This window comes from Gallinula chloropus, assembly GCF_964237585.1.
Source record: "Gallinula chloropus genome assembly, chromosome: 3".
Lineage (NCBI taxonomy): Eukaryota > Metazoa > Chordata > Aves > Gruiformes > Rallidae > Gallinula > Gallinula chloropus.
In genome coordinates this window covers 1,441,448-1,585,626 of record NC_140087.1, presented here as the reverse complement: position 1 = coordinate 1,585,626, position 144,179 = coordinate 1,441,448, and the positions used below count along the sequence as shown (strand labels likewise).

At 43.9% G+C, this 144,179-nt stretch overlaps 2 protein-coding genes across 2 annotated transcripts; one reads left to right on the top strand and one right to left on the bottom strand.

Moving 5' to 3' along the window:
- Positions 1–22,946: 22,946 nt before the first annotated feature.
- Positions 22,947–90,843, top strand: L3MBTL3 (L3MBTL histone methyl-lysine binding protein 3; the record flags this gene model as incomplete). The annotated part of the gene is made up of 21 exons (XM_084262539.1): positions 22,947–23,058; positions 35,359–35,470; positions 37,693–37,852; positions 38,851–38,989; positions 40,231–40,315; positions 42,613–42,704; positions 46,338–46,442; positions 47,982–48,117; positions 51,006–51,097; positions 51,629–51,780; positions 59,590–59,666; positions 61,471–61,556; positions 64,363–64,473; positions 66,082–66,196; positions 69,350–69,452; positions 77,419–77,565; positions 79,361–79,525; positions 83,991–84,082; positions 87,988–88,151; positions 88,680–88,742; positions 90,700–90,843. The coding sequence occupies exons 1-21, from the start codon at positions 22,957–22,959 to the stop codon at positions 90,841–90,843; spliced, it is 2,442 nt and encodes an 813-aa protein (XP_084118665.1). The 5' UTR covers positions 22,947–22,956.
- A 1,462-nt stretch (positions 90,844–92,305) lies between these two features.
- On the bottom strand, positions 92,306–133,164 carry SAMD3 (sterile alpha motif domain containing 3; the record flags this gene model as incomplete). The annotated part of the gene is made up of 11 exons (XM_084262337.1): positions 92,306–92,407; positions 94,473–94,733; positions 94,988–95,070; positions 96,639–96,810; positions 97,152–97,355; positions 110,043–110,204; positions 117,366–117,450; positions 117,753–117,938; positions 129,140–129,247; positions 132,166–132,355; positions 133,086–133,164. 11 exons carry the CDS (start codon positions 133,162–133,164, stop codon positions 92,306–92,308), a joined length of 1,632 nt encoding a protein of 543 aa, XP_084118463.1.
- Positions 133,165–144,179: the final 11,015 nt, after the last annotated feature.

The following is a 144,179-nucleotide window of genomic DNA, read 5'->3' as shown; positions in this document are numbered from 1 at the left end:
TTAAAATTACTTGGTTAGTATTATATGAGAAATGTCACAGGGAAAGAAGGAACCTAATTGTCAGCATCTCCATGCAGGTGGCTTTCCTCCCGGCAATCCACTGCTTAATGCCTTTCACACCTTCCAACTGTCAAAGCCAATGAAGCAGGAGTTTTGTAATCTTCAATTTATAACCTTGTGGAAACCCAGAGGAGATTTCTTATAATGGGGTTCCCTGAGAAAGGCTGGGTTTCTGTAGAAGAAATAGTCTATCATCATGCCATAATAGTGTGTCATCATGGTTGTGCCCAAGGGTTCAAATTAAAGTTGCAAAAGCAGTATCAATGTTGGCGTTTCCAGTGCGTTAGAAACCTGCATTTAACCTCACATCCCACCTTTAAAACGTTGGTTTAAGGCTCTTTTTGACCCTTATTCACAATCTCTGTCTTCTTTCCTGCCCAATTCACCTTGAGCACCAACCAGCTCCCCAACTACCAGTTAGCCCCCTTGCACTATCTAAGCCCTGGTTTAGCTGGGGTTCATTTTCGACCCCTTTCCCTGAAACTGTCATCTAATTTTCTTCACATATTTGTCCTGGTCCCGTTGCTCAGCTAAACTCAATTCTCTTCCTTTCTTCCCCTTGGTTGGTTGTCATCTTCCACACGAGCTCCCAGTCCCCATCTCCTGCATGTACACACGGCAATTCACAGTCCCATCCCCTCATCATATCCCTTCCATTTCTTTCTCTGGATATATAATCAGCAACTCCTAAATTCCACTTTAGACTACGCTGCATTTAAATTAGTTTGTTTTCTCCTCTGCACCCTGTCAACAGAAAGTCCCTGAGAGGCACACATTTTGTGGTGCTTGGCTGTAATCACAGGAAGAATTACATCTCTGCAGCCCTGAGTAGGTCCTCAGCAGACGGACTCTTCAGAGCTTTCAGCTAAGTCTCTAGCAAGTCCTGTCTGAACACTTGCAAAATGGAATTTTTCAAATTTGGATTTTCAGCAGAAGAGCAGGAGTATTTCCTTAGCATAAAGCCTCTCCATTTCTGTATTTGGTATTTTTATTTCAACAGCTGGATGGAGTAAGACTTTTAAGGTAAAAACTGACATTTTCAACACAGGCAACGTAACATGCTCTGTGTCAAGCCCTGAGCTCACAAAGGTTTACATTATTTTATCTGTAAGGTGGGAAACAAGCAGGAAAATAATCAGGCTAAGGAAAAGCATCTGCTAATAAATTTTGCAGACCAAAACCCGTTTGGCAAAGTTACATGTAACTAAAAGAAGTACCTTGAAGTGACAAGTGCTGGGACGTCTTCACCACAGATTGTGCTATCGGGCCCAATCATAATATGTACAGTTACAAACACTGTGTGTTAATTGTCTCCAGTGGAACAACTTCCAGGGTGACAAATCTCAAAGCAGCTTCAAGCTTTGTGTTCATAAAGATGAAGAATATCCAAACAAAACATACAAAACCCATCTTCACACTGTTACTTAAGCCTGAGGCCCAATAGTCTGCAAAATTATGGTATATATGGCTTATAGAAAAGCTATGTTATATATTCTTATATACATTATACTTACATGCATAACAATTATAAGACTGTACTTTTATCTGGTTTAATTTAGGCAGCTCCTCACTCCCCTAGCTCCAGGTTCCTTATCAGTAACTCAATTGCAGACAGGACAAACTTGAGGGGTTTGGTTTTTTTTCAGTTCAGCTTCTATACATAGGAATGAAAAATTATATTAAAAATTTGAATTCTTTCTCACCTTGAAGATCAGAACTGACAATTTTTAAGCTACTTAGCAAGCCTGAGTATGACTTTTATTTTTTAACCCAAGATACCTGAACAATATAATCCAAATCTTCTAAGAAGCTGGTGACATCCAGTGGATGTAACTACACGGCTCCTTTGATGCCTTTTCTGATGGTAGCAGTGGAGAGCTGGCTGGAGGCTTACCAGGAAGAGCTCACTGCTCAGGCTCTGCTGGCTCCAAGAGCACCAAGACTTCCTGTACTGTGGATCTGTGGGCATTATGACTTTATTCTTTCTTCTTGCTGGTAAAAGACCAAGTGATTCATCGCCTCACAGTCAACTCAGCATGAGTTTGGATTGCCAGAGGGGCATGAGAGATGTTTGGTTTTGTCAGGAAGCAGTGATTCTTGTCAACGGGTTTATCAAAAGCTACTTTCTTCTTTGTGACTCTGCTTGCTAGGAACACTTACTTGGCAGATGAACTGCAGTCAAAATCTAGGTTCAGAAGTCAAAAAGGGAAATCTTTGAACAGCTTACATCTTTCCCCATGCTCAGTGAGCTACTCGTGGCCCACAGCAGCTTTTATACGTGGATGACAGAGATATCTTAAATTTGCCATCTATAGATTCTCGTCGGTGGGACTGGAGAGGCTGGGGCGGGTGAGCAGGGACGGGGCTGTTCCTGGAGCTGGGGAAATCCCCCAGCAGTGCATTCCAGAGTGGCTGAACCTCAGATGCTCTCACGTGCTGCACAGCTGTGCAAAGTCACCGCAAGCTCAGTTCCCCAGGCTGGTAGAGCACTGTATCACACCGGGTGTGCCTTTCGGGGTGACAAAGAAAGGGATGTTTGAGCTGACACGGAGCCCCTGGACATTTGGAAGCTGGCAAAAGATATGGTCAAGGAAATCAAATTTTTGTTATATGATCTGCAAGCCAATGCCCCTGCTGTTAAAGGGCAAAACAAAACCAAACCCAAAGCTCCAAACTTTGCAAACACCTACTTGAGGCGTTGATTAAGGTTTGAGCCACTGAATTCCTCTCTCCTGCAATTTGGAAACCATGCTTTAAAACAAAATGTCCTGTGTTTCCCAGCTGCCAGGTATGACATTAAGTGCAGGTAAACTTTGAATCAGCACAGTGAACGCCACAGCCTGGTAAGATGAATCTGCCAGTAGAATTTCTACTCTGCTTACAGGTCAGTCTTGGAAATGTTTCCTTTCAGCAAGATGTGAGTTCAGCAAGACTTGACAAAAACCACTGAGCCCAATAGGAAGGATGTCTATGGTATCAGATGAATCTGTGCTGTTCAGTGCAGTGTGTAGAGAGGGCTACGCTCAACAGCTTGATATAGTTATTACTGTCCCTTTGTGCAGGTGCTTTAATTTGCACAGCGTACTTTTGGCCATTTATATCAGTGTTTCCTGATGCCAAGCACATCTAAACCACAATGACTTCCTTTTCCTTAACGTTCATAATGTCAGAGGTATTTTCACACCCTCAAGCTCCAATGTATGAACACAAGATCCACTAACGTCCTGAGGTTTTGGCTCCAGAAACTTTAGACTGTTTTCATTTTCAAAATGGTCTGAAAGGCTTTTGAGCTCCCACTGGGAATTAATGTCCAGTCGAACTCTGGGGGCCTTTGACTGACCAGTCACCAAGCAGGTTTAGAAGTGTTTGATCTTCTAATTTTTTTGTTTTGCTTAACTTCAGAGCTGTGCAATGACCACACTGTTGCACTCTCACACAGATACACAGAGAATAAGGCAGTTTGAAGCCTCAGTGCCTTCTTGTCTCCAGCGTTGCACTTACTTCAGCATACAGTTTGTTATCTGACACACCAAGCAGCTGAAATACTGTCCTGATTTCCTGGGATACAGGGACTGTATGCTAGATGGAGAAATCATGAGCTATTATGAAGATCTGATCTATTGCATGCTCTGCTGATCTTCTTGATCTGCTGCAAACTTCTGCAGTAGATTTCTTTTTTAATTCAGTCCATGTTGGACTAGAAGCAAGAAAAAATTATTTTGATGGTTCTTCAATAACCAGTGCAAGATGACCTTGTAGTCCTGATTAGTTTCCAGAGAACCAGGCTCTGTATCAGAGAGAACGCTTAGTTTTTGCTCTTATTGACGGAGTCAGATGAGATATGTTTCAGTCAATGTGCACTGAAATAGAGCAATCTTTCAGCTAAGCTCCAGTGGCAACTGGAGCCTAAGTTTGCCTCAAGTACATCTACATCTACATCTGTGTTAAGGCAGAGTGACTGACCACTGTAAAGAGAAAAGCAACCAGGTTTTGCCATTTCTGTGGTGCACTTTGTATCTTACTGGTTAAGTAACCAGATCTGTGCTTCAGAAACATCACCCCACATATTAGAAACTCTACATTAGAGCTAGAAGGAAGCAAATGCAACAAAAATAGAAATGGGCTTCATTCTAATCCCCTGCTTTCAGTCTTTTTTGTTACTTCAGAAATATTTTAGGGCGGTATTTTCCATTCTTAGTTTCCACCAACATTTATTTAGAATACTACAGAGAAAGACAGTCTCTGTTAGGAAACAATTCTCACCACATTTAAAAAAAAGTATTAATAGGCAATAAATTCAAGAATTTAAGATAGAAATTGACATGGAAATACTCATTACTTTGGACTACATCATGCTGTTACGGTGAGGAAAATTAATACTGAGTTAACGAAGCTTTAAGGATTCAGAAGTTGGCTTTCTTTCTCTGAGCACCAGTAATGGTAGCTATAGTTAGAGGAAGGTGTTATTGCACATTCTGTGCTGCTTTAGGAACAGATATTGCTCAGTAAAACTAGTCTGTGTGAATTGTGAAGTATTAAATATTCACAATTACCATGTTACACTTCTGGCTTTTAGCTATGAAGAGAACAACAACTTAAATTATTTGGAATAAACCGTGGCAGCTTGTGAATTTGCAAGCTGTGCAAGAGAGGGGTGGCGACAGCAGTTGTAAATACACACGGGTTGGGATTCCAGCTGAGCACCTACCTTGTCTGCAATGCGCATATGCACGTGTCTGTTTCTATAAGCATGTCTTGACATATTAGCTATTACGGCAGGAGAAGCAGCATGTGCAATAAGTTTATATAATGTTTCCTATCTTATTCAAATCTGCAGCTGCAGATTCCCTGATGTGTGCAGAACCACGCTCACTGGAGCCCTATTCTGATCCGTCGTAGTAACGTGAATGAAACTGCACAGTACTGGGGTCTATTCTTGAAATAAATCAATCAACAAGCCCCTTAATTTGGCTTCATTATTTTTTTTTTTTTTTTGTATTCAGCTTCTTCTTCTCAGACCATGTCATTTTACATCTATCTTCTGATGCAAATGCAGACCATGGTACTCAGCACCAGCTAGCCACCTTCTCTGCTGAACGGCATTGCACCGGGAAGACAAACTGTTCATGCCTTGGCTCACATGCATGTCAACCATCATATTCCAAAACTCCACGGATGCCTAATACAGAGCAACTACACCATGGCCTTCTTTGTGTAAGTCCATTTATATAGGTGCTTTCTGCCTCCAGGAAACCACACAATAAATACCATTTTATTATAATATCATCCTGTTGTTATAGATGTGGGTCAGTCTATTTTTATGTGTGCTTATGTAACTCAATTATTTGTTCCCAGCTGAAACTTGGCTTGCATTCCACAGAGAAGAGCAACCCAGTTACTTGCAAAATGATTAAGTATTTTAATATAAATAAATCTATAAATATATTGTGCATATATAGTTATACTACAATAATTTTAGATTCTTCTTTCTCATTCAGATATATTTAGGTAATACCCCTTTTCCATTGGATGGATGCTCAGAGCTATCTCATCTGAGACAGATGAAGTCAGAAATACTATGAATGGAGAGAGACCAACCTCATTGTGTGGGAGTTGGCTTTTGCCAAAAGTTTCTGGACTTAGAATTGCAATTCAGATATTCACGTACTCTACAGTGTTAGGCATGTAGCTGAATACACTGTATAGTGAATTAAAACAATAAACTCTTAATGTATATATTTGAATCCTACTCTAAGTAACATTCTTCACTCCACTGACTTTATAGAAAGCCTTAGCTCCAAACTCTGCATGTAAAGGAGGTGCCAGACGTTAGCTGTTAAGAATAGCCCCAGGTGAAGTCTGTGCACTAACAGTACCCTTGCACACCATCACCACTGTGATTTCTTCTGTGAGTAAAGTGAAGAATACGTTTTGTGCTTCCCAGATGATCAAATATTTACAAAATTAATAGTTCCATCCATGCTTGCCCAGATGAGTGAGTGATGAGAGGCGTAGACATTATCTCTTTGAAGCCAGTAAAGTCCACTACATTTTTTTTAGCTAAAGATATCAAAGTTATTCTGCATTTTCTTGCATGCTTACAAATGTTAAACATTCCCTGGGAACTTGCCAACACCCTCAAATGCAGTATTTGAGCACTGCCAATCTAAAAGTCCTTCGGCTTTAACTTAAGTTTTCTAGTTTAAATATTTGGAGGTTAAGTGAAATAGGAGAGATATGCTTCCCAGTACAGTCCTATAATGATTATAATGACTATATAGTTCATATTCCCATGCTGCATCATCTTCTTCCTAAAATTGAAGCTACAGAGGATTTTTTGGTTTGTACAGAAGTCCCTGGGGGGGGGGGGGGGGGGGGAGTAGGAAGCTAGGAGGACTTGATGTAAAGTCTTGCATGGAGCTTGCCTTGGAACATGTGAAAATGAAGTAATTTCAGAAAAACTATCTTTTCTGAAGTTCAGTTCCTCTTGAATGCTTAAGAGCATGCCTCAGCTCTGTTATCACTGGATACTGAAATCAAATCATGTTGTAGGAAACTGTAAATGTAAACCAACATGAGCAGATTTTCCACGAACAGGAATCAGCCTGCACAGACTACTAACGTATACAGTGCTGTACTCAGAGCAAAAAGAATATCCTGCCTGCTTTGTTGTGGTAGCCAGGAGACCGAGTTCTCCATTAAAATGTGTTTGCCGAACCTTGAAATCCATAGCAAGCAGGTACTCCCACCTCTTACTACTGTGCATAATTACTGTTCTAAGAATACTAGTTCACACTCGTCTTTACTTCCTAGATAATAAATGGGAAGTTGGCAGGTTGATTTCCTAGCATGAGGGGTTAGCACACTGGGTAGAAGTCCAGAATGAAAACTCCTTTTTACTTACTGAAGCCAGTGTTTACATTCACATACACTGACCCACGGCAGCAGGTATAGAGCTCCAGTGGCTGCTACTCCAGTCCAGGAGCTGGAAGAGTTAACTCCACAAAGCGTGATGACTCAGGACTGGCAACAATGGGATATGAATTTCTCTGATTCTGAATAATCCACTCCTTGTCGGCCTCAGAAACAGGCCCCATTAATACTCTCCCTTGCTTGTCAAAGACAGGAATGCTATTGCTGTGTATCCATGAAACGTGATGTCACTGGAAAAAATGCTGTAAAGGATGCGCTTCTTGTTCTGCAGGGGATGCTGGGCCGAGGAGCTAACAGGAAATGCTTCCTCTGTTGCTTTGATTGCAGTCACACTTGGTGGGCCTGGTGGATACCTGTTCTGCTGCAACCCCAATTAGGAATTTGGAAAGCCAACCAGAGGCTGTGGCTGTCCCTTCCCTGTCCGTGTTCAAGGCCAGGATGGATGGAGCTTTGGGCAACGTGGTCTAGTGGAGGGTGTCCCTGCCCATGGCAAGAGGGTTGGAACTAGATGGCCCCTGAGGTCCCTTCCAAACCACCTATGATTCTATGATCAATACTTCTTTCTAAAACAAAATGTTGTGGCACGCTATTAGATAAAAAAGTACTGAAACTAAAGAAAGAAGAGTGCATTCATACTTTCGAATAATCAGATCTTATGTCTAGTAGAAGCAGTCTTTGGGACTTTTTCCTTTTCATCTATGCCTGGACCAACTTATATTTTACTAGGAATGTCCACATGTGGTTGTGAGTCACCAAATCTGACACATGTTGCTCTAAAAACTGTTGTCTTGCTCTCCAGGGAGAGCAAGTTAGAGCAAGTTCTCACCCTGCCATTGTGTCTTAAGGACTTTGGATGGGACTTCCCCATCTTTTCCCTGGCTGCCAGCCTTCTCTGCCCAATCAGACTCACAGGATGAGACATTTATTCACTTCCAGATATTTTTCAGTTATAGCTTTAGAAATTCTACCAGCAATTACTAAAATAACACCTTCATTCATTGTCTATTTCAACAGAATTGTTTTCCACATAAGGAGTGCAGGCTGCAACCCTTTCTCATTCAGCTTCTGTTCCCAAGAGTGATGTTTGTTCCTGTGCTGCCTCACCAGCTTGTCTTCTCAGGGCATATTTAAAAGCACAGCCTTAGCTCTCAGAGTGACTACTAGCTTTTGGATGACAGGTCTGGAGTATCCAGCTTGAACAGGCTTCCCAATCTAACACGCTGCTGCAAGGCTGTTGGATTACATGTGGTAAGACAAAGATTTTTGCTAAGAGAAGTGACAGTGGCCTCTACATACAGCATGTGCCCAAGCACCTTAGAAAAGAACATGTGGGAATAGAGCTCTATGCCACAAAGCACTGTGGCAATTGCCCTCTTTGCCACCTGTAAGCCAGACATTGCATGTTACTAACCCTTCAAACTTTGCCTAAAAATCCCATTTTTCAAGACCCAAACCTCCAGCTTTGCCTGGCACAGGTTCCCTCCTTTCTTCTCTCCTTATTTCCTTGAACATTCCCTCCTTCCACATGACTTCTCCTCCCTTATGGCAAGTCTCTCTTTTACTACTCCCCACCTATCCCCTTCCACTGGACCTTTATGCTCACCAATTTCCTTCGGCCCATCATCCATTCCAGATCACCCAGCTGGTTGAACTTTGCACCTCTCCTCCCTAACACCTGAGATGGTGCCCTCTCCTGCTTCCTTCTACTGATTCAAGATTTTGCCAGTGCTCCAAGCCCTTCTCTAATGCTCAACCCAAATGCCCAAGCTTCTATCTTCAGCCTTCCCCTGGCTCAATAGTCCTTATCAGTGTTCCCACTGGAGGTCCTAATTTTCACTGACCCACTCTTACAAATGACTTTTTCTGGTTTTATATCTCAATAATCTGGCCCGATGCTTCCCCTAGGTCATACTGCTCTGGATTCTCTTCTGCACTGATAATCCCATAACTTCCATCTCTCTCTCTGAACTTCTCCAGGATGAAAACTGCTTCTGGAAATCTTTGTGGTCTCTCAACTTTGAGGAAATCTTTGAGCCACTTCACAATGGCTCAAAACTCCTTGTCTCTCTAGAGACAAGTTCTCCATGGCTGCACCTAGAGTGTGTCCAGGAGCATCCTGGGCTGCAAAAGACTGCAGTTTGTTTCAAGTACTCATACTCCAGTTTTACTCACAGGAAAAAAAACTGTTGCATGCTTGAGTCCCATTCTGGTATGAGGCTGAGATGTAGCCAGGGCACACTAAGATTTGGAAGCTAGAAATCATTACAGGTTCTCAAGTTTGGTGTGACATCTTAATCAACTTCGATAATTATTCTGGGATTAGTGGCAAGAAAACGTTCAATTGCCCTTGTAACTTCCACAATGGGTCAGCTGTTATTTCTTCCCATCTGCAGAGACCTGGAGAGGGTGGCAGCATGCTTGAGAGGAACTGGAATCACCATGCAGTGCAATTTGCCTTTCCTGAGAGAGGGGCACAGGGACCATCTCCCCTCATCCCCACTTTTTCACAGCTTTTACACCTCTACTCTCCTGGCTGAGAGTTTTTACCTAGTGTCACATACCACTTCACATTTTTTTTGCCAGTGATTGCCCTCAAGCCCTCTTTCCTGTCCTCCTGGTTTGGCTTGGGGAAGAACCACACTGCAGACTGATGGCTATCACTGCTGAGAAAGGTCACACAGTGAGCTGGGCAGGTTGCTAGAAGGGTGATAAGTGTCACGTGCAGGCTATTTTTTGAGAAAGAAGTTCATCTTAAAGGCCTCTTGGTCCATACTCCCCAAATCAAGACCCTAGAAGTGCTGAATAGTTTGGTAAAATGTAAATACTGATTCTCTTTTTCTCAATTTATTTTTAGCTGTTTGCTGAGGAGCCATTAGATCCCACGATGGCACGAACCAAACACGCAAACTGAATCGACAGTGTACGTTTCTGTCCTCTCATCACCTTAAATGGTATTCGAGATTCGGGATTTGGAAGCCATGCATGTGGATGCTCATGCACATGCTCTTCGAAAAAACAATCAGTGTTTGGCTACAGCACAAGCACCTATTCAACGAGTTACAAGAATACTCACAGAACGACCAAATTTAGCTGCTCCAAAATCTGTCATTAAACATACTGCCAAAATCATATTAAATGCCATACTTACATATAGAAAACAAGCGTTCAAAACGCTTGGTCTTTGTACTACAGATGGAAGTCTAGCGTTAAATAAAATGGCAACAGAACTGATGTTTAAAGAGCATATTTGAATAACGTTTAATCTATTTTTACTCAATAAATTTGTATTGACAAAATAATGGGTTTATTATGCATCATGAGCTGCCACAATACAATTAGGGCAAGGATCGAAGAAGGAGAGACAGAGAACAGAAGGCACCTTTATTAATTTCTCGGGTCCTTTTTCTTTAATCAAAGAGCTATCCATTTGAAGCTACCGATCCAATACAGCAGCTACGCTCCGGTTCAAATACTTTGTTTCCATTCTGACTTCCAATATATATCCTTCAAGGAGTTTTTCCACCTGTGTCATCATTATCTGCAAGGGTCTGCACTCCTATGACTTCTGCAAGTAGGTTAGATGGATCGGAACATAACAGGGGCTTACAAGTTCTACGTTTCCCTTTAAGGTTTTCAAAAGGGAGGGGACAAAGTCTTTCAAGCACAAATGACATAACTGTAGGTAACTCACCGTTTGTATTCTTAGAAATACAAGGTATGGTACACCCTGCCCCAAAACCTCAATGTCACCAAGGAGGAATCATCAGTACAGGTCCTAAAGGGTCTTGAGTAGCACCAAACTGTATCACTCTTTTAAGTGTCTTCTGCAGAGCCCAGCTAATTTAATACTACAATAGAATAACCTAGTTATTTGGCAGCTATCTTCATTAAAACATTTCAATAACATCAGGAGATGATTTTCAGAAAAGAATGACTTCAGCTACGTTTTATCCTTTGTTTCCAAGCCATACATTTCCCCAGCTAAGAGTTCACTGGTGGAAGGCAGGGATTTTCTCATCCTCTGCGATTTTTCCTTTGCATCTGTGTTTTAGAAGAGTTTAAATGTATGTTATCACTAATTATTACAATTAGGTTAATACTGTTTTCTGTAATTAGTTTCTAATGATCATATGTTCATTGATGAAAACTGCAGCCTATATGCAATGCCATTTGAGCTGAAGGGGTGTGAGAAACGTTCATCACAAAATAACCACTATGTCTTGTGCTTTAGGCACCCAAGCACAAGCACTTAGGTGTGAGACCCACTTTCCTGCGGTGGGAAAAAATTAATTGAAATAACTAGAAACTCTCAGGCCAGTATGGGAAAATCTACGTGCAGTCACCTGGAAATGGTTCGAGCATGGACATAGTTCAAGGGAGGAGAGTTGTAGAAGTTTAATTCTTCAGTATTTTAGCACATATTCTTAAGTAAATACTGTAATGAACAGAAACTGAGACTGAGACATTCTCCTGGCAGAGGACCACCCCATGCTGCATCTAGTGCAATGTGGCCCCAGCCACAGGGACACTACTGCAACACAGTAGACACATCCCTAGTAGCAAAAAGATTGTATTTGGCCTCGAATAAACCCCCATATTAGTTATCCTCACTTTTCTGCATTTTTTTGCCATGTGTTTATTTTCTACTGATATTTAATGGTGACATTTATTCCTGGGTAACTACTGTTATTTATTAGTATTTCTGTTCTAGCAATTCGGGCCACAGTTGTCCCTGCAATTGTAGAAGGAAGGTCTATAGAATGAAGGGAAAGTTCGGATGTTGGTAATTACTGCGATTAACGAAAGATGCATCAACGTTTGAGGGCTGAGAGATGTGTAATAATGCGCCAGACTATTAAGAATTCAAAATACACTGTGCCAATTTTTGCCTTAAGGACAGAGTCATCTTCAGGAGATACTTTGTGGTCTGAAAAAAAAAGTATTCCTCATTAGTGTAATTACGTTCTGTGCTGTTCTACACTTTGCCAGCCACTGTCTGAAGCAGTGGATGTACGAACGACTGCGCTCGCCCACCCTCCCTCCTCCTCACGCAGGTAGGCCTCGCGTCGGCCTAGCGTCCTTCTGCCTAACAGACCTCCTGGCAGGTGAAGGAAGCCCACGCTGGCCAACGCCATGGACCACCACGGGCCTTCGGTTCGTACTGTTCCCTGAACAACGAGTGACAAAATAACTGCTGCAGAGGCCGCTGCTCTCTGCGGACACAGGGCAACGGGGGAGGCAGCTCAGGCAGGTGGCACGTGTGAAACTACTTTCAATCTGTAAAGCTGGATGGGTTTTCAACGAGACGAGGCCCATGGTGAGGACCGTTTCGGCGCCCAGAGGAGTCCTCGCTTCTGAGGCGCGGGAATCGCCTGGCTCGGCGCTGCCTGCCCGCCCCGGGCGAGCCCTCCCGGGCGGCCGCGGGGCTGCCCCGCTCCCGCCGCCCGCGGGACCAGCGGTTTCATTTCTGGTGCGCAAGTGTCCTGCCTCTGCCGCGGGGCGGGCGCAGTGCAGAGGAGGGGGGCCAGGACCCTCGGAGAGGCTCTGCCCGGCCTCCCCACGCCCGCCACCCGGCCTCACCAGCACCCGGCGGGGCCGGCGAGGGCTAGAGTCCCCTCGCCCCGCTCCCCGCCCCCGAAAAAGTGCACGGCATTATTTTTGAGAGCGCCCAAAATAGCGCGCGGCTGCTGCACAAGTCTCCTTATTATTCCTCCGGCGTCGGCAGTAAATCAGAGGAGATGATGCACCTCCGCCGGAGCCGTTGTTGGCGGCTGTATTTTTGGTAAGGGCGATGATTGCCGCCGGTTGCCGGCTGCCGGCGGCTGGGGCGCAGCGGCAGCGCAGGCGAGGGAGGAAGAGCAGCCGCGGCGGCGGCGGCGGCGGCAGTTTCCCCTTTCCCCAGCCCTGGCTCCGCGGGCGCATGCTCACTTGTGCCCGCAGCCCTGGACCATATTTGTCAGGACTACTCGAGAGACGGAGAAAGAGAGAGAATTTGGGGGGGTAAGGAGCGGCGGGTTCCGATCTAATCCGCAAGCCGTTTAGGGAGCCGCGATGGCAAAGGCTGGTGATGGGGTTTGGTTCTCCCCCTCGGTGAGGATGAAAGTTAGCGAGAGCGCGAGAGATAAAGGGAGAGACGCACCTCCTCTCCCTCCCTTACGAAACGTATCTGGGGAAGGGGAGGGGGGCTTCTCCCCCACCACCTCGAGCAGGAAGGATGGAAGTTAATGCCGGGGAAAGTGGGCAAGTGACTCGCAAGTGCTGGGGAGCGGCTGGGGCACCGGGGATCTCACTAAATCATAAGTGTACGAGTGTGAAAGAGGAACAAAAGAAAGAGAGAGGTGCCTGGTATTTCTTTTTCTCTTCCCAAACACATGAAGGGAGTACATGTATATCTATATGCGCTATATATTTATATACATACACAGGCACGCACGCACGTATGTGTATGTACATATATATATCTACGGGGGAGGGAGCTGTGGAGATGGGGGGGCCGCTTTTTTCTTGGGGGGGGGTGGGTTGGTGGGGGGGGGAGGTGGTTCCGAAGGGAGGGGGAAGGGAAGGGGAGAGACATTTTGCAGACTTGCCCCACCAATGAGCTTGTCAGTTGGCTCCATTTAATGACACTTACGGGGCACCGCCGCGCTGTTGGGAACAATGTGATGCGGGTGCAGCGGCCGGGCGGCGGGGTGGGGGTGAGGGGGGGGGGGTGCATGGGTGTGCGTGTGAGCGCCGGGCGGGGAGGGAGCGAAGCGGAGGGAGGGGGGCTCGCTGCCACCCCAGTTCTTTCCGCCCCCCCCCAGCCCCAGCCCCCAAGCCCGGCTCTTTGTTCACACAGGCTGAAGGACGGGGGAGAGAAGTGCGGGCTGCGAGGGGGGCAATGCGCAGCGGAGAGGGGTGTGAGAAAGCCCCGGGTTTTGTCGGTCGGGAGCGGCGAGCGGTGGCGGCTGCCGGGATGTACCGGTTGAATGCGCCGCGGGTGCCCGTGCGCCAAGGCCTCGCCGGCGCGCAGCGGAGTTTTGTGTTTTCCGCCGCTCCTGCACTTTGTGTGATTGTGTGCGAGAGAGATATTTAAAATATAATCATCCCCCAATTTCCGCCATTTTGGGGAAAGTTTGCACACACACACACGCGCGCACACACACAGACACACACAAAAAAAAGGGGGAAAAAAAAAAAAAAGGCTTCCAGCAAATTTTTTAATTTTTTTTTTTTTTAAAGAGGCGGAAAAAAAAAAAAAAGTCTTTTTCTCGAGTGCTCAGTTCCTGCCTCTGTGCGGTGCGTGCGCCGCGCTGCTGCGGCAGACATGTGAGGCGGCGGGGAACGGCCCCTGCCCGCTCCGGGCTGCGTGCGGCGGCGGCCGGCGCCTGTCAGCGCCGCCGGCTCCGCGGGTCGGCCTGGGGGTGCTCCCGGCGGCGGCCCCCCGAGTGCCGGCGGGTGTATGTGAGTGCGCATACACGTGAGTGCGTATTTTGGTGAGGAGGGAGGTGGGGGGGGGGAAGGAGGCGTTGGGGGGGGGGGGGGAGGTGGGGGGCAGGGAATAGGGACGCGGCGTTTCTGTTAAGTTGCGCGCTCTCGCCTGAAGTGCGGCCGGGGTGGGGGAGCGGCCCCCGCGCACACGCCCGTCTCTCCCTCCCCGTCTCCGCAGCCGGTGCATGTAACAACAGGATATAGGCACACTTGTTCTCGCTAACGTGTGCGAGGCGGTGTGTTTTTGTCGGCAGGGGGAGGGGGGAAAAGCGATTTTTTTGGGGGGGAAGGTGGAGGGGGGGTGGTGGTAGCGGCGGACGACGGGAAAGCGCTCCCTCGGAGCGGCCGTCCGCCCCCGGCCGGGGCTGGGGAGAGGCCGCCGGGGCGCCAGCGCCCGGGGCGGGGGGCGCCGCGTCGGGGCCGCAGCTGAGCCCGCTCCCCACCCCCATGGTTTTTTTTTCCCCCCCCTCCGTCGGAGCGGGCGCACACCAGAGCGTGAGAGAAAAAGTTGCAGCGCGGGGCCGGGCGCTGGAGGCTGCGGGGCCGGGCGGGGGCGAGCCCTCCGGGGAGGCGGCGTGTGCCGGCCCCTCCCGCGGGAAAGGGTGACTTCTCCGCCGAGGGATGCCCGGGGATCAGCTGCGAGCGGCCGGGGAGCGAACCCCCGCAAGTCCCCTAGAGAAAAAAAAAGAGATCGCCCCCCTCCTCCTCCTCCTCCTCCGCGCTGGGGGAGGGGAGAAGGGAGGAGAAGGTAACAGTTTTTTTTCAGTTGGGTTTTTTTTTCCATTCGGAGACAGCCTCCTTTTCCCGGATCCCGCGCTCGGGGGGTGGAAGGAGTGGGGGGGGGGGGGGAGAGGGAAGGGAGGGAAAAAAAAAGAAGGACCCGGTAAACAAGCAGAGTCCCTCTCTCGTTGTGCAACTTCCTCAGGAACACTTAACACCCAGTTCCTCTCCCACCCACCTACCCCCGCCCGCGGCGCGCTCGCCCCCGCCGCCGCCCCCACGGCGGGGTAAGGGGGGGGGGGGTCACTCTTCCCCCGCTCGATTTAATTGCCCGAGGCCGCGAAAAGGGGGGAAAAAAAAAAAAAGGGCAAATTCAGAAAAGAAGCGGAGCAACTTGAGAACCGCTTTCCCCGAGCGCTCCCTCCCCTCCGAGGAGCCGGGCGGGCGGGCGCTTTTGTCTCGGCGGTTCTGCCCGAGCCTGGGGAAGACGCGGACCTGAGCCCGGGTTTTCTCCAGAAAGTTTCAAGTGCAGCAAAAACACGCCGCAAAACTGGCCAAGGAGGGACCTCTGGTGGTAGGCCGCGGGCTGCCGGCGCCGGGGAGCGGCGGCCGCGCCCGCCGGGCCTCGCCGCCGCGTTCCGGCTGCCGCGCCGCTCCGCCGCGCCGTGCGGGCCGGGCCGGGGAAGGGGCGGGGGGGGAAGGGCCGGCTCCGGGGCGGACGCTGCCGAGACCCGCCGTCTCGGAGCCGGGCTGCCGCGGGTGGGCCCGGCCCACGGCCTGCGTGGGGAGCGGCCGCCGACGCGCCCCGTCGCCGTGTCACTTGCCCCGCTCGAGAGCGCGGTTTGAGCCCCAGTGAGTAACGCAGCGCTGGCTGGGCGGGAGGCCCGCGGAGATGCGGCAGCCTCCCCGGGGCGGGGGGGGGGGTCACAGCCGGCTGCGCTTCGCCTGATTACCTGTGCTCCGTGGCGCGGGGTGTGTCCGCGTTACGGCGGGGGGTAGCGGGGCTGTGTTTTCAGTTTTGCCCTGTCTTGGCTTTCTTTGCAGCTCGCCCCGGGCGGCTGGGCAGCGCCGGGTTGACCGTCTTTGCTCCTGCTCGTGAACGGGCGCTCCGCCGTGGGCGCTAAACATCAGGTGGGGTAAATAAAACCCGGGACAAAGAAACTTCGGGGTGTTTTTGGGAAGTACCTTTCGTTCAGGGTCGTGACTCGGTGTTCGTCATGCAAATGGAAGAGCTTTTTTAGGTAGAGCGGTGCCTTTTACCAGGGAAGTTCCCAGAAGTTTGCGTGATGAACATCTGCAGGAGAGGAGCTCCCTGAAACTAGCGGCTGAAGGCAGTAAAGCACTCTGCTCGGCTCCGGCTGGTGCCCGGCGCTCTCTCGCTCTTTCCTGGTGTGGCTCCGGCGGCGTTGCCTGCCGGCCGGTGGGTCCCCGGCGAACCCGTGCGCGGGTGAAGGTGGCTGGAGCAGCCGCCGCCTGCGATCTATTTTTGTTCTCAGTTGGGCAGTTGGGTTAACTCTGGTTCTGCTTGTTGATGGGGTGTGTGTGTGTGTGTTTCACCTTCAGTTTAATGAGGTTTGTTGTTTTTTTTTCTGGAGTGTTTAAAAATGGTGAAGTGTTGAGTAGTTTTCCTCCAAGTTGTTCGATTTTATTGGACATCACCTATTCTATGAAGAGAAACATTTGGGGGTTTGTGGGCTATTCCTTTTATTCTTTGGGATTTTTTTAATAGTGCTGGTGAGTAGGATGGTGGATTTTGAGTGCTGAACATGAGGAACCAGTGGTTACCTGGCGTAGGGCTTGATAAAGAAAATGACAGCGCGTGTGCATGTGGTCCTATCTTCTTAGTAGGACAGCTCATCACAATGAGCGATGCAAGCTCATCGTGAATTAAAGTCTGTAAACACAGTAACCTGTTGAGTGCATTCAGGAGCTGGAATAAGGTGAAATAATTGTTTAAGAATGGTAGAGCTTGTGGAAGCTGTAAAGAACCATCAGAAGAGGAAAAGGAGGGCATGAGTCAGACAACAGGAGTGTTTGGATATATATTGAATTAACTCAGGGAGAGAAATAAGAACTTGAAATAGGTGATATTCAGTGTAAAGATTTGGTGTGTCAAGGTTCTTCTCAAGGAAGTGTCTGCAGGGGAGGGAAGGTCTGCCTGGCTGATAAGAGGAGCAAAGGAGTCATGAAAGCATTGCAAGGGAGACAGTTTGTCAGCATGGGGTACAAGTAAACAAGATGAAAGTTGTCAGTGGTAAGTTTCATTAGATGATGGGATAGGTTTGGTATTGGGTAGCTATTGTTATTACAGTGCTATGTGGATATTTGAATATGAGGTAGTAGGTGAAGGCTGTGTGTAACCGTGTTACCCAGTGTCTAGCAATGGCATAGCAATCCCTGTGTTACCTCTCTGACACAGGCCGGGCTCAGGTGAGGACAGCACAGACCTCCTTTAGCACTGGGGCAGGCTCAGGCTTCACATCATTTCGTAATGCATCTGTGGCCAGCTGCTTTCTGTGAGGAGAACGGTTGTAAGCCTACGTACTGAGAAGGGGAGCAAGCAGACACAGTGTACCCCTGGAGAATTCAGCAGGCAGAGGAGTAGCAACAGTTAAAAGAAGATGCTGAGGGGGCACCAGTAGGAATTCAGGTTCATTTTCTGTTTACAAGTGTTAAGAATGGAAAAAAGATTTTAAGCCATCATCCCTTTGTGAATACATGTCTAAGCTATGTACCTCATCTCTGAAAAAACTTGCTTGCAATAAACTTCACAAGCAACAGATGAAGTAGTGAAAGCTCTTCAACACACAGAGTAGAATCACGGCAGAACTGGTAAAGTAGTTCCAAAGCAGCAAAAAGCAAAGTTTTGAAGGAAATGTGTAATGTGTGGATACTTCTTTTAATGAAACATAAAAATAACCGAATGGTTAAACAGGTAAAAAACAAAGCACATATTAAAATGTGGTGGATAGCCTGAAAGCATTTTACCATTTCCTGCACTGTTCCTGTTGTGGTTGTTTTTCTTTACGTGAAGAATCTGATGCGTAAAGATGAAGGGTGAGAAAGATACAAAGCTTGGGGTGCACCCAGCTCAAAGAGAGGATTGCAGGAAGAAAAGCAGGGCTCCCTCCAGTGGGTTTACAGCCTTTGCTTCTGCTGTCATTATGAAAATAGCTTGATTTGAGGTCTGTCTGAGATGGAGCTAACTTTGCAAGGGGTGATTCTGCTTCATGTGGCTTCAGCAGTGTAACGTCAGCCTTGGTGGCACTTGCGTTCTCTTACACGTTTCCTAAAGCTGCAGCTGAGTACCCACTTGTCCTCTGGGGTCTACAAGTCAGTGTCTTTGCAGCTCTGGTACACTAAGTTGTCCCCTTATGATCAACTTTGTTTTCCTGATTTATTGTTTAGTGTCCCTTTAGCCCTTGCATGCTACGCCGAGCAGCCTCCTCCTTGGAGATGCCCAAAATAACCATCTGTGACACTAGGATGAAAAGCTCACCTTGATGCCTTTGTTTGTGAACGTTTGTCAGCACTGGTGTCACCTCGCCCTGTGGGGAAAAGGGGCCACTGCTCAGCTCCATAAGGTGGTCGCCTCCCTTGGGACCTCTGTCCCTTGGACCTTGCCCTTGGTGCTGCTTGCCGAGACCAACTCCTGCGGCCTGCGGAGGGGCTCAGCTGAAGAGGACCAGCATGGGGCAAATCTGCTAGGCTGTCCTGTCGTGTTGCCTTCAGAAATACTCAGAAATACGCAGGGGTGCATAAAAAGTCAAGACACATTACCACAGACAGGTTATGCCGATGTGGCAGTGCTGGCTGGTGGCGTTACTGCTGAGCCCTCCTCTCTCCGCTGCCCGGTGTTGAGTCGGCCCCACTGGTGAGGGTTCATATGGACGTTTCACAGGCAGCATCTGCGATTTTCAAAATTTGAGTAGGTGTCAGGTAGATTTTTAAAGCACCGACTGAAAGAAAGAATCCTTCTATTATTACTTTCTGATGTGTACAGTACATAACCCTATAATTATTTAAAAAACTACTTGCAAGTTTAATTGGCGTATTCTCTCCTGTTTCTTTGCTTTACATCTTCAGAGGGTCTTGCACCAAATAAAACCATCTCATTTTTAGTGCTGTTATTCTCATTAAGTATCTCCTCTGTGAGGCAGTCATTTATTGTTGCATCAGGTGGTAAAAATGAAGGTTTTTCTAAAGGATGTGGCTGATCTTATATGCCTGCTTATTTTAATGAATTTATTACATATGTCTAGAGCAAATTTAATGCTGAAATATTAACATGCCACACACTCCTCTATGAATGTTACCACTGAAGCCTGTGAAGACCATGAGCTGTCATGGTTACAGGCCTAACAGTGGGTTTTGGAGGTGCTTTTGTAAGGTGACTGTTGCAAGTCCTTTCTGTTAGGCTCTTTCCTTCCCAGCAGGTGGCATTCAGTGACAGGCCTGGGGACAGTCTCCTTACTCACCTTACTCATTTTTACTACTTTTCAGGAAGCGTACGGACAGAAATGGTAGGAAGTGAAGTCACTGTGGAAGGAGTTGTGCTAGCTCAAGGAACTACATTAGAGCTTTAAAAACCAAAATGAAAATGAGTAGATAAGCCGTTCTGTAGTTTTCTTTGTTCTGTGGTTTAGATGTATGTATTGTGACGATGTCATCCTTTCTTAGTACCTCGCTGCTGTAACAATTTAATTGGTCCCTATCTCCCTCCTTATTATCATTAGCAGAGGGATATGACTCTGTCTTTCATCTGTTCAGACTCAGCAAAGCCGGAAACAGATATTTTGTTGCATATAATTCCTTTTGCTAAATTCTTTCTATCTGCATTGGCCTATGACCTTTTCATCCCCACCAAGAAAGATTCTGAAGGCTGCAGAACGTGGAAGTACAGGTTGTGCCTTTGATGCTAACTTTAAAAAGGAAAAAAAAATAGCTTATCAAACAATAAAATATATATTGTTGCAGATTGTTACCTGAGGAAATTTTGGTAGGTGTAATTAAAGTTTCTGTGTTTTCTTGAGAGAAATATACCTTGAGTGTTACCTGTTATCAATTTTTTTTTTTTACATCCTGCCTAAATAGGGTGGGCTCTGAGATACTTTTTTTCCCCTCTGTCATTTTTTTTCAAACTGGTTCTGTTTGAAAGTGTCTCTATAAGAAGAGTGGCACTATTGGGGATGATGGCATCGGATGCAGTAGCTGTCCACTGCTCCTTGCTCTGTGGGACAGCGGCCAGTGTGAGGAAGTGTTTCCTTACAACCTCCCAAGTACCTTTCCCATCTTCTGTCCTGACTTCTGCAGAAACCATGGGAACACATTTTCTGTAATAAACAAACCAGTGGAAGGTTGAGTGAAGTGTCCTCTAAACAGACTGGTAATGTAAGATGACGTAGAAACTTGGCGTTTGCTTTGCCGGGCTAAGTGCAGGCAGCTCATTACAGCAGTGTGCTCACACCAGCGTGTTTCAGTGTCCTGAAAATTTTACAGGTTTCTGGCTAGGTCAGGTTTTTCAGCTGCTCTGTAGCAGCTGGGGTCCTGTGTTGCTGAGAGAAGGCCCGCACCTCTGCCGCGGTGCTGCAGTTCCGCTGGGTGTCAGGCTGGTTGAGTGGGCCTGCTGGGCTGTGTCAGGCTGGTTGAGTAGGCCTGCTGGGCTGTGTCAGGCGGGGTGCCTGCTGGGCTGGGTTTTCCAAGTTGTGTGGAAGGAGCTGTCCTCAGGCAGGGAGGTGGATGTTGCCCGGGAGTGGTTTTAAAAGAGAAGGTCTCTGGCTTTTGGGGAATTTCTCAGTTTGCGCTGCATTTGTTTAGGTTTACTGGCGTGTTTTGAAATGAATTTGTGCCTTAATGGTGTGGTTTCCCAGTCTTTCACCTAGAAGATTAGCGAAGTTAGAGATGGAGGAGGTGTTGAATGTGTTCTTACTAAAGATGTACTGTGTACAACACATGAAGCTTTCTCAAAGAGCCTTCTGTGAACCCTACCTGTTGTGTGAAATGAAGGGGAGTCATAGAATGATTTGGGTTGGAAGGGACCTTAAAGATCATCTAAGTAGTGGTTAGTGACGAAGGTCCAGTTCCTGTCATCCTGTTGATACTGTGTAGTGGCTGTAGCGTAAGGAAAATAGGTGTGGAGTAAGGTGTCGCTAAGGGTTTTAAAGAATTCTGCTAGAAATTAGGAGGAAGCAGAGGAGAAATACAAGGGAGTCCGCATTGTAGACTGAAAACCAGAGTAGTATCCGTCTGTATTAGTGGTGTTAGAGATTGATAGAATTTTTCTGATGACGAAAATCTAAATTCAATTATTTTTCAGTCAGCTGAGTTTACTCAGGCATTTTTCTGCTCAGACTTTCAGTTAAAAAAAAAAACAACTTATAGAAGAACTTACATCTGTTTGGGTTTTTTAACGTTTGTTTTTTCGTTGGTTTGGTTTTGTTATCTGTGAGTGAACAAATACAGCTGAGTTGGTTTTTTTTGGGAGGGGAAATTCCAGATACCAGAGATTGTTAACAGAAACTTGCAGATTTTGGGAATGGGACTTGAGTTAGAAATAATATTTTAAAAAACAAGGTTAAGCACTGAGGAAACTCTCTACCTGTTTGAATTTCAAATGTTGATACTTGCAGCTAAAGTTTTCAGTGTGCTAATGCAGTTTGGGCTTAGAAGGTGTTTGTTAAAACATTCAGAGCATGTAATGTTGAAAAGGAACAAGCTTTTGCTAGTAGTCCACAATCTGAAGACAGAGAGAATCTTGCTGCAGATTGTTTCAGCTGCTCGGCGTAGAGCTGAAGTTCTTCAGAATGAGTCAGATTACACATTGAACAAATAAGACATTAGGTGCCAGGCCACAGATTTAAAGATTGCTGTGTTTGTCAGAAGTGGAAAGGAAGAAGCCGGTGGCAGTGACATCTGGCTGCTCAAAGCTTCTACAGCTCCGTGCAACTGATGCCTCCTTTGCGGCAGTGACAAGTGGTGGGCCGAAGCCAAGGGCCAGAGCCACGTGTTGCAGGCTTCTGGTGCGTGTGCCAGTTATTTGGGATAAACTCTTACCACAGAAGAGGATGTCCAAATCCACCATTTCTGAAAGGAACTATTTCCTCCTCTCCTTTCACTGTTCTGAAACAAAGGGGTCCCGTGAAATAGCCTTGAGAAGCTCTTGCAAAGCAGCATTCTTCTCTGGGGTCCGTGTTCTTCTCTACACCTAAACTGTACAAACGCAAATACAGATTGGGTGGAACTGCATGGAAACAGAAGGAATGTCTGGGTGTTCTCAGGCAGTGAAAATGAAAGACAGTTTCAAATTCATTTTCAAACTTGAACTTGGGTGAAGCATTCACATCGGCCTGTTACCCGCTATTAAGGATAAGCAGTTCTGTTAATCAGTGCTCAGTGGATTCATTATAGGTAGGCACTCGTGTCTTGCCTTCCCTAGAAGAAATGTTGTTCTTAGGTGTACTTAAAAGCATGGTTTCACAGTGTAAGTTTATTTGCAGTTTGAAATTCTTCATTTCTCTCCTAGTGTATAAAATAGGTACTATATTCTAAGGTTTTCAAAAGAGTTCTCCTTGGTTTTATTAGGTTAGTGTCTATTATCAGCATTGTCATCAGTTGTCCACGTTGCCACCGTGCTGAGGGAGGGGTTTGATACTAATCGGTGAAGTGCATTTGAAGAAAAGTCTGGTGATAACAAGTGTTAAACCACTTCTAGCATTTTCAGATAAAATCTTTTAATTGTTTGTTTTGGTTTTGTTCTTTTTTAGTGTATGCATCATGAATGAATCTGCCTCTAGTGGAAATGGTCAAGAGTTCGATGTGTTCAGTGCTATGGACTGGAAGGATGGCATAGGTACTTTGCCAGGAAGTGACCTAAAGGTAAGATATGTAGGGGGTTTTTTTAATAAGCAAAATAAAAATGTTAAATGCCAGAAGAATGCTTTTCACAAGCTGGTGTGTAGGTATCTGCTTTTATGAATAAAACATGAATCTGCAGCTCTGAGTTAAGAGACTGTAGCCTGTTAGCTTTTAGCTCTGGAGTTTCTTGATTCAGTTTCTGGTGCTGGCGCAGACAGCCGTCATCCCCGTAGGAAGGCATAAATTAGCACTGCCTCACTATACAGACAGAAGTAATCAAGTGCACAAAATTCAAAAGAAATCTCAAAACTTAAGTGTGAAGATTCAGTCCACTTAGAGTATCATATTATTGTCTCACTGAAAATCTTCGTGCATCAGTAATGACTAAGAATCACTGTCACTGAATCTCATGGTCTCATATTCTTAGTTCTTTTTGTTTCTAAAAATAGTTCTATTTTTGCTTTGCTTTTGTCATGTGAGCGCCTAGAAAAATGAATAAAGTGAGTGCTTCTGAGCTAGGTATAGTTGAGAAATTTGAATTATATTGGACTAGTTTTTTATGTACATTGTTCACACTGCTGGTGTTTACCGAAGTAAATTATAACAGTTTTAATTTGTTTTCAGAACATTCTATGTATTTTATTTAGTTGATACTTCTTACTGTATCCTCAGAAGGTGTCCTCTGCTGTGTTAGCTAAAAATACAGTTTCAATATTGGAGACTTTCTTGCACCTGTTTCCTTGTGATTATAGCCAGTATTTTCGTGTAATTCTGGTTAGATTAACATGATATTTTCTCACAGTTTATTTCTTATCTACTCATTTCGCTGGGTGTCTGCTGGACTTGGTCCTGCATGTCATTATCTTTCTTGTGAGGGACACAGTATGGTCTCATCAGAGTTGAATAGAAGGATGGTTGCCTCGGCCTACTGGCTAAAGCAGCCCTGGATGCTTATGGCCGCCTTTGCTGCCAGGGCACATTGCTGACTCCTGTTCAGCTTGTCCATCCTCTGTAAAGCTGTGTTCAGATAGTCAGCCCTCAGGCTGTCCTGGTACGTCCAGGTGTTCCATCCCAGGTGCAGGGCCTTGCATGTGCTTTTGTAGAGCTTCATGAGATCTTGTTAACCCATTTCTTCACCCTGTCAAGGTCTTCCTGACTAGCAAACCTGTCCTGCAGTTTATCAGCTGCTCCCTCCGATTTAGTGGTTTGCTTTTGCTGCCTGTACATGTATAGGAGCCTTTAGATTTGCCTTTGTTAGTTTCTTCTTCAGCTGAGCTTTGGGTTCCTAATTCCATCACTGTTAATCACGATATACCTTCTCTACATAATGTTTCAGCAGTTGCACCTTCTCTGTACTTCCTTTTCCATTTGAACTCTGTCAGGAGTCCCCAGTTCACTCACGTTGGCCTTCACCCATATTTGTTTAACTTCTTGCACACTGGGCTGCAACATTGTCCTGGTGTGAGGACCCCAGGGAGATACGCAGCTAAATCTTCTGGGCCCATTTACCCTGTAAAGCAGTGTCCTGTTTGATCCAGCCAAGCAGATCTCTGAACAAGCCAAAATCTGTCTCTCCTGAAGTCCAGTGCTGCTATTTCAGTATTTGTTTTGTTTACTTCTTTTAGGATTTCAGGCTTCACTCCCTCTCATGATAGCTCCTGCCAGGGCTATCATCAGCTGCCACAACCCTCACCAGTTCCCTATTTTTTTAAAAAATCCATGCTTTTAAAATTCCTTTCTATTTCAATAAACAGCATTGTGTGAAAGGCAAACACAATACTGAAATGGTTGAGGAGTACAACAGGGAACAACATCAGGAAAAAGAATAATCTCTTATAAATCACTGGTACGTGCTTTGTTCAGTTCTGGTTACTCTGTGTCAAGAGAAACAAAACCAAAGCAAAGGTGGGGTCTTCGGTAGAGGAGTGGGGAAACTTCCATGCAAAGTGAGAGGACTGAGAAGTGTAGCTGAGGATAACTTCAAGAAATCATGTAAAATGCTTATTTGCCCTGTTCAGGAAAGCATGAGCTTCGTTTTAAGGTTGTTGTTCTGTTTGGGGTTTTTTTTTTCGTTGTTTTATTTGGAAACAAATGGGCATTTAAATTTTGGACAGATTCTTTCTTTGGTCCAGGCATTAGGGAAGAGACGGTCAGAGGTGTGATGGTAGTCTACCCAGAATGATGGCAGATGCAGAGAATTGGCCAGGCAGTGCTCTTCTCTCTTTGGGGGTTGGGGTTTTTTTTTGTTTGTTTGTTTGTTTTTTTGTTTGTTTGTTTTTTAATACAAAAGCAAGAGCTTACTGGATGAGAGAGAAACCAAGCCATTCTAACACTGACTGAAGGAAGAATATTTTCTAACAGTGCAGAATTAGTGTGAGGAGCTCACTGGACCAGGAAGCATCAGGACTCAGGGAAGGACTAGACATTTACATAGCTATCAAAACAATTTGGGCTGTTAGAATAGTAAGGAATTTTAAGTTTTTGGGATAATTAACACTTGGTTTTTCAGGGCTTTTTCTAAATACTGATGGCTAAAAAACATGATTAATCCTTTGAAACTGTAAATGTGATCGTGGAAGATATGTTACACTCTTTGTGGAATTCGTAGAATAGGGTTAATGTGGATGGTTTACCTGAACTGTCCAGAGTATTTTAATACTGTGTCCCGAGCCTAAAGAAAATGGCCTTACATTGCAGTTACTTCTTGTAAGCTTCCATGTGTCTCTCAAAAATTATTACAGACTTGTTCCATTAAAGATACCAAACCATTTTCAAGTACTTAGGTTGAAATGCAGTTGGAAAATCTAGTGGAAACACTGTGGTAGCAAGGTGCACAAATGCAAAGTGTCTGTTTTTACAGCTCTTTAGTCGATTGGAGTGCCCGAGTTTGTTTGTAATGAATAGTAAATAGTACTGCTTAGGTTCTCACATCGAGTCTTGTCATAAAATGCTGGGGAATACCGTCTGTGAACACTCAGATTTGGTGGGCTGTATTGCATGAGAGTGTTTTAAGCTAAATGTGTCCCAAACTGTTGAAATGCTGCTTTTTAATGTAGATGTTTTGGGGAGTTACCTGCTTGAAGCCCTTATTACCAGTCGTGTAAGTCATACGGTCTTTGCTTGTCTTTACTGCTTGCATGATGGATTTTCATGCTTATTTTTACATACACACTTCTAAAGAAACCCCTCTGTTTGTGTGCTGTATTAACATTCAGCTTCCTCAGGTTATCAGGCAAGTGTGTCTGAGCAGCCACTCTTTTTGAAGCAGCACTTCATTGTTGTGAGCATAAGCTCTTCTCAGTAAAAGCTGGTGAAAACCAAATCTTACGAGTAGCGGAAGATGCTCACAACATTTACCAATAACTTTTCTCCGTATTCTGTTATCATTGCTCTAAAATCAGCTTTTCTTACGATGCAGAACAACAGCTAAATCAGAAATGGGGAAAAGCATTGTTTCTTTTTGATACTGAGTCGTAGGGACGGTTTCATGCCTACCAGGCCTCACCGAGCCAGGCTGCACCAGGGGGCACTCGCTTCCCAGCCTGGTCTGAGCAAGGGAGCAGAGTCAGATACCAATCCTCTCCTCAGCCCTGCCGTGGTCTCTTACATCTACCTCAGTTTTCACATCAGTAACATGCCCAAAATGTTCTTGCCCTGTGACTTTGTGTGGTGTCAGTTGTCGCCTGTCCTTGGAGAGTGCTGTGGAAATACACTCTCATATGGGTATTAAAATTCTTCAGCAAAAAACAGTCATAAAATAGTTAATACTTCTTAAAAATGGTTAATACTCCTTCAGCGCTGCCTTGAGCGTGCTGTGTGACAGAGAAACAGTGAGTGGTTGTGGAGAACGCCAGGATGCCAGATTGTACAGGGGATAGAATTAAAAGTTGTACAGTGTGATGCACTGAAGACTGAGGGGAAAAAATGAGCATTGTATACCAGTTCTTTCAAAATGTTTAAATAAAGCAGAAAACTTTTAATTCCAGTAGAGTTTAAAATAGTTTACAAATTACAGAATGCCTTCATGTGGCAGGCTAAGTAATGCATGCTCATCTGAAGAACATCAGTGCTTACCAGCTACTCTGCATGGTGTGAATGTAAATGTGAAATACTCTTTTTTTTCTTTTCTTTTTTTTCTTTTTTTTTTTTAAGTCTCTCTGCTGAGTGCAGGCAGTAACACCATCACTCCAAGATTTAAATGCACTCATTAAATTGGAAAAGCTGCAATAATTTACAGTCACTTCCTACTGCAGTGACAGAAGTTTATGAAGTACTTCGTAATGAGTTTTCTAGTGCTTGTGTTTGGAAAGTGAGCTGTTGTGTACTGCGTCGACAGGGCTTTGGTCATTATTTTCAGCCTGCAAATTGTACTTGAATGGGGGGAAAAAACCTATAAATAAATTTGGTGATGAGGGAATTAACCCGTAAATAACGTTGGGCAGCTAATACCATAGGAAACCAAATACAATAGTGGAACATGAATGGTGGCATAATGGTCAGTGGTGCTGAGTATTTCCAGCTGCACTGTGGAGAAGGTGATGGCGATCCAGAGTGCTGTGTTTCTTTATGCCTAGGTGCAACAGTTCAAGGCAGTCAAGTGCATCCTTTCTGAGATTGTGTTTGAGTTAACTAACATTTCTGAAAAGCATTTTTTTTTTCAGTTGATTAGTTGAGCATGGATTAGCATCCAGCCTCAGCAAGTACACTGATGATACAGAGCTGGGAGGAGTGGCTGACACGCAGGACACTGCGCTGCCATCCAGAGAGACCTGGACAGGCTGGAGAGCTGGGCAGGGAGAAACCAGATGAGATTCAACAAAAGCAAGTGGAGAGTCTGGCACCTGGGAAGGAATAACTGCTGGAATCAGGACAGGCTGGGGGTGACCTGCTGGAGAAGAGCTCAGTGGAGAAGGACCTGGGGGTCCTGGTGGGTGACAGGTTGGCCATGAGCCAGCAGTGTGCCCTGGGGCTGAGAGAGCCAATGGGATCCTGGGGGCATCAGGAGGAGTGTGGCCAGCAGGTCACAGGAGGGGATCCTCCCCCTCTGCTCTGTCCTGGTCAGGCCCCACCTGGAGTGTTGTGTCCAGTTCTGGGCTCCCTGGTTTAAAAAAGACAGGGATCTCCTGGAGAGAGTCCAGAAGAGGCTACAAAGATGATGAAGGGCCTGGAGCATCTCCCCTGTGAGGAAAGGCTGAGTGAGCTGGGGCTGTTCAGCCTGGAGAAAAGAAGACTAAGGGGGGACCTTGTTAATGTTTATAAATATCTTATGCAGGGGGAATGGGCAGCCCCTTCTCAGTGTCTGTGGGGACAGGACAAGGGGCAGTGGCTGCAAGTTGGAGCACAGGTTGTTCCACACCAACATGGGGAAGAACTTTTCCCCAGTGAGGATGAGGGAGCCCTGGGACAGGCTGCCCAGGGGGTGTGGAGTCTCTTTCTCTGGAGAGATTCCAGCTCCATCTGGACGCCGCCCTGTGCAATATGAGCTGGGGAGCTGCTCTGGCAGGGGGTTTGGACCCCATGAACTCTCGAGGTCCCTTCCAACCCCCATGATTCTATACATTATACACCAGAAATACTGGTGGTGTCTCAGGGAATAACTACCTGCAGTGGTTTCTTTAGTGCAAAGTTAGTTCTGCCTTCATGCAGTGTCATGTGTGGCAATGAATCAGGGGAGCCATTTCACTCTGCAGGGAGAGTCCCCAAGAGCATTTGCAGGAAGCATCATCCCTTGTTAAATCTCTGCCTTCACTGGGAAGCTGTTACTCTAGAAAGAAGATTAGTTCCCTTCATGGAAACTGGTAGAGGGTAATGCAGGGAGGAGGAGCAAAGGTAGAATAGACTTCCTCTGACCACCTGTGAGCCCCAGCAGATGTGCCTAGTGGCTTGGTCTTTTCCACATGGAGATAACTTTTTTCTGTTTCAGTCTAATGTAATTCATTAGCTCATGCTGTGCTTCATTGTGGTAGATTTCTGGTTAAAGCTTTTCATTGACAGAAAATAATTTTGCATTATTTAAAACAAACAAAGAAAAAGACCAGAAAGGAATTTTCACTCTTACAATTGTGAAACTCCGAAGCCAAGAAACGCTGGAATTAGGTTTGGCTTTGGGTCTTTCATCGGGCTTCCTCACATGCAGTCATGGTAGAGTCTTATTATGTAATCATACACTTTTTTACCACAAAATTTATCGTGTCATTCGCTGTGGATGCTGTTAGACTCATAAATAATTGAGCAGAGGATTTCAGGAAGGAAAAGGAATAGTGCTGTGATAAATGCAGGTCAGTCTCACACAGGGAAGTTCAGTGCTACACTTGCTTCTACCACAGCCTTCCTGTGCGGTGCTGAATGGCACACTGGAACCAGAACTTTGGCAGGTAGCCATTCATATTTTTAATTTGTCTCTGGCTTGGGTTCCTTGTGAGATAGTAGTGTGTGGTGTTCAGAAATACTCTGGACAAAGTAATTTGGAGCTAGGGTTGCTTTGTAGGTCAACTTCTGGATCAATAAGTGTCATCTTGGCAGGTCTTGACTTCTGGCTTTTTCACTGATTTATGTGTCACCTTAAGAAAGTCTGGATGGCTGCAATTTCCTACTCAAGTGGAGATAATAAGGCAGACGGAATGGAGGGGAATTGAGAAGCCCTCTGGTACTAAGATAATTCTTGAGCACCCGGGGCAGAGGGGCTGGAATTGGAACAGCCTGGGGAGTGTCTAAGAATAAAGTGGATGAACATCACTGCAGACGTGACTTGAGGTATTGGTGGTACCTAACCTTTCCCTTCAGAAGTGACAAAAGAATATTCCTATTGTGATGTTTTTTAAGGTTGTAATTTGATAGTAATCCTTTCCTGCTTGTGCCTTTCCTTTTGGATGCAAATTATCATCTCTTCTTTACTTCAGGATTAGTCTATTGTAATGATACCGAAGCATTTTAAAATCAATCGAAGGTTGCTTGAAGTGCTGACACTATCATTCCAGTGAGAGGGGGTCTGGCCCTGTGCCGTGGTTGCAGTGTGGAATTTAATCTCTGCTGGTGATGATTTAGGGAGCCCTAAATAGCCCAGGATCCTACCTGAGTTGTTTGTCTTTTGCTGTACGTGCCAGAGCAGCAGCATGTAGGCAGGATCCCTTCTCATCATTCAAGAAAGGGGATAGCCAAGTGCAGGGACATGTTCTCCTAGCCCTCTGCATCCCTGAAAGAGTCCAGCTTTTGTGACCAGCCAGGCATCAGGGCTCACGTCCTTACTGACTGCTTGGAGATAAGCTAGGAGTAGAGTACTGGAAGGATGAAGAGCTAGGAAGAGATATTGTTATTTTCTTTGGTAAGTGGCTGAGAACAGAGGTTTTGTTTCAGGAATTACTTTGCGCTGCGTTGTAACAGTAATTGCTGGAGTGCCTAAAGCTTTTTCAGATACCTGCTCTTTGTTATTTCAGTGGGGTTTTCTGGAAAGAAAATAAACAGTCATTCTGCTTTCAAACCTTGCAGAGTAAATAAGGCTGGCTTTGCTGCTTGAAGAAAGAGTACAAAAATACCCAGCAGCTGCCTCATTTTCTGCATGCTGTCCAGCCCCTGCCTGGGGCAGGGGTTCTGTGGAAAAAATAGTGTGTGATCTCGCATGCAAAGACTGTATCATACAGACAGAAGATGAGAATGGTTGAATGGACAAGTTCTGGCATTTACTACCTTTCTGAACTTAAATAATATGTAAAAAATAGTTTGGCATGTAGCAGTATGTGGTTGGACAACAGGACGTCTATAGGCAATTTCTTGGCTTCGGAGAGAGGAGGAGCTGTAAGATGCCAGAGAGGCTGTGATTTATATGCACAGTCCCACTGAAATAGTTGTAATTAAAATCAAGAGTGATGGTAACTGTTTGCTAACCAGACATCTGAGTGTAGTTAGTGCCTTGGCTTGTATCAGTGGAGTCACAGGTGTCAGTGCTTTTGACATACTGCTGTATTGCGCTGTACTTTAAATCTACTCACTTCACAGGCGTTAAAAACATTAACTCCAATTACTTTTGGTTTGGATAACAGACAGTTTTCAGGTCTCTTCTGCGCTAGCCCACAGTCCCACTGTTGTGGGCTCGAGATGAGTTACATTCCTGAAGTTACTGTTGGAATGCAGCAGCAACTGTCTTCATCGCACGAACGAACTCTTTGTCCTGCTCTTCCCCAGTAGATGGTGGTGTTGGCCGCTTTTTCTGGTTTATTTTAAAAGCCAGACTTAAGACGCATGGGGAGGGGTGTTTCTTCTTTTTTTGTCCTTTGCACTTCAATTACTCTTTCTCTGCCTCTTTATTTCTGTTCTCACGGATAATATTTTTACCTTTTAGGAAGCATTAGTAGCCCTTTCCTGAGTGGATCTCTGTGGGGACGGGTGAGGTCTTCCACACTCTCCAGAGGGCACAAGTGTCAGTACACAGAGGTAGTTTGATTTCTGTTCCGAATTAGACACGTGCAGCAGCGGGGACTCCATTTGAAACTAGATCATGTATGACCCTCCCCAGTAGGTTTGAGTTTCTGACTCATCTGCAGCACAGGAGACATGTCACACTGTTGGCGAGTGTATCCCACGTAGTGACAAATACGCGGAGTAACTTTATGGTACGTGGAGGGAGAGAACTGAAAGCCATTCCAAGGTAAGATCCACTGTATGTAAAACTACAGAGTGCTTCCAGCCTGCACGATGATAAGGCAAATAAATTGCCTCTGAAACTGAAAGATCCTAAAGCCACTGGTGGGGGGTAGGGCAGAAGTCTGCCTGTGGTGTTAGGGTTAGTGACCTTCACTGAGAAAGTCAGTTTCCATGCTTGAGCCCAGCACATGGTGGGCAAAGAATGATGGGCTGATGAAGAAGATAGAGCCCCATTTTCTCAAGAGGAAAAGGAGTTCGTGTTTAGCCTAACAAAATTAAGTCTGGGGGTACATCATTCCTTTGCTTCACATGTATACCCAGAGGGTAAGTGCTAGGGTACTACAGCTGTGTGTTACATTGGGTAGCGTGGGTATAAGCTGACAATGAATAGATGTAAATGGAAGGTTAGAAGAAGGTTTTTCAAGAAAGAAATTCAGGAATGGGCTTCCAGCAGAGGCACTGGTGACAGAAAATCTGCCCATGTCTCCACTGCAGCTGAAACGTGAAATACTTTGTGTGATACTATCACCTGCAGTAAACAAAGCCTTTGTCTCCCTGACTTATGGTACTTGTTCCAGTCCTGTGTAAATTTCAATGCAATTTTAATTTTGCTAAAAAGTGTATATTGGTAGTAATTTTGATCCCTGTAGAAGAACTTACTGTGTGGACTGATTTAAATGGGTCAGAAAGCACTTCAAATGTCTGATTATTACCTGTTTAAGCCTCGATTTCCATCAATGTGTTACTTATTTGGTGAATAAATATTAAGTGTTCCTGGGGTTTAAATTAACAGTCATGTGAGGTGAAATCCTTGTATATCAGCGCATTGTTTCCTGGGAATGTGGAAGTAAATCCCTAATGATGTTTCGATAGAAGCTGCTGTTTAATTACCTTTTGATCCTGTGGAAACTGCAAAACAAGGCAGCTATCCTGCCAACTCAGTTCATGATGTATTGAAAGAACAGGAGCAACTTGAAAGTGTGTATTTTTGCCCTTGTTGCTCACCTGTACATGAAACTTTGGAAAGTTAAATTTTCTGTTCAAGTATTACATTTGAGTCAGTTTATCTTGCTGTGGATTCACTCATGAAAGCCACTGAGGTTTCATTCTTTCCTTCTCCTTTGCCTTCTGGTACTTAAGACCGTTGGCTCTATTGAGTGGGATAGAGAATTACCTTCAGAGGTTACTAAGAATTTGCAAACTGGCTGTTGACAAAAGCCAAGTGGATTAAATTCATACCCAACATGCTTTCTAATTTATCATCTTTTAAACATTCAAGTGAGAAAAATGAGGCTTCTTTTTGAGATTATTTAAAAAGTACTTGATGATGGCCTGAGTTTCATTCCATCAATGGGAATGTTACTGTTTGCTTTAATGAAGACAGGTTTAAGGAAATCCCTTCCTCTAACGCAAGTTTCTGTATTTACTTAAGGGGTTTTGTGACTTGGGAATGACTTTTACTTCTCAGAATTCTATGGATCCATCCTCATAAGTTAGCTCCGTGGCACTGCTTCCTTCCTTCTGTATCACCAGCTGTAAACTTCCAGACTGTCAAGACACTTCAGGAAGTACATGTGAGGACTGCTCTTACTGTATTTCAGTAAGAGGGTTGTTACTGGTAACCACATCATGACAGGGCTTTTACGTTTAGGTATCTTGTTTCCTGCTTCCAAAGTAGAAGAGGCTTGTGAAAATGTTGAATTATTGCATCGACACACAAACCACCATTAATCTACATCTTTTTTGTCATGCTTCCAACAGTAGACACTAGTTGGCACGTTGCTCTGGCAGCTCTTACCCTGCAGTGGCAGAATGTGCTGCTCTATACATCTATTTATCCCATTTTTAAGCAATTAACCTCTGTCACAAGTTTTTCATTGCTTTTCCTTCCCAGCTGAAACCAGAATATGACTTCCCAGGTCTGAGGCATTTTTCCAGTCAGCTATGGTGAGCTCAGCGTGTTCAGAACTCCCTTTGGGGTATATTGTGTGTTCCAGCTGATGGCTGTGTGAAGGTGCAGGAGTATTTCCACACGTTGGTTAGTAACCCTCCTGTGACCTCATGATTGGTGGGCTGCAGCACCGTGTTTCAGTCTGCTTGGAGCGTGCTGGCTGAGCCAGCCATGGCAGAGTTACAACTCTTGGAAACAAGGAACGTTTTGCCCTCTGGCATCCACCCATTGCAGAGGCAGCAAAGCACCTATAGCAAAAATGAGCTTCACCAAAATACGAACCAGGCTGGGTGCATCCCTCGACCATAAGACACACGTATCCTCTTCTGAATTGTAACTCCACTGCTGTTCTTTGGGTGGAGGATCCTGAATGTCTGTCCACAAACTGGAGTATGAGCATGTGGTGTTACTGCATTTGGTTGCCTTTCAAAGATGAACTCCTGGTCTTTCAGTTCAGATGGGTTTAGTGACAGTTTGTCCACACTTGAGTATCTGTTGTGAGCGTAGCTGTTTGCAAGTCACAATCTTGGCTCCAGAAGTCTTGGCTCCATGCGTGCTGTGTGAGGTCTGTCTCTTCTTCCCCTCCCTCCCCTCCACTTACTATGTCTGAGGTGCTCACGTTCCTTAGGACCTGGTGGCTCTTTGCAAATGCTGAGGCTGGAAGGGCTGCATTAGTGAAAGCACCATGGAGTGCTCACCTTTGCTTTTGCTCTGAATGGCTTACTTGTGGTAGCATACAGCAGAGTCCATCCTGCAGCCTCTGGAGGTGGGGAGATCGGTGGAGTGCAAAGCCATTGTTCCCTTTCTCATTTCTGCAAGATAAAGTAACCTGACCAGAGAAACAGAAATAGGCTTCATGCTGCTGCTGTGAAGGAATGGTCTTGCAGGTGGGTGATGGGGAATTTCTCTTGTTGATCTCCATTGGTGAGAGCACCTCGGTGCTAGAACTGTGTCCTGTGTGGCAAAGCTCAGAGAGTTACACCCCTTTGCTGTCCAGAGCAGACTGTGTCACAGGCAAAGTGCTGCCTTCAGTTCAGCCCATGTAACCAGCTGGGTCTGCACACTGAGCGGTGACTGGGAACCCCAAGTTTATTTTCATCTGGTAGCGCTGGAGTCGTTACGGCATTTGGAAGATGTTTTTCTGCTGGCAGCGGGGTGGATATAACTCATGGTGCTCCTGTGTAAGCACAGCATGTGGGGTATTGTTGAGCCTTGCTTCTGGCTGACAGCAATATCATGTTCAGTGTGTAATTAAACAGCTCATAAACTGCATTGAGATGTTTATGTGCACTTTACAGCGGAGAAGTACTTGTGTTTTCAGAGGATGCTGAAATTTCTGTACTCTGTGAAGCTGAGTATTTGACATTTAGTTCCCTTTTTCTAGACAAAAGTGGTGACTGGAGTGCATTATTTTGCTGGCAATGGAAAGCATATGGTTAGATTTTCCTATGACATTTTGGTTTTCTGTGTAAGTTATATTGATCTGCATGTGGCAGCATCTATATCAACACCTATTGCAAATTAGCAATTTTAGATAACAAAATTGAGTTTGCATTTTGAGAGAAATGAGAAAAAAGACTTCTTTCCAGTTCCTTGGGGATGTGTAGAAACACAGAGAAATTAGATACTGTTGTGAGGACACTGTGTTAAAACGATGTTGCTGAATAGAAGATGCCATAAGAGAACATTAGTGCATTTTTACTGTGCTCTGTGCCATTTGTTCTGTCTTGCAGTTTAGAGTGAATGAATTTGGGGCCCTGGAAGTGATTACAGATGAAATTGAGATGGAAAGTGTTAAAAAGGCAACTGCTACCACAACCTGGATGGTTCCAACTGCTCAAGAAGGTCAGTTAAGAGCTGGTAGACGTTTTCTGTGATAGACTGTTTTGTTTATTTCACCATTTTTTTCTTAAAATAAAATTAAAAAATAAATAAATAAACCACAAAAGTAATTAAATAAACAATATAAATAAATAAACCACAACTTACTAGCTCTAGTGCTCAGGGTATCTCTGATGTTACCTGTACCTTGCAGAGTGATTAAGTATGAAAGGAAATGCAGAGGAACTAGTTGCACTGTTAAATACCTGTTACATCTACAGTTTTTTTCTAACAGTAATTTTTTCTGAGTTTAGAATCCATATTTTCTCTCTCTTAGGTTTGCAAAATAGTCAGTTTCTTACTCTCCAATTATTGAGAATTTCTTGGATGTTATTTCTGTTGAGCTGGTTCTCCAGACTGCCCACAGACTTCACTAACTACCTCAAGTCCATTTGTGACCCATGTACCCTGCACTGTAAACTGCCCTCACATGATACTGGCGGCTGCTCAGCTGCTGCCACTGATGTTGATGTATGTCTGCTCTGCTGCCTTGCTCCTGCTGACTGTGCTGTTCATACAGTGTTAAAATTAGTGTGCAGTAACCATTTATGTTTTTCTTGAATGGTAAAATTCTGATAGTTGTAGTAGCTGTCTGTCAGATAAGGTGTTCTCTTGATCTAAAATACTGATGCAAGGAAACAGCTATTTTTGTTCAAGGAAAGTTGGTTTACATGGTCATAAACCCTGAGCATTTTGCTACTCGCTCTCCAGCAGTGACAGTAGCATGAGAGAGAATATTACAGCTGGTTCTGCAATTACTTACAAGTACCTAGTGGTTTTTTCCACGCTGATATTTTATCAATTTTCTTTTAAAATGTGCATTCTGCAGGCCCTTTGAGAAGCAGACTTCAGAGTTTTGGTGCAGTAATGATCAGTATGAGCACGATAAGCAAAGTCGGTGAATGTTTCCCTTTGCTCCTCCCCTGCTACTCAGTTTTCATTGTCATGTCACAGAGTTTGTGGAATTTTTACAGCACTGGGAAAGTAGTTTGGATCTTGGCTGTGAGGCCTGAAGCTTCAGGCCACGGCTATTCTGTTTTGTGGGTCTGTCTCTAAGGCAGTGGTAGTTATTCAAGATTGAAATCTGTGATGAGAGTGGCAACTCTCATCCTTAGACTGAGAGATGAGCATTACCTACAGAAAAGCATACAGTTTCATTGCTCCCTAAGGTTGGGTCAACCTAAAAAAAACCCCAAACTGATGCTGCTGAATTAAAGTGTGAACACATAAACATACCTAGTAAGTGCCCTACTACTACTTTACACTTTCCTTGATTAATTTAGTGTTTCTCAAGGATAAAAATACTGCTAAAATTTTCCATTGTGGGAGGAAATAGTTGTTTTGAACCACTAATGATGCCAGAGGCTAAATAAAACACATAAATGATATATTATTCTAGTGGCAAGAGTCTGTACAGGAGTTCACTTGACTCCACTTTCAAAGACAGTGCAGTGCTCAAGCCAAAGAAAGTTTGTCCTGAGATTTGCCTTTTGGGGGTGTGTAGAATCAGCAGCTTGTTCTAGAAGCTGGAAAGCTTCACAGTGCTTCATATTTGCCAGTGAGTGAAAGATAACAGCATCCTTTCCTAAGCTACACACCTCCTGCAGGGAAATGATAGTTTAGGATGAGTAACTTGGTATTTGAAAATTTCTTTTACAAATTAGTCATTTTGTTACTTTTTAGTAGACCTCAGGCACCTCCAGCAATAGGTACTGCTGTGAGAGACTAGAATGTAGTCCGTGATTTACTTCCAGAAATAAGTTCACCTATTAGAAAGATAACTACCCCCAAACCTTTTCCCCAAATGACCTTATATATATATATGTCAGAAATGAGGCCTGTCTGCAGGAGGTGAAGTGATGGACTCTGTGCAGCGATGACTCTGTGGTCAGTCAGCATGGTGCCTGTCACAAAACCCACTCCTTTCACAAGCAGCCACATCAAGCAGCATCGATGCCCCACTGACAAAAGCACAAAATCAGGGGATTCCTCTCTCTAGTGTTGCAGTGTGAACACCCAGCTCACTTGTCAGGGGTACGGACCCCATACACGTGCTGACTTCCAGCTCTTCGTTCTAGCAAGGGTCGTGTGACTTGTGTTTCTCTGTTGGCTTGGCAAGGCCTGCTGAAGGTGGTTGGAAATGCATCACCTCTACCTAAGTGAAGTTGCTTTTTTCATTTGTGCAGCCTTTTCAGAAAAGACAGGGATCCCCACGAGGTTGAAGGAAACTGCAAAAATGGATGGACTTGTTTTCTGTGAAAACTGCTATCGCTATGGTGCCGTAGAAGAATTTGTTCCTGAAGGGAAATTCTGCAGCCAGAAATGTGCCCAGCAAGTAAAAAACAAGTAGGTGCTATTATGTATTGTGGAAACAAAGAACATAAATGCAACTTGAGGTAAAAGTGATGGGATAAAACATTGGTGGTGGGGCAGAGGGAGATATTTGGCAGCTGTGTTGGGTGAGTCTCCATCGGTATGTGATGCTCTTCCACTGTTTTTCATGTACATGCATTAACAGCGTTTAGTTTTGTCTAACACTGATGTTGAACACAGTCTTTTTTTGCTTAGACTGTGCTGTGTTCTGCTGTCAGATGCAAGCAGTAAAGCAGTCTATGAATCAGTGTCAGACTCCCACCCTGTTTCATAATCATTGGAATTAAGATAATCAGTAATGAGATGGTTGGTATGGTAAGTTAATTATAATTAAGTGCAAGAGCTGTATTATAGATGACAGTGAGTGAAAACATGAGCATACTGTAGTCTCCCAGTTTCTTTTCTTCCAGCTAGTGCAGTTCATCTCACAATAGAAGAAGGTTTGTGTTATCCATCCTGTGTTGCATGTTTTGCTGCATTATGGCAGTTTTTAACAGCTCTGATTCTGTGAATTTTCGTTCATTTTTAGCGCATTGCTTCAGAGTTTTCTGTTCTGATGGCTTGTTTAGCAGTTTGTACAGTCACACACCAGCCTTCTGCAGCTGGGCTTGTCAGTCTCAACAATTACCTTCGCTTTCCTTTCTGTAAACTGCCCTGCAGTCCTGAGCATTTCACAGGTTACTTCTCCCTGAGACTTCATGGTGTATGGGAAAAGACACGCTGTTCAAAACATGCAGAACTTGTTCAGGGTGAGATGACAGCTTTCCTTTTGCTGTTTGGTGTCTCAAAGATTAATTCTTTTGATGGATGTAATTCCCAGTAATGTTTCTGAGAATATATCTGGTGTAATACCCAGGGATCTACAAACACTTGACCTTCAGATTTACTCGCTCTCTTTTATTTGTTTTATGAATATGAGAAGTGGAATAATACTGGTGGTGTGTTACTTACTGTGTTACTCTCTGTAATAGAGAACCAAAGGAGGAAAAGCCCAGCGTGGAATGCAATGGGGAAGATGATTCCAAAGGCATTCGGAAAAGAAAAGCAAAATTACCTCTCAAAGAAGAGCCCAGGGATAATGGGGAGAAGAAGGAGAATTCCGATGAAACTGTTAGTATGCATCGTAACCCTATTCCTGGAAGTACCTGAGTGGGAATTCTGCCTTGTATTGTGGTGTTAGCAGCTTCACTGGTCTGCAGAGAGAAGGGACTGCATCCCTCTGCCAGAGCTGCAATAAGTACTTGGTTCAACTACCAGTTTAATTGTGCCTCATCACTAGATTTTAATTCTTGACAGTGAACTGATAAGGAATGGTTTTTATCTCTTTTCCCTCCGTTCCTAAGAGCAGAACAAAAAGGATTTAAAGGAAATACGAACCTAGACTTGCTGTGTCTTCACTATAGAAAAATAGTACATATTTTCCAACACCTGTTACTTTGTCACTCTGTACATTAACAAATTACTGCAGACCAGTAATTTATTTACAGAAAAAACTATGTTGCAGTTAAGAACAGAATACTTTTGATGTTCTGAGTGTAATTTGCCTTAGAAAATCATAGCTAAAGATTTGGGTTTGGTTTCTGTTGCAGTGTAATGTGCCTTGGATCACCTTTTGGTTTTTTTCCTTTTGGATTAGTCTTCATTTTAGAATAAATTTACCACAGCACTTTCCCTTAATTTTTGGTTTCCTATAATATTTGTTTTCTCCCCAATAGCTGTGACACTACTGAGAGGAGCACAGTTTGAGGGAGAAGGGGAGAGCTCTGCACCTGATGAATTCTCAGAAGGCTGCAGACACTAGTTGTTGGAGGGGAATCAGTAGCATTTTGTATAGCAGCATGTTCAGCAAAAGTCAGGGCACACCTTCTCCATGCATCTCTCTTCCAGAATGAGTATTTTTTCTGTTCCATCTATTCAAGTGCTAACAAAACTGTTAATACACAAATAAAAAGGATCAGTGCTATTTTTGTACTTAGTAAAGCAGTTGTACACTTGAAAAAAAAGAAGACTAAAGCTGTGAGAGGTTTTCTTTAAAATGAATTTGGATGCTTGACCATCTCAAAGGTGTTGCTATTTATCTCTGGCTCAGCCAGGTCTGCTGAAGGTTTCATGATCTGTCCCTGGCTTAGATAAGGCTGCTGCCTGAGTGCTGTGTGTCATTTTCACTGTGTTTGCTCTCATTTCTCACTGATGGCTTGCTTCAGTTTTGTTAAGACATCTGCAGGTTGGTTTGAGATAGTGGAGAGCTGTGTCAGTAGCCATATAAGTGAAGTCACAGTTAAACCTTATGTGTCTCCATTTTTACTGTTCCAGACTTCAGAACTGATAAGGTTTCTGTACTCTTTATTTAGGAGGACAAACCTGAAGGAAGGATCTTAAGAGTCTCACAAAGAGCCAGGAGGAAAAGGAAAGGGGAAATAACAGTTTTGAAACAAAGTAAGTTATATTATGAAACAAAACCCTATCAATTGTTTAGGTAATATCCATCTCTTACTGCAAATTGCCAGCATGGTTTCACTGAATTTGTATTCCCTGTTGGAATACGTTTTTGTCAGCTCTGTGAAAAGAGAGTGCTGGTGTTATATATAGCAATTGAGTTCTAAGGGTGGAAGAGCTGAGAGAGCCAAGTGAAAACTAGGAAGAAAACCCATCGCTTGAAGATTGATTACCTTTTACAAAGAGCTAGTTAAGACACCTCTGGCAGCGTGGAGGAGGATATAGTGAGTGTAAATGTAATTGGTGCACATTTTCCTTCCTCTCCCATCCCCCCATCCCCCTGACGAGTGCCGACAGTAAAGGGAATCAGCCCCATTGAGTTCCCAGATGTTGAAAGACATGTATTAAGCAGAAGTGAAAGTTTACTTTTGTTTCCTTGGGGATCAATTTTGTATCTACAGTATGTGCTGGTAATAGACACATTTATGGAACTCTTTAGGAATAATTGCTATAATCAGTCCAGAGGGACAAATGCTGCATCAAGCAGCATAATAAAACATATTTTAAAAGAATACTGTTTTTTCAAGCTATTTGTATTATACTTTAAGGAAGAATTGAAGAATCAGCAGCTATTATACCTCAGTGGTATGCCAAGCACAAACCTACATCTTGCCCTCCGAGGTGCTTTTCATGGTAGGCTGGGAGCCATTACCAGAAGTTGCTGGGCTGCTGAGCAGCACAGTCCTCCAAGTAGCTCTGCAACACACTAGGCAAATGAAATGCTAGTTGAAGATGCAACACACAAAAGGTGCTGAAGATCCCCTTCCTGAGATAGAGTTATTCCTGAAATATAGATATTATTTCTGCAGTTGTTTCCAAAACTGAGGTGATGAGAACCACGTGAGATACAAGCACAAAGCCGGTGCTTTATGGAAATCACTGCTGTCTTTGACAGAATTTATCTGTACAGATTTCTTCTTGTTTTTGTTGGGTTGGGGATTTTTTATTTAGGAAAATGTCAGTTCAGCACAAGAGATTTGGTATAAAAGACCAATTTATAGTCAGAACCGAGCGCATAACTGTGTATTAATGTGCTGAGCAACACGTTTCTTAAATGGAGTAGATAAAAACTGCAGAAATGGTGGGTAAAATGAATGCATTTTACTAGTGTGGAGCCATGGCTGTGATCCTGGAATTTGTTACCGTTTGGTTACATGATCAGCTTTTTTCAGGAGGGTTTGGCGTCCCAGTGCTTATGGTTCATGTTTTAATCATAAAAGCTGTTAGCCAACCTGTCACTTAAGGGGCTTATTTCTCTTGTGAATAGCCCACAGCCATGATCAGGCCAGAGTCATGCTGTGAGGAATCCTCCTGGCAGCATGAGCTGGGGGTCTGAGATGCAGGGCTGGGTGTGCAGAGGAGGCATTTTAGGTGAAGGTCAGTAGAGCGGAGAGGAGGTGCATGGCAGTAGGTATGTGCCTGGCCAGTCTCCCAAGCCCTCTGGTTTGGGAGCTCCTGGCTTTTGCTGGTGCAGTTACTGCTGTGTTTTCAAGGCCAAGAAACTGTTACTCACTGATGTGACTGTAACCAATACTCAGATGGGCTGCAGCCAGTACTGCCATGACTGTGCAAGGGTTTGGGAGTGTTAATTCTGCCTGAAGGAACTTAAAACTGGGAGTTTCTGTCATATGCTAATGCCCTGGTGGGGGAAAAGGCACTGGTGACAGTTGTGATAGCTTGGAGGAATTGCTGTTAAATCACTACCTCTCCACCCAAACCCCATCAAACTACAAAGCGATGGAGTAGGTTAGAAACATTCTGAATGCTGTCAGAGAATGAAGTGTTCCAAGTGTGATGAAGAAAGCATGTCACCAGTGCCATATCCAGGGAAAGAAATTTTTTTGGGGGAAAAAAATATTGAGCTACTCTGTGATTTGAACTGATCTTTTTATGCATCTGCAAATTGTGTATCTTAATGCTTCTTACAAGCAGCAGGCAAAAAGGATGGGGGAAAGACTTGGCAAGTTTTTTCCCCATTACCTGAAAGAGCTTTTTCTTGTTACTAATCAAGATTTGAACTGCTGGAAACTTTCTGTACAAACCAGGAACCTTCATGATCCTGGTGCCATTAAAGCTAAAGAGCTGCTACTTTTTTTCCAGAAATAACCTGAAAAACACCATGAATGCCTTTAATAAAATGTAGATGTGAGGGAGGTGTATTATAAATTTCAAAGTGTTTGGTTTTTAGAGAGTTTAACAGCTACAGAATTCTCTTGTGGTTGTGTGCTTCTTTACAGCTATACCATCTAAAGGAAGGCAGGCGTGGTGTTGGGCATCCTATCTGGAGGAAGAAAAGGCTGTTGCAGTACCTACTAAACTTTTTAAAGAGGTATGACCTGAAGTTGAAATCAGTCTACCATCTTAAGATCATGAAAATTCTAGGATATTAACTATAAAAAAAAACCCAAAACCCAAACAAACAAAAAAACCCTGAAGTTTTTATATTTCTCCAGGGAGGAAACTTACATGATTAAAATCATGCTATCCATCAGCAATCATCAAGACAGTCAGAACATGTGGAATTAGTTGACTCTCTCTGCTTTTTCAAAGAACTCTGTAGTTGTAAATTAATGCTGTCAACTCAGACTACAGAAAGCAGATGCTTTTCCAAAACCTGCAAGTTCAAGCCTTTCCTTCTGATCTAAAAATCTAATGCTTAGCCCCATTTTTTTGCTGTATCGTTCTCTTTAAATATGTTTCAAAGGGTGGTACAAAGGTCATTTTTTGGCTTGTTGCTTCCATTATATTACCTGTCTTTCTGCAGCTCCTGCTGATACTGTATTTTATTACTATACCAGAAATCAATTTGGCTTTTTCCCATTTTGCCTGCCATCTGATTGGATGCCACATTGTCATCTCTTGCTTGTCCTTTGCCTGCTGTGGTAGTCTGTGTCATTTCAGTCCTTTCTCTAGTGCTCTCTCTTGCATGGAAGAGAGCTCTGTATGCAAATCCAGCGCTCTTCCCTTCCCTTGCAGAGCCTGGCAAAACATGTCTCTGCTGCCCAACCTCTCATGTACCACCAGTATTATTTGTTGATAATTCTGTTCTTAATTGTAGTCTGTTCCTTGCATCCATTTCTTTCTGTGGGCATCACACTTCAGCTTTGGTGCTTTTCAGCTTACATGTGCATGTGATGCTGACCTTTAATTGGTGCTTTTAGTCATTATTGAGATACAAAGGTAGAGAATAGGATTGTGATGTACAGAACCCATAGATTTATAGGTGCAGGAGTTACCTGACCATCCTTAGGTATATCTCCCTGTGCTTTATAGTGGTTGAAAAATCAAGGAAAAAATCCGAACAGGTGGAGTCTGTGTCTGGAAGGTGGATTGAGAAAGGGGTGCTCTGCCTGCCTGAAGTTCCATGCAATGCTGATGGTGGTACATAAGCATATACCAGACTTTCTGGGCACTGCACGTGGTGTTAAAAGTCTGGAGTTACATGATGAGATACTGTTCCCTTTATTGTTCTCCATGATGTACCTTTCCCATTCAGTGCATCTATTTTAGTATTTTCTTTTGAAGTCTTTAGCCCCTGGCTAACTCCAGGGGTTTATTTAGCATGCAATATTTAAAGTCTGTGGTGGAGAGAGAGTTCTGAGTAGCACTTGGAAGTGGCCAGGTAGTATTTCTCCATTTTACACATAAGCAAGCTGCAGGAGCTGTAAGGATAAAACAACCCAAAACCAAACCAAACATCACAACCAGTTTTGAATTCTTGATTATTTTCTTTCTCTTACTTTTCCAGTTTGGAAGCAGTGCCTTTTCTGGTGGTTTTATGTAACCTCAGTTAGGAATGGTTAGGATAGTGGCGAGTTCTTGTCATGTCTTGGTACTTCAGTCATTCCCAGCCTGTGACTGACAAGCTGTTATTGGTCCAGTAAAACAAAATTACTGACCCTTGAATTTTGTTTTTCTCCAGCTTCCCTGATGTAATCTTCTGGGGTTTGTGTGTGTTCCTGCACCATGACGTCAACATTTCTAATCCTCAGTCTGCCATCTGCTCCTTTGCTGTACTCCCTTTACCTTTACTCTTACTTTGTTCTTGTGTATCTCCTTAACAAAGTGTCTTTGTGTAAAGATAATGTGTGATTGCTGAGTCTGTTAAAGCTTTACCAAGGGAGATGGATTGAGAATAACACACAAAATCAAATCTCTTTAATAGTACTAAGTTGTTAGTTTATGAAAATCTGCCTGTTACTTTGCTTTAATAGAAACCAAGCTAAAGATTATTTTGCCTTAGAAGTTCTAGATTTGACAGTGAAAAGATTAGTGAAAAATTTGCATCTTAAATTTCAGGAAATACCTGTGATAATTGCTTAATTTTTAGTGTACTTTTGGTTGAATTTTATTTTAATAAAAATATTGTGATATTCTAGTATATTATTATTTATTATAATATCACAAAATTACATTATCATGATGAAAGAATACACAGATCTGTGACTTTTTAGTTGTTTCCTTTATAATTTTATTTGTGCTTGCTTTTGCAAAATCTCAGTTACATTTTTGGCCACTGTTCCTCAGTGTGTCAGTATTCCTAGCATTTTAGTTTCCCACTCTGATTTTTCTATCTGTAAGCCATTTATGATCTAGCTGGCATTAACTGCAAGTCTGTGCACCAAGATGTACTTCAAAAATCTCAATTTATTGATTCCTAAAAAGGAAAAAATTTGGCTTTTATATTTCTCTCAAGGAAGTATCCAGAACCACGCATGGTGTGACTTCATTAAACTTTAATTGATCATAAAAACATTGAGTCTGGTGGTGTTAGGATGAAATAACCTTTCAAATGACTGTACTGCAGTCAGGTCTCTTAACTGAGGTGTACAGAATAATTTAACCTACTTGTAGAGAGGGACTTAGGGCTGTCATTAGACATCTGTTAGCTGGGCGCTTCAGCCTGATTTCGACTGGGCTGGCTCTCCACATCCCTTCCCCATGGCTGCATATTCCTGCTCCTGTGCCGTGCACTTCACTTCTGGGTTGGTTTATTTTCCCCTCCTGGGTTTATTATTCAGTTGTCACAGCGAGGATTGCCTTCCTTCCAAGTACATGAGACCTCTCTCAGTGCTTCCCTTGGTCCCCTTCTCTCTCCATCACCACGTGCAGTACCTCTGCCATGTGTAGCTTTTAGACAGGAGCAGAAAGAAGGGAGACTGTATGAGATGCTTCTGTGTTTTGTCTGTAACCATTTGGGACATAAAAATTGTCTGTCTGGGAATTTGGTAGCCTGTGGAAAACCCTCTTCAGGTTGGGTTGGGGTTTTTTTTTTTGGAAATCTGATTTTTTTTCTGATGTTCCCTCCAATTTAACCTTAATATCTGCTTGCTTCCTTTTTTTATTGGAAAGATGTTCTTCTAGGTTCATTGTAGTGTGATACAAGGGTACTCACGTTCCTGTGATGCAAAAACATTCCTGAAAAACAAGCTATTTGGGGCTCAACTTAGAAGGGGAAAACGTCTTGAAAGATGCCATCCCTACATTCAAGCAATGTTTTGTATTGCTACCTTGCAGTTCATCTGTGATGACCTGAGATGTGGAAATGAAAAATAAAGCGACATTGTTGTGACTGTTAGAGGGATGATGACCACCAAGTGTCACTGTGCAGGCTCAAAAATAAATTATTCAATTTTTTTTAATACTTCATTGACAATTAGTGAAAAAGGTTGAGGTTAAATCACTGTTTTCTTCGGCTTGGGTAAACTTTTTGCTGAATCTTTCTAATTCTTTTTGAGTAGTCTCAAGTTCTAAGTCATTGTGGCATCCACATGTTTCTCAAATGATCACCAATTTCTCTTTTCAGCAGTGGGCTTTTGAGAAATTGAAAGCTACTTTGAAGCACTTTCTTAGTTCATTCAGACTCGTGAATAACAAATAATCAGTGTTCTTTTCCATAGGAAGATGCTCTGTCTTTCTCTGGCATGGTTTCAGAAGTACTGAAGCTTCTTTTCCATTGCAGTATCAGTCTTTCCCATACAACAAAAACGGATTCAAGGTCGGGATGAAGCTGGAGGGCGTGGATCCTGAGCACCAGTCGATATACTGCGTCCTTACGGTGGCTGAGGTCAGTAGAGGCTGTGAGCAGCCATCCTGGGGCGTTTCAGGAGAGGCTGGACTGTGGCAGCTCCGAGTGCTTGTTCGTCCCTACCCTACCAGAGTGTTGGAAGATAACCGAGCTGACAAAGACGTGATGACTGTGTCATGTGCCATGCAGCAGAACATGTAGTATTTACACACATTCAACCTGTGCACCTGCAGAAAACCTGTCACGATAGTTGGATGATATGGTTTGTCTATAGTGCTGTGGTTTGTATTCTTGAGGAAAAAACCAAGCAGAAAAGGTGTAAGCACAATGACTGATTTACAGTGGGTTTATAGAGGTTTGATAGTGTTTACAGTTGCTCCATTCACTGGTTCAAATTCCTCCCACCTTTTTGTATTACAATTGTGCTACACGTTTTTCAGGCTGATGGCCTCAGGAATTGCCTGTATTGGCAACTTGTGCAAATTACGTATACTATTTAAACTCCATTTGTCTTTTCACTGCAGCTTATGAAGTACTTCTTTATTAATAGGTTCTTCTGTTTTAATAGTAGAAATGAGAATCTTGATTACATTTCCTTCTCTCAAACATACAAGGCGTTAGTTTTTACCAAGGATCCTTTTTTAGGGTTGTTTGGTGAATTAACATGAGGAAACAGCAGTAGGGGAGGAACTGTGCTCTGTGTCACTGTTACTCTGCAGCTTCAGTTTTCCCCTTTCCAGATCTCTTCAAGGCCCACAGTCACACGCCAGCTCTCTGGGTATCTCTCACATCTTCTTTCAGATGGAGGATTGAGTATTTCCCATGTATCTTGTGCTTGGCACTAAGTGATGGGTTCTGTTTTACTGCAGGATGACCTTAATTCCATGGAATTCTGAGATGGCAAACTGCGTGTCAGGGTATATATTAAACACAGAACAGGGTGACCTTGATGCCAAGGGATTTTTCACTGATGGCTGCAGGATAGTTTTGGTGTTTGGCACCTGGGGAGATGAGGAGAACTTTGGTAGAGAGAAAGGGGTTGTATGTCCTGTTTATCTCTTCCTCACAGTGGTTAACTTCATGGAGTAATGAAGTTCTGGGGGATACTTCCACTGACTTCTAATCTTTAATAACACTTCTCAGTGTCTCTCTGGAGAGCCTGTTGAACACAGTTATTGTTGGGTGCTCTCTTGCACATTGATTAATCGGGATAGCTTGGGAGCATTATTCTCTGTGCTTTCTCCATGATTGTATCAGGTGTATTCATGCTCTTACTGGAGGTTTTCTGTGTTATTCTGATGTTGAGTTGAACAGTTTTTAAGTTTTTGAATACTAATGGCAATACCCAGCTTTTAGTTAATTCTTTTCACCAGAAGAGGAGGCACTCAGACTGAGAATAGCTTTCCTTTTTTGTTCTTTCCTTTTTATCAAATGAATCTATTCATCCAGTGTTGGCTTGAGCAGAAGTAAAAGGCTGCCTGAAAGCACACTGTTGAATATACATAATAATGAACAGAAGCTGTTATGTGTAGGGCAGACATGTTCAAACATAATGGTGTGTGTTGTACATTCTTTCAGGTTTGTGGCTACAGAATACGACTCCATTTTGATGGATACCCAGATTGTTATGATTTCTGGGTGAACGCTGATTCTTCAGACATTCATCCTGTTGGATGGTGTGAAAAAACAGGTCACAAGCTTCATCCACCTAAAGGTATTGTTTAGTTTGAAATGTGTGTGTTTCCATAGCTCTGAGATAGAGATTAACTCTGTAATGCTGTAATTACTTTTTTTGGGGGGGGGGCAGAAACTTTTTGTTCATCTAGTTGGAGTATTTAAACATGGCAAGTTAAAGTCTATTTTAAGTCTTGCTAAAATCTTGAGATTGAAATTCTACCTTTTATTCAGTGGAAACTCAGAGAAAACATGAAAAAAAGAAGAATAACTTTGGGAGTTACACGGTGTTAGGAAAGTGTGAAATGTAGACCTCCAAACAAATGCTTACAGCAAGTACAATGGTAGTATACTGGTGACATGCGTGCTTAAACTGGGATCTCACAGGCAGCTGACAGTCCTGATGTGCTCTTGCCACAAAGAGCAGGTTTGAAATAGAGGCAAAAGAAAAATGAATAGATGATGAGGGAGAAAAAAGGGTAAGAGTACAAGTCTGAAAGCGTAGCTTGTATAAATGGTATGCAGGTGTTGAGAAACATGGCATTTGCTTGCATAGTTATTCTGTTTCAGATTATATAACTTCATGGAGGGCATCTGCACTGAACTGTACCGTGAAACAGGGATAAATGGGCTCCCTTTTGGGGTAGGAAGGGAGTTTGTGGGGATGAAGGGAACAAGTCCTGAAGACCAGAGAGTGAGAAAGACGTGAATGTGGTGTTTTGACATACACAGTGAGGGTAGGATAATGTGTTTTGAAACAAAAATGATGAGTGTACAGAGTCAAGAAGATGTATTGTGGAGAATTACAGAGCTGTGGATGTAGCTGCTGGGGTGTGGAAGATGAGAGTAAAGCCACTTGAAGTGTACAGGCAGAGGGCATACCAGTGGGGGAGATGATGGCGTTTTGGAGGAGTGTGAAGGAAGATGTGCTGCCCTTCTGAATGCTCTGCAAGCTCCACTCAAGCTACAGGCAGGAGTGCTCTGTGTTGCCACTCCAGTATGGGAGTTTTCATCAGGCATAGTTCTGCACAACTGGCTGTGCCAAAGAAGCAATTTCTTGAACATAAATCAGAGTTTCTCAGAAAATTGGCCTCCACTGAAGTAGTAAGTTATATGCAGCAAATGAGTAGTCCTCAGATATAAAACTATTGATGTTATAGCATACTTAGTAAGTTTTATATCTGTGATAAGATGAAAAAGATGGCAAATCTTAAATGCCTGGTTTAGAAAGCTTAAGCTTTTGTTAACAATGAAATATTACTGCTGGAGTAAAGTTACCATCAGTCTCTGAGCCACTTTTCGTGAAAGTTCCTTCAGTTTCTTTTCTAGTTTCAAGCTGCTGGGAAGATTGTTCTTCTACGTTTTGGTTTGGGGTTTTTTTGACATACTGGAGCACTGATAAGCCTTTTACTTACGAAAGTCATGGAGCCTCTCAGAGGTGTTGAGGGAGACAAGTTAGGAGGATACAGGACAGTAACTCTTGGGGTTCTGGTTGTCATCCTGCACAGCTGCATACTCCTGCCATCCCCAGGACATACTCCTGATTTGGAACAGCAAAGCTGTTCAGTATTTTCATCCAAAACCTTATCTGCCCTTTGCATGGCTTGGATTGTCCAGACAGGACAAGCCTTGTGGCAGGGTGTCTCCCATCCTCAGGGCAGCCCAGACAACAGGTTGAATATCCTCTAGAATTACAAAGGCAAATTTAAAAGTCTCAATACCACAGTCCTTTAAAAATGGTTGCAACTGGTCTACAGCCATAGTGCATCAAGAGGCAAGCAAAGCATTGTTGTTTGGGCTTGGAGGTTAATGTATGTTAGCTGGTAACTGAAAACTCAGAAAGGACGATGTGGAAGTGGTGAAGCTGAAGGGTACTTTACTTGTGGTTCTGTGGAAAATAGGAGGTTCTCAGAAGGTCAAACACAGCTTTTACCTGAGTAACAGCTAAAATAGTCAAGAGGTGATACATTTCAGCAGTTAAAGCAAACGCTGAATTTGGTGGTGTGTTTGGTCTCTCTTTCTGGATTGTAATGTATGAACTGAAATACCTATAACTGGTATTTAACAGGTGAATAAAGGGGGAAGACTGCTTATGACTCTGAGCATTGTTTTATAGATTAGAAGTACAGACAGCTTCTTGTGAATTATTTTATGCAGTTCAGGTCCCTTGGAAGTTGGAGATCAGGGTGGAGCAATGATGTTGTAAGAAATCCCTGCCACATGTCCTGGTTTGGGGCTGGGACAGAGTTCATTTTCACACGAAGCTGTGTGGTCATGGTGCTCAGCCACCAGCTGGAGTTAAACCACAACACCGGCTTGTTTTGAAGGTGAAATTGAAACCCAGCCAAAATCTCTTGAGCTCTTGCCCAGTGCTTTATTTATATAACTGTTCTTCCTCCCAGATGAAGATTAGGAACAGTTCAAATGTCAGTCCTAGCCAACTATAAGAAGCTAATAATGTGCAGCTCAAGAAAGCATGAATATTTTGCTTGGTTAGTGTAAAGAAAGCTTGACATTTTGGTAAGGAAGCTCAGCCAGCCCTAAATAAAGAACATGATTCCTCTTTGTAATACCAGATGCCCAAATAAAAATAGAAAAGCTTCAACTTTCTTTTGAACTCTGTAAGTTCCTTTAAAGTGTGTTCTGCTAAAATTTCTAATAATACAAACCAGTACTGCTTCAGAGACTCGTTTTGTTCATATTGGAATAGAATTAATAAGTAGTCTTAAAGTAAATTTTCCCAGTGTAGTTTTATATAAAGTTAGAATAAATAGTTAGTGCTGCATAATCTTTTTACTTCTGAAGCTATAAGAAACAGCTCAGAACTGGATGGAAAGAATAATGTCATCAGTTGTGATCAAATCACCTGCATGCACCTTTTGTCTTATGCCTATCCTTTCTTGCCCTTCTTTTATGACCCTCATTTAGGATATAAGGAAGAAGAATTCAGTTGGCCCTCATACCTAAAAGCATGCAAGGCACAAGCTGCTCCTAAATCACTGTTTGAAAACCAGAATGCAGTAAGTATTCAGTTGTTACTGATGGTGTGGGAAGTTGCTTATGTGTGTGGTAAAGACTCAGGGCACATTGCAGTGGTAGCAGACTTGAGACCTGGAATTTAGGGTAAAAATATTTACAACAAATTCAGTAACAGTCTCCAGTTCACCTCTGCAGTTCTGATCCATGAATTTTTTACTGATCTGTTTCAATACCTGATCTGGTACATTCAGAAATGGTATATTAAATTAAATTTAAAACCCGTTATTAGTACTGTGTCTTGCACCATAATGTTATGGACCTAGCACAATCTTTCAGGGTGAGTTAAAACCAACACATTTAATTTAGCAGTATATTTATAGTGTTTTTTTATTTCATAAACCACAAGTCTCTGTGTCTGAGCATCCTTCATGTCAACTAATTAGGCTGCTGCCACTCCATTGGGTCAGATAATTGGGAATCTTAGAAATGACATGAATATATTGATTGTGGACACTGGGGAGATTTCTGGATTCATAGTATTTCTCTTCAATTAAATGTCTTTCTCTATGTAGACAGTGATTCCATCGGGATTTCGAGTGGGGATGAAGCTGGAAGCTGTAGACAAGAAGAATCCGACTTTCATCTGTGTTGCTACGGTAACAGACATGGTGGACAATCGTTTTCTGGTTCACTTTGACAACTGGGATGAGAGTTACGACTACTGGTATGCTGTTTTTGTTTTGTATCCTAGTGAGAGGTACCAGACGTGTGTTAGCTTTAAGCAGGGTTTCCTGTGATGCTTTCCAGACTGTCGATACAGTTACCATACCAACTTCTGCTGCTTCTCAGTCATGGCCATCAAAGTGTGTCCCAGTGGCAGGCTGGAGGCATCAAAGTTTACATATCAGGTTAAACATCAAGAATCTCCAGAGGTTGTGCTAAATGTGTGTCCCCAGGTGCTGCTGCATCTGGAATTACAGATTAATTTCTCATTTCAATGACATCCCTACAGCTGAGGTTGGTATCTCTGGTGAAGAATACACACAATGATGCTGTGACTGTGATCTGTAAATCGAAACAAAGGCTGTGTTTGCTCGTAAGGTCCTTGGACTGCGACGTTGTTCAGACCAAACCTCAGCCATCATCTGTAAGACATGCCTGAGAGTGGCAACACCTGGTCTTAGTGTGTTGTGTTCCTCTGAAAGTCGAGGTCTTAATATCCTGTGCTAGAGATGACCCTTCTTGCACATTGTGTGGTGGTGGGTCTTTGTGTGTCTATATGAAGAGTCAGTGGGTGGAGCAGGACATGCTGCAGGCATAAAGATCCTGAAGGATGTTCAGGCTTTGGCTGTCACAGAGCATGTTCCTGTTCACACATGTGTCTTCCTCTGGCAGATCCTGTAGAGTGGACTTATATATTTTACATTCTTTGAAGAGTGAGTTCCTGCAGAGCAGGTAGAGCATTGTTAATCCAGCACCATGGGTTTGGCAGTGGCAACTTCACTGTACAGCTGAGCATGTAAAAACAAATGAAGAAGGTTTTCTTCATCTTTATTTGAGGACTGCCTAGGCACTGCATCAGTGAGGATGACATGAAACTATTGCATAACACAAAACTTTGTGAGGGAATCTCTTGAAGTAACACTTGTATGGGCTACAGGGCAGATAAGCTGTAGGAGAACCAAGTTATGAACTGATGAACAGGTATTTCGGTTCTGTCAGGAACTGAATATCAAGATAATAGGCCATATGAGTTAAAGACCAGGTGTCATGGGTTAGCCCTGGCTGGAGGCCAGATGCCCACCAAATTCAGTCTATCACTCCCCTTCTTAGTTGGACAGGGGAGAAATTATATATTAAGAGGCTCAGGAGTCAAAATAAGGACAGGGAGAGATCACTCTGTCAACAACGTGGGCAAAACAGACTCAACACAGAGTGAAGAGGAGAAAAACTACTCCACTTTATTACACTACACTACAAAGAACAGCAAAGAAACTGGAGTTGAGAGCACTACCAGATCTTAAAACACTTTCCCCCCACCATTCCCTTCTTAGCAGACTTTATTCACCAGAGTGGTGCCTCAGTTTCCCTGCACCTGCATTTAGGTTTCAATCTCATAATTATCATGAAGGGTAAATGATAGTATGTGGTGTATATAGCTGATTATTGTAAACAGGAATACGTTTCTGTGTACCTCTTGTGATTTGGTTAGTTTGGGTAGATTCCATCGAGTATGAAAAGTATTTCTGCTTCTTCTTGGATAACTAAAAGGCAGTTGATTGATTTTACTGGGCTTAGGCAAGAGAGGTATATTACCTTTGCCTAAGCTTTTTTAGGCTTCAGGCTTCCACCCTGAAGATACTCTTCCTGACTTTTTTCCTGAGCATTAGAAAATACGTTAATGGTTGAAAATAAGATCCCTGGCTGGAATCAGTCATTGCTACAGCTCTTTAATGCATGGTAGTGATACTTTCAGTGTATTATAAATCCCATTAGATTGTCCTTTGGTAGTGGCTTTCAGAGGGAAGGAAAGTGAAGAAAATAGAAAAATTGAAGTTGTTCCTTCAGGAAGAAGAATTTTGATGTATAATACTTTGGGAGCCAAGATACTCCCTCTGAGTGGAATTCCTGAGGGTTTTTATGGTTGCCTGAATCTGGAAATAAAGTTTGGGCATCTTTGGGCATGTTTGAACTGTCAATTAAATAGAGGGCCACACTGGCTTTCAGTTCTCTATTCTCTTTCATCTGTTCTGCTTACACACACGTTTTTGTCAGCTTGGAGTCCTGATGTTTTTGTGACCAAACCCAAGCACAGCCAGAGCTTGTGCAGGAGTTGAAGCTCTGCTGGCTGGTTGCTGCTTGTGATGTCTGTGCTGAACATGCTGCAGCCCCAACTTGCTGGGTTGGAGGGCTCTGTCTGCCCCTCTCCTTGCCTGGGTCTGAGCCTCCCTGCAGCAAAGGTGCTGCAGTCAGCTTTTTGGGATCAGCTTCACAGAGTGTGAGAAGATGCTATGTCCTGTGCTTTGCTCTCTGTTCTGCTCCTATCCATCTTGCATAGAAGAAATGTTTTCTGCAGTGCCTTGTGAAGACAAATCAGCTTTTCATTTTCTGAGCCTTTTTTTAATCTGTTTGAGTTTTGGAACAGACTGGATTTTGGTGGGAGACGAAGAGGCCAGTTCTGCTCTCCATGAGCAGCTGCTACTTTGCTAACAGCCAAATCCTTGAAAGTTGTGCTCAGCTTGTTTCGTTTCTGAGATAATTAACTTTGCTCCACTCTGTCTTTGAAAGGAACAGTCTTTTTGAAGGGATTATATTATGTCAGAAAGAAGATAAAACAATCTTCAAGAACCATAAGTCACAGTGCATGCTTTTAGCTATTGAAATGGGCAATGGACCATTATCTGACCCTAAAACTCTAAAATTTTGTGCAAATCACCATGCAGCAGCTGGTTTATCAGACTTTCAATAGAAAATACAGTAATGTGGCTTGCTGTACCACCTCTGGACACACACTGTAGCTTCATGTCCTGACCTGAAATAATACCAGCTTTACACTTGTAAATGATGAAATATTTTCACTTATGCACTAGATGGGGCTGCAGGATGGTTTCTGTGCTTTTCTTTCTTTTTGTTCTTGTTTTTTTAAAGCTTGGTTAGATGACTGACATCTTACAATCAAGAAGTTGTATAAGTAGCATATTCTTATTTGTGGGTATAATGCATGTGTGTGTGAGTGGTTTTTGATAAGTAACATTTTCATTGCAGACTGTGTCTACATTTAATAAAGCAAAAATCAAACTACCAAAAGGTTTCTTTTTCCCAAGAGGGAAAAGTAGAAATCATTTCAAAGCAGAAAATGAGTATTACCTGTGTGTCTTATTTTAAAGAAAACACTGATTACTAAATAAAAACTCAGTCCAGATCTTCAGGTGGAAACCCACTCGGGAAAATATTTCTCTAAAATAATTGAATATTCATTTCTTTAACACTGAGCTTTGTCATCCGTCTCTCATGATCTGAATTTGATGAGCTGTATATACAAAAGAGATTTTTGTGAAAAATGGGCAGCTGAAAGGGACCAAAAGGAAAACACTAAGTCTTCTTCCATGTGTGAGTCTCCCATGGGGCTGTGCCCTCCTGCTGTGAGTCAGGGCTTGCTGGGCTGCACACGTGTTCCCTTCACACAGAGTGGTGCTCGCTCCAGGGGCTTGTGCTGGCAGCTGCCCTTGGCTTCCCTTATTGCAGAACTTCTCCTGCCTTTTATACCGTGTAGCACATCCCTGCTCTGACACCCTTCCCAAGACGTGGTTAAGCTACCAGTAACTCTGCAGAGCTGCCACTTGCTCTGAGCCCTCTCTCTGCATGGCTGTCTTGGGGGTTCCTCTGGTGCACTCTGCTGCTTTTGTTTCTGCTTCATCTTCCTGGATTGCCTCAGTTTCCAGTAGGGAGAATAGATTTTTATTCTTTAATTACTTTTTTTTCCTCTCTGCATGTTCTAACACGACAGGAAGAATGGATCACAGGTAGACATCAACATCTTGCTTTATTAGTTGAGTACACGTGTGTCACCACTCCACTGCTTGGTGGAAGGTGGTGGTGCTCTGGTGAAGTCCAGGGGCAGGTACATCTGGAGGTGCAAAGTTCTTCAGCTCCAGCCAGTGGCAGTAACCTCTTTTGACCTAGCAAGCATCCTCACAGATCATAGAACCGTCGTGTTTTATGAAGTGCCTGAGCTGGGTGATTTATTATGGAACAAAAGAGATGATAAAAAGCTGTGGGACAAGGAAAATTGATTTGGAGAAGTCAGAGTAGCCTTTGGCATTCCAGTTGAGAAGTCTCAGACTTAGTCTGATAGACTATTGTTGTTTTTCCAAGCCAGATAATATGTCCATGAAATTACACACTAAACCATAGCAATTTCACTTAAAATTGTGTGTGACTTTTACTGATCTGTGTTTTTTATTGTTAAATGGACTGTTGGAAGCTAAAAGGCTGTTTGAAATCAGTAGGTAACAATGGATTGTATGACCTGGTTTTGCTAAAGCAGGGATATGCTTTATGCCTGCAAATCAAAATGTTGTGGATGTTTTGCAGTGCTGTTTTGCAGTGCTGTGGGGTGGAACAGTCACTGCTGCCTGTTCCATGTTCATTCTCACTGCTGTAATGTCGGAGTATCTTCCAGGAGTGCACCTCTCACTGCGACATACCTTGGGCACTTGCTGCTTCTTGAAGGCAAAAAATTGTGTGCAGTGGCATTTACTTTTCAGAATTTTATAAAAATGTTTGTTTAAACTCTGTGTGAAACAGCAAAACAGAACAAGTGCGTTTAGAAGGTTTGTCCTGGTAAGGGGTTTATATGTCTACCTCACTATTTGAAGTATAGTGCTGGTAATACCATAGAGGTTCATGAACGTGGGTCTTGTTCCCAAATTTAACTTGGGAGACTTTTAGCTTGGAGAAGAGGAGGCTGAGGGGAGACCTTATCCCCACCTACAACTACCTGAAGGGAGGTTGTAGAGAGGTGGGCGATGGTCTCTTCAGCCAGGGGACAGGAGATGGGACAAGGGGCAATGGCATGAAGCTGTGCCAGGGCAGGGACAGATTGGATATTAGAAAAAAATTGTTACTGAAAGAGTTGTCAGGGCTGGAACAGGCTGCCCAGGGAGGGGTTGAGTCACCTTCCCTGGGTGTGTTCAAAGAAAGGGTAGATGAGGTACTTAGGGATATGGTTTAGCTTAGGATGGGAATGGTTGGACTTGATGGTCTTCAGAGGTCTCTTCCAACCTTGTGATTCTGTGACTTTGGCAAATAATTTGTGGACTTCACTGCAAAACATGGCACTACAAAACAGTGAAGAAGGATGCTTCATCCATGTAAAATTCTTCCATGTAAAACTCCTCCTTGAGTAGGATAGAAGAGAGAAGTTCTGCCTCCTTGCTCATTAGCTTCTCTTCACAGTTACTGTATGGAGAAAGGAAGAGGAGAGGGGGAGCATGAAGCACTCACCTTTTTCTTAGTTGCTTGGGGCAAAGCATTTCTAGGAGTCAGATGCTGAGTTTTAGCAGAGCAAAGTTATCACAAAAGTCCTTTTACATTCCTTTTATTAATGACAACATCAGTGATTTAGAGAGTACCTGGTGTGAATCTATAAATACTGAATGCATACAGTATAGCCTCTGTATTGTAGTGGGACAAAGGGTTGGTATTCTTGAAGTGAGCTGAATCCTTGGCTATTGTCCGAGCCATTATGGAGCCTATCAAAGGTAGGTTGTACCTGCTAGAAATTGATCTGTTTGGTATCATAACAAAGAAACACTTCCAGAGCTGTTTCATACATAAAGCCATAAGATAATTGGAGTAGGTTGGACGATTCTTTTCATCATTAGTGCTGGACTCTGTTTAGGTAGAAGGCTGGAGGAATGCTTGTTAGGAGACAGTGCTTCTGAGACACCCAGCCTGCAGTTCTGTTGCTCAGTGTATCCATACTGAGTTTATTGACATAATGTGAAATTACTTTCCAGATTCAAAATGAAGTGTTAGTCTGTGTGTTCCAAACATGAGGTGATGTTTCATTTTTCTTTCATGCAACACAGGTTCAAAACTGCCATGTGGCAGTTGCCCAGGGTTCAGGTTTTGTGGCCTCTCTGTGCTGTGATACCATTTGCCATCTGTAAAAGACATGTTCGTACTCAAGATCAAGAAGTGTTTGGAACGCGGCATTCCTTCAGCAGGAGGGAGAGACGGTGTTTCTGTCTAGCCTGCAGCTTGGCTACTTAAGTTTGTTTTCTTGTTCCCTCCCTGGGGAGCAGGGAATGAAGGCCCTACCTACTTCAGCTGACTCAGGAGGCACTTTGGCCTCCACGGGTCCTTGGAGAGAGTGAGGCACAGGGCTCATCATCAGTGGAGAGATGGAAACACTGGTAGGGTTCTCCAGAAGGGAGAGGGTGCATAAATGGGACTATTTAATGTCAGCTACTGAAGTACCTTTAGGGTTAGGAAATAGAGAGAGTGTGAGTGCACTGCAATACTGAATTTATCTAACTCCAAAGCAACTAGGTGGGACAGGTTCTGAGAAGCAGCGAGATCCCTCAGGACAGATAGACATGGGAATTACACAGATATATGTGAGTTCCAGCTAAACAGAGCAGAGCTATGCTCGCATGGCACGGTACATGCCGTGCAGAGCAATGCTAGCTCTTTGTGTCAGCATGATGTTCCTTAGTCACTCTGACTACATAAGTGCTATCTACTTCTTTAAAAAGCACTGCTAATCGTTCAGCCAGCTCAAAAACGATCGTTCAGTATCGATGTCGGCACAGGGACGGGGCGTGTTTCACAGCACTCTGATGGCTTTTTACTCTTCTGTAGATCAGTCTGTCTCTGCCTTTCTTAATATTGAGTAATAATACTGTAATTACAGTACCTACATTATACACACTGTATGTTATATTGTAGATAATATGTTATGAAATAATCTAGCAATATGCAGTAAAGCAATGTAATGATGCATGTTTAAACAGTTTTCTCTCACCTTCTGATATATCAGTTATGTTTTTGCAGTGTGTGCCTCTTTTTTGGGGTTTCTTTGGTATTGCTAACAGAACCTGATGGCCAACACTCAGTGCTGCTTCCTTCTAAGCACAGTGTAACTGAGCCAGTGAGCACCAGTGAGAGCCACCTTCCCGTGCTGCAGGGCGATGCCAGCGAACACCAAGTGTAGCTCACCCTGGCCCCATCAGTCTTCTGTGGTTCTTGTGGCATGCCACAGGCAGCAGCACTAGTGCAGAATTTGATGCACATGAAAGAAAATATGGGAAGTTGTTAGTCACTTGAATAAGAGCAATTGATCAGCTTTTTTAGAGCAATTTGCAGTCTGGGGTCACTGGTTAGTTCTGGGTTCTTTCAGGCAGTTTGGGGCCTGAAATGCTATTTATTTTTTTTTCCTCTCTCTCCACTGACAGTTTTTCTCAGATGTATTTTGCTTACTTGCTGTTGGGTTATAATAACATGTTTATAGCTCCATTTAAACAGCTCAGAATCTGGTTTTGAGTTTTTTCTCATTATTGACAGTGCACTGCGGCTACGCTTGGTTTTCTGATCTGCCTCCAGGTGCAACTTGGATCACTGATCAGAGACTTCAAGCTTTTGGTTTAAAGTTTCGGCCTTGGCATTGCAAAACCCTGTCTCCCTTTGATGGGATTACTGTGTTCTTGTAACCAGCCAACATGTTTCTCCTAAGAGTCTCCACATGTGAGGTTTTTCGTGTCCGGCGTTATAGCTTCTCAGTGGAGATCTACCACTGACTTAAAGGACTTGATTTTTTGATCTTCCAGTGAAAGCCTTATGCTGCTGTAGGTTGTACTGAGTCTGTGGTAAATGTGTCCATATCTTCAGGTTAGGTTTGCAGTTTAAATGTAAGTTGAAGGTGTCATGGGTGATTTGGAATTTGTCTTCTTGTATGTCTTGTTTCTGAGCATTAAGAGAACGTCTGAAAAACTCTTATCAACAGTCTCGTTTTCTCTCCCTCCTCCAGGTGTGAGGCAGCTAGCCCACATATTCATCCTGTTGGGTGGTGTAAAGAACATAAAAGAACTCTCATCACCCCACCAGGTTTGTATCTTATTACACACCGGAAAGATTTATTGAGGTTATAGTCAGCTAGCTGCATTAACATTGTCCAGTAAGCTTATTGTTACCTCTCTGGAATTTTTCTTTCTGTAATTAAGAATCAGTATTTGGGGAGTTCTAATTTTTATTTTTTACAGGACATAATATATTGATGGAAGTACAGTAGACTATAGGTGTTAAATATGCACATGTATGGTGCTTTAGTAAAGAGACACCTGTCCATGAAAGATACTCCTTGGAATCTGAAAAAGTTTGGGTTTCTGACTGAATGTATTCATTCAAGAGACTCACATCATGGCAATGCTGATAAAATACATTTCTGGTCTGTGAGATTGTGTCAAAAGAAAAGCATCTTCACCTGAAAAAAATTTGCAGAAATTTTCAGGATACTGGGTTGATGAGCTTGCCTTATGTGATCAGGGAATCAAATTTGTAAGGGTTCTTTTGGAAGGGAGGAAAACACAATGAGAAACACTACAGAACTGTTCAAGCACAGACTGGTTTGGGTTCAGAAGGATCCAACCCCCTGCCACAGGCAGGGACACCCTCCACCAGACCAGGTTACCCAAAGCCCCATCCAGCCCGGCCTTGGACACTGCCAGGGAGGGGGCAGCCACAGCTGCTCTGGGCAGCCTGTGCCAGGGCCTCACCACCCTCACAGGGAAGGATTTCTTCCTAAAATCTAAATCTACCCCCCTTCATCTTAAAACCATTATCCCTTGCTCCATCACTCCATGCCCTTACAAACAGTCCCCACCTTTCTGTAGGCTCCTTTTAGGTACTGGAAGGCTGCTGTAAGGTCTCCCTGGAGCCTTGTAACAAGCCCAGCTCTCTGAGCCTGTCTTCATAGGAGAGCTGCACCAGCCCTCTGATCCTCTCTGTGTCAAAGTGTATTTATCATTAGTATAAAATATAAGACCACCATGTTTTTTCAGGACTCTTGGCTGTAGCTGGATGATCTAAATGCCCTGTTGCAGAAACTGCCATCTGTGGTCTGAGAGCATGGACATTCTTAACTGGTTTAAACCAACTTTGACAGAAGTTCTAACAGTCTTGAAAAGTTGTAAGCAATCTGTCTGTCAGGAGGTTAATTACAGCCTACTATTCAGTGAAACCCTTTAAAGCAAAACGGAATCAGTTTCATTCTGTTCTAGATTATGCATCATAATGTCTAAACTCCACATTAAACTTCTAGTACAGATGAAAGGCAAAGGACAGGCACTGCCTTCCCTTTAAGAACAGGGCTGTCTTTGTGTTTCTTACAGACACTTCATGCAAACCTGACACTTATGACAAAGGCAACATCATCTTTGATAACATCTGTAAATAATTCTGTTCAAGCTGTTTTTAAGAAAGGTAGTTAGGTTCAAATTTTCTAGAAGAGCAAGTAGTCAGGTGTGCTCTACTGTTGTACAAAGCTATTGATTACTAGATTGTGTTAGCTAGTAAATTGCTATTTACAAAATACAGGACTAAGCTTACAATACTTGAATTAATTCCTTGAAGTGGACAGATTTTTTTCCAGTCCACATTATTTGTATTCTCATACACAAAACTGTTGTGACTTTTTCCAATAGCTGCTTGATATTGTATGAGAGAAGATTGCTGTGGTTTTTAACCTACATGGTGAATGTGTCAGGCATGTTTTAAAATAGCCTTTCCTGTAATTATTTTATAAATGTGAAGCATAAATCAGAACAAAGCATTAGGCACTCTGTAAATAAAAAATTAATTTTATTTTTTGCACTGCAGTGTTTTAATTCTGCTCTTACTTCCTCTGTGCCAGATTATCCACATGCTAAGCATTTTTCTTGGGAGAAGTATTTGGAAGAAACCAGTTCATTACCTGCACCTGCAAGGGCTTTTAAAGTGGTGAGAAATGCTTATATTTTTTCATGCTTTTAAGTGCATAGAGAGTTAATCAGTTTAAGAAGAGAATACATTTATGGTGTTCTATGTTTCCAGATGTATCCAGTTAATTAGGTGCAAAATAGGTGGTTTATTTTTATGCAAACTTGCAGTTCACTGTTAGAAATCAAATAATTATTACTATAAATCACTATTACTTTCTTATTTTAATTGTTACAAATGCAATTAGAAGCCACCAAATACTACTAATTAATGTAATTTGCTATGGGAAATTACTGCCTAGTTATTAGAAGTAATGAGAGAGAAATACATATGTTCAAAATAAGTTATGATGGCTCGGTAGCGATCTGTGTATTTTAAGTGGTGCAATAAATGGGGTGAGAACATAAAACGGATTGTAGGAGGTCAGGTTGGTTGCCCATCTAGTCCATTGTGTCTGGCTGTAGCCAAGAGGGAGTTTGTGTTCAGTATCCTTTTTTCATCTGCAGACTTGTGAGTAGGGTGCATGGGCAGCACCCACAGGCAGACCCTGTCTTACCCATGGTGTGTGTGAGCAACACCCTTTTCATTAGCTTTGTACCTGCTGGTATCTTTCTTGAGCTCTCAGGATTCAGTGAGTGTCGTGGTTTCACCCCAGCTGAGAGCCGAGATCCACGCAGCTGCCTGCTCCTTAAAGGAAAAGAGCAGGGAAGGGGGGGGTGAGGCAAGGGAAGGGGAAAGGAAGGGGCAAATAACAACCCCAAACCCAAGAAACCCAAAGCCCGTGGGTTGGGATAAGGATAGTTTACTAGAATAGCAGAAAGATACAATATAACAATGCTGACAGGACTTTAGAGCAAAACATCTATGAAGCTGTTGATACCCAATGCAGTTTCTCACTGAACCCACAGCTCAGGCCGTGCCACCCAGAGCTGTCCCAGAACCTGACTGTCCCCCAAGAACCGCGCGTCCCAGAGCAGCCCCCTCCTCCCATCAGCCCCCCTGTTTGGGTCACCTGTCCTAGCTTTGCCCCTCCTTTCTCATTAATAGAGAAATATGAAGAACTGAGGAAGTCCTTGCCTGTCTGACAGCAACTAAAACCATCAGGGTGTTACCAGCACTGCTCCCATTTTAACACCCAAACACAGCATTCCATCCGCTGCCTCCAATGAAGTTAACTCCATCCTCACCAAAACCAGGACAGTGAGGAAAGGGGACTGGTCAGTAGTGCAGAAAGGGTTGGTGGTAGAAGCCAGCATCAGATGGCTGGTAGCTCCCAGCCCCTTGTCTCCCAGCACCCTGAAGCTGGTTTGCCTCAGCTTTTCACATGAGGGTTGCTAATTCTGAATTGCACTTTGCCAAGAGCTGGATTAACAGCAGCAGAAGTCCGGTGCTGATCACAGTTCCCAGGGGTCAGTAGATCATCGGCATTTATTACTGACCTGCAGTTTGTCACCCCAGAATGTGTCTGGCTCAATAGCATATCTCAATCTTACCTTCTCAGCAGAAATACTCGGGGCAGGGTATGTGGTTACACCTGAGAGGTGTAACCTTCCTTGGCGAAGCAGTGGCAGCCTGTGGCCTTGGCTACCTCAAGATAAAAGGCAAAGGCTTTCTTTTTTTCTCAGGGCATCCATATTCTAACCTCTCCCCCTGAGGTTCAAAGGACAGCCACCCCACCGGATTCAGCACTGGGAATGCCCCATCAGTGGTCTGCAGGGTCTGCCTGGCTGTGTCTGCACCCAGAATCTGGCTGGGACACACCACAGGCACGTGGGCATAGACAGCATTAAACTGGGAGAGCACTAGCTGGCATGGCTCAACACTGTTCCAGAAACCATACTAGCAGAGGGTGTCAGGGGATGGTGTAGGTCCCCAGAGGGAGTTTAGACAAGGTCATCTGGTTTTGAGGATGGAGAGGAAGGAGAGCTTGACTACACAGGAGGCAACTGTGCTTTGCATTTTGTTTTCTTTCACACAGGAAGAAAAATCCCCTCCCTGCTTTCTGTACTAATACACCAGTAACTATGTTGATGGTAGTTGGAATAGACAGTAAGAAAGCAGGTTTACTGGGAGTAAAATGCTGATTGTACTGAATTTGGGTGAAGGCTTCCTGAGACATTCACAGTATTTTATGTTGCATTTTGGGAGTTCTTAAGCTACAGCTGAGGAAAAAGCACTGATGTTCAGTGAAGTCTTAGAGGGACAGATGCACATGTTCCCTTTTAAATGGAAATAATTTTCACTTTAGTTTTTATAACTAGGTGACGAAGTTAAAATCTGATATTCCTAACAAAGACGCCCTTTTTTTCTGGGATAGTATTCCAAACAGGTATTTGATCCTGCTTTTTTCCAAGTGAGTATTTGCTGCTACACTGTGGATTAGTTATGTTTTCAGTAGGAAACTGATTTGAGTGTTTCATCCATGGAAGTGAAAACATACTAAAAACCCACAAACATCTTTCCCTTTAGACTATTTCATAGACATTTCAGTCTGCTGGTATGTAGAACTTCATGCAATGCTACATACTTAGTTCAAACTGATGACTAAAATCTCTGGGAAAACTTCCCTGGAGAATTTAGGAAAAAACCCAACTGATATGAAATAAAAATCCATACTGCTTTCTTGGAAGGCTTCAATGGAGAACCTGGAATCCCAAAGTAGTTACATTATTTCTCTAGTTTAATAACACTTGGATTTGTTGGAGAGTGTGTCAGGTATGAGCAGGTGAAGGCAGAAAGCTCTCTATGGATTTTTGTGTACTTTACAATTGTGTGAGATTTTTTGAGGTTTTCTTCTGCTTCACATAATATTGTTGCTCTTTTCTAGAAACCTTCTCACGGCTTTCAGAAAAACATGAAACTTGAAGTGGTTGACAAGAGAAATCCAGTATTTATCAGAGTAGCAACTATTGTAGATACCGATGACTATAGAATAAAAGTAAGTTTCTCTCTCTTAGTGTACTGTCCCGCTTGAGTGACTGGTGAGTACTTTGTAAAACCAAAATCCTGTACTTGTAAAACTAAGCACAGGAGGAAGTGAGTCACATTGTGTCCTGCTAAGCTTTTGCTTGTCATTTTCACTGATTAATATGCATGTAATTCCTTTGGAAGGGCTTGTTTTATTATCCTCTTAGTTACATTTGCTGACGTAGGTAATTAGAGAGCAGAGTTGAGTATGTTGGTAAATTGCTTTGGGACTAGTTGATAGAAGACAGTTGTCTATTCTATCAAGAAATGAAATTATTTAATATCAAGTGACAAAGGGCTGCTGTGATATTTGTACTAGGGCCCATAAAATATTTGGCCTGGGTTAATTGAATCTGTCTCTATAAACGTCCAGGGAGAGGAGAGAGATATAAATGAGATAAAAAAATAACCCTGGTCTCTTGTGCCTTGTCAGAGACTACTGCAATTCTTCAGTTAATATATTAATTATGGATTTCAGATTGGATTAATCTCAGATAATGTATTTTTAAGAAATTGCCTTTTTCCAGAGGTTGTATACTTTGAATTAATTTTTTTACTGTACCAAACCAGTTTACGCTCTGAAACCCTGAATTGTGAAAAGGACTTGCATGTTCCAGATATTTACTTAGATGGGTATGAAGAATATTTCTGATTGCATTTAGTAGAGATCTATTAGGCTTACCTGGAAATGCAGCTGACACTTAATTCAGAATCAAAATGAACTTATGCTAGGGAGTTATCAGAACTAATACCTCCACACCTACACATTTTCTATCTAAACTTGAAGTTTGTCATGCAAAAACCAAAACACAGAAAAAAAAAACCCTCTCCAGCCTAATTTATTAAAATGACAGGATTTATAGCTTCTGGGGTGGTAATTTGACTCTGCAGCACATGTTGAAAGAGCTCTGCTTGAATGCATCTGTGTGCACTTGCATCCACACATGCACATGACAGGTCTGAACTATTTACTGCTACAGAGGGCAAATAAAATGTGAAGATACTCAGCTTTTGCCTGAAGGAAAAAAAGCATGTATAGCCCATACTAGTGGTTTCCTGGGAAGTCACATTCTTAATTTTTCTGTCAGCTTCCACTCCTCCTCCTGTATAACCTGATTTTATTAAAACTGTTGCATGGGGTTGTTTGGGTTTTATGGATAAATGCTTTCTTTTTTTTTTTTTTTGTCTCTCTTTTGCTTGCTGCTCTGCTGTTCTTCTATCCTGTCCAAACCAGAGATATATAAAAATACTTGGATTTGGGGGGGGGATTGAGAGAGAAAAAAGGCAGAAATTGATGCTTAATTTAAATATTAATGTTGAGAACTAAACTTGTCCTGCTTTGTTCCTGGGATTTGAGCCTGATGATGGCAAGACATTGTCATTTGGTAAACCACCAAATGACATCTCTCTCTACTTCAGTGAGAGTATGTCTGGGTCCAGAATGTAATGTACATGTATTTTCTGTGTAATGTTGATAGTTCTTTTGAAATGGCTTCTCTAATGGATGTGCCATTGGGGAAAGTGATTTTAGAGAGAATATTTCTGATCTAAAATGTATTGTTCTCCTTTTTCATTTTAGGTCCATTTTGATGGCTGGGATAGTATTTATGATTATTGGACTGATGTAGATAGCCCTGACATCCATCCTGCAGGCTGGTGTACAAAAACTGGGCACCCTCTTCAGCCCCCACTTAGTAAGAGAAATCCCATTATACTCTAACGATGGTCAAAGGCACGTGTGTGCTGCAGTGGTTTTTCCTGCCTGTGGAAGAATGGCAGCTAGGATATGCAAAATAATGTAAATGTGACATTTAATGCAAAATCAGCAGTCAGTAATTAATCACTTCTTAGTGGGTAGCTTTACTGACCCTTACTGTGATGGAAATACAGTCTTTCTCCACCTGTAGAAGAACAGCAGCCCAAACCTGAAGTAATGACAAAGATGGTTGTGTGAAGTCCTGGCCCTTTGGAAGTCAGTGATGAAACTGCTGTGGCACTCTCATGGAGTGGGTATCAGAGAGGGTATCACACTTAACATCTGCTTGATGCATCCTCTTGAAGGTTAGCCTGCTTTTTAGCTCAGAGGAGTCCAGACTGCTCTGAGAAGGCACTCCTTTCAAATGCTGTGACAAATCCTCAAAACCCATTCACTTCCTTTTTCAGCTGAGCAGAGGGCTTAATGCTGCCCACATGGAAGGTAAATCTACAGTCATGGTACCAAAATAATGCTGGATTGGCTGGCTTGCCCGCTTTGGGGACTTTTGTTTTTTACTGAAGAAGTGGGAGAGCAGTCATAAATGAGACTGGAGGTTGTAGGGAGAAGAGACTGTCTCTCTGCCTGTGCCATCGTGTTTCTGGGTAATGGCAGTGAAACCGCTTTAGCCAAACTTTGAGTGACTGAGTTTTGAGTGCTCTTCTCTTGGGCTTGTTTTGTACTGTGACTCTGAGGTATGGTCTGCACAGGTGCTGAGTGTTCACAGCTGTGGCTGAAATCAGGAAGAGGAAAATAAGAAATGCTGAGCAATGCTAAGTGCTCTGAAAAAATGGAATGTAAAATAGCTGGGATAAGGCACACACAGAGCGTGTGAACGTGTTACCTGAAAATCTCTGTACCTCAATTCAGCCTCTCTAAAATGTCAGGAAGAAATGATTCCTGTCAAGAGCGTGATCAGAGTATATTCATTAGTTTTCTGAGCACTCCAGTGGTACTGCCTGTTAGGAAGTTAATCATTCTGCCTTCAAAGCAGAGTCTGAATAGCCTGCCTGCCGTAAGTGCCAAAGCACAAAGCGCATAATGAGGGTAAGATAGGATGCTGCACATACACTCCTGAACTGAGATGAGCATCCTGCCTACTGAATAAAGGAACAGGCCAGTGGGGAAAAGTAGCCCATATAAATAAATTTGTATCATATGGCAAAAGAGCCAAATAAGGTTGTGACATTTCTTCTACCTGAGCTAAAAGAACACAACTCTTAACCTAGGTGGGTGTATAAAATAGTTCAGTTTGTTTTGTTGGAGGAATTAAAATAAACAAAATACAGATGCCCATCACATACATAACGTTGTCTCCTCTAGGTGGTGGTGTAGGAGGTGCTGTCACTGACCGAATCAACCATGCTGTTGTTAAGCTACTAGTTAAGCTACTGATGCTACTAGTTAAGCTACAAAACCAGACAATGTGAATGTGACTGTTCGTTAAATAGAGAATAATTAACTGCACTAACACTACTAAAATTGGATGATGACTGAGTAATACATTCTTCCAACAATATGACTTTGTATTTTACTGTAGAAGATGATACAAAATATAGAATACTATAAAAATACTGTTTCCAAATTAGTTAAAGTGCATTTCAAGTTCAGAAGGAGGGAAGAAAATACTTTGCAAGACACAGTATTTTTTACTCAGTCAGTAAGACAGCCCCTTTAATGATGGGGCCTGGATCCCTGTCTTCTGGCACCAGAAGCTTCATGTGAACACTGCACAGTGTTAGCAATATTAGTCTGGATCAGTCATCATAATGGCCTTTTGCTTCCAGTATTTATGTATTCATAGTGTTTGCAGTTGTAGCGAAGTCGTCATGATTGATTATGACCTTTTTGATAGCAGTTTAGGAATTAAGAGCCATGTCTTGGTGTTGATTGTAATACCATTTCACAGTGGCACAGGCAGCAGCTTCTTGCATAAATACAGACAGCTAGCTGCAGCTCTTCTAAATGACATTTTTAGAGAGTTTGAATTTTTTATGTGAAGACAGAACATTTGTAAGGAGTTAGTTTTTGCAAAACCAGAGCATCAGTGAGGCAGGACTTCTCTTTGCAAAAGCGTCCCTGTTAACTCTTCCTCTGAGTCCACTGACTGGTTATGTTGTAGGGATCAATTTTGTATAAAGGTAGGAAAGGTGAAATTCTCTGTTCAGTCATCCATTGCAGCATTTTAAAGCCTATAGAAGCCTTTGGACTTCAGTGTAGTCAGAGTGAGGTAACATTAGCATAGGTAGAACATCTGTGAAAAGATGCTTTTGGACTGTCCTAATTATACCTAATAATTCTTTGTCTCATTATCCCTCTGTGAGCAAGGATCTATCATCTTGGAAATGTCTTTAAATAGACCTTTTTACATTGGTATTGTTATCTGTAGGGGGAGATACATGTTCATGTACTTCTCAAGCCAAACCAGTACCAGAGAAACAGCGCATGTTTGCGAGTGCACAGGAGATGTTCTCAGTCTCATACACTGGAGTAGGTCTGTCTCTCACCTGCCATGAAACCATGGTTTATATGCTATGTTTGCTTAAGTGTCAAAGCTGTAGTTTTGACAGCTACATGCTTTAATGTCTCTGCAGGCATCATTGCTACAGGTTGATGAAAATCAGACACACAAATTCAGATAAGTAAAAATGTCAAAAATCTCCTGGTGGCTTGTTCTTTTCAGTAGCGTTTTCAGCCTTTGTTTTCACACCTTGTTCAGTGGAAAGCTTGAGCTAAAATTGGAGAAGGTCAGTACCCATTATAAGTAGATCCCTGTCTTCAGGAACAGAAGGGTAGCGTACTTTGCTGTTGCAAAATGACCAGGTTCCAACTACAGGCAGTTAATAGGACAAAACAAAAAAAGTCAGATAGTTCCTTCAGGATTTGTGTTCTTCATGTAGTTGTAGCTCTTCTGCAGAGGTTTCTCACACATGCTTTTGCAGAATGCATTTTTAAAGTACGTTAAAATTAGATTTTGTTTACTTGCTACTTCCTCGTGTTTACTTTGGTACTCTGGAGTTCCAGCATATTTATCTAACTCCTAAAGGTTTGATACTCTTTTTTTTAATCTCATGTAATTTCCTCTGACATGCAGGTCCCTTGGAATTGGTGGAAGCTTTAGAGCATGGAGGGTGTCCCACAGCAGGATGTAAAGGAGTTGGACACATTAAAAGAGCAAGACATATTGGCCATCACAGGTAAGCACCATGTAGCTGTAACGTTGCTCTTTGGACTGAGCGATGTGTACACGTGGGCTTCTTGATTCTTCACAAGAAAACAGGTCCAAGCTGGGAAAAAAAGTGAAATCTCGTCAGCCTAAATATGCAGGGATTTCAGTTGCCATGGTGAACATGCTGAAATAAACATTAGCAATCTGTAACTTCACTTCACCAGGGTGTGCTGAGATAAGATTCCTTGAACATCACTTTTTTTGTTGCCACAACTGATGGGTTCAGCTGCTCTGTGCGTTGCTCCTGTGAGGATTCCTCAGCTTGCTGTGCAGGTTGCAAAGTGTTGCAGACAGATACGTGATAACCTCAGAACCTTTTGAAATGCGAGGTCACTACTTTTATGATGGTGTGGATGGTTTTGTTCTGCTTGGTTAGTAGGGGTGAGCATTTGCTTGCTGGCTTGGAGGAATGCTAAAAAGGAAATTCCAGTTCATGTGTTCCCAAACAACACCCTGAGCAACATGCTGTTTGTCCCTGGTGTTTCTAAAGATCCTTTTTTTGAATGCCTTCTGAAGTATATTGCAGAAAGGGGGACGTGCCCAGGTCTCCTGGAGGAGACTTGACATAGGGAGAGCAGTAGCATGGGAGAATGGAATGGGGGCAGACAGACAATGGCAGAATAAATGGGAAACATTTATTAAGCCAAAAAGGTATTTTTTTAAAAAAAATTATAAAATGACTATTTAAGTAAGGGATAGACAATGAATGTAACCTGTTGAGAATTAAACACCATAAATATCACCCTGTAACCTTTTTGCAAATTCTGGCCTCCAGAAGTTTTCTTGCAGTGTTTCCATTCCACAGTCATGGGATCCTTGAAGCACTTTGTGCTTTCTGCTCTCTTATGGCTAAGAGGATTCCTCTTCGGGAATTCAGTAATTTTTTTTAAGTATAGTATTGAACTACCATGATCCAAGAGTTAGTTCTGCAGTCTCTTTATATTTTTTGTGGCACAGTTATGTCCTTTTGGCCAGAATTATACTATAAGGTTTTAATGGCATAACAGTGCTGACTGAAGCCTTGACTCATCCCTAACAAAGATAACTGCCAGCAAAACTCACAGTGTTGTTACATGTTTAATGTGCAAAAGGCATCTTTCGCTGCAAGAATTGCTTTCCTGTCTAGTGCAGAGGCATTGTGGTTGTGTTGTTAGAGGGCAGAAGGGCACCCAATGGTAATACAAGCTTTATCTCCAAGGAGGGATGTGGATAGGATAGCCCCAGTGACCAAACCTGGTTTAGTATGAATTGTGGTAGTGTTCTAGCAATGACATGGCATGTTCTCTTGATGTCTTCCAGATTGCTCTCACCTTTTTTCCTTCTGCCTTTCTCTATCCATGTTCTTTTCCTTTGGTTTTTTGATGGGTTTTGGTAGGGTTTTTCCCCCAGTTTTTCCTTAAACAGTCAAGTTAGTATTTAAGAGGTTACCATCCTTCAGTTCAGTAGCCTACTGCATCCATGTTCTTAGTCCACCGCTGATAGGAGCAGACTTGCCTGAAAAGCTTCCTGGCTGCTTAGCACAAACCCATCGTATTTCATATTCTGGTAGACTGAGTCTTGTTAATGCCTCCGATTGTGTGGCAATGACTTCCCATTCAGAGGATCTCAGTTACATGGAACCAGGTGAGCGTTCCTGTTCTTAGCCTAAGGCTGGAGCTTAAAATAAAAAAACCACTGAAAGTGAGTATGTCAGAAAAGTTTGTAAGTTATGATCTTCTCTCTAAGTAAACTTCAGCACTAAAACTTGTAATGTTTCACAGGGAAGGGATGAGTAAGAGCCGTGTGTCTGGTTAGTTCACGTAGCCTTTGTTTTTGTAACTAGATTTTCCATGGTATTTAAAGTTGTTACGCTTACTCATCCTGAATATTAAGAAAAGAAATAAACTCATGGCAATCTATTGTGGTTTATTTTCACTGCAGTCTTTGCAATCCTATTATTTGCACATTAACTGATCGTTCTAGGGGATAAAAATGTAACGAAGAAGTTTTGTTGATCATAAGGCAGGTATTTGCTGTTTCATAGCAAATAAATTAACACTGCTAAGTATCTTATTCACTAACTATATTGGTTTGCCCTCTGTTCTGATAATTGGGGCGTTTTTTCTTGAGCATTTCTGAGGAAAATAATGAGACTTGTTATTTATCTGGAGTTTACTGGTTCAAGGGCCCAGGTCGCCCCAAAAATTCCAACGTTGTATCATCACTTTCCTACTGAATTAATGACATTTTGAAATTGATATAATTATCCATGTCAGGTAGCAGCCTCTTGGCTCTTTTATCTTGGCAACCTTGAAATGTATTTAACTATGCTTTTTTTTTTTCTTTCATGATGAGGCACAACATCTTTCTACAGCATAAATGCCTGTGTGCAGGAAAAATGAGAATTTAAAATGCTAAGTAGTTCTGAAATAATTTTGAGAGCTTGTTCCTTAGGAACCAGATGAAAGCCCTGGTGATTAATTATGCAGTGGGGTTAAAGCATTTACTTTTTGGAAAAGTTCATGTTAATAAGGACTTGGTATCTGTCACCAGCTGATCTGGGGCTTTGTGCTCTGCACTTGAAACAGGCTGCTGTGCAGGTCGGTAGCATTATGCCACTCCACCTGCATGATTATGAGTATGAATCGCATGCCCTCTGATCTTTAGTGCATGCAGTGATTTTCAGGTTCAGCCAGGAATGCAGAGTGGTCAGTTGTAGCAGGTCGTTCATGTTTTGGGTCAACTCACCGTGAATACAGGTTTTTACCAGAAACTTTACACCTGTTATGTGTCAGTGAACGTGCCGTGGTGGAGGCTGCGTTGAAACAGAACCACAGTGCAGACAAGTGGGAAACCTCAGCTCAGCAGGATGCTGCCTCTATTCTTTCAGTGTCTGCTGAAATAACTCTCATCTGATTTTGATGCCAGTCTCGAGTTTCATTTTCTCTTTCGTGTAAGGTCATTTGCCCCAGCCAAATCCACTATAAAGATACTCTTGGTTCAGGTTTAGATTGTTGACGCAACTTTCACCTAAAGAATTGCTTTGATGATAATTGTGCATTGTAAATTGTGAAAGAGAACATTGGTATCACTTGTTCCCAGATTAGTTAAAAAATGTTTTCATGAAGTCAACTGAAGTAAAGATATCACTCAACAAAAATCCAGCAGGAAAAACAATACATCCCCCAAATGTGGTCAGGACCTTGTTCTAATCACATATCACTACCAGCAGATGTGGTCATCTGGGCATAGGCCACTCCAGACAGAGTCTTAATCCATGAGTTACTCCAGTGTGTTTGTTTAACCCATCAAGGTAGATAGTTTGAGCAAATCTGGGTGAATCTTCGTGGAGCTACCATACCACCTCACTAACCTGCACCCGAAAGGCAGCGAGGGGCTGCGGTTGGTAACATGACCAGCCAGCACTACTAAACCAGGAGGCTTGTCTGTAGCTTCTCACAGGTTATCAAACAGACTACCACCTTACTCTGCAGGTTTAGAGAGAATCCTGGCTTACGTTCTGTTCTGATGCTGGGTGTAGCTGAGGCTGAGTAACCCAGTAGGACTCTGCGCTTCAGAAACTTTGCACATAGCTGGAAAATAGGAGCATCTCCAGATGTCTGGAGAAGAGTAATGTACGTGCCCACCCATCAGTACTACAGTTTTGAGCTTTAGAGAAAAAGGTGTCCATATTACCCTGTTAGAGATAGATCTTGAGAGTGGTGGAAGAGCACTCACAAAATAACCACGAATGGAACATGCTGTTTTGATACTTTTGTTCCCTTGGATAGTTCTGGAAAGGGACAATTATGTAGAAGCTCTGTTGACTTGAAAATGCCAGGCTTGTGGTCTTGGGAATTCTTCAGAATGGTATACAAGAAGCAAATGGTACATAGGGTTTTTCCTTTACTGATCTTTCCTGATTGAGTAAAAACAGAAGCTTAATGCTCAGTTGTTACTTTGCCAGTGTGGGACTCCAATGCCTGACCACTCTTTCTGAGAAGGAATTTCTCCTAATTTCTAACCTGAACCTCCCCTGGCACACCTTGCAGCCATTCCCTCTTGTCCTATCACTACTTATTTGCGAGAAGAGGCTGACCCCCAGCTCACCACAGCATCCTTTCAGGTAGTTGTAGAGAGCAATAAGGTTTCCCCTGAGCCTTCTCTTCCCCAGGCTAAACAGTCCCAGTTCTCTCAGCCATTCCTCATAAGACTTGTGCTCCAGACCCTTCCCAGCTTCGCTGCCCTTCTCTGGACACGCCCCAGGGCCTCGAGGTCTGTCGTGCAGTGAGGGGCCCAAACCTGAACACAGTGTTTGAGGTGTGGCCTCACCAGAGCTGAGTGCAGGGGGATGATCACCTCCCTGGTCCTGCAGACTACACTATTCCTGACACAAGCCAGGATGCCTTTGGCCTGCTTGGCCGCTCTGGGCACTCTGCTGGCTCATGTTCAGGGAGTGTCAACCAACACCCCCAGGGCCTTCTCCTCTGTACAGCTTTCCAGCCACCCTGCCCCAAGCCTGTGTGTTGCCTGGGGTTGTTAGGTGTATTACCAGCCACTCTGCTGCCATTTCAGTAGGATGCAAAGTGTACAGCAGGTAGCTAATCACTGTGCTGTGCTGCTCCTGCAGCACTCAGAGGTGGCTGATGGCTGTTGGGTCGGACGGGTGGTGTCCATGTGAGTATCTGTTTACTGAAGCAGGGGTTGAGCCTATTGAAGCAGCTCAGGTGATAATTGAGTATCTTTCTGTTGGACTGGTTTCAGAGCTGTGAAACCATGCTGAAGGGGTGTACAGCCCTGTCAGCTGTATAGTCAAGGTTCCAAATTGGGTAGCTGCTGCTGTTTCTTGCCGTGCACTCCATGCCTCTGGCAGACCTTGGTGTACCCCCAAGTCAAGGACATCTTGGCATTTTGGAAACTGGCTTCTGAACTTTTGCTGTTTCCAAAATAGTGTGCTAAGGCAAATTGCAAGCTGGAGCAGAAACCCATGTTTAAGTTGACAGGTGAGTAAAAAATCCTAATTTAATACTGAATAATCTAAACAACAAGACTTCTGAGCCCTTGAAAGGAGTTGTCTCTAACTTACAGTCCCATATAAATCAAATCCTTCCATGATGTGCAAATAACAAGATGATTTTTTTTTATTCTTTGTAGTAGACAATTTAAAATGAGCTGGAGGCATTGAGGTTCAGGAAGATTTACTGATTGATCCAAACCCATGTAACTCATACACAGATTCATTCATGCCGTGCTTTGTTGAAACAAAGCCAGTACTGGAAACCATGAGGGTTCTTTTTGTTGCCCCAAGTAATAGTAACATCAAAGGGATGTCAAGGAGTTTTTTTTAAAAGCTACAGCAACTTGAATGATTAATTGCAAAGAAAAACCCATCTGAATCTAGTGTCCTGAAGCATCGGTAATACTGCAGCTATTGCTGACTGACACTGTCATCCAAATTCTGTATTCCAGAAAATACTAAAGGAAAAGACAGTATATAAACAGGCACATTCTAAGGAACACAGCACATATTAATGGTGTTCATAAACAGAAGACTTGCTGTAGATGAAATTGTGTTGTCAGAATTCATTTAGGTGTAAGGTTTGTTTAGTAACACACAACTGAAGTTAAATACCACATTGGCAGTATTTTAGTGTTTCCTTGAGTCAGCCCTCTATCTGCTTAAAGACACTGAGCTTCAAAACACCTCTGTGAGCAGAGGAAGCCAAAAGAAGATTACATCCTTTGCCTTGTAGCAATGACAGAACTGAGATTAACCAACATATTCCTGAGTTTCTGATAACTGTATTTCATTGCAGTGGTATGATTTTGTCACAGCAAGAACTTAAATCCCACTAGCATTGGCTCCCTGAAACCTTTTTCTCTATAGAAGCCTGTATCTTTTATCTTGTACTTCATTTGAAAGGGGAAAAAAAGGCACCATTGTGATAGATGCAGCAGTATAAGAAACTGAGGATATAAAAATACTTCCCCATCCTTCCTAGTGTTCCTCTTTTCTTTCCTGTCTTTCAGTTTTTTGGTGTGGGTTTTTTTTTTTCCTTTTAAGCACTGGCAGAGGCTAGTCCTAACATAGAGAAAAATAGTATGTTGAAAAATAAATGTAAGTGGAGGTATATAAATGTAAAATAGAGTGCCAAAACTTGCTTCAGAGAAAGTAGAAATAAAAGTTAAACGCTCTTAAGCTCATTTTTAGTTTCTATATTCTGTTCCATGTCTTTAAGACATTTTCAATAGCAAAAAAAAAGTGCCTGCATCTCAGAAGAGGTGCTGGAACTACCTACCACCCAGTTCCTCAGAAGGCAGAGTAACTCTTGTGCACACCCTCTGGTGATGGATGGCTGTACGTCCCTTGCAAACAGGAACACCACCAGCTTGAGACGGCCTTAAACAGGGGTCTCATCTTGATTAGAAAAGCAGAAATCATATTTCACTGGCATGTTTTTCCTCTAATTCAGGTTCAGCTCAGCCACACAATGATTTAAAAACCAAAAACATTGATACTGTCTTGTTTTCAAATGAACTGACTGACAGAACCAGAACGTGCCAGTGGACTCCTGTGTGGATAACCCCAAGGACTGACCAACTCAGCCTGTGTGGCATTAAGGAATTTTCTCCTTTCATGCTGAGTGCAGAGGGAGAATGCAAATTTCCACCAACTTCTTGTTTATGTTGGCAAGACCAAAATCAGATTCCTAATGTTGTTAGTCCAGGAGACTGTTGTCCAGTCTGTTTGTAGCAGTTGATGCATACACACTGTGAATCCAGGGGTTTGTTGGTACAGGAAAAGGAGAATGTACAGCATGTTTGGAATATAAAGGCTCTTTTTTCCTCTGTGCTTTGTAATATGAACATCATAATAAAGTCTGTTGGTTTTCTGTTTAGTTTTTGTAATCTGGAGGTGGGGTGTATGGCTGGCAAGGTAGACTTGTTTATATTAGGCAGTTTTGTTTGGAAATCCTGCACATAACAATCAGTGAAACAGGTACAGTAGTTTGTGGACAAGCAGATAGTTGTGTTCTTGAAAACAAACAAGCTCCCAGGACATGAGGGTTTTTACACTTTACCATTGTAGAGATCCTTGTAATAATACAGGTAATTTTAGATTAGAGTTAGTGTCATGGCTCAGGAATTACTAGATCAGTGTGTTTAGTACAGACTCTCCTGTCTCTTAAACAGAGACTGGAAAACCGAGTAAGTTGTTAGGCGTTCTTGGTGGCAAACATACCTTTCAGGATTTGGGACATACCTTTGAAGTCTGGGTTTGTAGCCTGACTAATCAGCTGAACGTTGCATTGCATTCTTCCAAAGACAAAACTCTAGTTCAACACGGCACATCTTACATTGCTGTTCTTCCCTTTCATGCCTCTTGTAGCAGGTAAGACTTTCACATTTTGTTAGAGTAATATTTACAAGTCATTATCAAAGTACAGTGTCAAGTTCTCTCCTTCCTTAGTTGGAATGTAATGGAACAGGGAGCGTTGGCTGGTAGAAGAGACAGCAAAATGTCACAGTGTGTTAGTGGAACATCACAAAGTGGCATTTGCAAACATGAGGCATTTGCTGCAGTAAGAGGGGTGTGCACTGTTCTTCTTACTGTGCCCTTGCCATGCAGCATCTGTGCAGACATTATATAACACAAATACCACCCCTTGCTGGAAAATTAACTGTGTGAATATGATTTTGTTTGGAGAGGTGGGTATAGTCAAATGCACCCAGTGTATTACTTATAAAATACCAAGCAATTTGTGTTACATAAGTTGCTGTCAAAAGGAAATGCAAAACCGTTCGGGTTGAGGTTTTTAATTAGTGGTTTTATTAACATCTTGAAGTATGGCTACTTACTGCATTTTTTTCCTGGTCTCCGTTGACATTTCATTTGAACGAAGTCAGTGAAGTGCCTTGAGAATAAGGAGATGTTTCTCTTCTTCTACTTCTAGTGCAGTCAGCTGCCCCTATTCAGAGATGAACTTGAACAAAGAAAGCCTCTTACCTGACCGGTTGAGTGGGGAGATGCCAGCAGCCAGCCCTGTCCCCAGAAACAGAAAAGTGGAAGCAAGTGACAGATCCACGTCTCCTGTAATCAAGTAATTAACGATTGAAGTGATGTCTGTGACTAACAGCAGTACTTTGTTTCAGTGCTCTGCAACAGGATTTGTGGTTGTCTAATGGCTGAAAATTTCATAAAGGTTTCCCTGCTTATCTGCATTTTCATTTACAGGGAAGGAATGGCTTCATCAGTGCTTATCAAAAAGGTCCATGAGTGGCCAAAGACTGATGCTGATTTTGCTGTGTATGACTTAACAAGAGTTTGGTTTCATCATCACTGTAACTATCCAGACTACTAAGTGGTTAACTGGAATTTAAAATGGGTTGTTTGCCAGTTGGTTTCCCTGAAGAAAATGATTCATTTGTGTTTCTTTTGTTTGCTGAGGTGGCTTTATTGATGTGACTCTTAAATTAACATTGCTCTTTGAATATCCACTATGAATTCTGCTCTAATTGTGGGAGTGAGGAATCAGATTACTGGGTGTGAGTTTTGTAAGGATGCTAAAGTCTGTAGCTGAAAAATCTAGCAGGAGCACAGGGGAAGAGCAAAGGGATGTGATAGCAAGATGAGGATTTTCACATGATGATCAGAAATTATGGACACAGACCCCTGTGCTTTTTTTTTTTGGCTGTGGCAATACATAGAGAATTAAAGAAGGAAAGGAAGGGAATAGAGTGTTTCCATTCTTTTCAAGGGCTACATTAATGTAAATGTGAAAACGTGGATGTTTGGAGCAACAGTTTCCAGTTCCTGCTGTAATGTCCACATATGTTCAATAGATGGTATTCTAAATGATGTTGTTGGAGACAGTTTCAGCTTCATGCTTTATAAACAAAAATATTCAGCTGTCAAAGAGGGCTTCCTGGTTTGATCGTTCTTATAAGTATAGGGTTATAGAAATCTCAGATGCCCTAGGTTACCTCTGCCAGGTATCCTGGGTATGGTCCCAGCAAAGCCTGTATCAGTTCTCTGTGACAGGGACTGTGTCAAGTGCTACTTTTTTCATGGCCCTAATTGAGAGACTGCCTAACATTTTTAAAGGGTTCTCACTGCATAACAGTATATTGTGCAAGAGAGAGAAAGGATAGGAGGGAAAAGGTGCTTCAAAGTTCTCTTGTGTTACAGGTAGTTGAAGTGGATAGTTTATTATCAAGAATAAAACAGGGCAAATTCTGTTCCTATTGAATTGTCTAAAATTTTTACCTTTGATTTGATGGGAGAGTTCTGTATTATGATTTCTAAAAAACCCAGCTTTATGATTTTCAGAGAATGGGTTGGAAGGGACTTCACAGACCATCTAGCTCTAACCCCTTGCCATGGGCAGGGACACCCTCCACCAGACCAGAGTACCCAAAGCCCCATCCAGCCCGGCCTTGGACACTGCCAGGGAGGGGGCAGCCACAGCTGCTCTGGGCAGCCTGTGCCAGGGCCTCACCAGCCTGATTTCTTCCTAATATCTAACTTAAATCTACCCTCTTTTAGTTTAAGCCCATTACCCCTTGTCCTATCACTACACTCCCTGATAAAGAGTCCCTCTCCAGCTTTCCTATGGGCCTCTTGATGTACTAGAAGGCTGCAGTAAGGTCTCCCTGGAACCTTCTCTTCTCCAGGCTGGACAAGCCCAACTCTTCTGAGTGTCTTCATAGGAGAGGTGCTCCAGCCTTCTGATCATCTGTTGTTGGTGTCAAATAAAAAACTTCTATGTATTTCTTCAAGCAAACACTTTGTATTTTTCCAGTTACACTAATGACTCTTCACCTGTACAGAAGAGAAGTTGAACACCTCCTTTGCTGCTCTTGGTTGTAAACACTTTGTTAATTTGTGTTCAACAGTGACAGAAAATGTCCCAGCCCTGGTCACATAGGCGTGAAGTCTTCAGCTCACAGTAGATCATCTGGGAAAACTGTATCAGAAGCAACTAAGCAGGAAGATGCAGAAAGTAAATCTCCTTGCAAGAAACCCCTGTTGTGTGAAGTGAAGGAAAAGAAGACCCCTGGGTAACTATCGGTGCCTTTCACAGCGCGGGTGGCTTGGGCACGGTCAGTGCAAAATCCAGCTGACCAGGCAGTGTCATGCAGCAGTGGGGCAGGAGATGGAAGTTCTTCAGCAGTCTTCATATTAGAAATAGGGGAAAGAGGGCATGTCACAATTTATTTAAGAAACAGGAAATACATATCAGAGAGGAGAGGAAAGGCTCTACAAAACAGAGAAGTTACTAGAATTCGCGATCCTTCTTCCCTGCCTCTGTGTACAGATATGATGCTGTACGTTTGCAAATGTGTACATGCTTTGAAGAAGGAAAAGTAATTCCTTTGCCCTAAGGATTTGGAATTCCTTTTTGAACAAAATTATGTGAGAGCTTCCAAGCTTGTACTGAACAGTAATATTTATGGTATGAAAAGGCTGTATTCAGTGTTTTCATGGCCATATGTGAAGCAGCAGTGTTCCCTACATTTTTAATTCGTTATAGTATCAGTGCATTATTTTATTGACTATTTTCCTACAGAGATAGAAGAGGCCCTGGAACATGAAGTATCATTTGTTACATATTTGTCAGCTACATCATCATGTATTCATAATACATGAACTGGGAGTGTTAGTAATAACAGCGTCTTGAGAGATTTTGGAGAGTTACTATTATTATATGGTAAATACTTCACAGTAAACCTGATGGTTGAAATGTAACTCTTTTGTTGGGGTGCAATTAAATGCCTGAAACTTCTCTAGAGGATTTTTTACCACATCTTATATCAAAATTGGGTTAAGCACATCTGACAGTGTTGTCTGATTGCCCTTCCTTTCTCCAGTAGATCATGTTTTTCTTTCATGAACTAGTATTGTTTACTTCCTTTATTCCAAACACCTATAATAAATACAAATGATGGGGGGGTTATGTTTAGGTTTTTACACCTTTTAAAATTAGTCAGCTTTTCTTTAGAATATTCTTTCACATTATTTCAATTAGGTAATGTTATCAAAGTTCTTTTGAAAAAGATCTAGCAGGAGCATCAAGCACTGTTGATATAATTCCCATGTCACAAAAAAATAGCATTCCCTAGACATTCTTAAGTGAATTTAAACAGCAAAAAAAAAAGTTTCATGTGTAGTTCTGAAATAAGCTGTGTGAAACAAGTTATCATTTATAATTTTAACTATAATTGTAGTAAATTAATCCTTTATGGAAATAAAGCTTGACTTTGCAGACTATCTCAGATCAATTGAGGATGAGTTTAGTCTTTTTTTTTGTTTTTTAAGAGGGTGTTACCTTTATGGAGCCCCAGCATATGTGTGCTATCTGTTCACTCTGAGTCACTTTCATTCAGGGAATAACAGCCTCGTGCCAACTCTGAACTATGCAGAGGCTTTGCAGTGTGTGTTTGAACTGTATGAATACACTGACAGCTCTCTTTGTTTTATCAGCTAGCTTTCCACAGTTTTTGTGTATCCAGCATGGTCAGAGAGGACTCTTAGTTGAATAAACTTCCTTTTAAAAAGGCATGAAAAATGGTGCTTACAAGGTTGGGTATATATGAACTGCTAGGGTTATAAAATATTGAGTGTCTGGTTAGTGCAATACCCAATGGATCTTTTTGGATGTGTATTCAGAGTACACATGCATAATTGAAGACACAGATACGTGTATTTATGTGCTCTTTAGCTGCTGGGCTCGTTGTGTAGATTTTATTACATTTGACTTTAGTACAGTTGTGTATCCCTCCGTGTTCCATGTAATCTTTGGTTTCATAGAAGTTCTTGATTGAGGAACCAACCACAGAATGCAGCCAACCTTGAGGTGTATGTTGCTGTGTTAAATCTGAGTGGTGCTCAGATGGTTTCCAGTTCCACTTACACCTTTTTTTCTTTTTTTTTTGTTTTGGCTGCTGAGAGTTTTGGCTGCTGTGTTTTGAGGTTACCTGTGCATGCAAACAATGATACTAGAAAATCTTGGTTTGCAAAGCCATCTCTATGTACCCTACAGTCTGTCCCTCTGGAATATTCTTGAGATTAAAATTCAAGATGGAAATTACGTGCCTACAGCGCACTCAGTTTTCATTTGAACATATCTTTATAGCTTTATCCTGTCTGCAGCACAGCAAAAGACTTGCACTGTCATAGGAATTCCATTCTGGGAAAATTTACAATTAATGAGGGTGAATGCTCAGGCTTGGGAAACAAATGCACTGCCTTTGAAAAGAAAACTGAATTTATCTTCCAACCTCCTCCCCAAAACCTTCAATTAATGATACCGCCTTGTATTTCACTAGTGAGATGTATGTCACTATGCAAATTGGCCTTAAGAAAATTGGAAGATACATGTTTCCTCACAGGCTTTGATGGTGTCTCTTCCTTACACTGAATTATAGTAATCATACTATTCCACTTTGGAATGAATTGCAGTGCATAGTAGCATCCCACTTCAGGAGTTTTCTGTGTTTGTGGAGGATAGGAAAGGAATTTTTAAGTAAATCAGGGCAGGTGATGTCTCTGAGGAAGATCCTGTGGAGAAGTCCTTTGTGGCACAGGAACTGATGCCTGCTGCATGCATTCCACTGGCATGGCTTGTCGTACCCTTACTGTTTGTGTCCTGCCAGGCTGTGAAGGCTGGAGTTTCTGATTCGTTGTGTTCATTTTGCACCATCCATAGTCTGTTCAATGTATTTCTGTTGATGACAGTGATCTTGCAGCTGATTTATTTCCAAATGCTTAGTCATACTGAGTAGTATAAATAGAATTTAATATTTAAATTGTATTTAATAGTGTAAATGCAAACAATGGAAGTAAATGGGTCTGGCTCCTCTGTGGATTTGTGTTTTGAGGTTACCTAGTTTTAATGTCTAACAGGACCTTAGTTCTAATTTGGCTTTTTATCTGTGTTTGAGACTTTAAGGTGATTCTTCTCGACGACTTCTCTGGTAGATAGTAAAACATGAGTTCATGCAGTGGGCTTTCTTGTAGCCTTGGCTTCAACATCATCCTGTCTGGTGCCTAATTTTAGAAAATGTTCATTATGTGCTTAATGTCTCTGAGCTCTGCATCTGTGATGGTTTAGTAAAAATTGGCCAGTGTGTTCTCAAGTTCTTAAAAGCAGAAGGAAAGAATCACAGAATCACAAGGTTGGAAGAGACCTCTGAAGATCATCAAGTCCAACCATTCCCATCCTGTGCTAAACCATATCCCTGAGTACCTCATCTACCCTTTTTTTGAACACACCCAGGGAAGGTGACTCAACCCCCTCCCTGGGCAGCCTGTTCCAGCCCTGACAACTCTTTCAGTAACAATTTTTTTTCTAATCTCCAATCTGTCCCTGCCCTGGCACAGCTTCATGCCATTGCCCCTTGTCCCATCTCCTGTCCCCTGGCTGAAGAGACCATCGCCCACCTCTCTACAACCTCCCTTCGGGTAGTTGTAGGTGGTGATAAGGTCTCCCCTCAGCCTCCTCTTCTCCAGGCTGAACACCCCCAGCTCCCTCAGCTGCTCCTCATAGGATTTGCCCTCCAGCCCCTTCCCCAGCCTGGTTGCCCTTCTCTGCACTCGCTCCAGGGCCTCAATGTCCTTCTGATGGTGGGGAGCCCAGAACTGCACCCAGCACTCGAGGTGTGGCCTCACCAATGCCCAGTACAGGGTCACAATCACCTCCCCAGACCTACTGGCCACACTGGTTTTGATACAAATAATACACACAGAATGTCAGCAAGTTCAAAAATGCTTCAGTTTTGTAAGAAACAAGGCTGGAAATACCGTCTGAAAGGCAGATTTTGAAATGGAACTTCCCAGGGGCTGGCTTTAAGATTCAGATACATCCACCCCTTTAGAAAGTCTGTTATTCCCACCTCTCTTGTCCCATTTTTCTTGAGGCCAGGCCTTCCCTCTTTGCAAACATTTGGGCTGGCAAAGCTGAGGGAGCAGCCACAGGCAGTAGCCACAAAGCAGCTCTTTTAGCTGGGTAAGAAGTAACGAAAGCAGTAACAAAAGAGTACCCATGGTTTTCAGTGGGGTCATGAACAGCTGCACAGCAGTGTGTCAGTATAGTACAGGACTTGGAGACAAAGGCCAGATGGAGGGAAAGGAGTAAACGTGATGTCACTCAGCTTTGGAAGGAGGCCCGGGTAACCGTTTCAGCTTTGTAGGAAACGCAGCTATATATGTGTTCTGCACTTGGACTTGGCCTGGGCACGTCCACTGCCTTCATTTGTGTATTGTCTAGTTCCAGTTACAGAGTCAAGTGTGTTTCTGTGACTCTGCTTTACACTACTCCTGAGCCTTCATCGCAGAATTCGTGTCGATGGTTCCACCATCTGTGTAAGTCAGAAATTAGATCCGCTCTGCTTTTCACTTTATGAGGGGATGCCATCCTTTGTGAGGAAATCTTGGAGTGCTAATAGCATTGTTGGCAAGAGATGTCATCATGCTTAGTAGTTTTTATGATGTATTAATAAAAAATGAACATCTTGTTTTCCTCAGTGGAGTACTACAAGCAAAGGACTCCGTAAAGAGCAGAGAGTGTGAGGAAGAGGAGACAGAAAATAAGCTGCTCATTTCAAATGAAATTAAAGGTAAATTGGCAGTGCTTCATTTGTTTCATATTAAAACCTGCAGAACAAAGTAAGTGTGATATTCCTTGAAGTTCCTCATGAACGTGCATTGCAAGCTGTTCATTGTATTCACTGTTTGCATCCAAAAATGTCTGAACAGTAACCCTGTGTGTTTCTTTGTCTTGTAATCAACAAAGGCTTTGTCAAGAACTTTATTGCAGTTGTAACAGGGAGTGCAAAATGAATTCTGCCATTAAAAGTTCATTTCAATAATGTTTTCCCACTGACTTTCAAAAATAGGTGATTAAGCCAGGCTGAGTTGTGAAAGTATAACGTTCATTTCTTGCTTCAAAAGGGTATTGAAAGAAAGCAAAAGATGCAGACTGCAGCACTTGTGCATTACAGGCATAGTGCAGAGGTGTGGTGACTCAGCCCTGGCTTGCTCTGCTGTGCAGCCTGATGCTTTCCAGCAGCCCACATGCAGAACGTGCCCTTTCTTTTTCATGAGGGGTACAGAGGGATGGCTGAAATTTTTACTTCACTGAGAAACTGGAGACAAGCCAGCGGAGGGCAACCAAGATGATCAGGTGGTTGAAGGAGTTGACATATGAGGGAAGGTTGAAGGGATTTGGGAAGGGAAGGCTTGGAGGAATCTAGTCGCAGTCCTCTAATAACTAAAAGGTAGTTAGAGAGAAGATGGAGGTACCCTGTCCTCCAGGATGCACAGCAGTGGATAGAAAGGGAATGACTGCAAGTTGCCACGGAGTAAATTTGGTCTGAATACGAGGAAGAATTCCTCACCGTGAGAAAACTTGCAGTAGGCTGCCCAGGAAAGAGGCAGCATCTCTCTTGCTGAACATGCTTAAGACTTGGCTTGGCAGGGCCCTGGATAGCTTGGTCTAATTCCCTGCTCCTAACAGAAGGTTACCTCGTACAGTCTCCAGAGGTCCATTCCAATATGGAGAAGAACCACTTCTTTTTGGTTGAGTGATTCTGTGTGGTCACATGTACTGCTGTGTCAGAGCTCTGGGCTGTGCACTGGTCCAGTTTGACAGGTCCAGGTAGCTGTCTGTTAGTAATTTTTATCCTCACTGTTTACAAAGTATAAAGCACAAATGTACAGAGCAGACATTTGATAATTGTTTTCTGTGTGTCAAACTTGGTGTGTCAAGCTGAGAGTTACTGGACTGAGTCAGCACATTGTCTCAGTGTAGCTTTTGCTGCTGTAAGTTTAACTCCTGCAACTTCAGGGAGAGGCTAAATATCTTAAATTCATAATTTAATTAAATTTTTAGATATTTCTTTTTCTTCAGCCATTTGTTGTGCAACACAATTTGTAAGACTTTCGTCGTAAATCCTTGAGACTTGAGTAGCCATGGCTCTTCAAAGGCTGCTTTTCTTGCCTTTCAAGTGTAAAACCCTGGAAATTCTTCTAGAGTAGTACAGCACTGCATAAAGATAAAATTAAGGTGATTATTTATTTTTAATTATTAACCTCTGGTACATTTTTATCTTAAAACATGGTTTGTCTGCCAGCACTTTTCAGATAGATCTGAGGCACTCTGAAGAGCTTCTGAAGTATAAAAGAGTCCATCTATTACAAGAGAGATGGAAAAAAAATAAAAAAGAAAAGGAAAAGGCCTTTTCTGTGGTGTTTTGCAACACAATGTAGTTCAGACTTGTGGAGAAATTGCAGCATTAAATGAAGAACTAAAGCAGATGAAAGAATTTTCAGTCATTTGAAGTATTTTGTTTAGCAGAACAGAAAGATAGTTTTAATGTTGACTTTGCATTATCAGACACAGTACAACAAAATTAAAATCAAATCATTTGGAACATCCTTAATTGTCTACAGTTCTTTTATTCTAAGAAAACTAGCCTGATTTTTGTGAAGCTTTTTGAGTTTGGCAGATAAAGTTTCACCAACAAACTCTGCTTACTACTTAGGATGCATTTCTGTGTAGGGGCTTGGATAATTAGATTTATAAAACATTTTCTAGTTTAACAGAATTATCCTTTTTACCTCCGTTTTATACACATCATTTTGAGCCACTGTTTGTTTAAATGTGCCATATTACTTAATCTTCAGGATGGAAGTGAATCACTGAGTTCTTACTGTGGTAGTCCTGGAAAGCTCCAGCTGAAGTCGTGGCAGTTGAGCAGGGTTTTGTGGGCTGTGACTCCTGGTACCTGTGCTCATCGTCCTGGTTTTCCTGCATGTCACTAACGTTATTATTCTTCAACCTACCTTTGTTACACTCATCTGACCAGTTTTCTACTCATACTTCATAAAACACATGCTGCTGTATTTCTTTTTTTGGAGAGTGAGCTAGAGGACTGAAATCAGGACCCCTGCACGCCAGGTTTTTTTTACAGACACAAAGCCTGTGTTTAAAAACCTGATGCATGCAGGGGGGAATGAACAGTGCTAATGGTCTCTTGTTCATGCCAAAAAGCATTTGCCATTTAGCTTCTTTGAAACTTCAAGTTGTGTTCTGCTGGAAAGTAACTCACTATGGAACATTGGAAGAACCTCAGTGAAGTGTAGAGAGGTATGTAAGGAGCTCACTTCCAAGAGTAAGAGACAAAAGTTGAGGAGCCTGTTTAAAAATGTAATCAGTGGGCTGACAGTGCTGACTAAGTGGTGTAAGAGTCAACTTCTAAATAATGGACATTGATATAAAATGAAAATAAGTCTTGAAAGCAACAAAAATTTAAGGCAGAGGAGCAGAACAAGACAGGCAACTGTATTCACATCCTGTTGGCCACATTGTAAGTTCTAGACCAGTCCCATTGTGCTGGCAAAAATCTAAAATAGGAATTTTTGCCCTAGTTGTTGGGCACAAATGTGTGAAAACTAGAACAGTAATTGTAGGGAGAACTGTGAATAATAGCAGCCTCCCAAAAATGCAGGTAGAGTGTAGCTGTAATAGGCATGAGTGATCCAAACAAAAGCAGCACAGGATTTCTGTGAGGGATTGCATGAGGAATATTGAGCATAGATTCTTCGTTGGCTGCTTCGTTCAGAAGTGAATGCTACAGGTTTTCCACAATTTTACTCAGCAGTTGGGAAGCATCCAGGCCTGAGTTCATAGTATGCATGTTGCTTTTGCGTGTGCAGTGGCTCTAAATGAACGTAGATGTCCTACGAAGTTTGACATCATCCAAGGCTTGCCTCTTCACTCTTCCCACCTACACACATCTGCAGCTGCAGCTGCTCTGGCTGAAGCCACCCTCCCACCAGTACATTGCCTTTGAGGCCGGTGGGATGGGAGCTCATTCCTTCCATTATGGATAAGTAAGATAAAAAGGGAAACAATCTTGCAAAAAACCCCACAGCAGCACAGAGAAGTTAAATGTTATTTTCCAAATAAAACATTTGGTTAAAGTGGGAGCAGGGAATTTGCAGACATTGGTGTTTTTTCCTCAGAAGAACTGAAAAACATTTTGTTGTGGATGAGGCATAAATGTTGTGTGGGCTGGAACTGTACCACTGATTCACTTGGAATTTTGTAGCAGCACAGTGCTGCTTTTGCTGAAGTTATAATAGCTCAGCCCTGAAATTAAGTTAGCTTTTGTACTACTGTGCAGCTATTGATTGTGGGTGTGATTTATTATATCACAATATTGAACATTATTTGACCTATGGTATGGTATGCCAACACAACTGTTGGCATGGAATTGTGTTGTGTTGGAAGAGATTTCTTCCATGTGTGAGTAGTTAGATTTATATAGAGCAAATATAATCACAGTCATACCAGTGGAAGAACAGTCATGGTGCTCCTCCAAGTCTGGTGTAAGCAAAAGGGTACAGCTCATGTAGGGAGGCCCATAAACACCAATAGTAATGACCATGCTTTTGCTGTGACTGATCTCATGACTGACTGAGCGATTTAATACTTGTTTGTTGCTTCCTGTTGTTCAAGATGTTGAAGAACCCAACACGCAGAGGCTTCTTTCTCAGCCAATTATTGTGTCTTCCAAGTTGCAAATCCCTGGCCTGCCCTTGCGCTGGGAACAGCAGAGCAAGCTCCTTCCAAGTGTGGCTGGGATCCCAGCCAGCAAAGTTTCTAAGTGGAGTACAGATGAGGTAGGTTTCCCTTGTATCTTCTGTCTCACTGCTTGTCTCACCCTTGAAGTCCTGGTTGACTCAGAGCTTTAGATCAACCTCATGAATTAACACCAGTGTGTTAGTACTTGGAGGGTTAGTCAGCCAGACCTAATGTTACAGGTCCCCAAAATGCCCCTTCAGCTGCTGTCCAGCCCCAGAAGCAGTAAGTATTTCTTCATGTCTGTATAAATAGGCATAGATACAAATACCTGTGTGTGTGTTCACTGGGAATTGAAAAGGGAAAGGAGAGTGCTAAAGGTATGGCCCAGTAGATCAGGTGCTCAAGGTCCATGCTAATAACACAAACATTTTTGAGGAATGGGTTAGAGGTCAGCATGGTCCTAGATACTATTGCTGGTGCATAGTTGGTGCTTACAGAAGGTGAAACATTACACAAGGCTGTAAAAGCAGTAGCTAAAAATCTTGAACAATTGTCAACCTTTAAGACTCTTTTGGGAATCAAAACACTGGTCCTGCTAACTGTTTTGTTGTCTTCTTTGGGGGCAGGTCTCTGAGTTTATACGGAGTTTGCCAGGGTGTGAAGAACATGGCAAGGTGTTCAAAGACGAGGTGGGTGAATTCTATTTCAAAGGCACAGAGTACAAAGCTTGGTGGAAAGATTTTTATGTCATCATTAAAAATACATATAAAGTAGTAGGATGAAGTGTATGTTTAAAGTCAGACACAAATGTATGGAAGATTGGGTTGGTTTGCAGGTCACAGAGTGGAAAGAAAGTAAAGAAGGTAAAAATAGCTGGGGGTCCAACAGGTCTTGTGCTGCTGTGGCTTTGTTGCTGTAGCTGAGCTTACTTAGAATTAATGGTAGAAGGAGGAGCAACTTCTTGATTTTCTACTGTTCTCTTGCAAATATGTTATTTTAGTTCTGCAGGATAAGTAAAACAGAGCAGTGATTCAAGCTAACCACCTCTTAAAAGTCTTTGCCTCATCACACATAGCTCTTGATGCTCTTCCTCCTCATAATAGCCAGCTTATGAATGTGATTTGGGTGAGTGGGAAGAGAAACTGTGGTATGTAGACATTGAGAAAGCAGCTACTGAGGAAAATGAATACAGATGGTCCTGTTAGTCTCCAGCACCAACAGATTTCAGGCTGTGCTGTACATTGTAATGACAATTACAGTTGCATGTCAGAGGACCAACGGGCTGCACCTCTGGTCTTTGTCCTTGCTCAGATGTGAGCTGTTTTACACTGGCAGCAGGTATGCAGGCCTAGATCATCCCCTGTGTCACATAGGGTGTCTCACCAACTATTTTAAGATCAATAAAAACCAGCATATTGCTGAGCAAGTCAGCAGGTGGGAAATGCCACCATATATCCAGCCCTTCTTTAAGATCCAGCCTCTCATGCACTGTCTGCCAATAGTAAATTAAGCCTCTCCCAGTGAAGCCAACTGGCAAGGACTGGCTGGCATCAATAGGTCTTCCAGTAGGTGGAAGGTGCTGATTCAAACTTCTGCTGTGGAAATTAACCTTCATCCTGCAAAAAGCTGGACACCCCCACATTTGCACACTTCTACTTCTTGAGCACAATGAGTAGAAAGTAATTGTGGCAACTGTGTGATGCTGGTCTCACTGCAGGGTCCCTTGATGTACAGTGCTGGAGTGTACTTTTTGCAGCATGTCAGGTTCAGAACACTTGTGTTCTAGTTGTACAGAAGCTTAGTTACAAGCTAGTGTCTTCAGGGCTAAGCAGTGCTCCTGATGTAACCACTGTTAGCTTTCAGGCCTAGCTGTCCTGTTCAGGTTACACTGAAAACCTGCTGCCGATACCCAGGTTACCTGCAGCCTACACAGGAGGAGTTTGCCCCAGTGAGGTGCCTGTTAGTGAGGGCCTGGCCTTGCAGATCTTCATGTTGGGATTCAGCACTCCTGACAGAGTCGTTTGCTTAGCAGAGCATAGCCAGGCGCTATTAAAGCAGCGACACTGCAAGGCTGGCAGGAAGATCAGTGTGTTGAAAAGTTGTCCTTGTGTCAAAGAGGCAGTTCTAAAAGTAGCCCAACCACTGTTTACATCTGGGACCTAATTTGTTTAAATTTGCTGTTTAATGCACAGAAAGAGGTGGCCTGAAGGGGGGTCTGGTTCCTTAGTTGGAGGGAAACCCAGAGGCTTTCTTAGGGAGGTTTGCATAAAAGGGGTAGCTAAGTTGTTTAAAAGCATTGGGGTGCTGCAGTACTGTTGGATTCTGCTTCATTTACCCATTTTACTTTACTTTTCAATAGCTTTTGCTTTACACTGTCAGTATAAAAATAAGAACTGGTTAGCTAAAAATTAGCCAGACAGTTGTTTTCAAGCAGAAAGAAAATCATCATCCTGTTCTTTTGGACCAGCTGATCTGCCTAAAAGGTTGAAATCAAAGCTGTCCTGAAAGCATTTGAAAGTGTTTGTATTCAGCCATTCCTTTACACTGCCTGAAATTGCTGGGAATTTTCTTTTCATGTTTTCTGAAACATCTATACTGCTGCACTGTCAGACCTATTAATAGCTTTGTGTGTTTTTTCTTCTGAAGCAAATTGATGGAGAAGCATTTCTGCTAATGACCCAATCAGACATAGTCAAAATAATGAGCATTAAACTGGGACCAGCCCTAAAAATCTTTAATTCCATTCTGATGTTCAAAGCTGCAGAGAAAAACTCCCACAATGAACTCTGAAGATAATGGGAGCTGTGTAGAAGCCAGCTTTCCCTGCCGGGCTCATGTTTTATTCAAAGCACAAAGACTCGCTGGAACTGTTGAGTAAGGACTCTCAGCAAGGAAGAAACGTACCTTCAGCACTGGTGGACTATTTATATTCTCCTGGAGCCAGTACACATCTGAATCCTTCTGGGAAGTGTTCAAGCTTTTGAGAATGTACTGTGTAACAACCAAGTCAGCTGAGTCTTATTTACCAAACTAATGGCGCTAATTTTCCACGGATGGTTAGGATCCCTAACTTTCTCTGGACATCAAGAAAAAACCCTATTTATGCTGTATTATATAAGGGAACATTAATATTTTCTAAGAATTCTTGAATTCTACTTCATGTATCCATTTTACTTTTTCAGAAGCTTTTACTTCATACTATCGAAATAAAAACTGATTAGCCAAAAATTAGGCTACAGGTAGCCAGATGAGACTGTTACGGCTAAAATACGCATTTGTGCCATTGTCCAAGACTGAAACACTCAATGTTACATACACGACACTTTATGCTACAGCATCTACTTTACAGGTTATAAACTGTCTGCTCGCTTGTAACGAAACGAACCTTGTTGGGTTGAAATGATAATGCTCTTTTGATAACTGAATGTTTTTACTTTTGCACGAATACAGAAATGTTATGTGAGGTTTTTTTCCCACCAGCATCTTTTAATGTATCTTACCAAAAGGTCGGTATAGAGAAGGCTGCAACTGAAAAATAAAAGTTTGACTTCATAGAAGACTTTTTGTTCATGCTGCACAGTAGAGTCCCAGCCTTTTCCATGGGAGCCTGCTACAGCCCTTCAGCACATGAAGGAAAATGCCTGTCTTCTGAGGTAAGGAGATGAGCAAAAAAGAGAATTATTCATTCATGTCTGCACGTGCCAGTCTCCAGTGTAGGTGCCACAATGGTGGAGAAAAACAGCCTACTAAAGGTAGGAGCACTGCTCTGGTGTTATATTCAACGTTAAGTCTGTTTGCCTGGTGGTGGGAGAACTATTTCACCCGTGGTGTCCGAGTTGGGACAGTCTGATGTGTAAATGAATAAGGCACAGGGGGAAAGTGGAAGTGTGGAGGAAGAGGATGCTGAAATGCACACGCTGCACCGGCACGTGCGTTTCGCTGGGGATGCTGATGCCACCAGCTGGTACTTGAGTGAGGCAACCTTCTTTCTTGGAGGATTATTACAGTGGTTTGTCAGGGAAAGACGTTGCACTTGGTATCTATGTGTAAGATGTAAACCAGATGCACTTTAAACAGGAGAAAGCCTAGCTACCTGTATGCTGAGGGCTGTTCCAGAACCTTAACTTCGCAGGAGGAGAGGGAGCTGGATGAGAACTTTTGGCAGTCCTCTTCTCAGTGCTGTGGTGGGCAGCTGCTCAGTCTTTAGAGCTGAGAACAAACAGCATTTCCATTGCACGGAGCTGGGAAAGTGTCAGATCTTCCCGCAGATGTTGCTAGGCTGTTCTTTGGCTGGAGTTCCTTCAGACTTCAAGAACTCTCTGTGCCCCTTCCAGAAGATGTAGGTGACTGGTGCCTGCCATAATATAAGGTGAAACAGGGTCAGTATGAAGTAAGTTGCGTTGCTCTGTTAAGTTCCTTCCATAGCATTGCATAAATAATATTTTTACATTCTGTTCACTCTTTGTACGTTGGAATTGCACTCTTATTGTACCACAAAACAATAAAACCTGAACTGGAGCCGTCTGTTACCTTCCTGTGCGCCCAGGAGTCTCAGATCAACCCGTCCCTTCCCCAGGGTGGAGTGGAGTCACTCCTAACCACAGCTCAGGCTGGCTGTGAATCTCAAAGAGCAACTTTGCTGCTGCTGCCTGCCCTCTCCCAAAACCCTTATGCCCAGTGCTCACAGTCGGGATCTCATTGATGGACCTGGATTTCATCACTGGCAGTGGCTGAAGGTGCCTGTGCAGGTCAGTAAAATGCCCCATTCTTTTGCTTTTCTTTCCTTCCATCCTTCCAGGTAGTTTATTTCCCCTCACCCTCTGTGTATGTCTTGCATGCCAGCTCTGTAGTCTGCAGTGAGAACCAATGAAGAGATTTGCTGCTTGACAAGGGATAACTTGGGGCTGTTAACAGCTCCCTAAATTTTATATACCTACTTACAGCCTACTGTGGTTTAAGAAATGGGTTGGAATTAATCCTGTTTAGAGGATGTAGAATAAGTGTTACAGACCTAAGTCTTTATTGAAAGAGCTATCACTCTCAGCAGTGAGGATGCACATAATCATACTTACTTTTATACCCCAGGTGATGAGACAGTGGACTGTAGCCACTTTAGATACAAAAACTACACCAAACAAATTTGCTCAAATACATGGGAGGCCTCCTAAATCTTAAACCAGCAGTTGGTACTGGTTTGTGTGTGGTGTTGGAGGTTGCTCAGCTGTCACATAGGTAAAGGCTGTCCCCAGATTTTCATGGGAATCACATGAAAAATCCCAAAACTACCTTGCTGAAGTCTGGCTGTTAAATGCAGTGATCTCCCCTCAGAGCTCAGGGTCTCCCTCTGTAACCTCTGCAGCAGAGTCACCTGCACAGCCAGCCAGGCTCTGAGAAAACTCTGGTCTTGGGAGGGGTTAAGGAGTCGTGGTGACCACAAATGCTGCTTTGCCTCTGTGGGCATTCCTACAACTGGTGGGAGATCTCTTTAGTAGAGTGCAGCATTTTAATGAAAAGCCATTTTAATTTCTAATTAATGTAATGAGTCATGTTAGCTGGCAGCTGCTACTGTCCATTACTAAATGCTTGTCCAAAGTCAAGCATTGTCAAACAGTAGTCCCTGGTATTTCCAGACACACAGGAGTTAGGAGGAGGCTGTGGAAGGAGAGAGGAAAGGGCCTCTGCTTGGTGGGGGTAGATAAGAGTCTCACCAAGTGAAGGAGGCCAATTTGTTCTGGGGAACAAACTCAAAAATGAGTCCTTTCCCTGGTGCCAGAGCTGTGGTTACAAATGCACATGGCAGCATCCCAGATAAGTCATCCGTGCTACTTTGAGAGCTCATCTCAGAATCCCTACTTGGCAAATTCAAGATTAATGTTTTTAAAAAAAAGAAATAAAAAGTGTTTCCTGCATAGAGAAAATAGTGAAAACTCATCATCCTGCAAAGCACAAATTGGGTCCACCATTTTAAGACACACAAATCATTACAGCTGGCTTTCATTAATCATAGAGACAAGTAAATCTTCAATTTGTGCATGGAATGTGTTAGCACCTGAAGCAGTGAGGTGCTCACATTAAGTGTGCTGGTCAAATTCTGACAGTCAGAAGACTATCCAAATCTTTTACATCTCCCTATGGAAAAATAATACAACATGTGCAGTAGTCTAGAAAAAAATGATTACCTGTAGTGCCTCTAAACAGCTCTGGAATTTCCATTTACAATAACAAGAATACTTGTGGTTTAAATCATTTACAAAGTAGCCAGAACCTTTAAACAGGGGGCTATAAATACACATGCACTCTGGGCAGAACCAGTGGCACTGGTTTCTCCTCACAGCAGAGGGGTGTGTGTTGACAAAGTGTCAGATACCCCAAGAGGAGTGCTGTGAACACCCTCCCAGGCTGGGGTGATGCACGGGTACCTCCAGCCCTCCCTTCGCCTGGGGGGGCAGGGAAGCCGGGCCCCTCACCTCAAAGACCAGGGACTCCAGGAAGTTGAGTGTCCTGTGGATTCTGGCTGGGTAGGGGATGTCGAACACGTGGAAGGCAGCCACCAGCGCGGCCAGGGCCATGGTGCAGCTACTGAGCTGGGCCAGCTCCTCTCCTGCCACGTACAGCGCAAACCCGCTCGCATCCAGGCTGAAGGGATGTTTAACTTCCAACACCGGGGTCACCACCTTCACCTGAGTGGAAAAGAGGGTATTGTTCCACGTGGTGCCACAGCTTCACTTTGCTGAGCAGCTCAAAGGATGAAGGAAGTAAGCCTGATAATGCTGCTTTTAGCTTAGAATTTCTCTGAGTATCTGCCTCTCCCCAAAAGGCAGGCTGGTGTCATCCTTCCCCAGGAGCTAAGCTGAGCCACCAAAAAGCCAGGTGATGTGCCTTGGCAGCTCACAGAAGGAAGAGATACCAAGACTGCTGGTGCTCTGTCTCCTACCTCCTTGTTCACTGCAGCAAACAGGCTGGAATCCTCTCCAAAGACATCTGGCAGGAGTAAACACGCAGCTGTCACTTTCATATCTGTCAAGGCAAGGCACTCCACTAAATTCCAGAGGAAAACGTTCTGGCTGGGCACAATCAGCCTGGAAAAGCAGCTTGTGGGGTATGAAACAGTTGACAGCTCGGTGCTGGGACTGTTCTGTCCATTTCAAAGGGTACTTTGTACCACAGTGAGGTTTAGGTGCCTCAGCTGGCACTGGGCAGTGCTATGCAAATCATTCATCATACCTAGTATTACTATTCACTTCCTTGCAATAAGTGAGCCCCCACCACCTGTCCCCAAAGCCCCTCCCTCCCCAGTAAATCCTGAGGTCTCTGGGGCCCTGTTGCAGGAGGACTCCACTTTAAATGCTGTGATACAGGCTGGTGGTGCAGGACCTCAGGGGAATGGTACCTGTTACCCCTCTGGTTGCTGACTGTGGCATCTTTTTTGCAGGCCAGGCTTCTGGCAACACACGTTGCACTAAACCTGTCGTGTCAGGCATTTATTATCCAGGTGCCAGGGCAGCTGGTTTGTGAGAGAAAAATGAGAATAAAGGACTTGGGTATGAGTCAAAATACATGTGGACATATTGTATAAGAAAATGGGAAATTACTTACAACATCCATAGCTTTCTGTGGCCAAAGGTATGAGTAGAAACTATTATATAAAGACTTTCTGGATTAAGCTGTTCTTTGACTTTTTAATCTCTCAGGAGTTAATTGTGTGCTTGTGTTTATAAGAACAACTACTCCCAGTGTTTCCACCTAGGTTGCTTCTTTAAGAAGTGGCCTGGTAATAAAAGGAGTGAAACTGCTGTAGGAAACCCGCCTGTTCACCCTGTGTCACCTGTGAGGTGACATCCTGGCATAACACCTGCCTGATGGAAAGTGCCAGTCGGAGGAGCACGTCCCACAGCACCGAGCTCCAGCACCGACAGCTGCAGCTTGGGAAGAGGAGGAACGACTCTGAGGAACAGCCCCAAAGGGTTTCTCCCTGCAGAACCATCCCCAGGCTTCCCAGATGGGAAGAAGTTGAGCCGGCAGCGAGGTCTCAGCCCCTGGCAGCCAGCGAGCCAGAGACGCTGCGGGACACGACCTCTGGGTCTGACTGTGGTACCCGCTCCCCAGAGCCGCCACTCTGGGTGCTGATGTGGAGCAGGGTGGGTGGTAACTGCTCCCCTTACTCTACTGGGCTGAAGGCTTCCACCACAGCAACAGTACCTTTCTAAAGGAAATCGTCCCTTTTATGTGGGGCTATTTCTTTCTAAACCAGAAAATCAGTTTTTAGAAAATAACAAGCACTCCTCTTGTGTATCTAGAAATACATAATTCTGTTCATAGCACAATCCTTATTTTCAGGCAGTTTCCACCCTTATCAAACCTGCACTCTTTTCATTCACTAGGAAAAAGAAACAGTTTTAATACCTGACATAATTTTCCTAGTAATTGAGAAGCTTTTATTCTTGAGGCTTCCCTATCACTATATATTTTTCAAGCAACTATGACATTTTAAAAATGTTTTTGCTGTAAATTTGAGCTAGTTCAGTCACATAAGAATTATCTACAACAGAAATCTGATACTCAGAGCATAGAAGATTTGTACTGACATTTCAGAGTATCTTCTTCTGTGTGCCGCTCCAAATTTTCTTGCAGCATCATGTTAATTGGATTATCCTTCACTGCACACAGAGATAGTATCTGCTCTGAATACATCTCCAGAATCTCAGCTGTTCTCTTGTAAATGTCCGTGTGGGTGAGAAGCTGGAACTCCCTAAAAAGCTGAGAGAAAGAACTTGGTATTACTGCAATCCTCAAATCCGAAGTGGAAAACAACACAAGGTGCAACGCTTGGAAGACAGGCTAAGACGAGTTTAGTAAAATCAGATCCTAAACTAGAGGGGGTGGCTGGGTTTCCTGGCGAAGCAGGAAGGGAATAGATCAGTTAACACCAGAACGCCTCAGAAAACCCACTGGTGGTGGGGGGGGCATGTTTCACACAGGGCTGGTGAGTCTTTCAAAGTGGGGTCAGCAACAGAAATAAAGAGATTCAAGTGAACAGTGTTGATGGGTCACATCTATAATGTAGAATTTGATGATATTACAAAAAATAGCTCTGTTACCTGGTAAGGGCACCTTAAGAAAGGAAATAGTTTCAGGATGTCTTTTAAAGGTGCCCTGTCGCTGATCATCTTCCTCCGTATTTCTATTGTCACGTTCATTCTGGCATCCACTTCGTTCCAGTTCCTCTGAGTCTTCATGTATTCCTGCTTAAGCCACTCAATGTGGATGCCCATTGCGCTGCCTTCAAGATGAATGGGTTCTTCCTATGAAGTACAGAGTGGGACCAAATCAGCTCTCCTCTTTAGCTGCTGCAGTTTGACTCTTTTGAGCATAGTCAAAGTGTAGCCAAGCTCAGTGGAAAGCACCTGAAGCATGGTTTTGGTACCAGCTCTGTGGACTCACCCTCACGTTCTAGTAGTTAGATTCAGCTCTGTTTTCATCTAACACTACAGCTATCAGATCAAATTAATATTTGAGGATATACACGAACTTCCTACATCTCTGGTTTGCCTAATGCAGCTTCACTGGAAACTAGCAGGCAGTTCCAGTGATGACTCAGGGATTAGCAATATTAGTTCTGTATTACCAGGAGAAATAGTACTTTCCTTCTTACTCAGGTAGTAAAAGCAGGACAGCTAACTTTCACATTTATGCAACTGCAGTACTGACCCTCAAGCACAGCAGCTGAGCTCAGGAGCCTCTGAAGGGCAGGCAGTATCTTTGAGCAGTTTTACTATGTTTTGAAAAAGTTGGTTTGTATTTGGAGATAATTAACAGTCTTCCTCAAAATTACTATTGTAATTCCAAACCCAGCAATTCCTAAGAGGAGGAGTGGCTGCCCTAAGCAGCCTGGGGCTGTTTAGTTTCTATCAGAGGACAGGGTGAATTTGCCCATTGAGACAAGCCAAGAGGACAGACAGATGCACCATTAGTGCATTGCCCAGCTCAGGCTGCCTTTACACTGGGGCTTTTCCCCTACGTACCGTCACTGATGCAGCTGCTGTCTGTGTCAGTGGTGGCCTGTGAGTCGATGCCAGAGTGCACTGAGACACCTGAGCCTGGTCCCCAGTCACTGCAGCCCGTGGCTGCAAGACACGCAGCATCCCAAACTGCTGCACAGTGCTCTGGATGTGCAGTTAAAGTCTCCAGTTTAATTAGCATCCTTTTCTAAACTGTGTTTAAGACTGTGTTCCAAGACTGGGTGCACAAGGTACACCATTAAAAACCCATCTCCCTCCTGGCATCTGTCCATGGATTTCAGTAGCCATCAGGATACAGAGGAAAACCGGCCCTGCCTGCGGGACAGACACCCACCCTGAGCCCTGCAGGTACACCCCTGGCCCATGCTAGGGTGCTGTGGTAACACTGTTACACCCTTACTAATAGAGGCTTTTGCTCTTGGTTGTATCACAGCAGTAATGCTGTTTGTGACCCCCTTGAGTGGGGATTCCTGTACTCAGTGGGCAGGAGCAGAGGTGCTGGGTCAGCCAATACTATACCTGTAGTCCCGTACTACAGGTACAAAGTCAGGTTGCACTGAACTGGTGTTCGTGGACTCCCAGGGATTGTGTCTTTACATTCAGTGGCCTTCAGTAGATATTTTCCTTCCATTACTTCCCCAGTCACTTTTCAGCCCTCATAAACTCGTACCTTCTGCAGCATCCTGTGTGAAGTTCAGCAGTTCAGCTGGGCGCTGTCAGAAGAAACACTGCCTCTTGTTTGACTTCCCTGGCTGCTTCTGCCCTCTAACTAACATACTGGATTCAAAGCCTACTCACCATCTCCTTGCCAGTACAGTTAGATGTGTCACATTCTGTCTCCAGCCAAGACTGTCCTAAGCTATTTTAACTGTTCCACATGTAAAGCAGGTTCACACTTCCAGTCACCCTTGTTGCTGTCTCTGCATCTTCTCTAATTTCACTACAGCCTTTATGAAGGGGGCAGAGTAAAACTTCAACTCCTAGGTGAGATGCTGGGACACCACAGGTACATGGAGTGGAATACTGTGCTGCCTTTTGTTTGTTAAAGAAGTCAGAGCAGTCAGTGTACTTGGGGGTGGGGGGGGGGGGGGGGGGGGGGCTGCTGCTTAATCTTTGTGCCAAATTTTCTTTGTCATAATATAGAAATATAATTTGTGAGTGGCAATAATAAGCTCAGAGGCCAGCACTGTAAGTGCTGTTAGGACTGGGTTTTCTCCTTGCCCTGTGTTACATCCCTCACTGTTGAATTTTATCAGCTGTTTTCTTGCCTGGTCACTCAGTACATTGGGTCCTTCTGCAATTCCTCAGGTTTTGTCTTTAGCACCCTTAGCAGCATCACCAAATACAGTCAGCCAGCTGTTCTCCCTTTTCCACATCATTTAGAAATACATTGAACTGCATGAGCTAAGCATTAATAATCTTTTCCATTGTAAAAAAATCAGCTCTCTCTGCCCAGCCTGCCTTGTGGCTGTTTATCCATGCAGGACCTCCCTGCTTATCCCCTCAGACTGTATCCTCTGAAAGGCATGTGGAGAAATCTCTTCTGAAGTTAAACTCTATCAGCTGGATTTCCTGTGTCCTCGGGGTTGTTGAATACTTCAAAGAGCTAATGAATTTATGGAGAATTACTTCTGTTGACAGGAACTTTGTTGATTCCTTCCCAATCCATTTCTCTCCTCAGTCTGCATTTCAGTTCTTGCCAGTTGGCTGGTAAGGACAGCAGGGTTCTTGGTCAGTATGTTCCCTGGCTCTTCCCTGAAGTTCTGGAAACTGGCATCAAATTTGCTACCTCCAATTTTCTAGTCTCATATTTCATGAGAGAAATTGCACATGGCAATTAGAAAGTTACCTGTTTTACCCTTGGATGCATCTGATAATTTTGTACAGGCATCATCTGATCTTGGAATTTGTTACAGCTCATTCTAGTGCATCATGCTGTAACCTGGCTGACTGGAGATGGCTGCTCTGGCATTGTCTACTGAAGGGTAGTCCTGGTAACATGATTGCCCAGTCTCCTCATCTGAGGAGACCTGCAAAGCCTGTCTGGTTTTTCTCACACAGCTTCACATCCTGCACCTGGAGTGAGCCCCTGAGCTCCAGCAGTGGATCCCTCACAGTCACCAGAGCCCTGTTTTGCTACTGGCCTATGTCCCCTCTCCAAGCTCCCTGTAGCAGCATGAGGTATTTTCTGGTGTCTAATTTGTACTGGTTACTGACTGTGAATACCATTCTAGTACCCACACATCCCCAAACCTCCTGTCCCCTACCCTGTGAACTTGCACTGAGTTGGCCAGACTGTCTCTTGCTTCAGCACAACCACTGCACAAAGCCAGGCACAGGCAGTCCCAAGATGCTGATGCTTTCTCACACACACACATCAAATCTTTAACTGCTGTTGTGCTGGTTTTAATTACAATTAAGTTTTAAGGGCCACCACCTTCAGCTTCCTACTTGCAGAGGAAGGAAAGCAAAACAAACTCAACCCAGAGCACTGTTACCATGGGACAAACTGGCTGGGTTGCTTAGAAACAAACACCAAGGAGAACAAGTTATGACCTTTACTCCAGCTTATCTCCATCCCCCTCGTCAAGGCAAACACTGATCAAGTTGATGGGCTTTCCACCTAGTCAGCTCTGTCCTTGAGAGCTAGTTGAGCTAATGACATTATTAATTATCTAAATGAGGCTATTTGACATTTTTGTAAGTCTCAGGAACAAGCTGCCAGCAGAAGCGTGGTGGTGATACAAGGAGGAATTGCTGCTGTACTTATCTACTCAGAAAAACAATTACACAGCAAAGTTTGGCCTCCATAAGTCATCCATTACATCCGAGTAAGAGAAGCAGAAGTCAGGGTTAGAACTGGTTTCCTCTCCGTGTTCAGCCTGCTCAGAGCAGCTGCCACCTGTGGGCGTTTCACCCACGGAAGCTGCACGTCCAGGCTGAAGAGAGGTGGCAGTAGTTCTGAACTTGAAACCCTTTACCATAGCTTGTTTAAACTACTTGTGTGCATAATGCATATACATACACAGACACAAAACACATCTTAAGCCTTCAGCCAAACAGCAGAGCTCCAGAAACGTGCCAGGTCTGTGGGGGCACCATTCAGACACCACTTAGGGACAGCTGGCTGCTGGCCTTGGCATCCAGTGCTTGCACTTCTCATTCCTTAAGGTGCAGTGGGCACATGACAAAGAGCATTCAGGTACCCTGAGGGAGGGCAGTGTAAGCATGATGTAAAATGATTTGGGATGTCTTAACGTGCCTTGCAGCAAAGGGGCAAGCAAATACCACACTCCAGAGTAGGTATTAGCAGCCAAAGCTGCCACAATTTGGGTGGCTCCTCCTTGCACAGCGACAGGTCTGTGCCTTTTGTATCTACTCCTGTCTCTGGCTGGTTTCATTCCTACTGGGAGATGCACACAGTACATTCTAGGATATGAGGCTATGTAAACACAGATCAGCTGGTAATTGGAGGTTATATTTGCTGCATCGTTGCATGTTCCTCTATTCCAACTGATCCAAGGCAAGCAGTGCACACTTACTGGTCAAGAGCAGAGCAGAGCAATGGGACCTCACTGGTACATGAAGCTTAATGGCAGCAACCATCTTCAGCAGAACCAGTGGAGAATTAGAGAACAGTGAACTCAGATGTTTCTGGATGACCAGTTGTTTCCACAGACAACTGAGCTCAAAGTCAAAGGGGCAAAACCATTCTGATTGATGGTGTTCGTTATTTCTCAGCATAGTTTCATTCAAATAAGAACTGAAGAGTTTTGATAGAGCAGGACAGTTTGACATCACTTGATTTTCTTTTCACAAATAATTTCTGACCCCAGGTTTCATTAGATTTTAACATCAAAAGAAGTATTTGCTTTTATTAAAAAATTACAGAGTGCCAGGCTCGTGGCAGAACCTGTTCTGTGTGCAACTTGCCCTGTAGCTCAATCTGCATTATCTTACTTTGCAAAATTGCCTTTTTCTAGTAAAGTACAATGAATGAACGAATATTAACTCTGTCACACCTCAATATAAGATTCAGGTTTCTGGGTTTGTTTTTTTTTTCCTTTTTAGTTTGCAAACAAGGTGATTTTTAGGGTGAGGAGAAAGGTAACTGAGAGGTGGCTTCAAGACATTATCTCAGCAGGACACTGTTTTGCAGTGGGTTTTAAATTCTATTGCAGATTCAAGTGTGATTTACAATATTTTACAGCTGACTTTAACATTGCTGGGGTAACAGGAACAAGCTGCTTTGAAAGCTGGTTCCTGTACCCTGTGCTACTTTAGGAAGGACTCCAGATCCCCTCCACTTTAAACATCAAAGCAAGAAAGCCAGTGACAGCCCAGCAATATTCCAGTTCAATGTGGACAATAAGGTTAAAGTTACTTCAGTTCTGTCTACACTGAAACTGATGTGTCTGTGTCAATGGTCTGATGAAATGAAGCCAAAGCTACCAGGTCCTGTGTTAAGATGCTCACACTAAAGCACAGAAACACACATACATCACACAACTGGACTACCCGTCCCTCACACCTCCCATCACCCAGAGCAAGAGGACAGTTTGTCATTTGGTCAGAGGCAGGTTTTTAAATAAAGGTCCAAATCCTTAATGTCCTTTTGATGTGTTTTGATTTTCCCCAAGATGCTGCTAGAGGCAATATTACTCTGCAACTGTAAGAAGCCCCAGCTATCAGGGCACTTCCAGGAGTCAGTGCCACAGCCAAGGAAAGGAAGTTGCTCCCTTCCCACAGAGAGATGAAACACTTACACATCACGCATATGATCTCCAAGGTCTAAGCTTGCAGTTACTGTAGAAAGCCAGAATGAATCCTGAAAGCCATACCAAAGTAACATGACTGCCTAATCAGAGTGATGAAAACTCCTCTGGTGAGGCCAGCAGGTACCTCTGGCTCTTCACAAGGGTTTGCCCCAGTTCCTGAATGGTAAACACAGCCCAGCTGTCCCTGGCAGTGAAGATGGAAATCTCCTTTTCAAGAATGCCAACAGGACCCACTGAGCTCCCAGTTTGAGAGAAGGAATTCAGTCAGGATCAGCAGAGTTCAAGGGATGTGTGTCAGGACACAGAGAAACCACAGGTTCAGGTCTCTCACCTGGGATGCTTTGGGGATATTTCTGAGGGAATTCCTTGGGATAGAGACTTGGTCTGTTTGATGGAAAGAGTAGAAACCATGTGATGGCAGTGAGAACTAATGAGAACTATCCCTTGAAAGAGCAGTGCCACAGAGACAGGTTCAGTGGTGCCTGCACTGAACGGGAGCTCCTTTCACACCATCCCTGGGTCCAGGCACTGGGCTGCTGCTGAGCAGCGTGTCGGGGCAGCTGTTGCATTCATCACCTTTCATTACTGCTGCTCTAGTCAGCTCCCAGCAGCAGCTAACAACATTCCCTTGGAAAAAAACATTTCAAATTTGCCTTGCTAGATGCCCATGCACACCCCAAGTCATCATGTTGCCTAGAGCACTGATGCTGCCAACACTTCTTTGTCACTGAGCAGACCTGCATCAGGTGGCATCAATGCTCGAGGTACTTAGGCAAAAAAGGTTGACAGCAGCAGTTGGTCTTCTCTGTACTTAAACAAAGAATATGATGCCAACATAGTCACACTGGGAATATGGTGGGACCCTTGTTTGGGATAAACTTTTCCATTAACTGGGTTTTGTAACCCCTTCAGGATGAGAAGCAGCTTCTACAAGTAGCTCAGTGAGCATAATCTCAGTGTTGTGCCTTGATCTTTGAAAAGTGGGTCTGCCTATTTTGTCTGGAATGCAGACACAAAACATCACAAAAACACAGTGTACAGAACAGGTTCTAATACCACTTTTGTAAGGGACAGCCCTTTTGCTATCATGGCTCTCAGGTTCATCACGATGACACTTAGTGTGCTCAACACCGGAGCGCTCGGTGTGGGAAGGAACGCCCCAAGCAGACAGTAATCAGGAGAAGGTGAAGATATTCTCAAAACAACAAAAAAAAGCCCAAACACCGAAGACTGACCTGGAACAGGTCTGAATCTGGAAGGCAGGCAGGAAGCTGGACACTGCTCAGGTCTCACCTTCTCACCCCAGAGGGTGGGAGAGAACTGAGATGGCTCCGCAGTTGTGCCACATCCCACGTCTGAACACTAGACACACAGACAACTGCTTCATGCACAAGGAACATGCAGCCTGCTGCAGGATCCACACTGAGCAGAACTCAAATGAGATGTTTAATTAAAGAAGGCACTGCTTTAATTAAACCTAATTACCCTTTGGAGCCAGGCAGACGCTTTCAGAGCTAGACTGACAGAGCCAGCCTGACATGCTAACTGCAAACGTCCAAAGCCACCTAAGGCCAGTTTATCCCTGGCCACAGGGGCTTTCTCATTTCCAAGCTGCCAAACACACACAACAAGCAAACCAGGCAACTCTGTTTTCCTCTACCAAGTGACAACCTGTATTTCATACGTCAGGTTAACACACAGAACAATGCAGATACTGAATGACATAAATGAAGCGTAAGACATACACCAGAATGTGCATTTGAAGCCTCTGCTGTGACTCTGAAAGCATTTGTGGTGGTTCAGCCCCAAGCAGTGGGCTGCTCACTCCCAACCCCCAGGGGTTGGAATAAGGACAGTTTACTGACAAAAATCACCACGAACAGAGAAGAGTAACAGTCCATAGCACATTTCACTTACATCCAGTGATAGCAGAGTGCTGCATGATGACAGGACAGATCCAACACCCTGGCCCCATTCAGATTGCCCTGGAGGCACAGGGAATGCCCCTCCCCAACCAGCCCCTTTTATGGGGGAGTGATGTCAGGTGGTGGAAACAGCCCGGGCTGACTCAGCTCACCTGGGCAGACTCAGCTCACCTGGGCTGGCTGGCTTGGCCAGAGCCAGGACATTATCCACCCCTTTCTCCCCACCATCTCCATCATGCCCAGATCTTTTCAGAGTATTTGGGAGGTTCATAACATCAGTAATCTATTATTTAGGCCACCTGCACTGGACTGATTTTGCTACACACCAACAATTTAGCGGCTGTTCTCAACTACAGTTAAACCCCCTTGGGTTACACACTGCACTTCCCCATCCTTTGGCATCACCACCCCAGCTTCTACATGGATGCCTGTTAGAACACAGGTCTTTGATTTTCATCTGCTCCTCTTGGCAGAGGATTTATCTTCCCTGTACAGGGATAGTATCAGATGTCCAACTTCATGAGTTTCTGCAGAATCCTTCCTCTCCTCTCAGTCTAAGCACTCACCAAATCATTTGTTTCCTGTATCCCAAAGACATGGAAAGAAGATGGCCTGCTGGTGTCTCCTTTATAAACTGTTTTCCTTATGTTTTTTCCCAGCTCTGCTGGGTTTAGCAAACATGCCCAGTTATCTGCAAACATCTACTGTCCTAACTGACATCTTGTCAGGCCTATTTCTCCTTTTAACACCTAATTCCAAATTTACTTGTATGACAGCTTTAAAGCAGCCCTGATAACCTCACAAACAAGCTGTCATAGGGTGTAAGAGGTTGGAGGCATTAGTAGAGGGACTGTACTCTCTCTCCTTCTGTTTAAGATCATGAACTATTAACAGTCTTCTAGCTTGCTATATACCCTTAAAATTCAGGTAACTTAAGATAGCCATAGGATAACCTGTCAGCAAGGGACTTTCTTACACAACAGCTGGAATGGATTGAATGAGCTGGATTCAGTTGCATATATACAGCTATTCAGGGGCATTTGAGATGTAACAGGGGTACCCCACAAAACTGTGGAAGTCGACAAATGTGACTCAAGCCCTGTGAGAGATCCAAGCCCTTCTGGACTGGCAGGTGAAGCCAAGCAAGACATCTGTGGGCATTTTTACACCTTGCCTTCAGCTAGCTGGATTGCTGGTGAAGTCATGCTTTCCCCAGGCAGCGCTGCTCAGGGCTGGCAAGGTTTCAGAGCTTGAAGGGGACCGATTATTCTTTGGTCACCACCGCAGTGTGTTTGAACCACATGCTTTCATCAGCTGGAAGTCAATCACCAGCTCTAACCACACTTCCCTCTTCATCATCTTTTGCTTTTCAGGGATCCTCTGGCCCAAGATACACACCAAGAGTGTCCCACCTTCCTATTCCTTCTGGGGCCCCAAGTCTGGGGCTCCTCCTGTTACAAATGGAGGAGGTGGTTTCTCTCATGGCCTGAAGGACCATAAGCCAAACAGTTCTTTACAATAGGAGGAGTGGTTTATTGAGCCATTTGGATGCTGGGGGAAAAAAGGTCGTTCAGAACAAGCCACTGAATGGCTGCTCTAGCAGCAGCCCCACCCTGACTGCAGAAGGGAGACTGGCTTGCCTCAATACCCCTCTCATGGAAAGTACCTTCTATTTGCAGCAGATGAAGGTTATTATCATTACAAAGAACTCTCCCTGGATTATCCTGCAGCTCCAGGATATTTGATTGTGGAAAAGGGCTGAGGAGGACTCTCACTCCCTGTCCTGTTAATTAAGGAAGCTTTCCTGGTCAAGTTCTGAATATCCCTCAGACATGGAGGCTTATATTAGTGTCTGTGTCAGGCACAGTCCAAGCTTCCTGCTGATGGTAGCTCAAACAGATGAACTTTTGTAGGGTGCATCACCCTTCAGTGACAGACCCCTCCAGCACAGGGTTACATGCTGCTTGCCATCATTGCACAGCCCTAGGCTCTGTGCTTGCTCAAGACCTTTCCTGTGACGCTAACCACTCTAAAAAGAGTGCACTCTTCCACATTACTGGAATATAAATGCCCTGTGGTGAGCAACACATGAGCAGATGTTTTAAAGAAACTGCAAGAGAAAGGCAGATGCTGCATCTGGCAGCAAAGCCCTGCATGGGAGGCCAAGTCAGACTTGGGCTGTGTGTGAAGGAGGAATGCCTGCTGGCAGGCAGTGGGGTTTGCCCAGACCAAAGGGCAGGTATCATCTGTGCCTCTGAGCACATCCCAAAACATCACAGGAAGCTCGTCCTGGCAAGCAACTGGTTTTTCACAGGATGAAATAGAAAGAGTGGTCAAGAATTTTATCAGCATTAGTAACCTCTGTTACTCTTTTTATATAAAAGTTGCCAGGTATAGCAACCAGCAAGGGGTCTCCTATAGAAATCTTTATCCATTTCATACCATCAACAGTCCAAGATCACAGAATTATTAAGGTTGGAAAAGACCTCCAAGATCATCCAGTACAACCATCCCCCTATGACCTATATTACTAATTAAACCATGTCCCTAAGTGCCTCATCCAACCTTTCCTTGAACACCCTGAGGGGTGGTGACTCCACCACCTTCCTGGGCCAGCTGTTCCAATGCCTGACCACTCTGGTATAATAAATAGTATCAGAAAAGATGATTATTATTGTTAATGTTGCTATTATTAGTATTATTATTATCATCATCATCATTATTATTGTTGTTATCATAATAATAGTTATATTAATTATATGATGATGGTATAGTAACAGACTGTACTGACACAAAGCACATTTGACAGAGTTACAGCTTATAACTCTTCAGAAACTAAAGCCAAATATAGAAGTCAGCTGTGTGGCTGGTAAGTAGGTCATCTGTTGGGAACAGATGTGCTCTTTCATCTGCACTGCTTGCCAGTTGGCTTTGACCTGTAATACCCTAAATGTCCTACTCTGCCTGTCCAAGGGAGAGAGAGACAAAGGGGCTAGGAATCCTTGAGTGATTGCTCTCCAAAGGTCTCCTTAACCTGGAAGACATTTCCCACACCTTAATCCTGATGTATTAGCTTCTATAGTTCACACAAGGCTTATCTGTTTTTTCTGAACTCAGGGAAGGGATGAAGGTAAGGGGATCTGGCTACTGATAATTGGAATATCATTTGGGTTTGCCTGTGGTTTTGGCTTCTAGACCAAATCTGTATTTTTGAGGCTGAGACTCTTTGTTTAGCACTTTAAATTTATCACCTTGGCAGAAAGGTACCTCTATGTGTGTTCCTAAATACACAGAATGAAAAAAACCCATGCTGCATTTGTTGAAAAGAGTATTTAAAAACAACTTGCTCAGCTGTGCACATTTGTAGCGACAGAATACAGAATCTCAGAGCCAGGCACACCTGCTGCCAATGGAGAAGCACAATTAAAACTGAGGACGTTAACTGCCTCCGTTCTGTGGGACTCACTCGAGCCTCAATGGGCTCCATGTGTGGTGATTCCTGCAGTTATATTTATATATTTGTTCAGCATGCAGGAAAAATGAGAGAAGAATAAACAAGTTGCTCAGAGACACTCAGCATCTTCTCACCTCCTTCCAGTTTAACACTTACTCACCTACATCTTTAGGACTCGCAGAAACTGCCGAGGACTTTAGGAGAGATGGAGCCTACTGCGTCTCCTCTACTGCAGGCCAGAGTGCTTATTGCTGTGCACCCAAATACATAGAATCACAGAATCACAGGGGTTGGAAGGGACCCCCAGAGCTCATGGGGTCCAACCCCCTGCCAAACCAGCTCCCCAGCTCATATTGCACAGGGCGGCGTCCAGACGGGGCTGGAATCTCTCCAGAGATGGAGACTCCACACCCCCTGGGCAGCCTGTCCCAGGGCTCCCTCACCCTCACTGGGGAAAAGTTCTTCCCCATGTTGGTGTGGAACTCCCTGTGCTCCAACTTGCAGCCATTGCCCCTTGTCCTGTCCCCACAGACACTGAAAAGGGGCTGCCCATTCCCCCTGCATCCCCTGCTTCAGATAATTATAAACATTAATTAGGTCCCCCCTTAGTCTTCTTTTCTCCAGGCTGAACAGTCCCAGGTCACTCAGCCTTTCCTCACAGGGGAGATGCTCCAGGCCCTTCATCATCTTTGTAGCCTCCTCTGGACTCTCTCCAGGAGATCCCTGTCCTTTTTATCCCAGGGAGCCCAGAACTGGACACAACACTCCAGGTGGGGCCTGAGCAGGGCAGAGCAGAGGGGCAAACTGTTCAACCAAAGTGGGCAAAAAGGAGGGAGTGCTTGTTCCTGCACATATTTATCAAAAGGGGATAAGCAGAACCTGCTGAAGCTCCTAAAAAACAAACCCAAAAACATATATCTGCTTTTTGGGTAGAGAACTACAGCTGCTGTCAGACACAAGGGCAACACATGCAGCAACGCATCCAGTAGACCCCTCTTGCTCCCCACAGGACACGCGTCTGGTAAACGGCAGAAGGGACACAGGGACACTGAAGTCAGATATCTGCTTTATATCAACTTTATCTCATCCTTACAATTCTTTACATTCTACCACACTTCAGTTGCAGCACTGAAGTGTGAGGAGCATCGGCAAAACACAACTGGAACCTTCTTGGTTCTATGAAAGCGTATGAATTAGGATGCTTCAACACTTTCTGAGCAGCAAGGGCGCTCTGAATTCTCTAACTTAAGGGAAACACAGCAACTGCACACATGCATTCATGAGCAGCCCAAAGTATATCCCACATCACCACACACAGCTTCTACACGACAAAGGGAAACGTGCTGGTAGGATATGGCCGCTTGCTACCACGTCAAATATACTTCACATCTGTATTTGTACAGAGGCTTCAGCTCCCAGACACAGCCTCCCTTGTGCATCACGAAATCACAGACCAGCAGGGACTGGAAGGGCCCTCTGGAGATCAGCTAGTCCAACCACCCACCCCTGCCAAAGAGGATCACCTAGAGCAGGGTGTGTGGACAGTGTCCAGGCTGTCTCCAGAGAAGGAGACTCCACAGCCTCTCTGGGCAGCCTGTCCCAGTGCTCTGACACCCTCACAGGGAAGAGGGTTTTTTTCTTGTATTGAGGTGGAGCTTCCCATGTTCCAGTTTGTGCCCATTGCCCTTTGTCCTGTCACTGGACACCACTGAGAAGAGTCTGGCCCCATCCTCTTGACATCCACATTTAGACCCTCTTAGCAGAGAGGCCAAAAGCACAGAACTTGGTGAAGTACCAAAAATCTTCACTCTACCTGCACTGGGAACTCATCAGGCTTGTTTCCAGCACACAAGGATTTCCTGGTCTGTCCCCTCCTGTGGCCAAACTTGCATTTGTTCCTCAGCACTTGCTCATCATCTTCAATGGGTCTTCGCACGTATTTGAAGCGATCCCTAAGGGCCCTTTTCCATAGCAGCTGCATGGGGAAAAAACCATATGTCATTACCCCTGGCTTTCAAGAATTTCCCTCATTCCTAAAGCAGGGCACTGTTTTATCCAACTGTTCTATAAAAATGTGTTTGCCACTAAGCAGAGAGAGACTCAGGGTGGCCTCAGGACTGAAGGGAACACAAGCACCTGTGGTATCTGACTCTGGCAACTAAACAGCAGGGCTACTGGCACCAGCCTGGTTCATTAAGGATGATGGTAATTGAACCTAAGGGTTAGATTTATCCAATATAACCAGGTCTGTCAGTGAAACTGCACTTTGCTTCCCTTTTCTCAGCTCTTACCTTGGCACACACCATTCATGGCATCAGGTCAGGAAACTACAGAGAATCACAGGATGCTAGGGGTTGGAAGGGACCTCGAAAGATCACCCCCTCACCACCCCCTCCTCCCCCCCCTGCCTCCCATCAGAGCTGGATTACCTAGATTAGGTCACACAAGAACAGGTCCAGGCACGTTCACAGCCTCTCTGGGCAGTCTGTTCCAGTGGTTTGTCACCTTCACTGTGAACAGTTTTTCCATGTGTTCCCATGGAACCTCCTGTGCTCCGTCTTGCACCCATCAGACCAGCATACTGATGCTGTGGAAAAGTAACTCGGGTTTTGGGTTTTTGAGTGGATTATTTTCCCCCTGCCTCTGGCAGCATCTGACTGGTTGTGCAGTTGTACCATTATTATATCTAACACAAAGGAGGAGGAAAAACACACAAGGGATGCTCCTTGGGTGTTTTTCAGTTACATTAAATCAAGTGTATTATCAAACGGAACTCAAAGGTCCTGAATTAAGAGGATCATTCAAGTAGGTCTTTTGTGAGACCTCTCAAGGCACGTAAATTGCAACTCAAAGGCAGTTCTGCAGGGCAAGTGGACACAGTCCCTGTTTAGTGGAGCCACTGATCACTCCTTGGCAGTTGAGCTTTCTCATGCATCCTTGTGGACAGATGGCTGGTCACCTGCAGACCCTGTTTGGGCATCCTGTGGTGGGACCCAGCTGTGCTAACTACTGGCAAGCAGGGAAGCAATTACTAAGCCAAGGCTGCTAAACACATGTGCTGGCAGAACCTGAAGCTGTGAATATAGAAAAAGTTTTGTCAGATGCTCAGAAGCAACTGCTTATTTCAGTTATTGAGGGGCTTCCAACAGCCAGAGAGAACAAAAAAATAGCCACAAAGTGATGGTAGATGACAGAATGTGGCAAGAGAGTCAAATAGCTGTTACTTATTTTCTGAAATTGTCTCCAATACTGTACACACTTAATACTATACTCAGACCTGCACTCACTGACATGCTAGACCACAAAGTAAACAGAAGAATGATTACCCTGTATTTTGCCCCCAAATTATGTCCATTATTAGTCAAGGTCATATGACTTCAAGGGTTACATTTGGAGTAAACCCAAATTCTGTAAAAGTGGCTTACTTAGCACAGCATCTTTGTTTGCAGCCAGTCTGACACTGACATGCCTGCCTCCCTCACCCGCAGGGGATACGGGTGGGAGGGTCTCTTAAAAGATGGGGATGAAGGCAGCATGTCCTTGCTTTTCTCCTCCTGAAATTAGTCCTCCCAACTCCCTGCTGACTTACAGGTTCTCAGTGCTAAAAGCAAGGCCTCCTCCAGTAACAGTGAGAAGTGAGAGCAGAGTAGCTGTGAGAAAGCAATCCCTGTGACCTCTGCCTCAGCTCTTCCTGGTCAGACCTGGGCTGGCCAGAGCAGGCTGTGCCCTTCCTGGGGTGACACGTCCTGCCACTGCCTGTGGGTGCTTACAGACGTATCTTCTCCCTGCCAGTCACATGCAAACATCTGAGGACTGTAAAGAAGGCAAACCCATCTGTATTTCTGGTACACAAACTTCAGCACAGGGCTTAGAAAGAGCACAACTGCCCACCCAGGCTACTCACAAAGCACATTTATAGCCTCAATTTGGATGTTACATTCCAGCACGGTTTTCAAAGGCAGTAAGGTGACTATATGCCTTGAAAATCTCATTAAGGATCTTAAATACATTTACAATTCTGCCCCTGATGCAAATACCCCAATATTATATGCTTAGCAAAATTGATTTGGAATATTGTTATTTTAAGGCTGCTAGGAAAGAAGCAAACAAAAAACCCCCTTAGTTTACCACTTCTCTGAAGTGTTCAACAGATGTTAAAGTATTTTAAAACATGATCATCCCAGAATACATTACCAGCTGACAATTTAAATATCCCCTTAGCTGAGTTTTGTGCAGTTTCTTTCTTTTGAAAACCTTTGTTTGGCTGGGAGACATTTCCACCTAGTCTTGTACAAGAAAGAATATGCTGACACCTGTACAGAGCTTTAAATATCCCCTCAAAGTTCAAAACATTCAGCTGGTTCACCCTCCCCTCCTCAGATAAATTAAGAGTTTTAACTAAATCTGTTTCTGCAGTATGACTCTCATAAGCTTCTCCATGCTGCTTCACACATACTTGTTTCATGGATGAGACTGTGAGCACGTACATTTACATGGGTAGCACATCTTTTAATAAGAATGCTTTCATTGCCATTTTTGAGCTCATAACTTTATTTTCTATTAATCCACACCCCCACCCTCCCCCAGCAAAAAGGCCCAAAGCACTGCAGGAAGGCTTACAGTGCTTGTCAGGGAGCAGGATTAGGCTGCGTCTCTCTGACATAGGAGGGGAGGATTACACGCAGATAAAAAGCAGTGATTTACTAGTGAGTAATCAGGTTGTGTGCAGCAGTTACATAAACCAGGCATGTCAGTCCTGGGATGCCGGGTTTCGCCCGCATCACAGCGCCGCGCGGCAGCCCCGCGCCCGGGCGAGCGCTGCGGATGCCAGAGCCCCATCCTTTCTTCCTCCCCTACGGCCGCCTTGACATCACCATTTTCAAGTGGTGGCTGAGATGCAAGGAAATTAAGGGCAGAGACTCTTTCCCAATGGTTGGTCACAGCCCTTGTGAAAGGAGTAAATACAAACAGGGTGGTACCGTGAGAGCGGTGGAGAAACGAGTGTCCTGCCGGTTTTCCTTTGGCTGCTGCAGCTGTCAGCTTGGCTTTTTCTATATAACTTATTTCTCTCTAACTACTGCAAATATTGCACTGGTTACACTGGAGAACAGAAACCTGATAATCTATTTCATGATTAAATGGAGATTAATTATTTTCAAATGTCGTATCTGTTACTTTAGGGTAACATTGTCCAAGTAAAAGAAAACCTCATGGGGAAGTTCCTTAGGTAAACACCTGAAAGCACTGCTTTCCTAAAGCTAAGCTGGGAACAGGGTGGGAAAATGAATTTCATTACAAGTGCTCCACAGACCTCTTAAATCAGTTTTGCTTTTAGTGCAAAAGGATTTATTTTTTTAAATTATTATATAGTATTTCAGATAATTCTTTCTTAATTCCTGATTCAACAATGAACTAGGAAATAACCATTTTAAATTCACAGTATATAAGTATCTTCTTCAAAACCTTATTTTTAAACTTATCCATTTAGGATCATGATCATCATTCAGACCATATTCCACTGGATATCCTCTTCAAGGGTCAATGGCACAGAAGCATATTTTTCTCTACTGCAAAATTAAGTAGGAAACCTTTTAACCAAGCAAATAGAATTAGAGATAATCTACTAATAAATCTTGAAACACTAAACCTTTAATTACCTTCTATTGCAACAGCATGAGATTGAAATTATTAGACTCCATTTCTACATAATACACATACTGTTTAAATTACTAGTTTAAAATAGTTTGAAGTTTAAAAAAAAGTGTCCAGTTCTGGGGGGATGGGTGAGCAGGAAGGACTATTCAAAGTTTTGTAAGTAGTTTTTTTCCTGTCATGAAAATTCTAGTGGGAATTTAGGTGCTCCTAGGTTTGGAGCTTTTTGTTTTTCCTCTATATTTTCCAGCAGATCTTTCCCCTTTCCAAACCATTTAATTCCCATGTGAACGTTGCAACCAAAGTGTTGACATTTCCAATTCAGTTTCTCCAAGGTTTTCATCACATCAAGTACTTTATGTCCTGATCTTCTGTTCTTGATCAGAAGGAAAAGCTAATTCTGGAATGTCAAGATCTCTCATGGGCTGAGCTTTCCTCCTCTCAGCCAGAACACCCCATGGGCTGCCCTTGCCCACCCACAGGCATGGATACTGGCTGGGGAAGAACCCACAGCAGTTTCCACAGCATCCATCCAGCAGCCAAGACACATCCCTTTCTGGAGAAGGGCTCCAAACCATAAGGCTCGTGAGTTAAAAATGAAATCACACCACTGACAGACCTTCTCAGGCCATGGCATTTAGAACTACCACTTGCTGACCCCAGGAGATGCCGTGACTGCTCCTTCACCCCAAAGGGGAAGCAACTGCTTTCCTTTTAAAAGCATGGATTTAGTGTTTAACTGAATATAGGAACTGAGACATCGCTCAGTGCTAAGTAAAGAGGAATGAATTCATGTCCTTAACAACACAGTAGGATGGAGCATTTTGCGTGGCAGCAAGGCAAACAGCCAATGGCAGGAGTGAGGCCCAGCACACCAGAGGCGACGCACGACATCAGCCTCCAAACTGCATCATTCCTCTTGGTTTTTTACAACTGCCTGTTTCTCCTGTAACTTTGACAAGACATTAAAAGTCTGAGAACTTGAAAAAGTACTTGTTGCTATTCTAAATAAACTCAAATAGCTTTATTAATCTACCCACCCTGAATACCCATTATTCCCTGAGGCCTGCCGGGCTGAATTCCCGTGTTCAGTGTTTTCCTTCCTCCAGCCTTACAAGGCAGCAAAAGGAGGAGGTCCCCTATCAGGCACAGTCATCTGTGAACAGCTGGCCACCCAAGGCTCCCTTTGGAGCCCACAGAAAGAGACAAGAACTTCCATGGTGCTATTCTGCTCTTCCTAACAGAGCCACCAAAAACACCTTATAGCAGCTGCATCTCCAGAATTTGTATATATTACCTTCTGAGAGGTTTTTAATACCTCATGTGTTTATCTGTAATCATTAGACAGTTTCTATTGTGTCTTTAAAAGTACATATATCTATGTGCTTTATTTTTTATATATGTTCTCTATATATGTCTTTAAAAGTATATGTTATTTCATAACTAACATGACTAGCACGTTTAAAACACTACTCACACTTAACAGTTTTCCTTCTCTACATTTAGCTGTCGGTCCACAAATGAGGAGGTTTCTGCTTTACCTCTGAATTATTTTCTTGATGAGTTTTCTCAAATTTTCAGTGTACTTCTAAAGACACAATAGAAACTGTCTAATGATTACAGATAAACAAGTGTGAGGTATTAAAAACCTCTCAGTAAGTAATATTTCAGAACTGAAAAGACCTGCTAGTCAATACTGTTGTCAGAAACAAGCTGCTATTCTTATAGTCCCATGTTAGCCTGAATCAATTTTAAAAGAAAAGCCTATAAAAACTTCATTTTCTGAACTGCTGAAGACACTTTTTCTGAGACAAGATGAAAGAATAGTAGTTAGCCCATTTTTTGTTGTTGTTCAGTTGTTTCTTAAAGGTATATGACTTCAGATTCACTGCAAGCCTGGTGCTAAGTAGCTGTGCATATGTTGTAGAGTTTCTTTTAAGCTGTTGCAACATAGAACAACCTCAGATCAAGAACAAAGAAGCATTGATAGGCTTTATGATAGTGAAGGAAGGACAGAAAGTCTAGCAGTAAAGCAAATAAAACCAATTCATCCTCACCCTCTCCTCCAAACCTACACCTTGAGTGCCTCTGTCCCAGCAGTGGAGAGGGGCTGGCTCAGAAGCATTAGAGCAGCAGCGTTGCAAACTGCCTGTTCCAGCTTCCTCTCTTGCTACGGGGGTTTCTTCCAGATATTCCAATAAGCATGAAAGAAATCTAAGAAGAAGGACTCTCAGGTCTCTGCCTCATCACACAACAGCCCACATAGTCTTTTCCAGCACCAATCTGGAGGGTGATGGGCCATTTCCCAAAGAAGGGCACTGTAAGGAGTTCCACTCCTCCTACAGTTATGCTGCAGTGAAAGCCCTGGGAAAACCTAGGTTAAGAACCTCTGTTTTCAGAAAGTTTTTTAAAAGTTCAAGGCTGTAAAAAGGTCTTTGAAGACATCCTGACTGTCACTCCAGCTCCCCTTCACAAAGGGAGCCAGATGAAGCCATAGCATTACCCAGGACCCTGGCTGGGACCCCTGCTGGGGTGTTGGAGAGAGGAATCCTGGTTGAAAACACAGTGGACTGACACACTCTGATCCCTCTGCTCCCTTTTCTCCTTTCTGAGATGTGTTTGTTGTCTTTAGTCCCTTTCCTCCTACAATGCCTGGGCTCAGGGCAGAACTAGAATCACCACCCCTTAAGCCTCACTTTCTTTTTATTCTTAAAATTACTCTGCTTTCTGCAGTGACTGTACATGTGATAGATATTTCTGTATGTTTAAAGCTAATAACCCCCACTGAGTCTCACAAGCTTTTACAAGATGCTATAAAAGTATCACACAGCAAAGCAATGATGTGAAGTCAAAAGGTGAACACTGTCCTCTGAGACCACAGATATGTATTTTGGGTCACGAGAGTGAAGAAAAATGTAGTTCAAGTTTAAGCCATCTCTTTCCACTGCTTTCTGTTTATATTCCTACTGAGACCCCAAACAATTAGGCCTAGATTCCCAACATACCTACACCAGTAGTATTACTACATGCTGGAGCCAGATACCTAACACACAAGCAATCTTAAAGCATTGCAAAAGCATCAGTCACATGCTCATTCTCAGACAGACAATTGTCTAAAAGCTTGGCTCCTTTGTTTTTAAAAACAAAAGTCAGTCACATTTACTTAAATTTATCCTTTGGGGAAAATCAATCCAGAAAGAAATTGGACATAACAAGTAACCAGGGACCTCATGTGCAGGTCTGCATGATCTCACAGAGGCTTTGAGGGATGGATGTAACAGGATTAATCTTTAATTAATACAATGAAATAAGAATGTGATTTGCCAAAGGTGTCAAAGTGAAACTTACAGCTCGGAACAGAGCCAGTACATAAGAAATTGATGTTGATTTCCTCTGAAGTAAGTTATTTTCTTGTGATTGATTATGTGACAGGGAAGGAAAGAAAAGGGAAAAAAAAAGAATTATTACATTTGACTGTACTCACAAAGCCATTTCCATCGTCATCAAGGAATGGGTATGCCTGCAGCAGAGCACTGACCACAACGTTGTACTGCTGGCTGTTGGGATACCTGCACAGACAAGGGGGAGATGTAAAACAGCAGTTTGCATTCCAGACAGTACCAGACACTGTCTAGAGTCTATACTGATGTACATTAAGCTGCTTATTTGTAAGGCTATAGATTCCCCTCCAAACAGCAAATGAAGCAGCTCTGAGGCTTGCACAAAACCTTCCTGTTTGAGTTCAAGAGGCTCCACGCCCTTCACCTCCCCTAATCAAGTACATTAACCAGAACAGCTTTATGCTCATTGAAAGCTTTACTTCTGCAGCCAACAGGTGATGCCCTCAAGTAATCTAGCAATGCTTACTCACAGGGATCCTTTAAGGTATTTTGTCATGTCTGCTTGCAAATATTCAATGATCCTTATTCTCATACTGTGGTCAGGGCATTTTTTCTCTGCTAGAATGCTCTTGACATCATAAGGGAAGTCTGGCAAAGCGTAAGGACTCGTCCACTGCAACGTCTTGTGTCTTGCAAAAAGGGATTTTAGGTTTTTTCTGCAAAAGAAAAGATCATGTTGTCATGACCACATCCTTCTTCTGTAGGAATGCAGGTGAGAAAGAAAGAAAAATACAAGCAAAACTCAACACAAACGGAAGTTATTGCTGTGGAGATTCAAGGCTTCTCTCTTGGTTTCTGCATAAATACTCACAAAAGCTGCAATGGGGTTAAAACCAGATGTCAAATGTGAAATGCTTTAATTAGCAGAATCCACTAGAAGGTGGACACTAGCTGAAAGCAGGAGGCAGAGCATAGGAAGTCACTGGGGACTTGCAAAATAACTTTCTCTGTCATCATTTATGATGTGTTTCCTACCAGTTCTGGTAGGAAGGGTTACTCGTGAGAGAAACAAACAACTTAATTGAATAGAATACTGTAGACAACATTGGCTGAGACTGTCCTCCCAAAGTGGAAAGCAGTGGAGGGATGAAGGCAGTTGTCATCACAATAGCTGATGATAAGGCAGACACAGCCCATAAGTACCCACACCATGTACAAATGGCACACCCCAGCTTGAGATAGGAGGTCAACCATCTGCTTCCCATCTCCAGAGAGCCTGTCAAACTGAAGGAATATAGGGAAAAGTAGACAGAAATTGAGCTGGAAGTCAGTCAAGAGCCACCTAAAAGATGGAGTGGTTCTGCCAGCCCTAGACAGCTTCTCAGTCGGGGTAGTCCAGACCAAATAAAGACAGTTCAAATGAGAGGTTCCCAAGATAACTGGAGAGTCCTGTATGCATGTGGTATCACTGCCATTTATCACAGAATCATGGAATGGTCTGGGTTGGAAGGGGCCCCATGGATCAGAGAGTTCCAACTTCCCCTGTGACCAGCAGAGACACCAACCTCCAGCCTGGAGCTACACAAGGCTGCCCAGGGCCCCATCCAACCTGGCCTTGAACACCCCCAGGGATGGGGCATCTGCCACCTCTCTGGGCAGCCTGTTCCAGCACCTCACCACTCTCTCTGTAAAGAACTTCCCCCTAATACCAAATCTAAACCTTCCCCTCCTTTATTTAGCTTTAGTCCATCCCCCTTGTCCTGCCATTATGTACCCTCTTGAAAAGCTGATTCCCCTCCTGTTTGTATGTTCCCTTCAGGTACTGGAAGGCTTCAATGAGGTTCCCCCTCAGCCTTCTCTTCTCCAGGCTGAACCAGCCCAGCTCCCTCAGCCTCTCTTTGTAGGGGAGCTGCTCCAGCCCAATTTATATTTAATTTAATTTGCAGAAGAAATTTGGAAACAACTAGCAGACTTTTTAAAGGAATTTTAAAAATACAATGCTGCCATTTACATTGTACAAATATACAGATATCTGTATCTGAATTAATCATCTGCATTCCCTTTATATTCACCAAGGAGAAATACAGCTGATGGATGACAGAGCAACAAGAAAACATCTAAATCAGACCAGATGTTCTCTCTCTCTACTTCTGTCCACTAATTGTGAAGGAGATTAAAGCAGTTACCACAGTTGTTGAGATCCACACTGTTGAAATCTATTTCATGTCAGGAATGTTTTCACTTGTAAGGTGAAAACTCCTGGAGTTTCCAAGCTGCTGAAGATTTTGAGTCTATGAAAGTTATGGAGCAAAATACTGCTAGATTCAGTCAACACAAACATGATGTCTCTATGGCAGCCTACAAACAAGAGCCAGGTATATAAACCAGAGCTGGGAAGAGTCTTAGCAAGATCTTTGTTGGGAGGCTTTTCTGTCCATCCTCTTTCAGATAAGGATTAAAAAAAAACCAACAACCACCTCCTCCCCCATCAAAAAAACCCCCAACCCACCCATGGCAGCCAATACCTCTAGGGTGGCCAAATCAACTGCAAATCCAGTGGAGAAGCATTTGCAATAGTTCAGCTTATAGCCCTTGGAAAGATTGCTACCTGTCTGGGGGGCAGGTTGGTTTGGGCCCCTGTAGCCATAGTTATACCCTCAATACCTGTAATTCTCACAACCTCCTTGGCCTGGTTATGCTGCCACACCCCCTCGGTATCTTTTCAAACAGGTTGGTAGGTTTCAGGCTGGCAAAACTCCACAGCCATGACACAACTTCACCAGTCCCAGCACTACTGCAAACTGTGTCCTGTCATCCGAGCCTCTTGTAGTTATACTAACAGTAGTAGCAGTACTCACAGCACTACCATTTTCCCATGAAAAACAGGTACAAACTGGCCAGGGCTTCTGCCTCTCCAAACTCACCAGACTTTAGGAGACAGAGGGGGTTAATAACAGAGGCAAAGTGCAGTGAACTTCTCTTAGTACTCTGCAGTCTCAAAAAAAAAAAAGGGAAAATCTGCACAAGTTACAAACACTCCACACAGACACATTCATGTCCTTTTTTGGTGACAAATTAGTACACAAATGGAAAAATAAACCCCAACCCAGACTCTGCCATCCTTTGGAAATGCCTCCAATGTAAATAAAGTGCAGATGTTCAATGTAGCATCAGTGAGGAGCTCTGCAGCCTATAAGTTTGAATCCTGCACTTTCAGCAGCTGTACTGATGGAAGTGGCATCAGACAGGCTGCAAGTTAGTATATTCTGTTTTCAACATTTAAACTAGCTCAGAAATGTACAGCAATTGCTGGCTGAGCAGCAGTTGATACTCTTGTTGTTGCTAAACCCAATGAAGTTGAATTGCCATTTCAAAAAGTGGAAAGGTTTAGCAGGCTCAGTTCAGGCAAACTGGACTCATTTCATTGAAGAAAACCAAATTTTCTTGTCTCTGGGATGGGTAAGAGCCAGGGAGGCATGGGTAACACTGCCCTGCACCAGGCCCTTCATGTCTGCCAGTACAACAGAAATACTACAGATTCCATTTCTCTCCAGCTTTCCATAACACACAAAACACTTCCTTGCTGCCCAAACAAGACCCAAAAACTCCTCTAGTCTCCACAGTGCAGAGATGAAGTGTTTTACTGGCCTTTGCTGAAGCCCTGGCTGTTGGGCAGTCAGGCTGACTGTGCACAGTTACACATCAGAGTGAAATACAAGGTTGTTTGAAAAGAGATGCAACTCCACACTACAATTTATCTCCAGAAACACTCACAGGCAAACTTGCTTAAATAAAAGAACAGTTCAGTTAAACTATCTGTGCACTGTGATTTATGCAGGTGGCCAAGAACTTCCTCGGCTGTGGAGAGCAGTATCACGGCTGGAGGTTTAGGTACAAACACAGCCTGTTCCAACCATCCCTCTCTGGTCTTCTAGCTGACCTGAGACAGAGATCAGATCAAGATCCCAAAACACAAATCACTACATCTTCTCTCTCAGTACTCAAGACATTTGATGCTGCAGCTAAACCCGTCTGATGGCCAGCTGCTGCCAGATGTCAGTGTCTCTCTCCCTACTGTCATGTGTCTCTATCCCTTTCTTACTGGTACTGGGATGTTTCTAACCCTGCAGCGAGTTACTTCAAGGAGCTTGGTGTATTTTTCTCCCAGTTCAGATCCCCAAAGTAATTGCCCATGAGGTAAAACAAACACCAGCCCAGATGAAGCAAACTGGTCTCTACTTTTAGCTGCCACACAGCACTGCATCCTAAGAAGCATCTCCTCAGCAAGGACACAACTCCTCATGGAGCCTTTGGCCACTCAGCTTTCACCCATGGCCACTTTTCTTACTGTACTAAGTCACAGCACTACTTCACACAGCTATTTCCTTCTTGGCTCAATGACAGCCCTAGGCTGCTCACACACAGCAAGTTTACTGAGACATGAAACTATAAAGTAACATTTTCAGAGGAGCTGTTTGTCTCCTTCAGCCAGCAAAAAATACCCTTAAAAAACCCTGGAATGAAACAAACATAAAAAAACCAACAAAAAATACACCCAAACCACCTGTTTGACTTCCAACCTCTAAGGTCATTAGTCCCAAGTAATATCTTCCTTCTCTGACAGAAAGGTAAAGACTTTACTCGATTGCAGCATCACACAGATCATTCTATAAAGGCTTTAGGCAGCACAGGAGTGAAGAGCAGTGAGTGAATGCAGCACCATGACCTCCAAGCTCAGTGTTCTGTGCAACCTCATGTGACGAGACAGAGCTGATTGACTTGGCTTGTAACAAATCAGTATAAATTATCTAGTCAACAATATAGAGAGTATGATCAAGATAGCTGTGCAAAATGCAGGGGGTACCCAGAAACAGATCCAAATATTAAACTGATGTTGTCATTTTAAGCTTCTGAGCATACTGGTAGTAAGGACTGGTTTCCTGCATCTGTTTGAGTTCATTTTGGGGGGGGGGAAAGTTACTTAAAGGCCAACTCAGCACATGCATGAACAGGCTGTGTGCCACGTGCTTTTCTTATTGTCTACTTTACTGAAGTCCCTGAGGCTACAGTACCCATTGCTACATCTTCTATCAGCTCAAGTGCCAGTAACTCAGAGGAAGTCTGAGCAGAACCCATCAATGGGTTTCCATGTTCATCACATCCAGGTAGAACTTGGCACATGGGTGGAGCCTCAAGAGATTCCCATTTTTCACAGGTGAAGGTCTAGCCTTTCCCATTTCTACACCAAACACCAGCGAGAGACTCCAGTCTGAAGATCTGTAGGCTTGGAGAGTCCACATCTGCAAAGACAAGGAAGCACCAGAAGGGAGGAAAAAATGGAATTGCAGATGTGAAGGAAGGAAGGAAAAGTCTGCAGCTGTAGAAAATGCTCCTTTTCCCTAAGACACATATAATATGTTTTCAACTGTATGACAATATGTAAGACTGTAAAGATTGTTTCCATCAAAAGGGAAGAAAATATGACAGATCATTAAATATCAAAAGAAACTATTTTTTCCCCTCAGTAGTAGGATAAAACAGGGCACTCTCTTCTATTCACAGCTCCAAGACCTGTGCCTGACTCTCATGCCTCTCTCTTGAAGTGCTTCGCTGCCATTTCCTACTTCCCAGCACAAACACAGGGTTTCCCAGTTATTCTCTGGAGCCCAGGATCTGTGGCCTACCTGGGGCTTGACGATGTCTTTTACTTTTCCAGCTCCCACTAAACATAGGGGCAGGAATGTTTTAGACTGAACAAGAAGTTCCCCACAGCACCACCAGCAAGGCTCAGGCGTGGGAGCTGACACCCCCCCCAGAACTGCCCCTTTCCCAGGACTCCTGTTCCAGCTTCTCCTGCAGTACCCCTGCTGTGAAAAACATCTCATTTGGTATAATCACATAAATACAGACAAAATTAATCAGCTTTAAGGAAAAAAATCTGCAAGATGCAGACACAAACTTCTTCTGGGAGGAGTCAAAGCTTGCTGACAGTTTCCCTTCTGAGCTGCACCAGGCAAGCGAAGGCTCTGCACCCCCAGCTCATCCCAGGGCAGCAGCTACAGGTTACAGACAGGGAGGGGAGGAAAAGAACCTCCTCAGGGAATCTGACTGACAGAACTGCCAGCTAAATCAGGTCATTGCAAAGAAACAGGGTTTATTTGCATTCACCCCTGTAAGATGTGTGATACTCTGCCCAAAGATTTGATGTATTTGGGGATGTTGTTTGGTGGTGGTTTTGCGGCTGCGCGAGACTTTAACGAGGCTGCGTGGTTAGCATCTCCTGTGGGTCACAGTTAAGGCTTGGCTTATTTCTGGTGTGGAAGCAAGGAGGTTAACTTTTTTTCCCCCCCTCCCCCAAACTGTTGCGGAAAAGTCACAGCACCACGTCAGGAATTCTGGCTCTGTGGAACTCATGCCCTCCAAAGCCATGAGGGCAGATGCCTTGGCTTGCAGTGAGGCAACACGCACAGAGAAGGTGTCATTGTGAGGTTTCTAGCTTTCCTCTGGGCTTCTTTTGTTTGCTTTAAATTTAGTTAGTATTTTTAAACTTCCTGCTGCAATAACAGAAACATGAAACGCTGACTTAACGTGGCAGAAATTCTTGTAACCACATCAATTGAAAACTCCAATTTAAAGAAATCTTTCCCAAACCCTACACAAACCAAACCTCACAGATATAACACTTTCTATGAAGGTGCAATAACAATTGAAGTGAACCTATCAGGAAACATCTAAATAAATAAATAAATAAATAAAGGACATTATTTTCTGCTATGATACCTCATTCAACGGGGGAATTTGCTTTGGAATCAATAAATAGCTTCAGACGTATGAAGACAAATGCATAGAAGAAAGGGTCAGTCAGTCACTATCAAAATGAATGGCTAGATGCAATTTATGGTTTTTGAATCCCTAAACATTAGTTGTTGAAAAGATATAATCAAAAGAAACACCTGATGTCTGCACTCCTGAACGAAACAGACAGACAGGACTTCTTTTCTTCTGTTACTGGTCATGGTGGAAGATTTAACACACGGGGTTTTACAGCTGCTTTTCATGTCCATGTGAACTAACTGGACAAAAAATAGTCATTGCATCTACTAGAAACAATTCTGATGATATCAACAATAAGGTTGTAAATAGGAAAGTTCAAGGCCATCAAGGCTGGGCAGAAGATCTGTTATCCTGCTGGTGCACATCAGCCTTCTCTGAGCAAAGTGCTTCTAGGCGTTCAGCCAGTAAATCTCTTGCACAACACTCCAGAGCTACAGAACAGGGTTTTATAGGAAGAACAAATGTACAAATAAACCTGTATCAGGACATCCCTCCTGAAGGAAAAAAGCTGGACCATCACATTGGAAACAGTGAGAAAGGGATGTGTTAGGGATGTCATGTGATAAACAAACACCTGGAGGAAAGGCAGACAGGAGGTGTAAACCAGCCAGTAAAAGGCTGGCTTTGCAGTGCAGTGTCAGGTATTTACAAGGAACAGCAGCCTCTGGCTTAGCAACCAGATAAACACCGGGCTGCCAGGAGCCATCAAGCTGGTGGTACTCTGATACAGCAAAGCAGGTATAGGGGAAATAGATTTATTGAATCATCCTCTGTAGCTATGGTGTTCTCTTAACAGAAAAGCACTACTTTAAGATTACCCTTCTTGGGAGATTAACAAGAAAGACTGGTTTTACTTCTGTAGTTGCTAACAAAAAGTTATTCCACTGAGGCAGCCTGTAAGCCTCATCTGACTAGATGGATGCACAATATGGTACATGAGAAGATAAAGTTCTACAATTTCTGCATCCACTTCTTCCTTATTTTTGTGCTTAAACAATCATCTTTGTTATTTTTGTGATATTTAGTATTCCAGCAGAGTGCATTAACACAGTTAGTAGGGCTACCTACACAGGAAAGATGCAGAGAAACTTTGAGCCAGTTCACTAGTGCTAATAATCCACAGAAGCACCCACAACTTCATTTCAAGCAAGCCATGCCAGTTACTGAAGCTGCAGTTTCATGGGGCTTCGGGTGGGGGAAATGCAAAAAGTTATTCTTTTTCAGATGGGATAAACAGGGACACAAGAGGCTACAACTGTAACCCTGGCAAATATCAACCATTTGAACTGTACATTTAAACCAGCCCCACTGAATTAAACTAACCCTTGGCAGAGCTGACTCCTGAAGTGCTCGTGTGAATTCCTCTGTCACCAAATACGTGGGTGAGGTGGGAACCCCCACTCAGGAAAAGCAGAAGCTGTCATTGTTCTCAGCTGCTCTTCCAAATCAGTGTCGACTGATTAGAAATGGGCACCTATCCTCCTCCTTATTCAGGATAAGATGGTCCAGAGTGTTTTATATAGAGAGGTGGTTCTGCAAATAACTCCAGCTCAGCTTTCCCCATTAGTTAAAATTAAAGTGAGGGGGTGGGGGGGACAATGCACAAACACTAAACATTCCAAATTAAAGCAATGGAAAAATCCCACTACTTGATCTAACAGAAACATTATGCCCCCCAAAATAGATAAAATCCACCCTTAATTTGACGTGAGAAAACCCTTTTCACCATGGCACTTAAATCCATAGACTGAAACTTGTGTGAAAAAGCAACCAGCCCAGCAAACCAGCTTTCAAAGTACGTCTATTAGCAGAAGTGGGGAAGGGGTACTTCTATACTCTAGGCTAAGAACCTATCATTACATTACAGTCAAAGCAACTTTTTCTATTTCCATGATCAGATTTTTAAAGCAAACGTCTCGTTCAATCCTTTGCAACCTGCTTAGACAGCACAATCCCCTCAAGCACATGAAACATCAACATTTTCCATCAGTTGTCCAAAATGCAGTGAGCACTGTAGGGGAAGGGAGTCAGGAAGAAAAGGGAATAAAAACCCAAAATATCAACCCTAAGCTGTATAATATCCCCTTTATCAGTGTGGTGAAGTTATAGACATATCCAAACAGTAGCATCCACCTCCAAAAGTTGTATAGAATTAGGGAGGAACCTGATGCAGCAGTTAATGGATGAAGGGCTGTTCAGTTCCATCTCCAGTCAGTTCAAACAGCTGTTGTGGAGAAGGATGTTTGCTGCCCTCTCATTTGACCTTTAAAGAGAAGCTCTCATAAAATTTACTTCGGTCTCAAGATTACACATCATTACAGTTCCACTGACGTTTAGGGAACCTGCTGCTTCACTGAGAAGGGGCACTGATGGGCAAACAGCTGCTGCCAGCCTGGGGCCTGCACTGGGGACGTCACAAGGAAACCCACGTGCCTGGTACAGCCCTCTGACTATAACCCACTACTGCTTCTCCACGTGGGTGGTGGTGAAGCTACATCACAGTAGTGCAAAAATGATCAAGAGAGACTTCAGGCTCTTTGGATGGTCACTGAGGGAATACAAAGGGCATGCTATTTTTAACTCCCTCCTTCCAGCTGTAGGCAGCAACACTGGCAGGCAATGATGGACATGGTCCATTAACACTTGGATCCAGGGCTAATGTCACCACCACGATTTTGTTTTTTTTAACAGAATGCTTGAAGTCCAGCAAGTGGCCCCTGAGGCCATAGGAACCAACAAGGAAACACTGGTAAACTACATCAAAGGAATTCCAACCACTCTGGGGTGCAACTGAGATGCCTTTATGCAAACCCACAGAGCACAGGGAACAAACAGGAGGAGTTAGAGACGTGGGCACTCCATGATCTCATTGGCACAAGACCCTGGTCTTTACATTGGAGACACATGGATGCGATGGATGGAAGATAAGGAATTGGCTGGGCAGTCACAGTCAAAGACTCGTGTCCAAATGGGGATCAGTGATGAGTGGTGCTCTGCAGGGGTTGGTATTGGGGCTGGTGCTGTTTAACATCTTTACCTGTGACATGAACAGTGGGTCAAGTACACCCTCAGCAAGTTTGCCAACACCACCAAGAAGTGTGGTGTGGTTGGCACACTGGAGGGAAGGGATGCCAGAGGCATCGCTTGATCTCTCTCCCTTGACAGGCCTGTGCGAACCACGTGAAGTTTAACAGTGCCAAGTGCAAGGTCCTGCTGTGTTGGAGCAATCCTAACCACAACTACAGGCTGGCCAGAGGATGGATTCAGAGCAGCCCTGAGGAGGAGGAGGGGTGTTGGTGGGTGAGAAGCTCAACATGACCCAGCACAGAAAGCCAACTCTATCATGGGTGGCATCAAAAGCATGTGACAAGTAGGTTGAGGGAGAGGATTCTGCCCCTTTGCTCTGGTGAGACCCCACCTGGAGTTCTGCATCCAGCTCTGGGGCCCCCAGTACAAGAAGGGTGTTGAGTGAGTGCAGAGGAGGGCCACAAAGATGATCGGAGTACTGGAGCACCTCTGCTGTGAAGACAGGCTCAGAGAGTTGGTCTTGTTCAGCCTGGAGGAGAGAAGGCTCCAGGGGAACCTTATTGCAGACTTCCAGTACCTGAAGAAAGGCTACAGGAAAGAGAGATGGATGGTCTTCTTATCAGGGAGTATAGAGACAGGACAGGACAAGGGGTAATGGGTTTAAACTAAAAGAGTTTAGATTTAGATTAATTATTAGGAAGAAATTCTTCCCTGTGAGGGTGGTGAGGCCCTGGCATAGGCTGCCCAGAGCAGCTGTGGCTGCCCCCTCCCTGGCAGTGTCCAAGGCCGGGCTGGATGGGGCTTTGGGCACCCTGGCCTAGTGGAGGGTGTCCCTGCCCATGGCAGGGTAGGGGTGAATGATGGTTTTTGAGATGCCTGCCAACTCAAACCAGTCTGTGATTTACAGCAGCATATTTCCCTCCTCTTCTGCCCCTTTGCCCCAAGGGGAACAGCCACTCTTCTTTCCCAAAGCTTTTAACAGGGTCTTTGAAAGCTACTGCTGAATACATTTGCTGGGAACATTTCTTAAGGCCAGTCTATTCTGGGTTATGCTGAATCACACAACCCATTTAAAACTCTTTACACAGCACAAGGCAAATTACTCATCATTAATTAAAAATAAGCATCCTTCAGAAGTACAGGATAAAGACCAGCGTTGCAAGAACATTGTAATATTTTTTTTTCTGAGGGGTTAGTTATTTGAGTTTGTTTTGTTGGACAGGATGCTGACAGAATCTCTGTCTTTATGTTTTCTGTTTTGTTCTTTTGAAGCTCATAGCAGCACTTTGTTTTAAAAGAGTTAACTAGGTGATTCAATAATAAAATAGGCATTTTTACAGAAAGACTTCCCCTTATCCCCTCTCAGACTGATAATGGAGCCATGAGTCACATCTATGGGGGAGACATTCTAGCAGACAGGAATAAAGGAAGGTAATGACCAGCAGAGAAAGCTTTGCAAAAAAGAAAACAATTGCCTTGCAAGAGGAACAGGACTCTTTCAACACCACCTGCCCCTCTCAAAGGGGAAAAGCATGTGTAGGAACAAAACCAAAACCAAACAGCAGCAAAACCTCCTCACCATGCTTCCAGTTTTTCAGACTTCTTTTGATGCCCAGGGAAGGAGCAGGGAAATGGAACCAGCATGCCCACCTTCCCAAGCGCTGTGTTTGAGGTACCCCAGAGCACACAATGTTTTGTCATTGCCATGTTCCACTCTGCAGTGATTAACTTGCCAGATTGCTACTGAAAGCACAGCTGTGAAAGGATTTTTAAAAATTAGGCCAAGAAAGATGCTCGTGTCTTGCCCTCCCCATGAAGCAACGTGAGACAGTGAGCAAGGACTGAGGTGGAGAGAGAAGAAACATGTGACTGATGCATGAAGTTGAACCCTAAGTAATTCCTGCTCCTTCTGTTTTCTAAACATACCTGAAACTGACCTCCAATAATTAGCATCACTTGTCACAAAGTATCTTCTTAATCTTAACAAGAGCAAAAAGAAGCGTTTGTGTCATCTCCCAGAGGCAAGGAAAGTTCAGCAAATGCATTATAAACTCACTTTTGTTTTAGCACTCTGTGGTCAATCAGTTCTCCTTTCTCAGTTGAGCACAGGTATTTCTTCTGCTCCCCAGGACCAGCAGAGTTCAATGTTTGTCTGTCAGGGGCCCTGAAAGAAAAAAAGAGTTAAAAAAAAAAAAGGCTGGGGGGGAGCAGGGAAAAGAAGGATTTTCACTGTCAACTTTTATGCCACATATAGGAAGGAAAAGATGTATTTCAGGGTTCCAAAATACCAGTGGCAGAAATAGAAAAGGAGAAAAATTGACATATTAAATAATCATGATTTCAGATGATGCTGATGTCTCTTAATCTACCTCACTGGTCAGTTATCCAACTCTGACAAGTTAAAGGGAAAACCCTAAGTGATACTGGCATCTCCTAATCCCTGGGAATAGCTAATCATTAAAATATGCAAGGGCTGGGGAGATGTAGAGTGTTATAAGGTAGTTTATATTCAACTACAGTCTCGAACAAGCATTTTGTTCTGAGGGTTAAATCCATCTTGAACTTTGGTTCAAGAACATTGATTGACTTCACCCTACCAACAGTCTCTAGCTTCTAACTGAATCAATTAAGAAACAGCACAAAAAATGTTAATGAGGCCACTCAGGTGACATGATCAGAAGGTTCAGGGTTGCACAGAGTGGTGCTGAAGCCTTCTCCAGGCTTGCTGGGACTGGGCTTAGGGAAATGCCAACACACATTGGAGAAATAAGTGTCCCCAGGTTATGACACCTGGAATTCTTTTTTGTTTTCTGGGATGTCATGGTTCCTTTCTGTACCTCAGCTCTACAGAGCCTCTGAACTACAAAGATGCTTTATAAACTGCTCCCACCTCACCTATCACCTGCTATCATTGGCAGGGACCTTAGTGTTGGCCAAGTTTCTACGGGGTGTTTCCCCTTTTTGTGAATCAATACATCTCTCTTTCAGCTACCCAGTTACAGCAGAAAGATCCAGTATGTTCACTCTGTGATTGGAACAATCAACCTTGAAATGGGAAAGCATCTTGATATTTACCTGGTAAATCTCTCTGTTTACCATCTGGTAAGCCTCCCCATGTGCACAGAAACACAGTTTCTCTTGCACGGCCCAGAGCGCTTCCACCTCCCCAGCCACAGACACAAGATGTTATTTCTGTGTCCTGGTCCAGACTGATGGAGGTGTAAGTCCCATTCCACCTTCCTTCATAAGTCTGTTACTTCCATGCAGATTGTTCACCTACCATAATCAAACTCCATGGCCAGCCAATAACTTTATTCAATCCACAGGTCGTTAGATGGTGTCCTGAGGACAGCAGGAGACAGAGCTGGCCAGCCAGGAGTGCACCAACAAGCACCATGGGTAGCGTTTGTGCAAGAAATACAATAGGGAAGGAACACCCACAGATGTTGGAAGCTCCCCAGTGGTTTCAGGTAACCCAGAAGGAGACTGCTTTCTCCCCTGCCCCTTTGGCTGAGCAGTGCATCTCCACCCTAGCCCTGGTACTGGCAGGGTGAGCTGGCTGTGGGAACTGGCCTGACCCAGACACAATTCTACAGAACAGGAAAGACGACTGGTTTCCACCTGCCTCAAGCACCACAGCAGAAGATCTATGAACAGGCAGACTTGGTTTTCACAGTTGTCCCCTGCCACTGTAGGGCCACACACTCGGCTACTGACTGTGACCCTTGGTGACTGCTCACACAACCGAGTCTGCAAGTCAGTGGCTCAACCCCCTCCCTGGGCAGCCTGTTCCAGTGACCAACAAACCCTGGCAGTGAAGATTTTTTTTCCTAATGTCTAATCTGACCCTGCCCTGGCACAGCTGGAGACCATTGCCCCTCATCCTATCACCTGTCACTTGGGTGAAGAGACCAACACCCACCTCTCTACAACCTCCCTTCAGGTAGTTGTAGGTGGGGATAAGGTCTCCCCTCAGCCTCCTCTTCTCCAGGCTAAACACCCCCAGCTCCCTCAGCCTCTCCTCACAAGGTTTGCTCTCCAGCCCCTTCACCAGCCTGCTTGTCCTTCCTTGGACATGCTCCAGGACCTCCATGTCCTCCTTGTAGTGAGGGGCCCAGAACTGCACCCAGCACTCGAGGTGCAGCCTCACCCATGCAGAGTACAGGGGCACGATCCCTTCCCTGGACCTGCTGGCCACGCTGTTCCTGATACAAGCCGGGATGCCCTTGGCCTTCCTGGGCACACTGCTGGCTCATATTCAGTTGGCAGTCAACCAACACCTCCAAGTCCTTCTCTGCCGGGCATCTTTCTAGCCACTCTTCCCCAAGCCTGTAGTGCTGCACAGGGGTCCCAAACAGGACTCTGCACTTGGCCTTGCTGAACCTCATGCCATTAGTCTCAGCCCATCAATCCAGCCTGTCCAGATCCCTAAATATGGTGACACTGTCTTCCTGTACCCCACTTCCCTCCAGTGATGAGGGACCATTGACCCAAGAGGCCTTATAAATGCTTCCACGAGGAGAAGAGGCTGTGTTAGATCAGTTCTGCTCAGGAGTGCAGTTTGGTTGCAAATAACCAGACTGATCCCCATTTCCTGTGCTTTGACTTGCAACGTGGAGTCACCTCAGAGTGCACAAACCCAGCACCCTGCATTCTTTGGGCTGCAGGCAAATGCTACAGGGAACGCTCAACACAAACTCTGCCTCTGACCAAAGCATTATTTTACTCCAAGACTTGCAAACTTTAAAAAAGAAGTGCTTCAAAAGTTTGGTATTGCAAATACAGAAAATTTTAGCTGCAGTGAAAGCCTGACAATGCTTCACCCCAATGACAACTAGGTCCTGGAACTGGAAATAAGCATTTTGAATTAATTAATGATATCATTTAGGCCCCATTAAAAACCACAAGGTAATAGCAGTATTTTGCATTTCACATGTTGTTGGAAATATTTGAAGTATATTAAAAATAATAATAATAGTTACAAGTTTCAGCTGAGGAGCTGGGAAATGCCAGGGTTAAAGTGCTGTAAAAATAATACAACTGTGCCCAGAGAGATATTTTCTGTGTCCTGTAGAAACTCACCCACTGATTACTTCTGGAAATTCTGGAGAAGCTGTTTCACAACAGTAGGTAAGGGACTCTAGCCCACTTTTTCGTTGCTGGTATTTATTAATCAGGTCCATCAGCACTGCCTGGTGCCCAATCTTCTTCACCAACTGTTGCACCATTCGATCATTGAGAGCCAGAAGAGCTGCTCCACTTACTTCTTCTTCTGCAGATCGAAGGGGATTAAAGGAGTACTGTAAAACAACTTTCTAGTTCCAGCAACATGTTATATGCCTAAAAAAACAAGCTGATGGAGGACAGGTCAAAGGCAAGGATGCTTTCTGCTGCTGATCTTCTTCAGCTGCTGGAAATCTGCTGGTTTAGCTCCTGTCCTTCCCCGAGCAGTGCCGGGAATACCGGTCAGTGGCCAGAAACCTGCCCCTGACAAAAAGCCCAGTCTGCAAGAGGATGTAGCAGCAGCGAGCTGACTGTTTGAGTGCTTTACATCGGGCCTTGCTTAGACCACAGCAGACTGGTGCTTTGTTAATGAAGACAAGGAAACTTCATCCAATAACCTGCTCACCTCACAGTGCCTCATGCACTCTTCTGGTGAGTGCCCATACACTCGGACATAAAACACCTACAGGCTACAGTTGCATTATTTCAGAAGATTTACACGATATAAAATAGGCCCTGTCAAGCCTTTTAAGCTGCCAGCACCAATTCTAGGTGTATCTATTTATACAGAGACTTAATCCCATCCCCAAACATTTCTCAGCGGCATCACAATACATCTGCACACTTGCTTTACCAGACCTACATAAGGTCTGATTCCAACACACTTCTCTGGGAGTCTGAAGCTAGCACATGCATACATGTCCCCAAGCAAGGGAGGCAGTGCCAGCTGAAAGCACGGAAAGAGGTACTAAGCCAACCCCGCGCAGGCAAATGCTTACCACGAAACTTAGGAACTAGTTCTCCTAAATTTCTCTGTCTCAACCAGTTGCAGACTTGATCGACCGACCAGTTTTCCATCCTCGGGTGTTGCAACGTTAAATCTCACTGTGGAACGAGAAGAGGATTGTTTTTGTGCTGAGCTCTCACATAGGATTAAAAGAACGCACTTAGCAAATAAGATCACGTTTACATGCTCGGAATAAAATAGCGCGAAATAATCCAACTGCTGCCTGTTGCAAGGGACCGTTTCCTTGGATCCCTTTCTCTGCCTCCTCTCCCTTCCCTGCTTTCCCTCTGCTCTGACAGCCTCATTCCTTATAAAACACGACCTGCTCCAGTGCCATTAACACCCAGGTTTCCACACAGAGAAGAAAAAAAGGTGTGAAATTCACCACCACCAGGCTCCTCAGGAAATAGCTGACATCTTACAGAAAGGGAAGAAAAAACCCCAAACAACCCCAACGCCATCAGATAAGAGCCTGTCTGCTCTATGGCTGGAGCAATCAAACTCCTTAACCCTCTCTGCACCACCAGGCAGGTACTCGGGCAAGTCCTTAACCCTCAGTTACCAACAATCAGGGGCAATAAAGCGCCTGGAAGATGGAGGGGACGGGACTCCCCCTCCCGCTGCTCCCCGGGAAGGCGCTGTGGGCGCCGGTGCCCAGCCCGGGCGCTACTCCGGCGCAGCACGTACCATCAGTGCATCGCACGCCCAAATCCACAGGAACCTTCTCGAGAGAAGACGACTTCTAAAGACAAACCCTACTCTGACGGCTCCTTAAAAGCAGATGATTCTCCCGGACAGCGATTTTCTTACGAGCGGGTTTTAGCTCGATGACACCAGGGAGCACCAAGTGGTCCATGAATATGCTTGCAACCCACAGCAAACAACATTAGAGGAAACTAGCTTTTCAGAAGAGAACACGAGTGTCTGGCACCGCTGGCCAAATTTTCTTGCTTCAAATACATCCACGAACATACCCTGAGCCTGCTGTGAGCTTTAGGGTAACACGAGGATTCACCCCGACAAACCTCATCAGGATCGATCCACTGCACTACGGAAAAACCCCAACACACCGTCCTTTAAAATAATTCCCATTTTCACCCTCCGGTAGCAGAGCCCCACCCCCCCAAATAGGTGCACTTCAGCTTATCTTCTTGTGCTTCAGCTACTTAAAAGGGTTAAGTTTAAGAGGAATGTCTTTCTGAATTACACGAGTGGATTTAATTTGATATGACAACAGTAGCCATACAACTCCTCCCCCAGGCTAAGCAGCAATAACAGGGTGTGAAAAGTCATTATTTGTTGAGAACCCTGGTGTAAATTAAAAATCACACCTTCCTGTCACACTTTTTACTTCCTTGCAAAGAGTGGGGCAAAAAAAAAAAAAACAAACAAAAAAACCCACCCCAAAAAACCTCCAAAAACTTGAAAGAAAACCAAATGCCAAGCAGAAACGCCTTAACAACCAAGCAGTGTAAAAGCAGAGAGAGACATTAAGATGGTGGTGGCAAGTGATGCCGTGAGAAGCCGGAATCAAACCTCAGTAGCCCTGGAGACTGTTCAGCAGGAATTCGCTATTGCAGCACCGGGGATCGACCCTCCTGATGCTCGCCAAGGGCCAGTTACTCAGCTGTCATACAAGACGCATATGCATGTCCATAGGGCTTCCAAGGGATGGAAATGAACTTTCCCACTGTGAGAGCTCATTATCACCCACCCACCTGCCCCAGCCCGGTAATACTTTGGTGGGATTCAAAGACATTGGGTGGCCGTTCGCTTCCTGTCCTCGTGCGCATTACGGGTCCCTTGGGCGAGCTTCAGCCTTTGCCTTGCTAACAGCCCCCGGGAGCTGGTTCTGCAGGGTCGAGGCGCCCTCCTTCCCTCCTCTTTATCACTCCCTCCTCAGAGGCAAGCTGTTCCTCCCGGGCCCCGCAGTGCAGCCTGCGCGCTGCGGTCCCTTCGGCGGGACTTGGCGCATCCTTCTCCCGGCGCGGTGCCGCCCGGCCGGCACTCACCGCCTGGCCCTGCCAGAGCAGCATCCGCGGGCGGCCCCGCTACCGCGGCGTGCGGACACCCGCGGCTCGCAGAGCGTCGAGCGAACCGCAGCCGCGCACGGGGCGGGGTGGGGGGGGACGCTTAGCCCCGCGTGGCAGGACGCCCCTTTCCGCGTGGAAACGCGGGCCCCGTGCGGAGAGGGGTCGGGAGGCAGGGCTTGGGGGCAGGTGATGTGCATGAGAGGCTGCTGCACACACGCACTGGGAAACGCTTCTCGGTAGGATTTCACTGACTCGCATATCCCGTGGCGCAGTTCTGCACGTCTGGGTTGCAGAGGAGAAGGGGGGGCGGGCGGGCTGCAGAGGGGCATCCGGCCTCCAGCCGGGTCCGAAGCTTCAGGTACAGGTAACGGGGCTGGGCAGGGAGCACCCGCCCGCTAGCGGTGGTGCGGGGCTGGGCGCCTAGGAGGGTGTCTGTCTTCATTAATGACTCTGTTTCGTGCCCTACCATCCAAAAACCACTATCCAGAGACACAAGCTTCCTGCTGTGCCTACTGTGGGTATTGGTATTTTTTAATCAACTCTTACAAATCAGAACCCCCCACCCCGACGATGGGAATGTTCTAGAGAGAGAGGATTTACAGCATAACCTCGAGTCAGCTCAGGGCGGTTTGAAGTGTGAGATCCCTGTCTGTTAAACACAGCAAATCACCGGGACTCGTTTCTCCAAACACCACGGGTCAGTGTCTATCATTAGGATTTAACAAGCCCTGGTTAATAAAATGAGATTAAGAAATAAATGAGAATTAATTTCCCTGGATGAATCAGGGCCACACTTGCTTCTCCTGTAAGTTCAAGCTGAAGACCCACCTATGGTGCAGATTGCTGCTGCTGTAGAATACACAATAGCAAGGGGTGACGTTCCTGACCAGCGTGCCTGTGCTGGCAGCCTGTTCCAATCTACCAGGCAGCTTGTTCCACAAGAAGATGTGATGAGCCACCATCAACTCGCAGTGACACTTCTAAGTGAATAAACCCGTATGTCAAAACATTTTAGATAGGAAAAGTGAGTTGTTATATCTTCTTTACATGTTGACTTGTGAGACAGTCTATGGCTTCACAGACTACAAATACAACAGCCTTTAACTGGCCTGTATATGGATGTCACTGAGGTCAGAATTAAGGTTCATTTTGGTACATTTTAGTACAGGAGTGAGGAATGTGAAGTGTGCACATCTGTACATCACAGCTGTGTGGCACATTTTGTACAGGGCCAGGTCACAAAGTTGTGTGATGAGTAGAAGCTGGTTCATACCAAGGATATTAGCAAAGTACCCTGTATGCAGTTTCTTGACGCCAGCATAGTTTGGTTTTAACATCTTACCTTTGTATGCATTACAGAGGGTTTTTTTTTCTTTGCATCCATAGCAACCTGTTTTAAAAATAATAAAAAATACATTCAAACAACTTTTTAAAAGGCAGATTATGTCATCTTGGATCCAGCGCTGAGTGATCATGAAACACCAGTTGTCCACCTTTTCAACAACATAGAAGGAAATACTCTGAGAGAGCATCTCTTCTTCCCTGCTCCCCTCTCCCCCAAGAAAATGCCAACAACTTCTTGCTCAGGTTTCTCAAGCACATACCAGCACAAAGCATTGCACTGAGCACTGGCAGAGACGGCTGAAAGACGCGATGTGAGGGGAGGGAAAGAAAGTAGTGTTGGAGCAAACCTCAAAATGCACGTTTGATTTCTCATTTCTATGCTATTTTAGAGTAAGACATATGCAGCTGCAAGATCAGGAGACAAACAAGCATACATCAAATGCAAGAGAAAAATCCACATCACCTAGGAGTAAGGTTGTATAAGAAGAAAAGATGCACAACCCTTACTCAGATATAGATAAAGAGGAAGGAGCCAGACAGCCCTTCCAAACCTTGATGGGAGTTGAGGGGAGTACCAAGCGTTCTGAACATGCCCAACTACTGAGCTTATCAAGCAGATAAATTCCTTTGCTGCAGGAATTACCTCCGAATAATATTATATATATATATATATATAAAAATCAAGTCGTTCCTGAATATATGTGCATCTGATTAAAGAAGTTATTTCTAGTACCCAAGTTTTTACTATATGAACTTTCAAAATATTTCAATCTGTTCAGTACTACTGGAAAAGGTAACGGTCCCAAGAGCCAACCCAAGCACCAGTCTGCCTCTGGTACAGCTGGACAAGTAAGTCAGAAATTTGAAAGGAAGAAAGATAATTTGCCTGTGTTTTAAGGTGATAAAGTACCCATGCAGATGAGAGACTGTCCTTGCTATCATTGGCAACACTGCACAAGCCATGAAACAGTACTTTTAGCTATAGAAGAAAATGTCTTCATTTTTTGAGAACACAACTTCTGGAAATTAAGCCCTTGTAAAATGAAAGCCTTTTGCATTCAACTCTAAGAAAACGGTGTCAAATTAAAAGTACAAGGTTTCTGGATATTGAGAACAGGAAAAAAATCAAGTAAAGGTTAAAACTTCATGAATCACAAAAAATGAAATCTCATGTACCACAAAGAGAGCAATCGGGCTGAAGGTCTTCAGTACAACACAGGCACTGCTTCAGAAGACTAAAGAAAAAAGACATTTCCTCTTGTAAGTGATATCATACTGACTTTTTTTGTTCCCCTGGAACAGAATTACAAATTTCTCACCAGGACCATCAGTGCTTTTGGTCATGTCACTGTGCTCGTTGGCTCAGCAAAGGGTTCCAGCTCCTGTCACTGAGCAGTGCAGAGACCTCTGACATAAGACTCCATGGTGGACCAAAGCCCAGCAGTTACAATCCAGCCCTCTTTTTGGCATGGGTGGGGTTTGGATGCATCACTGCCTTTGGCCAAATCCCTGGCCAGCGGGGTGAAAACAGATGGTGGAACCATACATCCATCAAGCAGGCACAGAGATAAGCAAAGCATCATAGCTACTACAGAGGATACTATCTCAACGGAGCACTGATTTATAGAGCTGGGCCAGAAAGCCAGAGTGTGAGTAGCAACTATTCCACCTCCAAAAATATAAAAAACCCCAACCCAAATTACTGGGGAATAAACCCATCTCCTTCCCCTCAAACCATATAGATCACGTTGCTTGAATTGCTCTACTTCTTGCAAGGTTACTCCTGCTCCCCAGTCAAGGCCCATTCCAGCTTTCCTGGTGAATAATTCATGCAAATGAACTGTAGAATACGCATGATAATGAGGTTAACTCATTAATTACTGAGAAGGATGGGTGCAAGGTTCTATTATTCGTTTGCTCCTCTCTTGAGTTAGGATTGTAGACCTCTCCAGGGAGGTAAACCAGCAGCCAGAGTGACCTTACAAAAAATGGGGAAGGGTAGCTGAAAACAGGAGCTTACCAGGTCTGTTCTCAGGAAGAGGGAAGGTTGTTGGCAATTTGCAAGTGGTTCAGTTGGCAGATCCTCAAAGGTGCTAATGCTTGACAAAGCTGCTTTTTGTAGTTCCTGGGGGATGGATACAGAAACCTTTTTAGCCTGGCTAACATCTGGAAAGTGATGCATATCCTTAAGTGAGTCTGCATAGCTGAGCTATGACATAAGCTGGGGATCCTGTGTAGAATCCCAGATGCACTGCATTTGTGTCTCACTTGCTTTCCCAGTAAGTGATCTACACAGCACTTACACCTTCAGTACACAAGAGCAGTAATAACATACATCATTTGATGCTTTAACTGTTGTTATTACTCATTACTGATTCAAAGTAGGATTTTTTTCAGCCACGTTTAAACAGAAAAAGAAACACACTGGGGTAGAGAGGAAAAAACTACATTGGAGGATTTGTCCCTTAGAACTTCTTACTTGCACTGTCCTTCCAGATTCCCAGGGACTGCAACAAAAAAATGTGCATCTGCTTAAAACAAGTCTTGCATCAACACAAGACTACTACCTCTGCTAGGCTCTGTGAAATGTTCCATCAGCAGGCATGACCACATGCAGGCAGCAAATCAGCTTTAAAAAGGAGCTACTAACTAGATCCAGAAACGTTTACCCAGTAGCAAAGAAACAAGAACCTCAGCAAAGATTGTGAATTCTTCTGGCATTGAATCAGTTGGGTGAATCAGACAGGTAGAGTGAGAATTACTGGGAAGACATGAAAACCCTGACACTGAGCAAACCGATGTCACGGGTAAAGACAGGCAGCTGCATGCCATCAGCTCTGGCCTGCCAGTGAGAACCTACCCAGACAGCCCTTTCCAGGTGCCCACTGCATAACTGGGAAAACTAGAGAATGCCACACCTCACAAGTAATCAGTAGGATGCTCACAGCTCACCAGCACTTTGGAAGAGGAAAGCAAGTGATGGTGCTTAAAGCACAGAGGCCAGGTCTGACTGGCTCAGGCTTAGACACCCCTGGGATTCCTTTTCTCCCTCTGAAGACCACTGTGGGGGATTGCTGAATGACATGGTTACTAACTGCTGACAGCACTCCTCCTCCAGGTTACCCATCGCATGAGCATGGAGAGGATGACAAGTAACAGGCACATTTCATGCCAGACACTTCTTTGTGTTCCACCACTAATTCACACTGATGGATTCAGCCAGTCACGGATTTGTGTTAAGGAATTGTGTTGGCATTGGGAGCCAGGAGAGCTGGGTATGAACAAGCTACATGTTAAAAACAAAACAAGCTGTCTCATAGGCCTGCTTTGTACACTAATGAAAAGCCCAAATCAAAACTCAGTAGCCGTGGGTGGCTATTAAGCAGGTATTCCTTGTCACAGCGCTGGGCACACAGCACAGAGGATGGCTCCTGCTGATGTGTGCACTGAAGAAATTAGTTGCACAGATTATATGCAGGTTATACACACATATTCATGACCTTTCTGAGAAATTATTAACATATTCATTGCTTTTCCAAGAATTCTTATCATCAGTTTCCACCCTTTACCCCATCTACAGCCTTTAGGTGGTTGGTTGCCACCTTGGTGGTTGTTTACGTCATCACTGAGGTTTTGCCATGAAGCATATAGCCTTTACCTTCCCCTTCTTGTTTACCAGAGCCACAGGACTGGCCTTGAAGCCTTGAATTTTCTTGTTCTCAGAGACAGTCCCACTAGAAAGCTTACAATGTGCTGGCACACACATCCCACAACAGCACTGCTGCAAAATACGTTACTAATATCTGCAAAAGTCTAGGCAGAGAGTGTCTATTAGATCATTGCTTCATAGTGTGTCGTTGACACCCACAAAATTCCAGACAGTAAGTCTCCATTAGATTCATTGCTCTTTTCAACTAGAAGCAGCAATTTGCCTAATTCTGCATCAGTTGGTGCAAACTCATTACAAACAAGGTGTTCCAAAGAAAGGACTAAGTATTACAGTATTAAGCCAAGTTAGATGTCTCCAGGGAGTGATTCCATTTATCTAGTTCGTTGTCATGAGCATCCACAGTCCGGATCTTACAACACTGAAGTGGTCATTGCTGCCCACTGCCCAAATGTGTTACTGTCTCCTCCTCACATCCAGATGAAGGAGTCATGTGAACACTCCACATGGGATACAAGAATGTTAGTTGAAAGCACCAGTGGAAAGATAATCAATAAGCTCTATCTGCACGGGGAGATGGGGAACTGAAAAGTTTGAACATCTGTAAACTCCTGATTTGCTGTGATAGTGTCATCATGACAAAAGTAAAAGAATTAACGAGCCCACTTCAGAGACTGTTTCACCCTGATTTTTGCCCCTTTTTCAGCTATGTTAATTTACAATGCCTTGAAAAACCCCACTCCAAACACACAAAGACCTATATATGCATAACCACGTGTTCCAGTGACAAAGGGCTAAATTCCCCAGTCTAAGGATCTACTGGGATGATATCCTTACAGTCTGTGGATTAGTGAGCCCACATTCCAGTTGCTTGCTATAATCTGCACTTTTCAGGACTTCAGATCGTTTATGTAAAGAGGAACCCCTCAGTTTGAGCTGCTCACTGCGGGTTTTCCCAGAGCCTCTTGGTTAGCCCATCGGATATGTGAAGACTGCTCTTCAGTCCCTGCTTCACATTAGGCTGAGCAGGGCTTTGGAAATACGCTTTACACCTTCAGGCTGTCAGCTTCAGGGGACGGGGTGGGATAGCCCTTGGAAGGGGAGGAGGTGTCAGGAAAGGCCAGACTTCTGTTTCAATGCCTTCTCCAGGAGAGGATCTCAAAGCAATGTAAACACCTCGCTCCAGGCTGAAGGTAGGTCGATGCCTCAAAGCAGCCACATAATATTCACGTGTTGCTCCTATGCTGAATTAACGAAGTTAAACTTGTTTTCCAAAATAACCAAATAAATCAGCCCTGTGATTCAGTCTCAGGTGGTTACAGCACAGACAGGGAAGGGAGGGGGTCCCTGCTGGAGCTGTGTGCTTCACCCACTCCTCACTCGGCGGCTCTTAAACCTACACGGGTTATAAATAGAGCTGCACGTCCTGTTTGCATTGCATGCAGCCTGACTGAAGCAATGCAACACCGAAAGAGGTGTGAAGTTCCTCTGCATGTGTCTTCAGTACAGTGCTAATGTCAAAGCATCATTTCGCTGTTAAAATGCTAATAGTTTAAAGCAAATGCATATCCAAACCAGCCACACATACTGCCAGTTATTTGCATCCAATTAAGTACGCTGGGCAAATATAACCCCCCAGACTTTGGTACATACAGTTCAGCAGTCTAGGACTAGTATAGCTAGTTATTTCTCTTTTTTCCCCCCAAAGAAGTTACGTTGGCTGCCTCTAACAAAACCAGGAATTAAGACACTTTTGTACCCAGGAAATTGCATGGGGATGCTTCTGCCACAGATGGCCAGTGTTGCCATATTCTGCATTTCATATTTCTTAGATAAATATGAGGAAAAAATTTTTTAATCTTTCAAAATATAATTGTATTCATATTTCCACCCATTGTTTTCCTCATTTGCATCATCCTTGGGACGATACCAAAAGAGAGCAGACAGCTTGCCCACAGTCAGTACATACACACTCACACAGCGATTACATTAGTAAGTGTTTATGGATGCAGTAATATAAAGATAATCATGCACACTCAAACAAGTCTTTATGGACACTGTAAAATCACAGCGTTTGGGATCAGAATGCAAGAAAACCTATAAAAATGACTTTGTTTCCCTATGGGAACAAACCCACAGGATAACCCTTTCCCCAAACACCCAGGATCTAATTAAAAACCCTGCATTAAATATACGTCAGCGAGTAAACTGCCTGGGATTTATTACACTTACTTCTCATTGCGTTGGTTACCAGCTATATTATTACCCAGGGATATACTCAGAGTCATTCCTAACGTACCTGTCAGATACAGCCCGGTGAATACTTGAAACTGGGCGTTTATGAGACACAGTGATGTGGAAACTGTGCTTAATATCAATCAAAAAAACCTTTTAGAGATAAACAGGGGGTTTGGTCAAACCCTTTATGCTAATTCATGTCATTTAAAACAAAAAAATCTATCTTCTTCCCTTTTCTCATTTTTCTGGTTAAAGAAAAAGCCCTGAGCAGCCCCTTTGCCTTGCAGCTCCCTTCTGGCTGCTCTGTCCCGCACCTGACCTAAGCACTGGGGCTGCTGTTGAGAAACGAGCTACTGCCACTGAGAGGAGCCAGCCGTGTCCCCTCTTCTGCCTCCTCATCCTCCTGCTCACACTGCTCCTGTCCCTCCTGCCAGCACAAATGCTCTCTGGCCATGAGAACCAGGTCAGGGGACCCAAACTGCTGAAAACAGAGCGAGCTGGTCCCCTGTCCGGTTCATCACAGAATCCCAGGGGTTGAAAGGGACCTCGAGAGCTCATGGGGTCCAACCCCCCTGCCAAAGCAGCTCCCCAGCTCATATTGCACAGACAGGTGTCCAGACGGGGCTGGAATCTCTCCAGAGATGGAGACTCCACACCCCCTGGGCAGCCTGTGGTGGTGCAAAGCTGGCAGTGAGCTACCAGGGGTTTGGGGCAGAAGACTTCATTTTGGTAGCAGTGTTGCCTTAAAACATCTATTGACCTATGGCCTGATTTAAACAGGGCTGCAGGCAAGCAGTCCCTTTGGAAGGAGCTGCCCTGATGCGAAGCATTACCGCCAGCTGCTTCTTGTTCCTCAGCTGGAAGTCTGTGAAGGCCAGGCTGTCTGGGTCCTCCTGGCTGCCAGGCTGGCCATGCAGTGGGTAATCACTGGCACAGCAAGCACCGTACCTTAAATCCCGGCAGCTGGTTCTCACAGTGGTTTCTCTGGTGCTGGGAGGGCGATGCCGGGGCTGTTTGCCCGGGCTGGCTCAGCCTCCTGCACACCCCGAGCATCCCTCAGAGCCACACGCAGCGCAGAACCCGTTCAGGCTTCAGGGCTGAGGAGGGTCAGGGGAGCATCATGCGCATGTTTGTGGCAGAAGCGGCTGGGACAGTTTAGGAAATCAGTGCTTTGGGGGTGTCTTCCCGCTGCTTGGCAGCTTGTTGCTCCCCATTCTCAGTCAGTCAAGGGAAGAGAACGCATTCACGGCCGCTTTAACATAAAGCCAGGGCTTAAATACTCCTTGTTATAGCTTGACCTAAATTGATGGGCTCCTTCCTGACGTACTAAAGGTGAGCAAGCAGGTTTCGTTACCATTTTGATGCGGATGAGGGAACCTGTAGCCACAGGTGAGGGGAGAAGGGGGAAACCAGCATTACTAGGCAACCTGATTTATTTAAAACTGCTGGTATTTGGAGTTTCTCACATTACACTTGCAAATCTTGCATTCCTTAAAAGAGCAGACAGATGTTTGGTTTGGGTTTGGGTTTTTTTTTCATATCTTCTTGCCTATGTATACTTGGGAGTTGAAGATCTGAGTTTAATAACATCCTCAAAATCTTGAGTCCTCCCCCCTGCCAAAGTGTGAGGTCTGGGGCGCTGCGGTGATGGAGCTCAGATGTCCTGTCACAGCTCACGCCGGTGCCGTGCCAGGCTGCGTCTAGGGCAGAGCAGGGCACGGGGCGGGTTCTCCGTGGCTGTGGAAAGGCTGTACGTGTCTCTGCAGGACGTGGGGGTGGGCTGCTCGTCTTCCTGTACAACCCA